The sequence below is a fragment of the Mytilus californianus genome, unplaced genomic scaffold (assembly GCF_021869535.1).
Source record: "Mytilus californianus isolate M0D057914Y unplaced genomic scaffold, xbMytCali1.0.p SCAF_10, whole genome shotgun sequence".
Taxonomy (NCBI): Eukaryota; Metazoa; Mollusca; class Bivalvia; order Mytilida; family Mytilidae; genus Mytilus; species Mytilus californianus.
This window is the reverse complement of record NW_026262582.1, coordinates 30,572,009-30,693,904: the sequence shown is the minus strand read 5'-3', so window position 1 is coordinate 30,693,904 and position 121,896 is coordinate 30,572,009. Positions and strand designations below refer to the sequence as shown.

At 33.2% G+C, this 121,896-nt stretch overlaps 2 protein-coding genes across 6 annotated transcripts in view; one reads left to right on the top strand and one right to left on the bottom strand.

Annotated features, from left to right (window-relative positions):
- Positions 1–666: 666 nt before the first annotated feature.
- On the bottom strand, positions 667–53,555 carry LOC127717926 (acetylcholine receptor subunit alpha-like). 5 transcript variants are annotated; one of them, XM_052223798.1, is made up of 6 exons: positions 53,479–53,555; positions 51,635–51,679; positions 50,892–51,004; positions 43,587–44,122; positions 41,491–41,696; positions 667–891 (listed from the first exon to the last, which is right to left on the bottom strand). In XM_052223798.1, the coding sequence occupies exons 2-6, from the start codon at positions 51,659–51,661 to the stop codon at positions 667–669; spliced, it is 1,107 nt and encodes a 368-aa protein (XP_052079758.1). In that variant the 5' UTR covers positions 51,662–51,679; positions 53,479–53,555. The 5 variants fall into 5 exon arrangements, with proteins under 5 accessions (XP_052079758.1, XP_052079759.1, XP_052079760.1 ...); XM_052223799.1 differs by lacking the exon at positions 41,491–41,696 and having other exon boundaries at positions 667–1,097; XM_052223797.1 differs by lacking the exon at positions 667–891 and having other exon boundaries at positions 39,931–41,696.
- Positions 53,556–120,062: 66,507 nt separating this feature from the next.
- LOC127717927 (glyoxylate reductase/hydroxypyruvate reductase-like) overlaps positions 120,063–121,896 on the top strand; it is a 3,235-nt gene continuing 1,401 nt past the window's right edge. Inside the window, exons 1-2 of the mRNA XM_052223803.1 lie at positions 120,063–120,362; positions 121,120–121,290. Of these exons, the coding sequence (XP_052079763.1) occupies positions 120,071–120,362; positions 121,120–121,290 (463 nt within the window). The 5' untranslated portion in view covers positions 120,063–120,070. The remainder of the gene's footprint in view (positions 120,363–121,119; positions 121,291–121,896) is intronic.

The following is a 121,896-nucleotide window of genomic DNA, read 5'->3' as shown; positions in this document are numbered from 1 at the left end:
TTTGATCGGCATTGGGTTTTTAGTGTTCTTATGTTGTGCAGTTTCACAACTGTATCAGGTTAAGGGAATGATTGGGCGCCGTAAACATGTTAAAAACGTGTTTCGTTTGTTGTGTTATGTATTCATCAGGCTGCTGGTTTTCTCGATTTAAAAAAATGTGTACATTTTGTAATGTCGGGGCCTATTATAGCTTGTTATGTGGTATGTTACTATAGTTACTGACATCTACGTCATTTGGTATCTGGTGTATGAGGGTGGTAAAGGGTTATTTTCGTGCAACGTGTTTTGCCATTTTTTTTTCACGTGCAGCCGTGAAAAGGTTCGTTATTCACCGTGTTTCGTGAAATCGGTAAAAAGATCAACGTGCAAGAAATTTTTAAGTGTTCGTTCATCGTGAAATGGCAATTTTATTTCGCGTTCTTCCGTGCAGATACTCCCCCTTTACGCCCCTCGTGTATAGTTGTCTCATTGGAAATCATACAATATCTCCTTATTTTATATTGGTATAAACAGGAAGAAAATATTTCAACATTGTTGTTGTCAAAATTTATACTTTCAGACAAAACAACTGATATAATGCAGCAGTGTTTGATTTTTAAAATTACTTCAAACATACATCTGCTAAACGAATTGTTATTGATGAAGAAACGTCTCAAAGCAGTCTGATCAGCTCTCATCTTGTCCGTAAACACAATATCCAATAAGCAATGTTGTCATCATTATTGTTGTTATGACAATAACAAAAACCATATAGACAGTGAAGAAGAAGTCATCCCAAATTCCGCTTATTTCGCTCCATGCAAGCTCCTGTTTATCATCTTGTTTCATTTTGTACGCCTCGTTCTCTATTACATCGATGATGCTTACGGTTTTTGATTTCAAGAAATTGACCTCTGTTGATATTTTATCTTTTTTTCTGCAGCAGAAACATACGGAGATACGGAGAAACTTACGGAGAAACTTTTGAAAACAGGAAGTTGTCGACAACAGCCATTTTGGTACAGGGTCGTTTGACACATTATGGTGACATCTTAGAATAAACAGAGTAATCGGAATAGAAAGAATACCAGCTATCAGCACCATTAAATTGTATAGACCTGAAAATAAACACTAACATCTATAATCTCATATTGTCATGTATATTACGTTCTTGACACATTCGGCACGCCTCGGCAGATGTACGGTAGCGGATTTGTCAGAGTTTTGCCGATTGGTTCTTGATCATTTTTTTTATAGTAGATTGAAATGACCTGTCGTCAATAAGACAGAAATCAATGGTACTTTTTTCATATTTTTCAAAAGGTCAACTGTCTAATCCAAAAAAATATAGCAAAGGCAAAACTTAGCAGATTGTTAACACCATAAAACAAACTAAAAGTTTCTGGGAATAAAAAAATCATGTACAGAGATTAAATCATACGATGAAAATATTGTGTTTTTCTTATAAAATGTCTGAAAACGTCAGAAACTCATTTCACAATAATCTTATGAGAAATAATACTCATAAGTCATGAACATTTCAGTATATCTTATGATCAAGTTTTTGTCGTTTTTTGTCAATAGAATCCATGAGGGGTAATATCATATTGAAAAGACAGATCAAAGGTCGCTGTGTTATATCACTTTTTTGGAAAATTTTGAACTCGATTTCCAAATAATTTTAAACAACAATCATTATATTTGTGCATTTGTAAGCTTTTTACTCCGGCAAACAGATGCACAAATTTCATAAAATTTGAAACGGGGATAGGCATGTAATAAAATTCATGTTTATATTTTGTACCGTTTACATTGTTTCCGGGAAATTAATCCGCATGTTAATTACTTCATTAATTGTGATACTACACATGGTCGAGCACAAGTTATACATGTACATGTAAATATTATAAAATTGTGTGCATGGGCCAAAATCAGCAAGGAGAAGTAACACAAAGAGAACAAGAAAATCAAGATGACACTTTTGTAACGGTAGGCATGTGCCAGAAATTATCGATAATATTTGGAGACAATTGTTGACCCATGTGATTAAATGATGAATCAGACTACAGAGGACTGTCGTGCACTGTAACCGTGGTTATATGCTTTTGTTATCTGCTATATAACTTATTTATCATGTATATCAATTTAGATATGTATATGAAGTAGATTTGTACAGCACCAGCCGATACGAGTCATTAAGTTCTTTTGCAGAAATGGTGAAGACAAAGGTAACACCCAGAAAGATATTCCAAGTTGAACGTGCTTAACGTTATAACAGCTCCAAGGCAGCTGTAAGATTAGAGTACTGAGGTATAGCAGTACACAGGTAGAGAAGAACATATGCAGATAGTGCCACGATAAAGCAGAGTAAATGCCAGGTTGTACATAGGAAAACAGTGCATAGGTAAAGCAGAGCATAGATCAGATAGTGCCTCAATATGGCTGATAGTACACAGGGAACCAGTGCAAAGCTAGAGCAGAGCATAGGTCCGATAGTGCTTTGGTAGAGAAGAGAATATGTCGGGTTGAACACAGGAATATTTTTATAGGTAAAGCATAGCATATGTCAGATAGTGCCTCGGTAGAGCAAATAATATGTCAGATAGTGCACAGGAAAACAGCGCATAGGTAAAGCAGAGCAAATGTCAGATGGGCTCAGATGCGCAATTCATTTCAGGTAGGCGGTGATGGTAGTCTTTACCTCAATTTCCTCTGCTTACATCGTAAACTTGGATATGTATGAGGGCTCGTTTCGGAGCTGAGACATTTTCACATATATGGCTAAATTTTCTGGGTACAAAGTGAGATTTGTTTTTTTCATAATTTAGCACGCCTCGAATAAGTCTTTTGTGATGTGACTCCTCGAGGTAATAAATCCCTTTTTTCACACAAAAAGTTCTTTCATAATTTAGTTCTTTGGATACATTTAATAACTCCATAGTTTTTACACCTTTATTCTATGGTCCTCTGCTCAAATGTTTAAGCTCAGTCATTTGTTAGAAATTGAATCACGTCCAATATCATTACACAGAGATTTTTTTGTTAACGCATAACTTTTGTGTTCCTCTATTTGAGGCGCATTAGGGATATCGAACCAGATAGTGACTCGGTAGAACAAAGAGTATATCAGATAGTACAAAGGGAAACAGTGCAAAGGTAAAGCAGAGCAAAGGTCAGATGGTGCGACAGTAGAGCAGAGAATATGTCAGATAGTGCCTCGGGAGAGCAGAGAATATGTCAGATAGTGCGCAGGGAAACAGTGCCGAGTTTAAGCAGAGAATATGTAAACAGAGCATATGTCAGAGAGTGCACAGGGAAATAGTGCATAGGTAAAGCAGAGCAAAGGTCAGGTACTAGTAGTGCCTCGGTAGAGCAGAAAATATGTTAAATAGTGGACAGGGAAACAGTGCAAAGGTAAAACAGAGCATAGGCCAGATAGTTCCTCGGTAGAGCTAATAATACGTCATATATTGTACATGGAAATAGTGCAGAGTTTAAGCAGAGAATATGTAAACAGAGCATATGTCAGATAGTGCCTCGGTAGAGTAAAAAATATGTCAGATAGTGCACAGGGAAACAGTGCAAAGTTTAAGCAGAGAATATGTAAACAGAGCATACATCAGATAGTGCCTCGATAGAGTATAGAATATGGCAGATAGTGCACAGGGAAACAGTGCATAGGTCAAGTAGAGCATAGGTCAGATAGCGCATAGGTAAAGCAGAGCATAGGCCAGATAGCGCATAGGTAAAGCAGAGCATAGGACAGATAGCGCATAGGTAAAGCAGAGAATAGGACAGAAAGCACATAGGTAAAGCAGAGCATAGGACAGATAGTACATAGGTAAAGCAGAGCATAGTACAGATAGCGCATAGGTAAAGCAGAGCATAGGTCAGATAGCGCATAGGTAAAGCAGAGCATAGGACATATAGTACATAGGTAAAGCAGAGCATAGGTCAGATAGCGCAACGGTAAAGCAGAGGATAGGACAGATAGCGCATAGGTAAAGCAGAGCATAGGACAGATAGTACATAGGTAAAGCAGAGCAGAGTTTAAGCAGATCATATGTCAGATATTCGAACGGTGAGCAGAGAATATGGCAGATAATGCACAGGAAAACAGTGCAAAGGTAAAGCAGTGCATAGGTCAGACAATGGAAAGGTTAGATAGTGCATAGGTTGCTGCACCAAGTATACGGACTGTGCAAAGTCAGGGGTACTTTCCACATATTGTTGTTAGAGGCCTACTTTACAAGATCACGATAGAAATTCAACAAACGGTGCATCTCTCAATAACCAGGGGCAAATTCTGGTACCAATCCCTATTGTGACTACAGTGAGCCGGAACGTCACAACAACCAGGGACCTACACGGTTTCAAGTTGATGTGACCACAATTCATTGTAAACTACCTAATACCACACCATAACCTGATAACGGACGCGACGACGTGCGAACGGCTTAACGGACGGAAATTACACAAATCAGAAAACAAAATGCTCCCTTTTACCGGAATTGTAGGTGGGGCATAGAAATGTATCTGATGCATCATAACGCACCACAGTTTGTTTAGACGACATATAGTAGTGACGTATCCTTTCTTAACAAATGGATCGATACGGAGTTTTGATATCAACTTGATAATGTGTAATTATATAGGATGGAGAACAGAAATAGGGAATGTGTCAAAGAGACAACAACCTGACCAAAAAGCAAAAAAACAGTCTAAGGCCACCAATGGGTTTTCAACGCAGCGAGAAAATCCCGCACCCGGAGGCAGTTTTATATACATGAATGGTTTGCAAAATGTAAAAAAGAAATGCCATCTAATTACGAGCTTTTGACTTAAATAGAGAATTATACCTTATTAAAGATATATATTGTCATCCTGTTTAACATGAAATAAAGTAAAAAGAACACCTACCGTTTTATATGGGCATAGTAAAATCAACTTACTGAGAACAGATACATGTACCGACGTTGTTGGCATATTATCTGCAACTAAAGTTAGGTATACGGCGTAGGCCAGCATTACAGTCAAACAATATCCAATCTTTCCGGAATCAACTCCTACCTTGAAAACAAAACTAGTCAGAATAGCCAATCCAATCACTGGTAATATAATGTTCATTACCATAAAACCAGGTCGACGAACAAATTTAAATTGTAGTTTAGCCATATCGAAAGGAATTTGATCACCTCTATACTCAGTGTAGACGGAAGTTTCGTACCCAGCATACACCCATTCCCCGTTCTCACTGAAGAAATCCATAATAACTGGGTTGTTATCAAACAAAATAGTGACTTCGTTATTTGAGTAAGACCAACTAGATATTACAATAGAACAGGTCTGTGCATCAAAAGGATAATATGTGATGTCACTTTCACAATGTGTTGTTATCATCCTCATCTGCGCCCAATGGACTATGCCTTCCATCAAAATTCTCATCATATTGACATCGTCGTCTATAATACCAAGGTCTCCAACTCTGTAAAGAACACATTATCAAAATCTTAAAAGTTGATTCGACCAAAATTAAAAGCACCGTATACAGATTGACACAATTATCATAAACACTTATATTGTTCAAACGTTGTGTTCTTCATGTATCGGTCAACAATCAGGAGCACGTAGTTCAATAGTGGTTATTGTTGCATGGCTACCGTCAGTCATGTTTGGTTTTCATTTATGTTATAACGCTTATACATGTATCATCAAGTATTGTTCCATCTTGTATTGGTTTACATTTTTTCTTTATATTCAAGCCACCCCCTCCCCCTCCATATTCAGTTTTTGTTTGTTTGTCTTAGTTTTTTCTTTTCTTTATTTTTTGCCCAATATTTTCTTTCTTGTAAACCCAACCTAGACTCTCATGTATTAATGCACACAGAACCAGAATAATATATATGCAATATTCGTATCTTTTTTGTATTTCGTTTATTGTTCTGTACATAAACCAGGCTTAAATTTTTTTTCTCGTTTTAGTGTTACATCTGTCATTTAGGGGCGTTTTAGAGCTTGGTGTGTGGTATGGGTTTTGCACATTGAATTAAAGGCCGTAAGGTGACTTAATAGTTACTAACTTCTACGTCATTTGGTCTCTGGTTAAAAGTTGTCTCATTGGCGATTAAACTACATCTTTTTATTTTTAGGTTGTAGGAATATACAAAGTTTAATTTTACGCGATTTACAAAAAATCTAGTCTTGTCGAGCTTCTCGCCTGTTAGTATCGTGTTCTTATCCATTTAATGCGTTCCTGCAATGTGCGAATATTGTTTTTATCCTACAATTTAACATTTCAGCTTAAACATGAGAAGAAAATAACGTCAATATATTATGTCCTAGCTGAACGTATATATTTTCAATTCCAACCGTTGAATTTAATTTTGAATAATTACATTATATGTACAATGTATGTCTCATAATAATATGCTCTTTTGATTGGCTGACAACAATCGCGAGGCGACATTCATTACTGCACGTGCTTCTAATGACAACAATCGCGAGGCGACATTCATTACTGCACGTGCTTTTAATGACAACAATCGCGAGGCGACATTCATTACTGCACGTGCTTCTAATGATAACAATCGCGAGGCGACATTCATTACTGCACGTGCTTCTAATGACAACAATCGCGAGGCGACATTCATTACTGCACGTGCTTCTAATGACAACAATCGCGAGGCGACATTCATTACTGCACGTGCTTCTAATGACAACAATCGCGAGGCGACATCCATTACTGCACGTGCTTCTAATGACAACAATCGCGAGGCGAAATCCATTACTGCACGTGCTTCTAATGACAACAATCGCGAGGCGACATTCATTACTGCACGTGCTTCTAATGACAACACCATCAATAATGCATAGGAAAACATACGGAAAGCTTGATATAACTCGTAATAATTTAATTAAGGATTAGCCATACTGTAGTACTGAAGCAGAAGAGTTTACGTCGTCAATTGGCGATTTGGCATTTGCAAATGCAGTTTTGCCTGCGCAGCGCAGCATTACAAAAAAAAAATACGTTAGAGCTTAAGATAAATGAAAAAAGTTTGAAATGAAATAAAATTCCGTGAAACTTCATAAATGTCAGGGTTAAACATAACGTTATACAAACGAAAACAGTTAAACTGAAGGTTATTACGTTACTATTATGATTCAAATGTGTGTAATATCTCATTTAAACGGTGTTTTTAAAGTAGTTGTTGTATTATATCGATCATATTGTAGTATTCGAACATTTGTTGATTCAAGCAATTACATGCAGGCGTTTGCATATTAAAGTTTGAAGACACATTTACTCACGAGTTCGCTATAAATAATGTTGGCCGCCATGTGTACGCAGATGTACTGAAGATGTAGGGTATTGAATTATATGTAGGGTCAGAATCCCATGCTAATCTTTCTTCGTTCCAATGCTGTAATAAGAAATACAATGTGACAGGAGAAGATACAATTAGATTTATTGTATTTATCATCACAATGAACAACGTCATAGATAAAAATTAAAATTCCGTGAAAGGGACGTCATTTTTTGTATGGATTCCATGCAGCTTCTATGTTGTAATTTGTTGATCCAAAGTTTCTCAATTGTATCACCGCACATTTCCTCAAGAGCAACTATTTTGTAATCATTCGTTGAATTAAAATGTACAAGGTATTGTACACAACTTACCAAGTATACAAGACAACAAACCAAGTATTTAAAACAACAAACCAAGTATTCATGACAACACACCAAGTATTTGAAACAACTTACCAAGTATACAAGACAACAAACCACGTATTTGAAACAACTTACCAAGTATACAAGACAACAAACCAAGTATTTGAAACAACTTACCAAGTATTTCAACAATTATGTAAGACAACCTATCAAATATTTATGTAGGACAACTCTACAAGTATCTAAGACAACTTACCAATTGAAAATATCCAGTTATTGCCATTGTTTGATCTTTTATTCTCTGAAAAGGGAATAAAAATTTTAAAGTCATATAACACCTGAGTTCATCCTCGGTTTTTTGTGTTGTTCGTTTTGCACAGTCTTTAGAGTTATGCATTGTTTTATTATGATTGTTTGTTGTCCTTTCGTCCATTTCATTTTTTTGCCAAGGCTTTGTATGCATTGTTTTATTATGATTGTTTGTTGTCCTTTCGTCCATTTCATTTTTTTGCCAAGGCTTTGTATGCATTGTTTTATTATGATTGTTTGTTGTCCTTTCGTCCATTTCATTTGTTTGCTTTTTTATTTGATTCCTTGGTTTTCACTTTTTATTAATGAATCTGTTTGTTTTCTATTAAAAAAATCCTTTATACATAACTCTTCACTTCAATTTTGTTAAAAGAGAGGCGAAAGATACCAAAGGGATATTCAAACTCATAAGTCGAAAATAAACTGACAACGCCATGGCAATAATAGAAAAAGACGTAAAGACGAACAACAGTACACAAACCACAACATAGAAATCTGAAGACTTCGCAACATTAACCCCACAAAAAACCGGGGGTGATCTCTGGTGCTTTTGAAGGTTAAACTCTGGCTTAAGACTCTCGGTGGATGTATAATTTTCCGAAGCATTCAGTGGAATCTTACAAGCATCATTAATTAAATATTACTACTACATTTCATTGTATCTACGATATTTAATCTACACAAAATGGGGAATCTTTGCGAATTGTCTTTCATATCCGTTCTTTCAAGACTGGAACAATTGGGTATGGTTTTGACATTTTACCTATTATGTCTGTTTATAAAAAAGAAGATGTGGTATGATTGCCAATGAGACAACTCTCCACAAGAGTCAGAAATAACAATGTAAAAAAATTCAAACGAGAAAACTAGCGGCCTAATTTACGTACAAAAATGAATGAAAAACAAATAGGTAACACATAAAAAAAACGACAACCAATGAATTACAGGCTCCTGACTTGGGACAGGCACATACATACAGAATGTGGCGGGGTTAAACATGTTAGCGGGATCCCAACCCTCCCCCTAACCTGGGACAGTGGTGTAACAGTACAATATAAAAATCAGTTGAAAAAGGCTTAACTCATCAGATGGATAAAAATACAAATACTTCAAATACAAGTGGTTTCTTTTGTTCACACATTGTTGTCATTCTAATGGAATTTTATGCAACTGTCATACAGGTGATAGGTTCAGCTAGCTATGAAGCCAGGTTTATGACAGTTATTTTCCATTCGTTTGATGTTTTGAGCTTTTGATTTTGCTTTTTGATAAAGGACTTTCCGATTTGAATTTTCTTTGGAGTTCTGTATTTTTGTTATTTTACTTTTAATGATACGAAATCGTAAATTGTGAGTATAAAAATGAAATATTTTTTTCAATTAGAATACAGTATTGCATTCAGCAGTAATATTTTTCATAAATAAAGAGTGACACATGAGCGTCGCATTTTTTCCGCAAAAAGAATCAATTACCTTGTGTACACATGTAGTTACATAGTTAAATTGAAGAAGAGTTCGCGAATAACAATTAAAAATAAGCGAAAGAACGACACATGCTAAATGACGATATAAGAGTGCACAAATTTGCTTGGCATAAAGCTAAATTTGGACAACCTCCAACCCCCTTCCCTCACCAAAAAAAGCATCGTCTCGTACTCACTAAAATTAAACAAACACATTTTTTTCTCCTTTGAATTGGTATAAATTTTATATCCTACTTTGCGGTGAGGGCTGAAAATATGAGAAGTAATATGTTATTATTGTATTTCATTTTTAGCCGTGTTGCGACGAAATAGTGAAAGCAATTCGTCAAAAGTTCGGAAATACTTACCAGAGAGTTAAGAGCTGTCGGAGTGAATGACAATCCTAATTCAACTGATGAGTTTGGTCGACTTAACACTTGGTAACTGTTGGTTGTATATATTAATGTCCTTAAATCATTTTCTAGAGAGTACGAGTAGGTGTGGACTGATGGCACATCTAAAACATATAACAGTATAGTAAGAGAAGGCATGGACTGATGGCACATCAAAAACATATAACAATATAGAGAGAAAAGACATGGACTGTTGACCCATCTAAAACATATAACAATATAGTAAGAAAAGGCATGGACTGCTGGCACATTTAAAATATATAACGATATAGTAAGATAACACATGCATTGTTGGGAAATCTAAGACATATATGATTATAAGATAACATAAGAATACTAGAAGCCATGCAATATTGACTCATCTAAACCATATTTGATACACAAAAATATTACTCTTAGCTGAACAACACATATGATTACATGTTTGCTCCATCATAAATTAAGGATTGAGTGTGCTCCCCGCCACTTTAAATCCGTCAATAGTATGAAGATCACGAGTTACAATTTATGACTACAATCAATAAAGACACATCGTAACAACATCTGATACAAATATTTTTAAAATAACACTTTTAGATATTTGGTTGATATTTTGGCTCTCAATAAAGACGACTTCAGTATGTACACTAAAGAGATTTTTCCTGCTGAACTGACTTTAAATAAAGTTAATACTAACAATGAATACTGACCTTTCCTGGATCTTGATATCTTTATCTCTAACGGGTAGCTTAATACCAAAATTTACGATAAAAGAGATGATTTTTTATTTCCTGTTGTTAATTATCCATTTTGAGATGGTAACGTTCCCTTGTCACCATCTTATGGTATTTATATATCTCAACTTGTTCGATTCGCTCGTATATGTAACAACGTATTTGATTTTAACGAATGAAAAGTCTGTATTACGGAAAAATTGTTACACAAGGGTTTTCGATATCACAAACTAGTCAAAACATTTACTAAATGTTATCATCGGTTCAAGGACATCCTTCGTAAATATAAATCAACATGCAGACATCTTACGCGTTCAGGTATTTCACATCCTACCTTTTTTGGCAATATTCTATACAAAGCACAAACGTGTCGTCATTCACCTCAAAAGCTTACCAAACCTTTAAACAGACTCATTCAGAAATGATATAGTTACAATACTGTTGTCAAGTCATTAAAGATGGCATATTTTGGAATTAATACTGATTCACTCATACACTGTGTCTAAACTACCCCGGCGAAAAATGTTTGGACTCGATAGTATCTAATGTCCGGTACGGTGACGGATAATCAACAGACAGAGAAAAGGTAGAATTTCTGTTTATTTATTTGTTATTTAATGACATTGAAGAATAAACATACACATATAACTATTTTCGATTGTGTGATGTAATATTTTCTACAACCGTTCTAGATTAATGGAGAAATAAGTAAAAAGGCACACGAAAATGGTGAATTGAGTGAACATTGCTACGAATTTGTTTAATTTCTCTTTAAATTGTGCACATTGTACGGAAAGAAAAGTACGGAAAGAAAGATATTAACACAGAGATTGCATGGCTAGTCACTATGAGCACCTCAATATTTGCATTTCTATGCATGGAACGAAATAAATGGGTCATGTCAAAATGGAAGGACCCTGTTTCGTCAATGTTGTTTATTACACAAGGACCCTGTTTTGTCTCAGTATAGGACCCGGTTTTGTTTTGTTTTGAAACCACAAATTTATGAAAAGCTACGTTAGCACGGATCTGGACATTGCCCATCGGAAGAAATTAAATATTTGAGTCAAAAAGATGTTATAAAGATGTTATTGCAATACAAACATGTGTTAAAATATATTTCAAACGGGAACTTTTCGTAATAGGGAGTAGACATTTTTGAATGCTATACGTATACCTTATTGATCTTTTCTTCGAACTAAGTTTAAATGGAAATAAATACTTTATATCATGTACCTACATTAATTCCTTATGATAGAAAAAAGAAGATGTGGTATGATTGCCAATGAGACAGCTCGTCACAAGAGATCAAATGACACAGAAATTAACAACTATAGGTCGCCGTACGGCCTTCAACAATGAATAAAGCTCATACAACATAGTCAGCAATAAAGGCCCCCAAATGACAAGTGTAAAACAATTCAAACGAGGAAACTAACGGCCTAATTTATGTACAAAAAAATGAACGAAAAACAAATATGTAACACAGCAACAAACGACAACCACTGAAATACAGGCTCCTGGCTTGGGACAGGTAAATATATACAGAATGGGGCGGGGTTAAACATCTTAGCGGGATCCCAACCCTCCCCCTAACCTAGGAAATTGGTGTAACAGTACAACATAAGAACGAACTAATAAAATCAGTTGAAAAAGGCTTAAGTCATCAGATGGATACAGATAGAAATACATCTCAAAAATGTTTGTTTGTTTTCTATACTACTGTAATGATGTAAAAATAAGAAGATGTGGAATGATTGTGTTACCATATCAATTATCAAAAGAGTAAGGATAGTATGCTTTACTACACTATACGCTATGTTTACAAAATATTTACTCATTCGTTCATCCATTGACGGACAGTGAGAGAAAAAGCTCCGTTTTGAAGGCCGTACTTTGACCTATAATGGTTTACTTTTACAAATTGTGACTTGGATGGAGAGTTGTCTCATTGGCACTCATACCACATCTTCTTATATCTATTAGAACGTTTTGGATATCTCAATCAAAATGGTTGCCTTTCGAACGTGTATTTTATGTCCGCTTCGAAATACACAAGTTCTAAACTTCCCCATTAGAAACAAAATAATTCTATCATGCCATGCTCTACGCTCATTTTAACATAGGTAGACATTTTATTTGTCAATATTTTATACCTGGCTAACGCTTGGTTTAAAAATTTTAACAAATATAAAGCCTTCCTATGTTAAAATGAGCATTGAGCATGGCATGAAAGAATTATTTCTTTTTATAAATAAAAGTTGGTTTGCAACATTATAACGTCCAATATCTTCGTCTTCGTCTTCGTAGAACAACCTAATAGGCAATTTAGCCCGTGAAAAATGACAATGAGACAACTTTCCATCAGAGACCAAATGACGTATAAGTTAACAAATATAGAACACCGTATGGCATCCAACAATGAGAAACGTCCATACGGCATAGCAAGCTAAAAAAGGCCCCGAAATGAAAACTGTAAAAAAAAAACTAATGTGGAAACTAACGACCTAGATTTATGTACAAAATAAAAAACGAAAAACAAATACATGTATGATATATAGCAACAAAAGACAACAACCGATTTACAGGCTCCTTTGGTACTGGTACATACAGAATGGCGAGGTTGAACGTGTAAGCCCCCCCCCCCCCCCACGCTCCCCCTCCAAAAAAAAAGTGGTATAACAGCACAACATATGACCAAACTATAAAATTCAGTGAGTTGAAAAAGGCTTAACTCATTTGATTACAGAGCCCCTATAGTAAATATGGGATTGGCGGCTGTCTCTGTTTTTTCGTCTTTTTTAAAATTTTATGATGGTATACGATATAGTTACATTATATCAGTGGCGGATCCAGGGGAGTAGAGGGAGTACGCCGACCCCCCCCCCCCCCCCCCCTTTTTAGTGGCTAGAAATAATTATTTTATCATGTTTTTTAGGATTTATATATGATTTTTTATTAAGCATTAAATCGTTAAAAAAAGTTCCCCTTGCTACGCTCGGCGGTATAAAATCCGTTTATGAATACGTCCCTTTAAAAAATCATGGCCTTGGTCCGCCCTTGCATATTGGCAATTTTAAACTTGACCAAATTGCTTAAATTGTAGAACATTTGTCAATGTACGATGATCATTATACAATGAAGAGATAAACCTATATATAATAGTTGTACTATATAGGGCAGTTGATAACAACTTGATACTAGTGCATTAAAGAATATGTTAATGCTAAAAAAAAAAAGATGAAACATCGTTTATTTATATAAATTACTAATCAAATAATCATTATTGCAATTTCCGGATGGCCTAAGACTTTTATACTAATTTATACTTAGTATTATTATAACAAGGAGGGGTAAACAGATTTTTAACGCACTATTATTGTGATACTTTGCGCCGCATGGAAATTCCTTTTCTTGGGCGATTCTGCATGCACATACATTTGTCTTATTCTCTTGCATTATAATGAACGTTTAGTTTCAGAATATTTATTTTCAAACGATTATACTGTCTTCCCTTTAAGTAGAGCGGAACACTAAGATAACCATCTTGTTGTCCCAAAAAATCACATATCAAATGTGTCCTTAAATTTTCAAGGCCGTACCCTAATTAAGTTTGAACACTTAAATTTACATAGATGATATAAAAAAAATCTAATTCCGTTTCAAAACCTTCATTTCTTTTTAATTTTTCCTTTTTTTTTATACAAAACAAAATTGAAATTTGCTTTGTTCTAATATAGCAGGAGTTCAAGTGTTTACGGATTCAAAAAGGTTATAAGTTATCCTCTGAAAGAAAATGTTTTTCAACGATCCCTCAAACTGCTGTTGAACGCCATATTTTAATTTTCGTCATGCGATTATGCATTATTTTCTATGACAAAACCGGGTCTGCTTTGTGCAATATAAGGACAAAACCGGGTCGTACACATTGACAAAACCGGGTGCTTCAATTTTGACATGACCCACTTCTTTCATTCCATGCACAGACATGCAAATATTGAGGCGATCATAGTGAAAAGTCTTGAAATCTCCGTGTTAATATCTTTCTTTCCGTTCCTTTCTTTCCGTACAATGTGCTCAATTTAAAGAGAAATTAAACAAATTCGAGGCAGGGTTCACTCAATTCACCATTTTGATGTGCATTTTTACTTATTTCTCCATAAATCTAGAACGGTGGTAGAAAATATTACATCACACTATCGAAAATAGTTATATGTGTATGTATATACTTCAATATCATTAAAACAACAAATAAATAAACATAATTTCTACATTTCTCTGTCTGTTTATTGTCGAAAATCGACATCCTTCGTAAATATAAATCAACATGCAGACATCTTATGCGTTCAGGTATTTCACATCCAATATTTTATGGTAATATTCTTTACAAAGCACAAAAATGTCGGCATTCACCTCAAAAGCTTACCAAACCTTTAAACAGATTTATTCGGAAAGGATATAGTTACGATACTGTTGTCAAGTCATTAAGGATTGCATATTTTGGTATTAATATTGATTCACTCATAGGGTCTTTGCATCGGAAATAAACACATTTATTCTAAAACCAGTTGTTGACATGATACGGGTTATGTTCTTCTCATATATTTTATGATTGTATGATACTAAACCCCTAACGGGAGTGCTTTTACTTGATGTTCATATGATGAAGACATAATCTTTCAATCAGTTTAATTGAAGTTTTGAGCTGGCATTTCAGTAACTGCTAGTAGTCCTTTGTTAATTTATGTATCATTGTCATTTTGCTTAGTTTCTTCTGTTACCTATTCTGACATCGCACTGGTAATTCTTTTATGCTGAGTTTTACTGTACACATTGTCGTGTGTTTGTTTATTCTACATTGGCTAGAGGTATAGGGAGGGGGTTGAGATCTCACAAAACATGTTTGACCACAGTATACAATGTAATCATAAGTTATCTAAAGTAATCATGATTACTTTAAAGAAAAGTAATCTAATGTAATCAATTACATTTGAAATAAGTTGTAATTGTAATGTAATCGATTTCATCAAATTAGAAAAGAATTATAATTTAATCGATTACATTTTAAAGTAATCGACCCCATCCCTGGTCCAGAATCACAATAAAACGCTATAAACTTAACAGCGGTAAAGCAAATGAAAGAAAGAAATGACAACATACAGTACATGACAGAAAGAAATGACGTAGGAAAAACAACAGTCAACAAAATATAATACACCACAGAAGAAAATGACGTCATACAAACAACAGTCAAAAATATACGGTAAATCACAGAAAGAAATGACGACAAACAACAGTCACCAAAATACAGTACATTACAGAACAAAATGACGTCATGCAACAGTAAACAATATACGGTACATTACATAAAGAAATTACGACAAACAACAGTAAACAATATACGGTACATTACAGAAAAAAATGACGTCATACAAACAACAGTCAAAAATATACGGTACATCACAGAAAGAAATGACGACAAACAACAGTCACCAAAATAGAGTACATTACAGAAAGAAAAAAGACGACAAACAACAGTCAAAAATATACGGTACATAACAGAAAGAAATAACGTCAGACAAAGAATGGTCACCAAAATACAGTAAATTACAGAAAGAACTGACGAAATAAAACAGTTAGCAAAATACAGTATAGCATATGAGACTATATACTAGTAGTTGAAAAACGAATCTAACTTAATTATAAGATGGGTGATATTACCAAAGCCCTCTTTACACCGATTCTTACACTGCACTGTAGTTTGATCTTACACGGTTTGGTTGTAAAAATGACAGTCTGGTGAAACGTTTGACCAACTAAAAGCAAGATAAAATGATATGCGTTGTAAAAGTAAGTTTACACGGAATGCGTAGTAAAAGCAAGATTACATGGAATGTGTTGTAAACGCAATATTACACGGAATGTGTTGTAATAAAAAGCTTACACGGAAAGTGTTGTATTAGCACGATTACACGGAATGTGTTATAAAAGCAAGATGACACAGAATGTGTTGTAAAAGCAAGATTACACGGAATGTGTTGTAAAAGCAAGATTACACGGAATGTGTTGTAAAAGCAAGATTATACGGAATGTGTTGTAAAAGCAAGATTATACGGAATGTGTTGTAAAAGCAAGATGACACAGAATGTGTTGTATATGTCGGTGTTCACATACGGCGTTCAACAATAGACAGACAATTCACATTGTACGAAATTATACATGAGAACGATTGTGATTCAGATCCTCAAAAAATTATTATAAACAAACTTTATACTTACAATTGAGTAAAAATAAAGTCACTAAAGAGAAACGTTTGATTTGAAAATAGCACATCCCCTTATTCAGTTTTTGATGTTTCAATATCTTTTCACGACATTCAACAGATGCAATGATTATATATGAGGTAGTTCATGTGTTCTATCGGTTAAACAGTTTAATCCTTGGTTCTTTTCAATTAAATTTTTAATATATATAAGGCTTACAGTATTCATTTAAAACAATAGTATTTTGATAAGGTAAACAACACCGAACGATTGCTATTATATAGAAAAGGTTTTAACCATTTCACTAAGACTAATCTCTATTTTTTTTAAACTCCAATTCACCTTGATATCAATGAGGTCTATTTTGCATCTTTGTTTGCTTCTTGACTAAATCTGGCGTTTAGTCAATATTGTGTACTGATCGGACTATGCCATGGACATGTGGTGTGTCCTACAAAGTTTACAAAGCAGTTTATTGTGTTCTACATAGTCAATTGTACAGCTTATTGCGTTCTACATAGTCAACCGTACAGCTTATTGCGTTCTACATAGTCAACCGTACAGCTTATTGCGTTCTACATAGTCCACCGTACAGCTTATTGCTTTCTACATAGTTCCACCTGCGATTTATTATATCCTACATAATGCACCGAACGTTTTATTGTGTCTTAAATATAGTGCACCGAATATTCTTTTATGTCTTACATCGTGTACCGAACGTTCTATTGAGTCCTACATAGTGTGTCAAACGGTCTATAACATCACACATTTTGCTCCGAGTGGTCTTTTATGTGTGACATGATGAACCGAACGGTCTAGTGTTATCTTAGTATTTCATCAGTCAGATTTGTATGGCTGGATATTGATTGTTTTATGTGTCAATATTAAAAATTTTGTAGATGTTTTATGACAATCATAATATGACACTTTAATAAACAAATTTATTATTGTTGAAATAGAAAGATGGGGTATATATGATTTCCAATGAGATAACTGTCTGATAGAGTGCACCGACCGATCCAAGGTCTGTTATGTTCTACTTAGTGCACTGCACGGTCCGTCGTGTCATACAAAGTCAAACGCACATTGTATTATGTCTTCCATAGACACTAAGTAGTCTATTGTGCCATACATGGTCCACCGACCATTCTATGTGGTTCTTCGTTGTCCACCGAACGATCTATAATTGTATCCTACGTTGTGCACCAAACCATCTGTTGTGTCTTAGATAGTGCACCGAACGTTCTATTGTATACTACATAGTGCATTTAACGTTTTAGTGTGTCCTACATAGAGTACATAACGATCTATTATGTCTTATGTAGTGCGCTAAACGATCTATTCTGTACTTCATAGTACACCGAACGTTGTATTGTATCCTATATAGCGCGCCGAGAGTTAAAATAATATTGTCTTTGTATGTAAATCGTACTACTACGATTGTCTTGTAAAAGAATTAGGAATAAATTAAATGAGCACTTAGGTAATACCACATACAAAAACATATCATTTGACAAGGATGAGATTTTGGCGAATCATAAGTCCTTCATGGCTTCAATAAACATTACATTGAATAGCAAATCGGAGGACTTACCGTGTTTGTATTGGATACATAAGCTTCACAAAATTCCGTACAAACAACGGTACATTGCCGGCTCATCTGCATGATGACTAAAGAGGGGGCAAGGGGGGTTCCTATAAAAGCAAAACAGTTAATTGATTTGGCTTAAAACAGATAACAGTAAATGAAATATTAAAATCAGTCCGGGCCAGGACAAATCCAGTAGATCTTATTATATAACTGGTTGTATGGACCTATACCTAGGTCTTAACAGAGACATATATATATATATATATATATTTTAATTATGATCCTCATCAGGTATCCTAGCCATATGTTTTTCTTTGTGTTATAAATGTATTAATAATTGAGTAGATTTGAATTTAATATGTACGCATGGGGATACAAGGAACATTATTCCCATATATACGTAAAATTCAAATTCGAACAATTCTTAATATCAAGAAAAAGGAAAACATATTGCTAGGGATACCTGATGAGGATAGGCCGAGGTCCATACGACCTTAACAGAAACACCTTTTATATATGTTGTGTACAATTTATCATTATAATTTGTATTTTGACTTTGTACGAAATGTAAACTGTACAAAAAGTGCATGTACAAATTTCGACTTAAATTCCCTTAAAACGTGTACAAAAATTTATAGTATGGATGTTGAATTTTTCTGAACAAAGTTACTAGCTTCTGTTTTTGTTAAAGGAATATTCTAAAATCAAGGGCATTTGAAAGATCAATTTTTGTGTTTTTTGTATTTTTCTAATTACAGGCTCCTGACTTGGGACAGGCACATACAGAGTGTGGCGGGGTTAAACATCTTAGTTGGCGCCCACCCCCCCCCCCCCCTCCCCCCCTATCCTGGGACAGTGGTTTAACAGTACGACACAAGTTGCTTTCTTTAAAAAAAGAAATGCAATCGTAAACCCAAATGCTTGTTTGGCATTAAATATCAGATAATTGTTTAATAAAGATGTATTGTTTTATCTTATTTTTGTTGTATAAGAATTAGAAACTGACATTGATTGTTTACTTAATGTAACTACTGTTCAATGTGGAGTGAAATATTCTTGTTAAAGGAATCATTTTTTTTTATCTCCTCTTTCCCTAAAGACAACATGCTAAGTCACCCACTGGATGTTCCATTCTAAGGTGCTGTTTTTTTTTTAGAAAAGAGTTAGTTTTCAGGCTAAAGTTCAAATGCAAATGTGAAGAAATTTAATCAATTAATCATGATTATTTTGTTTTTGTAGCCAGTTTGAAAATAGTTAAAAATTCTAAGCTGCACACTTTTTTGATAATCCCACACTTAAACCATTTTTTTTAAAAACGTATCAAACTTGTTTATATATAAAATGATTTATATACATATTACTACTCTAAATATCATAACAACAATGTTAAATCTGCAAATTGCGGAAGCTAATTTTAGATTTTTCCTCGCCGAAATACTTATAGATAATTACATTTAATGTTTTCTTATTTTAATATTGGTGTTGTTTTGTTGTTTGGTCATTGGCTATCATATTCACGATATTTTTGATCAATTTATAAATACCATGCACGGGCAACAAACTCAAACCAAGTTTTTGGAGTGAAACAGTATGAAACCGGAACTTTATACTTTTTCAAACAAATCTCACTTTTTTATTTCTAGCTTGTCCTTTTGTAAATAATCCCAAATAAAAAGAAGCTGTAGCTTTGTTGTTTTTATACGGCTGTGTGATAGAAACTGATAAGGAAGCAGGAATGAAAAGGCCAATACAGTATACATGTGGTTCATGTCCAGTGCGCAATTTGAAAAAAAAATGTTGTTTTTGCAACCGCCTGTCCGTTGAATAAGGATATTGATTTTCATTTTAAGATCAATAATTTGTACTAAGCTGGGTTTTTTATGTGTGTTTTTATTTTGCTTATAACATTCCGTTCTATTTTTTTCGCCAAACACGCCTTGCCGGGGCCTCTGTCAACTAGACCCTCTAACTTGACTTATGAATACAGATTGCCGCAACTCCGGCCGATCCTTGTAAGTGAATTGACGGAATTCCCAAAACTTCATCTATAAGACTTATAAGACACAAAGCTGTGCACCTGCTACATTATGTTTTAACTAGGTTTATTTGGGGAGGGGTTTCACATGACAAAAACACAAGACATACCTGCCAACTTTTGAAAATCCCCATGGGGGTTTTAGTGCGTGACAACAATTTCAAAGGTTACAATTCTTTGCGGCGTTTTTGCGTATGCTGTTTTGTGCTCTAGAATAAGTGCAATATCTTTTTTTATATGGTATACTGATGTCAGCTTATAAGCCTTTTTCTTCTTTTTATTTGCATGATTCTAGTAATAATATCAGTAGAAGAAATGAACATGTAGCTAAAATTGAGAATGGAAATGGGGAACGTGTCAAAGAGACAACAACCCGACCATAGAACAGACAACAGCAGAAGGTCACCAACAGGTCTTCAATGCAGCGAGAAATTCCCGCACCCGGAGGCGTCCTTCAGCTGGCCCCTAAACAAATATATATACTAGTTCAGTGATAATGAACGCCATACTAAACTCCGAATTGTACACAAGCAACTAAATTAAAAATAATACAAGACTAACAAAAACTAGAGGCTCCTGACTTGGAACAGGCGCAAAAATGCGGCGGGGTTAAACATGTTTATGAGATCTCAACCCTCCCCCTATACCTCAAGCCAATGTAGAAAAGTAAACGCATAACAATACGCACATTAAAATTCAGTTCAAGAGAAGTCCGAGTCTGATGTCAGAAGATGTAACCAAAGAAAATAAAAAAGCTAGAATACATGTACCAGGATATATTTTCTCGTGAATGTGTAAGAATATTAAATGATTGTTGACTTTTCCCAATTTAAAATTATGCACAAAGAAGGACATAAAATAAAGCATGGTACATATTGTGCTTTCAATTATTTGGTAATTTAATCAGGTTGGAAACAACCCCTCAAATGAGGGGTAATCCTCAATGTAATGACTATCCCTTTTATGAGGGGTATATTTCAAGTGATAAAAAATATTTTTTTGTAAAAACCACTTCTAATAGTACAAAAGGGCACATATTTATATTATTTGATGAAACTTTTCCCAAGGAACTATACATCTATCTGGAATTATATGGTCAAAACATGTCCAAGAATTTTGTAATATTCATGGACTTATATCTTCTTTATTTTTAAAAATAAGTGGATCCCTCTTTTAGAAAAGTTGTTCATTAATATAATTAATTCTCCCCATTTCAAGTTAAAAAAAGCTAAGTTTTTCTTTTTTCGTTTATACAACAACAAAAGTGACCCCCTATTTGGGGGACTGTCCCTCATTTAAGGGATATCCTTCATTTGGGGGTTGTTCCCAACCTGTTAATTACAAGAATGATAACACTGTAGTGTAACTTACAGTAAGGGTAATGTCAATAAGCTACTATTTATTATGTTTATGGTAGTACTGCATCATTGAATTTTGTCAATCAGCCATGCTTTTACTCTTAAGCTGTTTAAGAACCTTCTTGCAGATGAAGATTCACCTGCCATATTCACGATTTTACAATTCTGACAAACACAGGAATCCAAACAAGTTCAAAATTTAGCATGTCCAAATAATCATGAGAGAGAACGATTTTTATTGGCTTATTAACTTGATCATGAGAAACACAGACTTTGATTGGCTGATCACGATTGTCTTCTCTTGGGAACAGTTCAAAATCGAGAACAATAATTTTTTCGTGTAGATTTTCACAAAATCGTGTTTTAGAGCTTTTTTCACGATCACGATCGTGCAATCGTGACAAGGGGTCAAAATCGTGTAGTACACGCCTAATTCGTGAAAGTTGGCAGGTATGACAAGAACGGATTTTTCCATTTGTAACTATATTTTTTGGAGAGGGTAGTCGACACAGGTCAGTGTCCCTTTGAAAACTCACCACCGCCCCCCCCCTCCCCACAACAAAAGAGAAGACAAACGGATCTCTAACTACTAGTAGTCCTTTGTTAATTTATGTATCATTGTCATTTTGCTTAGTTTCTTCTGTTACCTATTCTGACATCGGACTGGTACTTCTTTTATGCTGAGTTTTACTGTACACATTGTCGTGTGTTTGTTTATTCTACATTGGCTAGAGGTATAGGGAGGGGGTTGAGATCTCACAAAACATGTTTGACCACAGTATACAATGTAATCATAAGTTATCTAAAGTAATCATGATTACTTTAAAGAAAAGTAATCTAATGTAATCAATTACATTTGAATTAAGTTGTAATTGTAATGTAATCGATTTCATCAAATTAGAAAAGAATTATAATTTAATCGATTACATTTTAAAGTAATCGACCCCATCCCTGGTCCAGAATCACAATAAAACGCTATAAACTTAACAGCGGTAAAGCAAATGAAAGAAAGAAATGACAACATACAGTACATGACAGAAAGAAATGACGTAGGAAAAACAACAGTCAACAAAATATAATACACCACAGAAGAAAATGACGTCATACAAACAACAGTCAAAAATATACGGTAAATCACAGAAAGAAATGACGACAAAAAACAGTCACCAAAATACAGTACATTACAGAACAAAATGACGTCATGCAACAGTAAACAATATACGGTACATTACAGAAAGAAATTACGACAAACAACAGTAAACAATATACGGTACATTACAGAAAAAAATGACGTCATACAAACAACAGTCAAAAATATACGGTACATCACAGAAAGAAATGACGACAAACAACAGTCACCAAAATAGAGTACATTACAGAAAGAAAAGACGACAAACAACAGTCAAAAATATACGGTACATAACAGAAAGAAATAACGTCAGACAAAGAATGGTCACCAAAATACAGTGAATTACAGAAAGAACTGACGAAATAAAACAGTTAGCAAAATACAGTATAGCATATGAGACTATATACTAGTAGTTGAAAAACGAATCTAACTTAATTATAAGATGGGTGATATTACCAAAGCCCTCTTTACACCGATTCTTACACTGCACTGTAGTTTGATCTTACACGGTTTGGTTGTAAAAATGACAGTCTGGTGAAACGTTTGACCAACTAAAAGCAAGATAAAATGATATGCGTTGTAAAAGTAAGTTTACACGGAATGCGTAGTAAAAGCAAGATTACATGGAATGTGTTGTAAACGCAATATTACACGGAATGTGTTGTAATAAAAAGCTTATACGGAAAGTGTTGTATTAGCACGATTACACGGAATGTGTTATAAAAGCAAGATGACAGAGAATGTGTTGTAAAAGCAAGATTACACGGAATGTGTTGTAAAAGCAAGATTACACGGAATGTGTTGTAAAAGCAAGATTACACGGAATGTGTTGTAAAAGCAAGATTATACGGAATGTGTTGTAAAAGCAAGATTATACGGAATGTGTTGTAAAAGCAAGATGACACAGAATGTGTTGTATATGTCGGTGTTCACATACGGCGTTCAACAATAGACAGACAATTCACATTGTACGAAATTATACATGAGAACGATTGTGATTCAGATCCTCAAAAAATTATTATAAACAAACCTTATACTTACAATTGAGTAAAAATAAAGTCACTAAAGAGAAACGTTTGATTTGAAAATAGCACATCCCCTTATTCAGTTTTTGATGTTTCGATATCTTTTCACGACATTCAACAGATGCAATGATTATATATGAGGTAGTTCATGTGTTCTATCGGTTAAACAGTTTAATCCTTGATTCTTTTCAATTAAATTTTTAATATATATAAGGCTTACAGTATACATTTAAAACAATAGTATTTTGATAAGGTAAACAACACCGAACGATTGCTATTATATTGAAAAGGTTTTAACCATTTCACTAAGACTAATCTCTATTGTTTTTAAACTCCAATTCACCTTGATATCAATGAGGTCTATTTTGCATCTTTGTTTGCTTCTTGACTAAATCTGGCGTCTAGTCAATATTGTGTACTGATAGGACTATGCCATGGACATGTGGTGTGTCCTACAAAGTTTACAAAGCAGTTTATTGTGTTCTACATAGTCAACCGTACAGCTTATTGCGTTCTACATAGTCAACCGTACAGCTTATTGCGTTCTACATAGTCCACCATACAGCTTATTGCTTTCTACATAGTTCCACCTGCGATTTATTATATCCTACATAATGCACTGAACGTTTTATTGTGTCTTAAATATAGTGCACCGAATATTCTTTTATGTCTTACATCGTGTACCGAACGTTCTATTGAGGCCTACATAGTGTCTCAAACGGTCTATAACATCACACACATATTGCTCCGAGTGGTCTTTTATGTGTGACATGATGAACCGAACGGTCTAGTGTTATCTTAGTATTTCATCAGTCAGATTTGTATGGCTGGATATGGATTGTTTTATGTGTCAATATTAAAAATTTTGTAGATGTTTTATGACAATCATAATGTGACACTTTAATAAACAAATTTATTATTGTTGAAATAGAAAGATGGGGTATATATGATTTCCAATGAGATAACTGTCTGATAGAGTGCACCGACCGATCCAAGGTCTGTTATGTTCTACTTAGTGCACTGCACGGTCCGTCGTGTCATACAAAGTCGACCGCACATTGTATTATGTCTTCCATAGACACTAAGTAGTCTATTGTGCCATACATGGTCCACCGACCATTCTATGTGGTTCTTCGTTGTCCACCGAACGATCTATAATTGTATCCTACGTTGTGCACCAAACCATCTGTTGTGTCTTAGATAGTGCACCGAACGTTCTATTGTGTACTACATAGTGCATTTAACGTTTTAGTGTGTCCTACATAGAGTACATAACGATCTATTATGTCTTATGTAGTGCGCTTAACGATCTATTTTGTACTGCATAGTACACCGAACGTTGTATTGTATCCTATATAGCGCGCCGAGAGTTAAAATTATATTGTCTTTGTATGTAAATCGTACTACTACGATTGTCTTGTAAAAGAATTAGGAATAAATTAAATGAGCACTTAGGTAATACCACATACAAAAACATATCATTTGACAAGGATGAGATTTTGGCGAATCATAAGTCCTTCATGGCTTCAATAAACATTACATTGAATAGCAAATCGGAGGACTTACCGTGTTTGTATTGGATACATAAGCTTCACAAAATTCCGTACAAACAACGGTACATTGCCGGCTCATCTGCATGATGACTAAAGAGGGGGCAAGGGGGGTTCCTATAAAAGCAAAACAGTTAATTGATTTGGCTTAAAACAGATAACAGTAAATGAAATATTAAAATCAGTCCGGGCCAGGACAAATCCAGTAGATCTTATTATATAACTGGTTGTATGGACCTATACCTAGGTCTTAACAGAGACATATATATATATATATATATATTTTAATTATGATCCTCATCAGGTATCCTAGCCATATGTTTTTCTTTGTGTTATAAATGTATTAATAATTGAGTAGATTTGAATTTAATATGTACGCATGGGGATACAAGGACCATTATTCCCATATATACGTAAAATTCAAATTCGAACAATTCTTAATATCAAGAAAAAGGAAAACATATGGCTAGGGATACCTGATGAGGATAGGCCGAGGTCCATACGACCTTAACAGAAACACCTTTTATATATGTTGTGTACAATTTATCATTATAATTTGTATTTTGACTTTGTACGAATTGTAAACTGTACAAAAAGTGCATGTACAAATTACAATTTGTACAAATTTTGACTTAAATTCCCTTAAAACGTGTTCAAATATTTATAGTATGGATGTTGAATTTTTCTGAACAAAATTACTAGCTTCTGTTTTTGTTAAAGGAATATTTTAAAATCAAGGGCATTTGAAAGATCAATTTTTGTGTTTTTTGTATTTTTTTAATTACAGGCTCCTGAGTTGGGACAGGCACATACAGAGTGTGACGGGGTTAAACATCTTAGTTGGCGCCACCCCCCCCCCCCCCCTATCCTGGGACAGTGGTTTAACAGTACAACATAAAGTTTATCATGTGGTCATTGACTTTAATAGGTTGTACCAATGCTTTTTTTATAACAAAATCAATACTATAAATTATTGTACAAGTTAAAAGTGAATTTTAGTACAAATTGTTATTTGTATAAGCACTTTTTGTACAAATTACAACTTGTACAAAAAATGTGTACAAAGTCAACATACAAATTATAATTTGTACACATTTTTTGTACAAAATGTCATCTGAATACATTTTCACAGACAATGGAATTTATTACAAAGGATAATAATAATATATACTGAAATGGTCCTGGACCCGACTGACTTTAATATGTTTATGTGATGTATGTTAATGGAATCCTGCTGCAAAAACGGGACCACCATATTACCAGTGGAAAGACTCCAATATATAGGAAGATGTGGTATGAGTCACAATGTTCAATTATTTTCACTTTCTACCAAAGATTGGCTGTCAAAATGCTAACTTTCCAATTTTCAATAACAGTTAACAGCAAATGTATTCTCACAATAACAGATAACAAAAAACTAATAGTCCTGTAACATTTAACAAGGAATAAGACAATAACAGCTAACAGCAAATATATTTTCAGAAAAACAGATAACAAAGAATTAAATTGCCCCATAACAGCATAACAGTTAAACCCCTTGCCCCTCTCACTAAAGAATTGTCCATTAGATTGACAAAGATTCTGTCCGCAGTGAAAGAGGGTCTTCAGAAATACTGTGAAACTGTTTACTCGCGTAGTGGTATTAACCATATGTGGATTCTAAAAAACTCTAAAGAACTTCTGGATAATTTTAAATCTTGATCTTTCTCTGAAAAAAGTAAAATCACAAAAATACTGAACTCAGAGGAAAATTCAAAACGAAAAGTCCCTAATCAAATTGCAGAATCAAAAGCTGAAACACATCAAACGAATGGATACATGTAACAACTTTCATATTCCTGACTTGGTACAGGCATTTTCGTATGTAGAAATTAGTTCTCTCAAAACTTTAGATTTTTCAACTCTGTATACCCTCATTCCCCATGTGAAATTGAAAAATCGTCTAAAAGAAATAATCCACAATGCTTTTAAACATAAAAATGGTGGTATACGCTATAAATTTATTACTTTGGGATACCAAACGGCATATTTTGTTAATAGTGAACAAAAAGATAAAACATGCTACACAGAGGAGCAAGTGATGAGTATGCTTGAGTTTCTTATTGACAACATATTTGTTGAATTTGGAAGTAGACTTTTTCAACAAATTTTCGGAATTCCTATGGGAATGAACTGTGCGCCTCTACTTGCCAACATTTTCTTATTTTCATATGAGTCAGAATTCCTTCAGAAATTTGTCAAAAAAAGAAGATCAAAGAAGCCAGATCATTTAATTTCACATTCAGATATATTGATGATGTTCTTTCCATTAACAATCCAAACTTTTCTGATTGGGTTTCATTAATATATCCTCTAGAACTAGAAATGAAAGAAACAACAGACACGGCTTCCGCTGCCTCATTTTTAGACTTATGCTTCGAACTTGACATACTAGTAAGCGGTCATCTCAGTACCAGAATCTATGACACACGAGACAATTTTAATTTTGAAATTATCAATTTCCCCCACCTTAGTAGCAATATACCAACTTCACCGGCATATGGGATATACATTTCCCAACTTATTCGGTATTCAAGAGCTTGCAGATGCTACTAAAACTTTGTAAAACGTCACCAGTGTCTGAGCAGAAAGTTGATGAACCAGGGGTATGTCAAAGAACGTCTCGTCAATTTTCTAAAAAAAGTTCATCGTAAGATACCAAGACCTTGTTGATAAATTACGGTATCAACTTCACAAATAATACACGATGGTCTTTAAGTAAAGATTCTAGGTTTTGACGTTGTTTTTCATCCTAATAACGTGTTATAGTATTCTTTTATTTGTCTTTGTAAATTATTACTTTTACTGTTTAGCCTATTTTTAGCAGTATCAGTTTGACGTGGCTCGGTACTTGTACATCCCGTCATTGTGTTGTTGTGCTATGGTAAAATTTTTAATCCTAGTCTTTCGTTTTTTCTAATGTGCTTTGTCTATTTGCCTTTTTGTTTGTCTTTGTTGACATATTTGCTTGTTTTTGTAGTGATTACGATTATAACACAATGTTGACTGCTGTACCCCTATTTTTGACATTTTTACCTATTATGTTTGTTTGTTTTGTTCACACATCGTTGTCAATATAATGGAATTTTATGCGACTGTCATACAAGTGAGGGGTTTAGCTAGCTATAACACCAGGGTTAATTCTCCATTTTCTACATAACAAAATGCCTGTACCAAGTAAGGAATATGACTATTGTTATCCATTCGTTTGATGTGTTTGAGCTTTTGATTTTGCCATTTGCTTAGGAACTTTCCGTTTAGAATTTTCCTCGGAGTTTGGTATTTTTGTTATTTTACTTTCTATTGTATACTTAGAACGTTTTAATGTGTACAACGTAGTGCATCGAACGTTCTATTTTGTCTTCCGTAGTGCACTTAATTATGTATTGTGTCCTCTAGCTATCGACACCGAACAGTGTTTTGTGTACACCAATCAGTTTATGGTGTTCTTCATAGTCCACCGACTGATCTGTAGTATTCTACGTAGTACAGCGCACGTTATGTTTTGTCTTACCTAGTTCAACAAAAGGTTATAATGTGTAATCAGTAGTACATCAAACGCTATACTGTTTACTTCGTAGTTCATCAAACATTCAATTTTGTCCTCTGTAGTGCAATGAACGTTCTATAGTGTACTATGTCGTGCACCGAACGTTTTATTGTGTCCTCTGTAAGCTAAGGCACCGAACGTTCTATCGTGTCTTCCGTAGTTCATCAAACTATCTATGTTTCCAACATAGTGCACTGAGATACTAGTAATTGTGTACTACGTAGTGCTCCGAACGTTTCTTTGAGTCTTACATAGTACACTGAATATTGTTTAGTAAGTAGTGCATTGAACGATCTTCCCAGTCTAAAGTTGTCATACATATTGCAGACAACGTTATATTGTGTACTATGTAGTGCATCAAACGTTTAATTGCGTCCCCTATAGTGCACCGAACGTTCTATTGTGTTTTACTAAGTGCACCGAACGTTCTATTGTGTTCTGCATAATGCTCCGAACGTTCTTTGGTGTTCTACATAGTGCGAGAATTGGTTCTTAGCATTGTGTATGAATTTGTTATGTTATATTGTGTACTATGTAGTGCATCAAACGTTCAATTGCGTCCCCTATAGTGCTCCGAACGTTCTATTGTGTTTTACTAAGTGCACCGAACGTTCTATTGTGATCTGCATAATGCTCCGAACGTTCTATTGTGTTTTACATAGTGCGAGAATTGGTTCTTAGCATTGTGTATGAATTTCATAAAATTTGCATGAGGCGAACTTAAGTTAGGGTGCGGAAACGAAAATGGGACGGACGGACGGAACGACAGAAGAACGGAAGGACGACGAAGGGCATAAATATAAAGAATAAAGAAAAATGAGCAAAATATATAAAGAATAAAGAATAATGGGGGGCAAACGTATACAGAATAAATGTTAAAAAAAGAATTAGTTAATACAATACTGATTACAGAAATCGTACTTTCGTGTTAATTTGACCTGTTGACACAATTTGTAAATTATTTCTGTAATTCAACGTTTACTTATTTTGTGTGATATCTCGTCTCACTATTTTTGATATGTACCACCTTTGTATATAGTATGACGATAAACTTTCACTTATGTAATCGTACTGTGAACATCAAATTTATTAATTTTGTAATACATGTTTTCCGTACTCCAGCATCAAAATTATTATATTCAAATATGCCTGTGTACGTTGTTTTTTTTAACGCCATTTTGTCCCGGGTTAGAGTTGTCTTTTTTGCAATGTTCCTACGTCTTTTTGTGTACTACCTGTAACGTATATGCTATATAGGTGCCTACGTTTTAATATTGTATTTATATTGTGTCGTAGATCAAACTTATTTTTTCAGTTTATGTTTACTTGTTTTTGTTTAAATGTCTTTTTGATCAAGTCAAGTCATTTCAATTGACATTCTTAAGTATATCTTTTTTTTTTGTAATGTTACACCACTGTCTCAGGTTAGGGTGAAGGTTGGCGCTTTTTAAAACGTTTAAACGCGCTTCATTTTAGGCACCTGTCCTAAGTCAGGAGCCTGTTGTTCAGTGGTTGTCGTTTGTTGGTGTGGTTCATTGGTGTTTCTCGTTTTTTAGTTAAAACATATTTTATTTGCTGAATTAAAGCAAAATGGATTAGACACAAGCAAAATCATACTTTTAAAGTCTTCTCCATAATACAATACAAAATTACAATAATAGTATAATATAATGGACATGCATATAAGACAAACAGTTTATGGAATATAATACTAGCTATCATAGGTAAAAATAAGAGAGAGAGAGAGAAAAAAAAAGAAAAAGAAAGTTTGAAAAGTCATATAATTCTGTGATGAACATGTTTGAACATTTGAATATTTTTTTCGTTCGAAAGTTCCAAGTGTCCGCAAATTAATAGTTTTGTATCTAAAACAAAGTTTTCGGATAGACAGTTAAGATTATTGAATAAGGTTTTTCTACATGATGTGTATTTTGGACAAATGTTATGAAAGGATTTAGGACGTTATTCGAAATAATAAGAAATTAAAATCAAGGAGATATTAGTTAAACAAACAAATATATTTCTAGTTTTTTAAGATAGTGAAAAGTAAAATGGAATATAAATTTCAAATAATTCGTTGATATAAGAAGAAAATACATGAATAAAATAGATTAAGATTCTTAAGAATAACGAACTTTATCTTAGATGCAAGATAATCAGTAATAGTACAAAGTCAAGAACCTTATTAAATAAGTTATTTGGCACGCGTAAAGAAGGTTATTATGTTGCCGGACAGATGGATGTCGAATTGCTATTACATCCAAGGTTATAACCATATTCTCAGAGTCATGAATATTCAGTAATACATTAAGGCACACGAGAATGTTATTAACAACCAATCAAACAGCTGAGATACGAAGATTGATGTATACAAGATAATAATTAAAATTTAACAAATTTTTAATTATCTTTTATTATTAAGATCAGAAATTAAAATTCTTCCAAAAATATTATTCTTTTTAATTTTAGAAAACATAATTCTGATGCTTCTCAAAAACAAATAAATGCATTTTGCATATTATGAAGTAATAAATGTTTTGGCAGCAAATTCCATCGTTTGCAAAAGAAGCTCAATTTCGGCTGGGGAACAAGAATGTCGGGTATTCAATAGTGACTATAAAAGCAAATATAAGTCTACTGCCCGTACTATCCTTGTTCCTACCAGCAAATTGAGTTGTCTTATTTATTTCATTAAAAAGGTAAGTTATATACTGTTACTTAAACTTATTTAAAGAAAGAAATTAATTGCTATATAATTCAATAAATATAAATATAAATATATATATATTCAGATATAACATTTTAGTCATTGCGTTTCATGAGGTTATTCACTCATGTATAACAAATAGACTGAACGCAGTTTACAAGGTAATTCAAGCAATATTTGAAATAGAAATACATATGTTATTGTCAACTGATAATGTTATTTATTGTTAATCTGTATGATTTATGCACTGTGATATTTTATGATCAAAAAGAAAAGAAAAGAATAATTAAACTATCCTTGTTCCTACCAGCAAATTGAGTTGTCTTATTTATTTCATTAAAAAGGGTCGGAAGGCGCGAGTCCCACTCTCGCTGCCAAGCCAGTCCATAACAACGACATGTAGTCCCCAGATGCCCAGACATCTTTCTACCTACAGGAACCGTAAAAGAACTTAACAAACGAGAGAAGGGAAATCACCATCATGTTTATCAATATAGAAGTCATAAAGCACAATCATAGTCCCACCTTAACAAGTGTTCCCCTGTGAAGTATACAACAAAAAGGACCATAAAAACATTCACCAACAACTGGTAGAGGACTCGAACCTTCTTTATAACAACAAAGGAAGAGACGATGCAAACGACCTTGAAGAAATTTTCAATACCACAGGTGGAGACAGAAATTTATCAACCACGAGGAGTATAACAACTGCTGCTTCGAGTTTAAACTATCACAAAAATATTTCAGTAAACGGATAGTACACAAATAGAAGACAAACAGTACCATAAACCAATTCATAAGAATTTACCTATGTGATGTTAGGACCAATATCATACCAGCCAATCGCCACTAGGGAGATATCAACTACAGAACCTCAATTCAGTGAGCCCGAACCTCAAAACGAAACTAGGTTTACCATGAAGATTCGTCCAATTCTTACGGAGACAGATACAATCAGTTACAAATACAAAACTGTGTGACAACCCGAAGGATGAAACCAAAAGAAACTATTAAATCACGCACGAACAATATTACATTTTCTAGCAAAATTTGCAATATTATCAATGGACAGTAATTTAATTCGTATATATTTGTATTCACATGTACGGTAAGATTGTTGCTTTTACTATATTTCTCTCTCTACTAAAACACTAGTTAAAAAGAATAAAAGAAAAACAATTAAAATAAGTTAATAAATTATTTGTATAAACAAAAATCAAATTTGAATATTTCTGAACGAAATTAAAAAAAAAAAATGTGACATGTCATGACAATTCAAATACAATATATAATATATAACTTTACCGTTAGATACATGACTGTGTCTTTTGTGGTGATTGCTTTTTCATTGCAAATTGCAATGTATAAAAAGTTTAACTGAATCATTATTTATTTTTGTCTATTTTAAATCATCACGGTAACACTAATAAATGATTTCCACATTCAAGCGAAAAAACTATATTTATCCAAAATTTCTTTATAAGTTTTAAGTTTTAAGTTGTTGATCCGGTTTTGACTATTTTGGTCAATAAATTTGCATTACTGCATAACACACATAAGTATAATTTGTAGTGTAATATTAACTAAATATTTCGAGTAACTGACCAACTGATTGCTCTCGTGATTTTTATCTGATATAAAAAAAAATTATATTGAATAGTTTGACAAAAAGGGATGAAACAATCGGAAGTTTGACAAGTAAATAATATATATGATAAAAACAATTTATAGAATTATATTCTTAAAAAATTGATTGCCTAATCTTTACTAAAATAAAAAACTGAAGACCTTTCAAACGATGCACCTATTCCTCCAGGACAACTTTTTGAGATAACTCTCATTCATTCAGACTTATTCATAAAGATTCCCAGGTCTCTACATTACCAACTATTAATAACATTGCATACATAGACACCGTTGCGAAAAATATAGGGATAAAACAGAGACAATGTCCATATTTCAAATACATCTATGAGTACCTATTAGAAGGTACATTTCCTGATAATATAGATTCCTTATGAAAGCATGCAGTATGAAATACTTATTGAAGTTGTATACCACGTTTTTCAACCCCGCACTAAACAAAAAACAAAAAGGGGAGAAGTGTTATTACAAATTGCAGTACCAGAAGAATTACGAAATAGCATATTAATTGTATTTCACGATCATTCTTGCCACCTAGGTGTTATAAAAATTATGAAGCTATAAAAGCTAAATATTATTGGCCTGGCATGTATCAATAGGTTTACAATTACGTGACATCATGTAAAACATGTCAGGAAGTAAAATCAAGTCCACAAATGCGAGCGCCCTTAAATCCTATGCCAGTGGTAAACGTTTTCGAACGTATTCATGTCGATATCCTTGAAGGATTATACAAATCCCGTTCTGGGAATTCAGTTATCCTCTTGGTCACAGACAGTCTGAGTCACTGGCCGGAGTGCTTCCCCCTGAAAAATCAGGAGGCGAAACATATAGCAGACGTGCTATATAAAGAAATCTTCAAATGATATGGTTCCCCGTTACACATAATGAGGGAACATGCTACTTATCGCTACGAGTAAACTTTGTGAGGTATTGTAGCTGGCTCTATTTACCCGCAAACGAACTCATCATGCGAAAGAGTAAATTCACATTAGCCCTGTCCTTGAAAGCGTTATCCAATGGATACATTGGAAAAGGACACGTGGGATGAAGTGTTGCCTAGTGTAATGATGGCATTTTGAATGACGCCAGTCACCCAATCCATAGGATATTCGCCTTATTATGTCCTATTTGGGAAAGAAATGATTTTACCTATCGATACTCAATTGATCCCCACACAAAAAATGGAAACAGAACCCAAACAGTTCATTGATGAACTGATTAAAAAGGTCAAAATTATCCATGAAACGGCTAAAGAGAATATGAAAGAGGCGCAATTAAAAAGTAAAATATATTATGATAAAAAGTCAAAGATTCCAAAATTTGTAGTTGGAGATCATGTTTATTTAAAAATAATGAAGATTCGGTCCGGTAAGAAAAGGAAACTGGAACCGAAATGGATGGGCCCTTATTACATAGTACGGTGCGGATCAAATGATACGTACAAAATATGTGAACTGCAGTCACATAAATTGATGAAACCGTTAGTTCATGCTAATAGGTTAAAACCGTACAAAGATCCACGAGATTACAGACCACAGGCTGATAATCATTCGGATCCGCGTATTGATGATAAGGCTGACGACAATAATGTATCAGACACACCAGTCTATTCAAAAGTTGCGTCAGATCAATCAGTACAGCAATCACAGACACGTGATACTAGTATAAATAAACAAAGAGATAACAGTAATTCTGATAAGAAATCAGACAATACACCTGATGGTACTAAAAATAGTAACAACGATAACTCAACAAAGAACACGTGGTTTGAAGTGACTAAATTATTAAAATCCAAATTTATATCAGGTAAAAGACATTACTTGGTACAATGGGCAGACGGATCTACCCCCACTTGGGAACCAAATGGTAATGTTTCAAATGTATAATTCAACCGTAATTCAAAATCGTTTTAAGAAAAAACGACGATATTAAACATTGTATTCTATTTAATCTCATTCATGGGTAGAACTGTCTAAGAGGAAGACTTCAGCGTAGTGATAAAATTACCTTCTGCCGAAAACGTTATGTTGCCTATAATTTTGAAGTTACGGTACCTAACTTCGATCCTTTTATATTGTAGGCATGGCAAGGGTAATAGGAGTGATGTTACTACGTTTGTTAAGTGTACTTCTCAGTTCTGACCTTTTCAATGGGTGATGAAAAAGGTTAACTTTTGCAATATTAGGTCTGTTTTAGAAAAATATAACTCGAGACGTAATATAATGTGTCTCTTATAAAAGAGTATAACTCAAGATTAGATAATAAAGCAAGAACATATTTAACCTAGATCCCGAGTAGTACGAACTCTTAATTGATGTCCAAAAGAATTAAGTATGGAATTGAAAATTATATTAATAAAATTGAGAATGGAAACGAGGAAAATGTCAAGGAGACAAAATCCCAACCAATGAGCAAAAATAAGAGCCCAAGGCAACATGCTCATAGTCTACTCGAGTGGACAAAATGATTAAATCACTCTAAATAAAAGATGTTTATACATTGTAGCAATTGCAGCATATCCTTTTCGTTTTTGTTGTAGTCGTTTAACTAAAAGAAAAAAATATTAAAAGCGTAGTCGACGAAGATATTTAAAAAAAAGTAAGCGATAAATACATAATACAATTTAGAGAGTGAAGTGCAAACTATATAAATATATGACCGAGATTATAATAGAAAATAATTTGTCAGACAATTAAACATGCGTTGGTACTTTGTTGGTACTTTGTTGATAAGTACGTAATGTAAGATGGTCAGAGATATAAACATATGTTTTGATAAAGAATCAAGAGTGCAATACATTTTTTTTGGCACGCGAGAGCAATCAAGAAACGTTATTCTAAACATTTGCCTTCAGAAACAGGTTGAGATTTCTGAACAATCTATCATATAGACAAATAGTTAGATTAACTTCAATAACAGATCAGATTATAATGATTACCTATATATTCTTAACACAGATTTTATTACAATTCTAACGCACACAAAGGTGAGTAGAGAAATAAACGAATTAAAAATTATAATAATAAAAAAAAAACATCAATGAAGTAAAATAAAAAAAAAATGAAATAAATAAAAAAAAAAAAAAATGTAAAAATTATATTAAACTGGAGGAATTCATACGATCAAGACCGATCTTATAAATAAATAGTCAAAAATTACTAAAAATAAAATCATTAGTATAAACTTTATAACAAACATATTAACTTAAATTCACTGAGGTACAAATGACTAAGAGAGAGAGAGAGTGATTTTTTTTTAATTCCCTTACATGTGGAGTACATAAAACACAGATCCCCATATGGCTCATTGTCGCGAGTTGGAGTACATCCAGAGACAGATCTCCAATATTTCGCAGGTGGACTTCAGTTCCACAGAAGAAGATCGGCACCTTTTGATTGATAAAATTTATTATGATTGTGAATGCATTTTATATTTTTATGTATGTGTATGTATTTATGTTTCATTTATTGCAAGAAAATTTAAATAGATAAAAATTACCTTACACAAAAAAAAATAGGATATTAATAGTGTCAAAACAAAAATGTTATAAACAAAAAATTGAAATCAGGAGATTTCAAACCTAACAAGGGGGTAATGTTATGAAAGGATTTAGGACGTTATTCGAAATAATAAGAAATTAAAATCAAGGAGATATTAGTTAAACAAACAAATATATTTCTAGTTTTTTAAGATAGTGAAAAGTAAAATGGAATATAAATTTCAAATAATTCGTTGATATAAGAAGAAAATACATGAATAAAATAGATTAAGATTCTTAAGAATAACGAACTTTATCTTAGATGCAAGATAATCAGTAATAGTACAAAGTCAAGAACCTTATTAAATAAGTTATTTGGCACGCGTAAAGAAGGTTATTATGTTGCCGGACAGATGGATGTCGAATTGCTATTACATCCAAGGTTATAACCATATTCTCAGAGTCATGAATATTCAGTAATACATTAAGGCACACGAGAATGTTATTAACAACCAATCAAACAGCTGAGATACGAAGATTGATGTATACAAGATAATAATTAAAATTTAACAAATTTTTAATTATCTTTTATTATTAAGATCAGAAATTAAAATTCTTCCAAAAATATTATTCTTTTTAATTTTAGAAAACATAATTCTGATGCTTCTCAAAAACAAATAAATGCATTTTGCATATTATGAAGTAATAAATGTTTTGGCAGCAAATTCCATCGTTTGCAAAAGAAGCTCAATTTCGGCTGGGGAACAAGAATGTCGGGTATTCAATAGTGACTATAAAAGCAAATATAAGTCTACTGCCCGTACTATCCTTGTTCCTACCAGCAAATTGAGTTGTCTTATTTATTTCATTAAAAAGGTAAGTTATATACTGTTACTTAAACTTATTTAAAGAAAGAAATTAATTGCTATATAATTCAATAAATATAAATATAAATATATATATATTCAGATATAACATTTTAGTCATTGCGTTTCATGAGGTTATTCACTCATGTATAACAAATAGACTGAACGCAGTTTACAAGGTAATTCAAGCAATATTTGAAATAGAAATACATATGTTATTGTCAACTGATAATGTTATTTATTGTTAATCTGTATGATTTATGCACTGTGATATTTTATGATCAAAAAGAAAAGAAAAGAATAATTAAACTATCCTTGTTCCTACCAGCAAATTGAGTTGTCTTATTTATTTCATTAAAAAGGGTCGGAAGGCGCGAGTCCCACTCTCGCTGCCAAGCCAGTCCATAACAACGACATGTAGTCCCCAGATGCCCAGACATCTTTCTACCTACAGGAACCGTAAAAGAACTTAACAAACGAGAGAAGGGAAATCACCATCATGTTTATCAATATAGAAGTCATAAAGCACAATCATAGTCCCACCTTAACAAGTGTTCCCCTGTGAAGTATACGAACAAAAAGGAAAATAAAAACCTTCACAACACAAACGAAGAAGTAATGATGGACATCCTCAATATTTGACCTACAATGACAAGAAGGATCATTTATAATATTAGCTCGAAAAAGGACATTGTCTAAGAATGATGCGGAGCATCGCAATTGCGTTAAGAAAATATTCAATTTCCTCGGGCCGTACAAATAAAACGTTTCAATTTTACTTAGTAGACTATCGTTTTTCATTTCTTTCTTAAATTTAGAAAAAGAGTCGACACTGCGAATTTTTGAATCAAGTTTATTCCATTCACGTATTGTAGAGGGAATAAACGATTTAGTAGTAAGGAGAGTCTGCAAAATGGAACAATAATATCATGACCATTTCGCAACGGATAGTTGGTTGTACTTTGTACACGTGAAGGTACAAGATTACATAGGTACTCTGGTGCATGCTTTTGATTAATGTTATAAAACATCTGTAATTTTCTTCTCCTTCTTCTTTCAAAAAGAGATTCCCAACCAACCGCAGAATATAAAGTTTCAGTTTTAGTAAATATTGGTAGACCGGTTACTATTCTTGCGGCCTCTAATTGCAAATTTTCCAATTTATTTGAGTAGCATATTCCACAATTATCGCACACTTCAGTGACATATTCAAAAATGGGTCGAATAAAAACTAAGTATAGTTTTTCTAAATTGTTTCGAGATAATCGGTATTTAAGTTTACGTAAAACATTTAAGTGTTTCTTTACACTTGTAATTTTACTTTCAATATGATTGTTCCATTTTGCGTCACTACTGAAATTAACTCCCAGATGCTTATGAGATGTACTTAAAGGTATATCTTTACCATTTAAGGAAAAGCTAAGGTCTGAAGTCTCAATATTTGAAAAAATCATAATTTCGGTTTTATCTGGGTTAAATAACATAAGCCATTTAGAAGACCATTTTCTATTTTCATATTATGTTCATTTTTATTTATAGATTTTATCTTCAACGCCTCTTTATAACCTTCGCTGTGCTCACAACAACCCATCAATTATTTAGATGGTGGGCAGCCTTATTGCCGAGTTTCTAATCTCCTTTTGATGAATGCACTGTTCCGGTTGACAATGGATAGGACATTGTGACTCGAAAATATTTGCTTCGTAACGTCAATTTTTTTCAGGGAAAATGTTCTCATTGGAAATTATGAATTGTTTAAAGGGAAAGTAACTGCAATCAATTAATCACTTACCGTCAACAGGTTACTAACAAGGGATGAGGTATGATAAGACCTATTGATTAAGTACGGAGTCTAGAAAAGTATTTAATGAAATTAACAGACTATCAAAGATCTGATTTCATCATCAATATCATCATCATCATCATCATACTATTAGAGCATGAAAATTTAGGTACACCCATCCCATTTTTCGTATAAAATTATGCTAAAGGATTATCATTTTAACACTAGAACGGTCTTTAAATATTGGTTTTTTAACGGTACTGACATTGATTGTTTTCATAACAACACATTTCAACATAACCAAATATGTATTGACCACAGTCACTTATCTCTGAGAAAATATCTTTATTGCTACATTTAACACGAGGTATCCAACTAGCTTTTTTGAGAAATGACACTTGGTCGCGAACTTTCGTTATATTTCGATTCCTCGGTTGTCTATACCACTGAAACTTGTTATTTTGTAAACCTACATTAAATTATCTGCAAAATGGTGTACGACACGTTTATTTCTGTTGTCGGAATCATTCGTAGTAGGCTTTCCACGTAGGTCGATCGTAAATTATTTCGCCTTCTCACAACGAAATGGCAATCGAGACTTAAAATTTTCTTAGATGTCTGCGAGCGAAAGTTTCAAAGGTCACATCAAAATGAAACTGTTAAATTGCAATGTATCAAACACGTACATCAGTGCTAATTCATTGAGCTGTGTCTGACCCATGGTTGCACAATTTGTGATCCCATTTTGTAAATATTTTACCGAGCGAGTACTCGGGTATCGCAAGTTAAACCAACAGGTATCCGATAAGTATTTTTCACTGATTTGACATTCACAGTACTACTGATAACTTTCACCGATTTGACATTCCCAGTACTACTGATAACTTTCACCGATTTGACATTCCAAGTACTACTGATAACTTTCACCAATTTGACATTCCCAGTACTACTGATGAATTTCACCGATTTGACATTCCCAGTACTACTGATAACTTTCACCGATTTGACATTCCCAGTACTCCTGATAACTTTCACCGATTTGACATTCCCAGTATTACTGGTAACTTTCACCGATTTGACATTCCCAGTACTACTAATAACGGATATTTTGTATTTGATACCTGATTTCTTATTGAGTTGTTAATGGCTTTGATCTAGCTTTCAGTCACTTGGCTTTTTTTAGTGTTCTTTTGTTTTGCAGTTACACTACTGTCTCAGGTTAAGTGAAAGATTGTGCACCGCAAACATCTTAAAAACCCGCCACATTCTATATGTCTAAAGTCAGGAACCTGCAATTCAGTGGTTCTCGTTTGTTGCCGTACGTCTTACTTTTGTTCGTTTGTTGTGTTATGCATACATCAGGCTGTTGGTTTTCTCGTTTGAAAAAAATTGTGTACATTGTATAATGTCGGGTCCTTTTATAGCTTGTTATGTGGTATGGTTACTATAGTTACTAACATCTACGTCATTTGGTATCTGGTGTATGGTTGTCTCATTAGAAATCATACCATATCTCCTTATTTTATATTGGTATAAACAGGAAGAAATTATATTTCAACAATTTGTTGTTGTCAAAATTTATACTTTCAGACAAAACAACTGATATAATGCAGGAGTGTTTGATTTTTAAATTACTTCAAACATACATCTGCTTAACGAATTGTTATTGATGAAGAAAGGTCTCAAAGCAGTCTGATCAACTCTCATCTTGTCCGTAAACACAATATCCAATAAGCAATGTTGCCATCATTATTGTTGTTATGACAATAACAAAAATCATATAGACGGTGAAGAAGAAGTCATCCCAAATTCTGCTTATTTCGCTCCATGCAAGCTCCTGTTTATCATCTTGTTTCATTTTGTACGCCTCGTTCTCTATTACATCGATGATGCTTACGGTTTTTGATTTCAAGATATTGACCTCTGTTGATATTTTATCTTTTTTTCTGCAGCAGCAACATACGGATATACGGAGAAACTTACGGAGAAACTTTTGAAAACAGTAAGTTGTCGACAACAGCCATTTTGGTACAGGGTCGTTTGACACATTATGGTGACATCTTAGTATAAACAGAGTAATCGGAATAGAAAGAATACCAGCTATCAGCACCATTAAATTGTATAGACCTGAAAATAAATACTAATATCTATAATCTCATATTGTTATGTATGTTACGTTCTTGACACAATCGGCACACGTCAGCAGATGTAAGGTGGCGGAATTTGCCGAGGTTAGCTAATTGGTTATTGGCCATTTCTATTGTAGATGAAAATGACCTGTCGTCAATCAGAGGTACTGTTTTCATATTTATCTAAAAGTCAGCTGTCTAATCCAACAAAATATATGCTTCGATAGTAAATAGGAATTGTGCGCATGGGCGAAGGAGAACTAGCGCAAAGTGAACAAGTAAATCAAGATGATACTTTTGTCACGGTAGGTATGGTGCCAGAAATTTTCGATAATATTCGTAGACAAATGATAATTCAGGTGATTTAAATGATGAATCAGACTACAGACGGCTGCCGCGAACTGTAACCAAGTAGCCGGAGTGGCGTTATGAATTTTTTTATCTGTTATATAACTTATTTATCATGTATAACAATTTAAATATGTATATATAGTAAATTTGTCCAGCACCAGCCAACATGAGTCATTAAGTTCTTTTGCAGAAATGGTGAAGACAAAGATAACATCCGGAAAGAGATTCCAAGTTGAACGTGCGCAACGTTGTTACAGCTCATAGGTTGTACACTGGGAAACAGTGCATAGAAAAGCAAAGCATATGTCAGATAGTGCGACGGTAGAGCAGATAATATGTAAGATAGTGCACAGATAAACAGTGCATATGTAAAACAGATAATATGTCAGATAGTGCACAGGTAAACAGTGCAGATGTAAAACAGATCATATATCAGATAGTGCACAGGTAAACAGTGCATATGTTAAACAGAGCATATGTCCGAAAGTGCGACAGTAAATCAGATAATATGTCAGATTGCGCACAGGTAAACAGTGTATAGGTAAAACAGAGCATATGTCAGATAGTGCGACGGTAGAGCAGAGGATATGTCATATAGTGCCTCGGTAGAGCAGAGGATATGTCAGATGGTGCACAGGTAGAGCAGAGGATATTTCAGATAGTGCCTCGGTAGACCAGAGGATATGTCAGATGGTGCACAGGTAGAGCAGATGATATGTCAGATAGTGCCTCGGTAGAGCTGATAATATGTCAGATAGTGCCTCGGTAGAGCAGAGGATATGTCAGATAGTGCCTCGGTAGAGCAGATGATATGTCAGATAGTGCCTCGGTAGACCAGAGGATATGTCAGATAGTGCCTTGGTAGAGCAGAGGATATGTCAGATAGTGCACAGGCAGAGCAGAGGATATGTCAGATAGTGCCTCGGTAGACCAGAGGATATGTCAGATAGTGCCTTGGTAGAGAATATGTCAGATAGTGCCTCGGTAGAGCAGAGGATATGTCAGATAGTGTCTCGGTAGAGCAGAAGGATATGTTAGTTAGTGCCTCGGTTCAGTAGAGGGTATGTCAGATAGTGCCTCGGTAGAGCAGAGGATATGTCAGATAGTGCCTCAGTAGAGCAGAGGATAGGTCAGATAGTGCCTCGGTAGAGCAGAGGATATGTCAGATAGTGCACAGGTAAAGAAGAGGATATGTCAGATAGTGCCTCGGTAGAGCAGAGGATATGTCAGATAGTGCCTCGGTAGAGCAGAGGATATGTTAGATAGTGCACATGGAAATAGTGCATAAGTAAAGCAGAGCATATATCAGATAGTGCACAGTTGAGCAGATTATATGTAAGATAGTGCACAATTAGAGCAGTTATATGTCAGATAGTGCCTCGGTAGAACAGAGTATATGTCAGATAATGCCTCAGTACAGCAGATAATAACGCAGCCAGTACACTGGGAAACAGCGCAAAGGTGAAGCAGTGCAAAGGTCAGACAGAATAGAAGGAACATCCTACCGTTTTACATGAGTGTACTTAAATCAACTTACTGAGAATAGATATATTTACCGACGTTGTTGGCATATTATCCGCAACTAAAGTGAGGTACACAGCGTAGGCTAGCATCACAGTCAAACAATAACCAATCTTTTCCCCGGAATCAACTGCTACCTTGAAAACAAAACTAGTCAGAATGGCTACTCCAATCACTGGCAATATAATGTTCATTACCATAAAACCAGGTCGACGAACGAATTTAAATTCTAGCTTAGCCATATCAAAAGGAAATATATCTCCTCTATATTCAGTGTAGACGGAAGTTCCGTACCCAGCATACACCCATTCCCCGTTCTCACTGAAGAAATCCATTACAACTGGGTTGTTGTCAAACAAAATAGTGACCTCGGAATTTGAATAAGACCAAGTAGATAATACAATGGAACATTTCTGTGTATCAAAAGGATAATATGTGATGTCACTTTCACAATGTGTTGTTATCATCCTCATCTGCGCCCAATTGACTTTGCCTTCCTTCAAAATTCTCATCATATTCACATCATCGTCTATAATACCAAGGTCTCCAACTCTGTAAAGAACACAATACCAAAAACTTAAAAGTTAACTCGACCACTTTTTTTAGATACTTTGCTGAGAAAATATCACCAATCTTAATTAGCATGAAGCAAATCAAAAGGAACGTATTGTTCAAACGTTGTGTTGTTACACCACTGTCCAAGGTTAGAGGAAGGTAAACATGTTTAATCCCGACTTATTCATGTATCTGTCCCAAATCAGGAGACCGTAGTTTAGTAGTGGTTATTGTTGCATGGTTACCTTCAGTTATGTTTTTTTTTTTCATTTTATGTTATAAAGCTTATATCATAAGTTAGTGTTTCCATCTTGTAATCGTTTACAAATAGCTTACCATATAGTATTAGTTTACAAATAGCTTACCATACAGTATTGGTATACAAATAGCTTACCGTACAGTATTGGTATACAAATAGCTTACCGTACAGTATTGGTATACAAATAGCTTACCGTACAGTATTGGTTTACAAATAGCTTACCATACAGTATTGGTATACAAATAGCTTACCATACAGTATTGGTATACAAATAGCTTACCGTACAGTATTGGTATACAAATAGCTTACCATACAGTATTGGTATACAAATAGCTTACCGTACAGTATTGGTTTACAAATAGCTTACCATACAGTATTGGTATACAAATAGCTTACCATACAGTATTGGTATACAAATAGCTTACCGTACAGTATTGGTTTACAAATAGCTTACCATACAGTATTGGTATACAAATAGCTTACCGTACAGTATTGGTATACAAATAGCTTATCGTACAGTATTGGTATACAAATAGCTTACCATACAGTATTGGTATACAAATAGCTTACCGTACAGTATTGGTTTACAAATAGCTTACCATACAGTATTGGTATACAAATAGCTTACCATACAGTATTGGTTTACAAATAGCTTACCGTACAGTATTGGTTTACAAATAGCTTACCATACAGTATTGGTATACAAATAGCTTACCATACAGTATTGGTATACAAATAGCTTACCGTACAGTATTGGTTTACAAATAGCTTATCATACAGTATTGGTATACAAATAGCTTACCGTATAGTATTGGTTTACAAATAGCTTACCGTACAGTATTGGTTTACAAATAGCTTACCATACAGTATTGGTTTACAAATATCTTACCATACAGTATTGGTTTACAAATAGCTTACTATACATTATTGGTTTACAAATATCTTACTATACAGTATTGGTATACAAAAAGCTTTCCATACATTTACGGCGAAATGGTTTGATACAATGTATCATGTGTTGCCTATAGAACGTGATATAAGTCATGGATTTGATTTCATTGTCGGCCTAGAGAACGTGATATTACTCCATGGTTTGATATCATGTTTTGTCTAGATAAAGTGATATAAGTCCATGGTTTGATACCATGTTTTGCATAGGGGACATGATACAACTCCATGGTTTGGTATCATGTGTTGCCTTGAGAACGTGATATATTAATCCAAGTTCTGATAAAATGATTTGCCTAGAGAACATAATATAACTCCATGGTTTGCTATCATGTGTTGCCTAGAGAACGTCATATAACTCCATGGTTTGATATCATTTGTTGCCTGGAGAACGTGATATTATTCCAAGGTTTGATATCATGTTTTGCCTAAAGAACGTGATATAACTTCATGGTTTGTTATCATGTGTTGCCTAGAGAACGTGATATTAATCCAAGGTTTGATATTATGTTTTGCCTAGAGAACGTCATATAACTCCATGGTTTGATATCAAGTGTTGCATTAGGGACGTGATATAACTCCATGATTTGATGTCATGTTTTGCTTAGAGAACGTGATATAACTCCATGGTTTGATATCATGGTTTGCATAGAGAACGTGATATTACTCCAAGGTTTGATATCATATTTAGACTAGAGAACGTGATATAAGTCCATGGGTTGATTTCATGTGTTGCATAGAGAATGTCATATAAGTCCATGGTTAAATATCATGTTTTGCCCAGAGAACGTGATATACGTCCATGGTTAAATATCATGTTTTGTCTAGAGAATGTGATATAAGTCCATGGTTAAATATCATGTTTTGCCTAGAGAACGGGATATGAGTCATGGGTTTGATTTTATGTTTTGCCTAGAGAAACGGGATATAAGTACATGGTTAAATATCATGTTTTGCCTAGAGAACGTGATATAAGTCCATGGTTTGATATCATGTGCTGCCTAGAGAATGTGATATAAGTCCATGGTTAAATATCATGTTTTGCCTAGAAAACGGGATATAACTTCATGGTTTGATATCATGTGTTGCCTAGAGAACGGGATATAAGTCATGGTTTGGTTTTATGTTTTGCCTAGAGAACGGGATATAAGTCCATGGTTAAATATCATGTTTTGCCTAGAGAATGTGATATAAGTCCATGGTTTGATATCATGTGTTGCCTAGAGAACGTGATATAACTCCATGGTTTGATATCATTTGTTGCCTGGAGAACGTGATATTATTCCAAGGTTTGATATCATGTTTTGCCTAGAGAACGTGATATAACTTCATGGTTTGATATCATGTGTTGCCTAGAGAACGTGATATTAATCCAAGGTTTGATATTATGTTTTGCCTAGAGAACGTCATATAACTCCATGGTTTGATATCAAGTGTTGCATTAGGGACGTGATATAACTCCATGATTTGATGTCACGTTTTGCCTAGAGAACGTGATATAAGTCCATGGTTAAATATCATGTTTTGTCTAGAGAATGTGATATAAATCCATGGTTAAATATCATGTTTTGCCTAGAGAACGGGATATAAGTCATGGGTTTGATTTTACGTTTTACCTAGAGAACGGGATATAAGTCCATGGTTAAATATCATGTTTTGCCTAGAGAACGTGATATAAGTCCATGGTTTGATATCATGTGCTGCCTAGAGAATGTGATATAAGTCCATGGTTAAATATCATGTTTTGCCTAGAGAACGGGATATAAGTCATGGGTTTGATTTTATGTTTTGCCTAGAGAACGGGATATAAGTCCATGGTTAAATATCATGTTTTGCCTAGAGAACGTGATATAAGTCCATGGTTTGATATCATGTGCTGCCTAGAGAATGTGATATAAGTCCATGGTTAAATATCATGTTTTGCCTAGAGAACGGGATATAACTTCATGGCTTGATATCATGTTTTGCCTAGAGAACGTGATATAACTTCATGGTATGATATCATGTGTTGCCTAGAGAACGTGATATTAATCCAAGGTTTGATATTATGTTTTGCCTAGAGAACGTCATATAATTCCATGGTTTGATATCAAGTGTTGCATTAGGGACGTGATATAACTCCATGATTTGATGTCATGTTTTGCCTAGAGAACGTGATATAACTCCATGGTTTGATATCATGGTTTGCATAGAGAACGTGATATTACTCCAAGGTTTGATATCATATTTAGACTAGAGAACGTGATATAAGTCCATGGTTTGATTTCATCTGTTGCCTAGAGAATGTCATATAAGTCCATGGTTAAATATCATGTTTTGCCTAGAGAACGGGATATAAGTCATTGGTTTGATTTTATGTTTTGCCCAGAGAACGGGATATAAGTCCATGGTTTAATATCATGTTTGCCTAGAGAACGTGATATAAGTCCATGGTTTGATATCATGTGCTGCCTAGAGAATGTGATATAAGTCCATGGTTAAATATCATGTTTTGCCTAGAGAACGGGATATAACTTCATGGTTTGATATCATGTGTTGCCTAGAGAATGTGATATAAGTCCATGGTTCAATATCATGTTTTGCCTAGAGAATGGGATATAAGTCATGGGTTTGATTTTATGTTTTGCCTAGAGAACGGGATATAAATCCATGGTTAAATATCATGTTTTGCCTAGAGAATGTGATATAAGTCCATGGTTAAATATCATGTGTTGCCTAGAGAACGTGATATAAGTCCATGGTTAAATATCATGTTTTGCCTAGAGAACGTGATATAAGTCCATGGTTAAATATCATGTGTTGCCTAGAGAATGTGATATAAGTCCATGGTTAAATATCATGTTTTGTCTAGAGAATGTGATATAAGTCCATGGTTAAATATCATGTTTTGCCTAGAAAACGTGATATAAGTCCATGGGTTTGATTTTATGTTTTGCCTAGAGAACGGGATATAAGGCACGGGTTTGATTTTATGTTTTGCCTAGAGAACGGGATATAAGGCACGGGTTTGATTTTATGTTTTGCCTAGAGAACGGGATATAAGTCCATGGTTAAATATCATGTTTTGCCTAGAGAACGTGATATAAGTCCAAGGGTTTGATTTTATGTTTTGCCTAGAGAACGGGATATAAGTCATGGGTTTGATTTTATGTTTTGCCTAGAGAACGGGATATAACTCCATGATTTGATATCATGTTTTGCCTATATTTTTAAGTTAAAGATTGGAACCTGTGGACAATGGATGAGGATCGCACTTAAGCTTTGCTATGGGTATGGATGATATTGTGTGCATTTCTGAATTATTTAATTTTTGAGGTCATTTTCTATTCTTTACTTTTGTCCATTTTTCTTTATATTTAAGCACCCCAATATTTATTTTCTTTATTGGTTTTCCCTAATTATCTTTTTTCTTTATTGGTTTTCCCTATTTATCTTTTTTCTTCATTTTTTGCTCAATATTTTCTTTTTTGTAAACCCATGCTAGACCCTCCTGCATTAATGCACACAGATCCAAAATAATATATATGCAATTTTTGTATTTCGTTTATCGTTTTGAATTGTGTTACATCTATCATTTTAGGGGCGTTGTATAGCTTGGTGTGCGGTATTGGTTTTGCTCATTGTTGAAGGCTGTATGGTGACCTAATAGTTACTAACTTCTACGTCATCTGGTCTCTGGTTAAAAGTTGTCGCATTGGCGATTTAATCACAACTTTTTTTTTATATTGTAGACATATATAAAGTTTATTTGTACGAGCTTTACACAGAAAGAACATCTAGCTTTATTGAGCTTTTCTCCTGTTTGTTTCGTGTTCTAATGCATTGCTATATGCTTTCTGCAATACGAATATTGTTTTTATCCTACAACTTAACATTTAAGCTAAAACACGTAAAATATAACGTCAATATATCATGTTATAGCTTAAACGTATATAGTTTAAATCCCAACCGTTGAATTTAATTTTGAATAATAACATAACTTGTACAAATCTTGGAATGTTTCATAATAGTCTGTTCTTATGATTGACAACAATCGCGAGGCAACATTCATTACAGCACGTGCTTCCCATGACAACGCCATAAATAATGCATAGGAGTTTGATATAACTTGTAACAATATAATCAAGTATTAACCGTAGTGTAGTAATGAGGCAGCAGAGATTCCGATGACACTTCAAATGCAGTTTTACTTGCCACGCATTACAAAAAGAATTAATACGTTAGATCTTGGAATAAATGTATAAATTTTGAAATAAAATAAAATTCCGTGAAACTTCCTGAATGATTTTGGCATATAAATGTCAAGGTTAAACATGACGTTAATCAAACGAAAACAGTTCAACTTTAGGTTATTACCTTACTTCTGTGATTCAAATGTGTACGATATCTCATTTAAACGGTGTTTTTGAAGTAGGTATTGTTTTATTTCGATTATACTGTAGTCATCGAACATTTTTTTATTCAAGTAATTCAAAACGGCGGCTCACTCCTTAGTTACGACATGTAATTATTGTGGATTTGATGTCGAATTTAAGCCAATTAAAAAAAATGTTTCATAAAAATTGCATTAGAAAATTCAGTCTAATACACTACGTAACAATTCGTTTGGAACAATAATTGTCTTTGGACTTTGACAAATATTTTGAAGGGTTTTAGTTTAAACATATTTTATTTGTTCAAGTACAAATTGGATAAGACACAAGTCAAACAGACTTATGAAGTCTTCTCCATTCAACATTTATAGCAATATAATACAAAATATATGTATGAGCATGCATGTATAGAATGGTATATCTATTTAATATATATATATATATATATGGATTTATGTCAAAAGACAGAAAAGTGAAGACAGAAAGAAAACAATAATACAGAAAAAATAAATAAATGAATATTTAGAAAACAAAAACAAATTTTGAAGGGTTAGATTCCAGGTTTTACCAGTCCTCAACTAAGGAAAGCCACCATTTTGATTTTTTTGGTATGTAAAAAAAATTGCCTCAAAATTTTCATTTTGTCAATATTTAAACCATTCAGAAGTGTACGAAAAATATAAAAACGTCTATAGTGTATATGTTTGACATCGAGAGTATACCTATGTCGCGCATTGTTTAGATGCCAAAGACGATGTAACAGTTTCGCGTACTTTTTTCATTTATAGTATTTTTAGGCCAAAATGTCTACTTAAATGGAATTTATTCTAATTTGTGGCATCAAAATGAAGATGACTGTATTGTATTTTATGCTTGGCTTTCGTAAAGCTTTATTTTACTGTCGCAAATATCCCTTTTACCAAGCTCCGCTACGAGTTGCTCGGTAAACTCTGTTTGGGACAGTAAAATCTACCTTTATGAAGGCCAAGCTTGAAATACATAAAGTTATCTCCTAAATGTTCGTATATCGCTTCATGTTACCTTCATAATAAAAAGATTGATTGCAGAATAAAATACAGACAATATCGGCGAAAGAAATCCCGATCAAGGTGATGCACATTTGTTTGCGCACACAGTTGTAACATGCAGGCGTTGCATATTTAAGTTTGAAGACACATTTACTCACGAGTTCGCTATAAATAATGTTGGCCGCCATGTGTACTCAGATGTACTGAAGATGTAGCGTATTGAATTATATGTAGGGTCAGCATCCCATGCTAATCTTTCTTCGTCCCAACTCTGTAATAAAAAATGCAATGTGAAAGGAGAAGATACAATTAGAATAAACATATTTATCATCATAATGAACAACGTTTTAATTAAAAATTAAAATTTTGTTGGAAGGAAACGTCATTTTTAGTATGAATTCCATGCGGCTTGTATGTTTGTAATTTGTTTCTCAATAATATCACAGTATGTATCGTCTCCGCAAATATCCACAAGAGCAACTATTTTGTAATTACGTACGGACCGAATCGTTTAATTGAAATGTGCAAGGTGTTTTAGACAACTTACCAAGTATTTAAAAAAAACTTATCAAGTATTTAAAACAATTATTCAAAACAACTTATCAAGTATTTAAAACAACGCACCAAGTATTTAAAAAAACTTATCAAGTATTTAAAACAACTTATCAAGTATTTAAAACAACTTATCAAGTATTTAAAACAACGCACCATGTTTTTAAAAAACTTACAAAGTCTTTAAAACAACTTATCAAGTTTTTAAAACAACGCACCAAGTATTTAAAAAAACTAACCAAGTATTTAAAAAAAACTTACCAAGTATTTAAAACAACTTGATTATCAAATATTTAAGCCAATTTTCCAAATATTTAGGAAAACTTTACAAGTATTTACAATATCTTACCAATTGAAAATATCCAGTCATTGACATTGTTTGATCTTTTATGCTCTGAAAAAGGAAAAAAAAATAAACTAATTCAACTGTTTTCTTGAGCAGGAACTGCTTCTCCTTCCGGTACATGCGCTCATCCTATGTTTTTTGTGTTGTTCGTTTTGCTCCTCCCGGGGCACATGAGCTCATCTTCGGTTTTTGTGTTGTTCGTTTTGCTCCATCCGGGGCACATGAGCTCATCCTCGGTTTTTGTGTTCGTCGTTTTGTTTCTTCCGGGGCACATGAGCTCATCCTCGATTTTTTTTGTTGTTCGTTTTGCTCTTTCTTTAGATTTATGCAATGTTTCATTATTGTTGGTTGTCTATTGGTCGAATAAGGTATTGCATCGAGCAGTAATCTTTTCATAAGTAAGAAGTAACACATGAGCTTCACATTTTTTCCCGCAAATCTTGGTTCAATTACTTGTGTACACATGTTGCTATAGTTACATAGTTACAGTGCAGAAGAGTTTGCAAATAACAATTAACAATAAGCAAAATAACGACACATGCTTAGTGACGATATTAGCTTGCACAAATTTGTTTGGTATAAAGGTAACTTTGGACAACCTTTTACCCCCTCCCCTCACAAAAAAGACCACCGTCTCAAACTCACAAAAAAAAGAAAACATTTTTTTCTCCTTTGAATTAGCATGAATTTTATATCCTACTTTGTGGTGTGGGCTGTGCAAACGATTTTGTGCTGTAAATACGAGATGTGATTTCTAATTGTTGTATATCATGTTTAGCCGAGTTAAGACGAAATGGTGAAAGCCATCCGAACGTCTTGCTATCCGAGCAACACTACTTCAAAGGTTCAGTTTCCAGATGAACTCGTTTTGGTCATAAAGAATAATTGACAATGCCCTATGGGTCGAGAGAATCCCCTAATGACTGTGAGGTCTTAAAAGTCAAGTTCATAGCAGCTATTCAAGAGAGGCGACTTTTAATATCATGAGTCAAAAATGAACTAACAACACCATGGCAAAAAAAGACCAAAAAGACAAACAACTGTAAACAAAACACAACATTAAAAACTAAAGACTGAGCAACACGAACATCAGATGCCCCGGAAGAGTAAGCCGACCCTGATCCACATGTGGCACCCTTCATGTTGCTCATGTAAGTACAAACGTGGTTTTACGTCTAATTCGGTAGGTCACATTCGAGGAAAAGAGGACGGGACTGCGGCTACGATAATTGTAACAGATTCGTCGTCATCTGTGAAACAGATACTCAATAACGGCCAACTCTTGATGGCGTCTAGAAAAAGAAATAAATTTTTGCAAACTTTTGTACTAAGGAAATTGTTGAAGTCTTTTGAATTGTACTTTCACCATATTTCTTTTGATTATGATTAGATTAGGAAGAAACAAGGTCATTTTGAAGTCATAGGCAAAGATAACAGCATCTACTTATAGACTAGAATTTAAGCATCATTTGGGTTTGCGGATGACATGTTTTAAACCGTATTCCCAACTTTTACAAAAACACACAATGGGAAAGATTCTATGTTTCTGCTACAGTAATACAGACCCAAAAAGATTACATGTTGATTCTATAAATTTTGTGCTTGTATTCAACAATAACTGAGGGTCTGGATGGGATTTTCAGACTAGAGAATAATGGGCACAAAGTGCAGAATAAAGGACAAAACATATATGGAAAAGAGGAAAATAGGCAAAATAAAATAAAGAATAGAGAAGATTGGCCATTAAATATACATAATAGAGAAAAGGACATACAAAAATATACAGAAATCAAGGACCCTAAGGAATATTTCTAAATTTGTGTAGATATAAAAAAGGAAACACTTACCAGAGAGTTAAGAGCTGTCGGTGTGAATGCCAATACTAATTCTATTGATGAATTTGGTCGACTTAACACTTGGTAACTATTGGTTGTATATAATAATGTCCGTAAATCATTCTCTAGAGAGTACGAGTAGGCATGGACTGTTGGTACAACTGAAACATATACCTTTATAGTAAGAGAAAGCATGGACTATTGGTCTATCTAAAACATATAACAATATAGTCAGAGAAGTAAGTTTTTTTGAATGATCGATAAGTTCACCCGTATCGTATCTAAATTTCCGGGCTTGGTAAACAACATCTGCGTAAAAGTAGAATGTTATATCCCGTTTGAAATAAGTTTTCTACAGTTAAAACCAAACTTCAAAACCAAGTAATGTGTAGTAACGAAATTGCTAACTTAATAATTTACCAGTAATACATAGATTACGTTCATTAAAATTCAAAACGTCACAACAGAAACGGGCATAGTGAATGAGTTGTGATATATAAACACCGCAAGATGGTGCAAAAGGAACATCACCATCCGAAAAAAAGGGAAATTAACAATAGGGAACGAAAAATCGTCCCTTATTTTCGTAAATTTTAGTGTAGAGTTTCCCGTGTAAAACTGAAATATCTTAATCTAGGAAAGGACAGTTATTACCGTTTATATTTGATTTATTTAAAGTAAGTTCCTTTGGGTAAATTTCGGCAGTATATTTAAAACATTCTTGAATGTTTAACGAACAAATAGCATCAAGATAACGGTAAGTGTTGTTGAACTTATCAATTACATGCAATTTAGACGGGTCTTTACTGAGTTTGGTCATAAACTGTGATTCATAACAGTACAAGAACAAGTCTGCTATTAAAGGGGCGCGATTGGTGTCCATATGAATAACCTCAACCTTTATTAACATTATCTCCAAAACGTACATAAATATTATCAAGGAGACGATTAGCAGCTTGAATCATCTCATTACATCTTCAGTAAGTACATCTAGAATATTTACCTTTCTCATTAGAGAAGAAGGCGTAAAATGAGTTGCAGCATATATATTTGCATTCAACTTTACCAAACGACCATTTAATTACATAGGAAAACTTGTGTTTGATAAGATTGTGTGGAAGTGAAGTGGAAAGAGTTGAAAAGTGAAAACTGTCAACAGAATCAAAAAGACCATCAAAAGCACGGAATTTATCTTAAACATTCAAAGAATTTTTTACACTCCAAAAATAGTTTATAACACTGTTTTATTACAAAAGTTAATGATAAGTAGTTAAAGAACTAGTTAAAATCACTAAAAGATTAATTGTAGAACACTTACTAGAGGCTGAGATGAAACGATATTTTACTGTTTTTTGTTGTTGTAGTTTAGGTAACCAATACATAATAGGGACCTTCAAATGTTAAGAAGAAGCATTAAGATGTGATGTGGTTATGATATGATTGTTTACTATATGACTCTCTGTGGAGTGCACGGACTTGAATGTACAAGATTTTAAAATTGCAGTCTTAAGAACGTCCGTGTAGCATTTACGGCATACCACCACCACATTGTTAGCTGCTTTGTCGACTGGTACAAACACAAACCGCTTTCAAAGTACTTGAAAATTATTTCTTATTTTAGAAAAATGCGTATTATGTAATCTTTTATTCATTTCTAAATTATTTTCAAAATGTGAAAGTCAACAACATTCATACATTTATTTAAATAAGAATCAAGAGATTTCTTATCAAATTTTTCACGTTGACACCAATTTTTACAATACGATGAAAGAGCATCTTTTGTGACCTGTCAACACTGTTTCAAATCTACTTTAGATGGAGGACGATATTTTGGTATTTTTGTTTCAAAAATATACCTCTTAGTCTGGAACGATATTGAGGTCCCCCGTAGTAACATGGCCATAGTGGTCATATCTAAAATTCGACGATTCACAGTCTTAAGTTAGAGGATATTCATTTTCTACACTGTCGTCTGATGTTACTGACGTATAATTAAAAATTAAACTTCTGCTGTTTTTTTTTTTTTTGTATATATTCGAAATAATAGGTTGATCTGTCTAATCAAAATAGAGAGGAATTAAGTTTTGAATGGCAGAGTCATTAAATATACTCGATGAGTTGATGAAATCAATACCTCTGTTAAAATATTTAATTTTCAGAAATGCCGTTTATATGATCTTCATGTTTATCGGAACGCGGGAACAGACTATGGTGAAAAAAAGCTGTAATTATACGCGAATATTAATAGAATGTGCTGAAGAACGAGATTGTGTCACACTCCTTGAAAATATCATGTAATCTACTAACTGGTATTTGACCCATTTTACATGATAATTGATACATACCATTGTTTGTAAATATAGATAGGAGATCATCAAGTGTATAATTTATACGATGTTTAATTCTCTGATTTCGATTGATACATTGCCATGAGACCTATTATTACGTTGTCTTTTATCAACAATATTCATGATATCAAAAGAAGAAGTTTAAGATATGTTCCCTTGTCCCAGTATAATGTCATTTAGACCCAGGGGATATGCTGTCTGCAGTCGTTTAATCCAAGACAGTTCGATAATTTTACGGGAATCTTTAAATTGTTTATGCGATTGCCCTTGTTGTTGCAATCGTCACCGGTTATTATAAAAATCTTTGTCAAACAAGTGTGGCGATGCAATCATCACCAAACATCTTCGTAGTACTGAATAATTTGAACGTATTTACAAAAACATTGAAAAAAAAACCGATAGTAAACGGTTTAAAACTACACTTTGGCGATACAATTATCACCGAATAATTAATATATATCAATGTGTAAAAACATTATGTGCATTGAATGCATGATAATCACACGAATCAGTGATCGAACATTATCGAAAAAATCACGATACTGCACTTGCAGGGTTGTCATAGCACTAATAATTTCCTGGGCTTTCGGTGGTAGCTCCGACAACGGTTTCCAATTTTCGTTTTGTACAGGCTCGCCTATGAACTGCACCAACTGGTTTCTTAGCCAGGATTCGCTTAATCTTTTCCTGAGCTCCATCGCATGAACTTAATTCACTTAGAAACTTTTCATCACGGTATCACATGCGCCGTTAAGCGTGTCACTTCTAAAAGTTTACAAAGTCATTGATTTACATACTCTGAGCCACGATCTGAAACTAAAGTTCGGCACAGATCAAACTGAGTAAACATACGATAAATTACTTCACAAACTGTCAAAGCATCATAATTCCTCAATGGATGCGCAACTATAAATTTGCTGAACATGTTGAACGCAGTGAGAACATAAGTATGTCCATTTACTGACTTTGGAAACGGACCACATAAATCGATTAGTTACACTTAGAATGGTTCAGACGGAGTTGGAAAGACACAATGGCTTGCTTGGTTTGAAAATTTGTAATCTTCCTAACTTGGCAAAAACTACATGTTTGTATGATTTTTCCCATCCTTGGAAAAACGAAATGTTCCTTAGCCCTGTCAACTTGTTGTTCATTCCGGCATGGCCACCGAGAGGCGAATCATCAGAGGTATAGCAATTTGATAACATGACATCATCTTGTTGTTTTTAGATTTTGCAACTCTTGAATAGTACAGCATGTCATGAATGAGCGCATAATCGTTAGACTTCAATAGAACACATATTGCTTCCTTTTGTAAATCTGGAAGTATATCGTTTTCTTAATAGTCTATAATTGGATACATTAACGGATCTTGATGCTGAAACTCTTTGATGTTATTGATAGGCATAGAAATTTTCGCTAAAATTTTATCAGAACCAATGTCCGTATCTAATTTGGACGATTTATGAAATATGCGCTGTGGTTTTATAATTAGCTTAAATTGTTTATTTCCATCTTTCGGTTTATCTGTATTGGCATCCTATGGATCAGAATGCTCTGATTGTTGTTATTCTGTTGACACATGTATAGCCAGAACAGCCTCTAATTTGTTTTGAAATGAATTGATAAATTTTGAACGTTAGGTTATGTTAAATGTCAAATTTTGTCCGGAACGAAAGGAAAGCACTTGTCATATTCCACGGGACTTTCGACTATTTCTTCACGGCGATTTTCGCATCTCGACAAAGCGTCTGGTGCTTCCATTTGATCTGTTTTCTTTTATACTATTTCGAAATTAAATTGTTGAAGAATAGAAAGCCAAGGTTCGTAAATCGCAGCCGTAAATTGCTTTTGGTATAAAGGCTTCAGCGCGTGATGGTCGCATTCCACAATAAACTGGTTTCCTCTTAGATAGTCGGAACAATCCAATATACTAACAACCATCCCTAAGAGCTCTAATTTAGTTGGCCCATATGATTGGTAAAAACTACTAAGATTTTTAGATCCAAAACGAATAATTCATGGTCTAAAAGTGTTGTCTTCTGGATCAAGTTGGTACAACATATACCCTATTCCACGATAAGATGTAATAACGCTCAAACGAAACTGCATATTTAATTGAGGAGAACTCAACATTTCAGATTTGACAAGGCGATATTCTAAATCGTTAAATGCTATGTCTTTTTCCTTTCCCCATTTGAATGTTTGATTCTTCTTCAAAAGTCTATAAAGAGGGCTAATTGTCGCGTTATAGTTCGGAATAAATTTTTTGAACCAGTTAAAAAGTCCAATAAGTCTTCTAAGTTCTTTTACATTTCGAGGTGCAGGGTACTCATGAATTGCTTAAACGCGATCTGCAGGTTGCAATATTCCATCTTTGGAAATAAGATGACCTAAACAAACGCATGATTGTGCCGCAAAAGAACTCTTTTTCGGTCCTAGCTTCAAGCCTGCATCACCAAAACGGCTAAGTACTTCATTTAAACCAGAAATAAGCTGATCAAAAGTCTCGGAACATATTAAAATATCATTAAAATAACATAAACAAGATTTGAATTTAAGATCATGTAACACCCTGGTCATTAACAGTTGAAATGTATTGGGTGACCTTTTTAGACCCATAGGTAGTCTCAAAAATTTATCAGGCCCAAAGCATGTATTAAAAGCTGTATAACGAGACGATTCTAGTGTTATGTCCATTTGAAAAAATCCCGATGACAAGTTAATGGACGTTATATAGTTCGGCGTCATTTCAAAAAATACATTCAGTAAGTTCCTGCAGGTTTGGTATTGTATACTTGACTTCCTGTGTTTGAGAATTCAAGTAACAAAAAATCACAGCAAAAACGAAAGTTCTGAGGAGCATGATGATCGGAAGATGTCGAACGTTTGATTACTTAAACAATTGGACTTGTTATTGGCAAATCTTCGATCTCACTGATTGGTAAGTTGATACCTTCTTTTAAAAGTATATCTACGTGATGTCTTAAAATCTCACGTTTGTATGGTGGCAATCGATACGGTGTCTGGTGTTTACCAGTAGCATCGGGCTTCAAATGAATCGTGTGTTCGATAAGTTTTGTATATCCCAAGTTAGGATTGTCATCGGTAACAATTATAAAGAAGTGATGCAAGTTCAGTTTGTTGACTTTCTGAAAGGTGATCAGACAAGGTGAATTGATTCTTTACCTTCTCTATATGTTCAGTACTACAAATATCACTACAATCTTTCAAATCAGGTGTAACACAACTATTTACAATATCAATATTCTGTACAACTGGACAACTTTGGTCAATAGGTACACAACTGTAATCAGAATTAAGCGATAAAAACTCCGCTATAGCTCTGTCTTTCGGAATAACAACGTTCAGTGCTGTTGCGTTTAAAACTTTCACAGGAACCTTGTGATATATATATATGATAAACGGTGACAAGAGATTTAGCTACCATTAAACCTTTTTCGAGTATGAACTTATGATTTAAACAAACACCATTTAATCCAGGCAGAACATAAGTAGGAACATGACGTCATACAATACATTCGGAGTTTGGAGGAATTGTAAGTTTCGAGTATGTTTGCACTTTGACTGACTTGAAATTAGCAGAAAAAATTATAAAATCAAGAATCATATTGTTACTATGAAAGTAATTAGTTCCTAAAATAAGCGGATGTGAAGTAAGCAGCAAAATATAAACCTTAATGGCATAATGTGCGTTGTTACATGTTACCAAGAATTTTGCTAAACCAAAAACTTTAACCTTTGTATTATCAGGAAGTCGCACTTCAGACGGAAATTGTTCAAAACTAAATTTAGATTTGTACGGAAGAGTATTATATAAAGTTTGTGAAATAACAATAATGGAACTACCAGTAACTGCCAATGCTGCTATGTTTATATCTTCAAATGCAATTACCAAATGTACAAAAGATGTTCCACTGTTTTTATTTATGCTGGCACTAACTAAATTTGGACTGGACGACCGTGCCTGTCCCTCGGGATTTAGTCTTTCCCCGATTGAAAGTGCTGAAGGGTTTTGCAGAACTGTGCATTATGGCCTTGCTTGTCATAACTAACATGTGGTTGATGTGTTGACAGGTCAAGTTCCTGTCCAATTTTAGTTATGACCTTGCCCTCAGTAACCGTAACATTCACGAGAATTTTGTTGCCGAGGCGTGTGGGTTGTGACCGGTCTTGACGTCGGTAGTTTGGTGATTGGTTTGAACTGTTGTTCAGTACAGTGATATTGGCCACCATTGATGTTAGCGTCTTTATTTGATCTTTAAGATCGTCCATTTCACTTTTAGTGGTTACAATAAAATTCTTCAATAGCCTGATCTGAATTTAGCCGAATATTTTGAAAAATTTCGTTCGTCATCAGCATTGTTGAACTTTGACCTGCGAAATCCATGTACTGTGTTTTAAACAAAGCAGATAATACAGTCCAATCAAAATTGAAAACCCTTCTCACATCATTAAACCTTGTTAGCGCTGGACCTTTGAGATGCAGGGGAAATGCTGCAATTGTATGTTTGGGATCTTGCAGTTCATACAGTGTTGAGTAAGACTCGAATTCAACAAGACATTCAGCGGCATGGAATGTAGGTTGTATTGTAAAAAGAATGTGAAAGGGTTGTAATGATTTGAATTCGTCTTCTTGAATGGCTTGCTTTGATATAAAACTATCACTTCATAGATATCCAGAGATATCACTAGAATACGCATTATACATTTGTTATTATTAGACTCAGAAATGTTTGGGTTCTTTTATTGTCATCAAAAGTTACAGACTTATACTCCTATTACTGTTTGATTGAATATATATTAGAAAGCAATCATGAAAATAAACTAAATCGGTCTGGCGAGACAATTCTCACCGAAAACCTCAACTGTATAAACATAAAACGCATAAATTCTTCAGCACTGACAATGTCTTTATTACAACATAACAGACGATTATGCGCAATCAACAACAATTCAAGCGACGATGCGTAACAGCCATAATTTTGACAGCAATGATGTTGGATGAATTCCGTCGAAATAAAAGGCATTAAATTTGTATGAAAACCAACTATTTCTCATATGACTGCATTTTCGAGAATTTTGAAGATCACAATAAATTTTGGTGAATGTTTTCGAAGAATTAAATTTGTCTCACTGATAAAAATATTGACGGTTTTTATTTGCTCTTCTAGTTTCAAATCAACATTCTTAAATTATTCCGAATTCTTAAATTATTCCGAATTCTTAAATTATTCCGAATTCTTAAATTATTCCGAATTTTTATTGCCTTGATATTTGTTCCAACATACAATGGAATAAATAGGTATTTCCAAAAACAGCAATTCAACGGTTTTATATGTAGCTACAGGTGCATAAATTCTACTGAAATTATCAACTATTTCATTGACCGAGGAAGAGTCAAGTGATAGGAGACTGTTATGTCTACTTTTACGATTAAAATAAGTAAAGTCACAAGTACCTATCCACAAAATCCCACATAAAATAATGTTTTTATAGTGTCGTACAGCTTCTTCAATATGTTATACTAAATATTCTGTTTCTTGTTGTTGCACCCTTTTTGTACCAAAAGCGAACGATAGATTCAATTTGTAAATTTCTTTGTAATTTTAAATATTTACTTTTTATATCTGATAAAATAAAAGGTGTCTTATTAAAGCTGTAACCAATTTCTCGATCTGCATGGTGATGTCGTGCAGACGATACTAACACACTACGCTGATTCAGCAATCTGTGTCAGAATTAACACAATCACAATGTCAATTAATTCATTTATAAAGACGGAATGCAAACAAAATATAAAATGTTCATAACATCAACGGGAAGTATTTGAGGTCCTCCACCATTTAACGCCCTTTGGGGACTAAAAAGGTCAAATCGTTTCTAAAATTCAGTTTTACTGCTATAGATATATTTGTGTGTGACTACCTTAACATATGGTGGGAAAGAGAGAGAAGGCATGCATGAAATATGAAACAGAGAATATAGATGATTATTATAGATTTCATAACGAGTGAGAATGGAATATCGCTTGATATCAACTCGAGTTATTTAATTCTAATATAATAATAAACGAGCCTTTGGCGAGTTTATTATTACTATTAAAATTAAATATCATGCGATATCCAATTCTTACAAGTTGATAAACCTATTTCTCTTATGGTCAACACCCTCATTGTGTTAAGTTAAAAATTCCGCGAATCGTTGATCTAGTCTTTTGTACATGTCCTTTTCCTGAGTCAAACTTCAACATCAGACATTTGAACACTTTTTTTACGCTACGGAATGCAATCAAATTTTGCAAAAAGAAGATTGCCAGGTGAAAACAATGGGTGTTTTGTATATGATTGATAAAATCACATATGTCCGTTGTCATGGACGAACTGTACATCGTCTTAACCTTTCAAAGTCATCAATGACCTAACAAATAGCCAATTGAAATTCCGTAATATCGTCTTATTGTGCTGGCTAAGCCAATCAAATTAACGCAGATTTTCGTATCACTTTCTCGTATCACACTCCGTGCAGTGTGATACGAGAAATATTTATTCATGCAGAAAGTAGATAACAAACCACAAGGCTCCAGACCACAATTAATGATCCCGCTTTTCGTTGACCCTTTAATTAAAGTGTATTTTTTCTTTATTTGTTTTTCTTTCCTTTTCTCATACATTTCTTAATTTTTATAAGGTGGAAATGAAAGAAGAGAGCTGAAATAAACTTTTGGATTTTTTATTTTAACAGATTTTGATATGGAAAGAGTGATTAGGCCAGGTGCAAAAAGGTAATATTTACAGTTTTCGGAACATCTCTTTCCATAGGGGTATGGATGTGTATTGGTTAAATTTGTAAGATGTAAACGTTCAATTTTCCTGAAACTTGGATATATTTTTGAACTTGTACAGTACATTGCACACACAAAAGGTTTGACAAAAAAAACAGGTAAATTTTGTTTAATGTGACAAAACGTAATAAAGAACTAATAGAGGGAATTAATTGTGGTCTGTGGCCACAACCATAAGAGAATACTATTTACAAACATTATCCCGGAGCACCCCTGTGATTCCGGTATGATATGTACTGAACTACGTTTTCAACAACCATATACAAATCAAGTATATAACATTTGACACAATTGTAAAAAGTGCTTAATTTAGAATGGGAGTTTCCATTTACGGCGGTTGAATTTATATTTGGAATGCGGTTTTTTTAGCACTTATATGTCCTTGAAGGAGTGTGATATTTTGTTTTCTTGCCATTTCTTAAAATCATGATTTTTTTAAGGGTAATGAAAAAAATAAATGAGGCCGAAAGCCATATCATTGAATAAGGATTACAATAACGGAAGATATAAACAATTTATAAAGCAGTCGAAGAATTCTTATAAAAACTATATTGAACAGCCCGACAGAACGACGTAAGTAAAACAAAACAGACATATAACAAACAGTGGTCCGAGAAAACAGTTATATCGTAAGACAGAAAACGCAAATTTAAAAAAATCGCACATGCTCTATCCAAGAAAGATTTATACAGTGTAGTGTACTACTATTGGGACAATTCATATGTTTGTCTTTTTCGTGGTTTTTAGGTATTTTGTCTTGGCGTTGTCAGTTTGCTATCGACTTATGTGTTTGAATATCACTCTTATGTTTCTTCCGCCTCTCTTTTATGAGAGTTTTAAATGAGCAACAGAGGTAAAAGTGTCGGAATAAAGGAATGCTACGTATCACAAGCTATTAACTAAAGATCTCCCTAAAATATAAAGTTAAGTACAAAATGTTTAGAAAAAATTATGTGTATCAAATTGTATACTAGTACTTGTTATGTGGTATGCAAATTATATGTCTATCAGAAATACTTTAATCGATTCTAATATTGTGAATATATTCGACATATAAAATTGTCTGAACTGATCTGTGGACTTCATTGAAGTAAATAATATAGACATGAATTGAAGAAAGACAGATGATAGAAAGAAATGACGGACTGACAAAAGCACTCAGTCCAGAAACACAATCAAACGCAGAAAACTTAACAGGGGCAATGCCAAAGAAAGAAAGAAATGACAACATACAGTACATCTAAGAAAGCAATGACGTCAGACAAACAACTGTCAATAGAATACAGTACATCACAGAAAGCAATGACGTCAGACAAACAACAGTCAATAGAATACAGTACATAACAGAAAGCAATGACGTCAAACAAACAACATTCAACAGAATACAGAACATCACAGAAAGCAATGACGTCAGACAAACAACAGTCAACAGAATACAGTACATCTAAGAAAGCAATGACGTCAGACAAACAACAGTCAACAGATTCAGAACATCACAGAAAGCAATGATGTCAGACAAACAACAGTCAACAGAATACAGAACATCAAAGAAAGCAATGACGTCAGACAAACAACAGTCAACAGAATTCAGAACATCATAGAAAGCAATGACGTCAGACGAACAACAGTCAACATAATACAGAACATCACAGAAAGCAATGACGTCAGACAAACAACAGTCAACAGAATACAGAACATCACAGAAAGCAATGACGTCAGACAAACAACAGTCAATAGAATACAGTACATCACAGAAAGAAATAACGACAAAAAAACACTCAACAAAAACAGTGCATTACAGAAAAAAATGACGACATACAGTACATCACAGAAAGAAATAACGACAAAAAACACTCAACAAAAACAGTGCATTACAGAAAAAAATGACGACATACAGTACATCACAGAAAGAAATAACTACAAAAAACACTCAACAAAAACAATGCATTACAGAAAAAAATGACAACATTCAGTACATCACAGAAAGAAATAACTACAAAAAAACACTCAACAAAAACAATGCATTACAGAAAAAAATGACGACATACAGTACATCACAGAAAGAAAAAACGACAAAAACACTCTACAAAAACAATGCATTACAGAAAAAATTGACGACATTCAGTACATCACAGAAAGAAAAAACTACAAAAAAACACTCAACAAAAACAGTGCATTACAGAAAAAAATGACAACATACAGTACATTACAGAAAGAATACAACAGTTAGCAAAATACGATATAACATATGAAACTATAGAGTTGAAAAACGAATTCAACTGAATTCTAAGACGGTTGATTGCCAAATCCCTATTCACATCGACCCTTACGCTGCAATTTAGTTTGATCTTACACAGTTTGGATGTAAAAATATCAGTCTAGTGAAACGTTTGATAAAATAAAAGCACGATTATACGGTATGTGTTTTAAAAGCTAGATGACACGGTATGTGTTGTAAAAGTAACTGACACGGTATGTGTTGTAAAAACACGATGACACGGTATGTGTTGAAAAGCAAGATGACACGGAATGTGTTGTAAAAGCAAGATGACACGGAATGTGTTGTAAAAGCAAGATGACACGGTATGTGTTGTAAAAGCAAGATGACACGGTATGCGTTGTAAAAACACGATTACACGGTATGTGTTGTAAAAGCACGATTACACAGAATGTGTTGTAAAATCAAGATGACACAGAATGTATTGTAATAGTACGATGACACGGAATGTGTTATAATAGCTAGATGACACGGTATGTGTTGTAAAAGCAATGTGACATATAATGTATTGTAATAGCAAGATAATACAGAATGAGTTTTCAATGAGACAGCAACCCAACAACACAAACAAAAAAAGAGCTTCACATACGAAGTTCAGCAATAGACAGACTTTTTACATTGTACGATATTATCCAGGAAAACAATTGCGAGTCAAACCCTAAAAACAGTGATTATAAACAAATCGTATACTTACAATTGAGTAAAAATAAAGTCACTAAAGAGAAACGTTTGATTTGAAAATAATACATCCCCTTATTCATCTTTTGATGTTTTAATATATTTTCACGACATTCAATTGATGTATTGATTATATATATGGTAGCAATAAGAAGTTAATGTGTTCAGTCGGTTAAACACTTTAATCTTTAATATTTTTAATAACCATAAAGCTTATAGTATTCGTGACATTTTAAACAATAGTATTTTGATAAGGTAAACGATACCTAAAGATTGATATTATATAGAAAAGGTTTTAACCATTTCACTAAGTGTTCTCTCTGTTGTTTTTAAACTCCAATTGTACTTCATATTAATGAGGTTTGTATTGAATCCTTATTTGTTTCATGACTAAATCTGGCGTTTAGTCAACATCGTGTACTGATCGGACCATGCCGTGAAAATGTGTTGTGTCCTACATAGTCACCCGAGCAGCTTATTGTGTTCTACATACTACCACGAACGATTAATTGTGGTCTACCTATGTGCTATGGTAATTATTCATTTTTGCTCATTTGCTTTGTCTATAGAGTGTGTAAATGCCATTTTGTTTTTCTTTGTTGACATAGTTTTTTTTTTAAAGTGATTAGGGTTATAACATAATGTTGACTGCTGTTCCCCTATGTTTGACATGTTTACCATTTGTTTTATGTGTTTGAGCTTTTGATTTTGCAATTTGTTAAAGGCCTTTCCGTTTTGAATTCTCCTTGGAGTTCGTTATTTTTGTTTTACTTTATACTAAGAAGTTTTTGAAGCAAACATATCTTTTTAGGTAAGGCCTTGCATGGCTCCTACATATATTTAAAATTCCAAACGGACGTGGCTGCTTATTTATGCATCCCGCCCTGTTAAACGAATAACCATATTTTGTAGCTACATTTGACTATGCTTTGATCTGTTTATGTCCTTTTTTGTGTTGTTGACTTGTTTTCTCATTGATATATACCCTACATATCTTGTGTTTGTAAAAAGATGTTTTGGGTATATGTCAATGAGAAGACAAGTAAACAAAACAAAAAAGAAAGAGACAGGAAGAGTTTAAATCATAGTATTTAACAAAAGAAAGGTGTGTGTCTTAAACATATGAGCTGCGTCGGATAGAAATCGACCTTATGCAAGTGCACTTATACATGTACATGAATAAGACTTTGATTGATTTTGAAACATTCAAATACGAAGCATAGAGATTTTTTCAACCCAAAATAAGTTAACAGATGAATTGATATTCATTCGCATTAGGCCGATTTCTATTCAGCGCAGCTCAAATGATTAGGTAAGGAGTCTAGAAAAGTATTTAATGAAATTAACAGATTCCATCAAAAGATCATCATCATCATCATCATCATCATCATCATCATCATCATCATCATCATCAGATGATGAATTGATATTCAGATGATGATGATGATGATGATGATGATGAATTGATATTACACTGAACGAATAAATTTGATCTATTGCAGATAAGAAAATAACTATCACTGGAGGTTACATGTTTACTAAAGCTTGTACACAGGACAAAAAGGGGTAAAAATTTTATTTCAGGCGCGCATTCTACTTTGTAAACATAAACGAATATTGAAAGTTTCACGAACCAAATAGAATTACAAGTGCAGTTAAGCCGATTTGATAAACAAGCAGAATAGGGATTAATAAAAAAAATATAAACTAGTAATAAGAATGCGACCTTTGATAATCCGATTTATTTTCTTTATCACAAGCCTTTTCAAGGACAGATTTCATTTTCAAAATGAGTATAAATAACTTGACGAGTGAAAGAAAAATACTAGCTATTTTCGAGGCCTGGATGTCAGACTCTTATTTCTTTATTCTATAATGTTGTAGACATTTTTTCTCTATTCGTTATTCATTGTGTTGATTATTCTCTATTGTTTGCATTTTAGCTTCCAACAATTCTCAATCATTTTTGTTTTATCTGTTTTTGGTCTATTTTTCGTTACTGCTTATTGTTTTGTCCTTCATTCTGCATTTTTTGTCCATTATTCTCTATTCTATAAACCCCATTTAGACCCTGATGCTCAAATTCGTTGTAATAATTCAATTTAAACACAAATGTAGTCAAAGAATAGAAAGTCAATCAGCAAACTACGATTAATATTTTTATAAACTTTAAACATAATCCAAATGCCTTTAGAATTTGTATGAACCATGATACCCTTATACAAATATATCAACTGAATTATTATCCCGTGAAATAATAAATAAAAATATCATATTCTATAGAAAACAAAAATCAATTGTAGACAAATATAATCTTTCATCGCAATAATTATTATCTTAAAGGATTTTTTTTTGGAGTAGCATTTAAATCTATATGGTCAGCCATTAGATAGTATACATAAATCAAAGATTCCGTCCGTAATAGCTGCTGTTATGTCCAAATTAAACACGTTACGTACGTCATTCTGCTTAAAGGCGTTAATAGCAAAACAAACAATAGACTGGTTTCCTGTCCTTTATCTGTTTGGATCTGACAGACAACAAAGGTATCTAAGATACCCGTATGCTGCAAGGGGGAGGACCAGCCAAAACAAACAATTGAAAATAAATGTGCAGACATTATTAAGTACCAATCAGGACGTCATTGTTACTTCTAAATATTCATGTTCTTTCTTATAACTAAATGATTTTTTCTATGAATTAACGACAGACCTGTTAAATATTAATGAAGGCAAGAAGAGTACCGATCGAACAGCAACATAAATAGATTCCGAATAAAATGAGAACAATAAGTAGAAAATAGATTACCAAAAATCTGAATTTAAGCAGTGGTATACTGAACCCCTATTTCTTTTTTACATTTTTCCTTATTATATAGATATATATAAGGAGATGTGGTATGATTGCCAATGAGACAACTCTCCATCCAAGTCACAATTTGTAAAAAATAAACCATTATAGTTCAAAGTACGGTCTTCAACACGGAGCCTTGGCTCACACCGAACAGCAAGCTATATAGGGCCCCAAAAATTACTAGTGTAAAATCATTCAAATAGAAAAACAAACGCTCTAATCTATATAAAAAAACGAGAAACGAGAAACACTTATGAACCACATCAAAATAAGACTACCACTGAACCTAAGAATCCTGACTAATTATGTCTGTTTGTTTAGTTCACACATCGTTGTCATCAGGTTCCTGACTATTTCTCTGTTTGTTTTGTTCACACATCGTCAATATAGTGGAATTTTATGCGACTGTCATACAAATGAGAGTTTAGCTAGCTATTAAACCGAGTTTAGTCCACCATTTTCTACATATGAAAATGCCTTTTCCAAGTCCGGTATATGACAGTTGATATCCATTCGTTTTGTGTGTTTGAGCTTTTGATTTTGCCATTTGGTAAGGGAATTTGCAATGAGAATTTTCCTCGGAGTTCGGTTTTTTTGTTATTTTACTTAAAACTAAGATTTCGACCTTTAACAATCTAATTTGTTTTTGTCTTTAATAAATACTTTTCAGGACAGATTTCATTTTCAAAATGAGTATATATAACTTGACGAATGAAGGAAAAAGACCAACAATGTTTGGGGGACAGGATGAGGGTATCTCATTTAATATATTTTAAAAATTTCTCAATTCGTTATTCATTCTGTCCATTATTCTCTATTCATTATATTTTTGGTCTATCTTTTCTTTTTATTGTTTATTTTTTCCTCTTTATTCTGCAGTTTTTTTTCAATTTCATCACCCTATTTTTCAATTTCATCACCCTTTTTTTCAATTCCATCACCCTTTTTTCAATTTCATCACCCTTTTTTTCAATTTCATCACCCTTTTTTTCAATTCGATCACCCTTTTTTCAATTTCATCACCCTTTTTTTCAATTCCATCACCCTTTTTTCAACTTCATCACCTTTTTTTTCAATTTCATCACTCTTTTTTCAATTTCATCACCCTTTTGTTAATTTCATCACCCTTTTTTTCAATTTAGACACAAATATAGTCAAGGAATAGTAAGTCAATCGGCGAACTACGATGAATATTTTTATAAACTTTAAACATAATACAAATACCTTTAGAATTTGTATGAACCATGATACCCTTATACAAATATATATAACAGTAATAAACTGAATTATTATCCTGTGAAATAATAAAAATATCATATTTTATAGAAAAAAAAAAAAATCAATTGTGGACAAATATAATCTTTCATCGCAATAATTATTATGTTAAAGGATTTTTTTTGTAGTAGCATTTAAATCTATTTGGTCAGTCATTCGATAGTATACATAAATCAAAGATTCCGTCCGTAATAGCTGCTGGTATGTCCAAATTAAACACGTGACGTACGTCATTCTGCTTAAAGGCGTTAATAGCAAAACAAACAATAGACTGGTTTCCTGTCCTTTATCAGTTTGGATCTGACAGACAACAAAAGGTATCTGAGAAACCCGTATGCTGCAAGGGAGAGGACCAGCCAAAACAAACAATTGAAAATAAATGTGCAGACATTATTAAGTACCAATCAGGACGTCATTGTTACTTCAAATTATTCCTGTTCTTTCTTATAACTAAATGATTTTTTTTATGAATTAAGGACAGACCTGTTAAATATTAATGAAGGCAAGAAGAGTACCGATCGAACAACATCAGAAATAGATTCCGAATAAAATGAGAACAATAAGTAGAAAATAGATTACCAAAAATCTGAATTTAAGCAGTGGTATACTGTACCCCTATTTCTTTTTTACATTTTTACCTATTATATAGATATATATAAGGAGATGTGATATGAGTGCCAATGAGACAACTCTCCATCCAAGTCACAATTTGTAAAAAATAAACCATTATAGTTCAAAGTACGGTCTTCAACACGGAGCCTTGGCTCACACCGAACAGCAAGCTATAAAGGGCCTCAAAAATTACTAGTGTAAAATCATTCAAATAGAAAAACCAACGCTCTAATCTATATAAAAAAAAACAGAAACGAGAAACACTTATGAACCACATCAAAATACGACTACCACTGAACCTAAGAATCCTGACTAATTATGACTGTTTGTTTAGTTCACACATCGTTGTCATCAGGTTCCTGACTATTTCTCTGTTTGTTTTGTTCACACATCGTCGTCAATATAGTGGAATTTTATGCGACTGTCATACAAATGAGAGTTTAGCTAGCTATAAAACCGAGTTTAGTCCACCATTTTCTACATATGAAAATGCCTTTTCCAAGTCCGGTATATTACAGTTGTTATCCATTCGTTTTGTGTGTTTGAGCTTTTGATTTTGCCATTTGGTAAGGGAATTTGCAATGAGAATTTTCCTCGGAGTTCGGTTTTTTTGTTATTTTACTTAAAACTAAGATTTCGACCTTTAACAATCTAATTTGTTTTTGTCTTTAATAAATACTTTTCAGGACAGATTTCATTTTCAAAATGAGTATATATATATAACTTGACGAATGAAGGAAAAAGACCAACAATGTTTGGGGGACAGGATGAGGGTATCTCATTTAATATTTTTTTTAAATTTCTCTATTCGTTATTCATTCTGTCCATTATTCTCTATTCATTATATTTTTGGTCTATCTTTTCTTTTTACTGTTTATTTTTTCCTCTTTATTCTGCACTTTTTTTTCAATTTCATCACCCTATTTTTCAATTTCATCACCCTTTTTTTCAATTCCATCACCCTTTTTTCAATTTCATTACCCTTTTTTTCAATTCCATCACCCTTTTTTTCAATTTCATCACCTTTTTTTTCAATTTCATCACTCTTTTTTCATTTTCATCACCCTTTTTATCAATTTCATCACCCTTTTGTCAATTTCATCACCCTTTTTTTCAATTTAGACACAAATATAGTCAAGGAATAGTAAGTCAATCGGCGAACTACGATGAATATTTTTATAAACTTTAAACATAATCCAAATACCTTTAAGATTTGAATGAACCATGATACCCTTATACAAATATATATAACAGTAATAAACTGAATTATTATCCTGTGAAATAATAAAAATATCATATTTTATAGAAAACAAAAATCAATTGTAGACAATTATAATCTTTCATCGCAATAATTATTATCTTAAAGGATTTTTTTTTGGAGTAGCATTTAAATCTATATGGTCAGCCATTAGATAGTATACATAAATCAAAGATTTCGTCCGTAATAGCTGCTGTTATGTCCAAATTAAACACGTTACGTACGTCATTCTGCTTAAAGGCGTTAATAGCAAAACAAACAATAGACTGGTTTCCTGTCCTTTATCTGTTTGGATCTGACAGACAACAAAGGTATCTAAGATACCCGTATGCTGCAAGGGGGAGGACCAGTCAAAACTAACAATTGAAAATAAATGTGCAGACATTATTAAGTACCAATCAGGACGTCATTGTTACTTCTAAATATTCATGTTCTTTCTTATAACTAAATGATTTTTTCTATGAATTAACGACAGACCTGTTAAATATTAATGAAGGCAAGAAGAGTACCGATCGAACAGCAACAGAAATAGATTCCGAATAAAATGAGAACAATAAGTAGAAAATAGATTACCAAAAATCTGAATTTAAGCAGTGGTATACTGAACCCCTATTTCTTTTTTACATTTTTCCTTATTATATAGATATGTATAAGAAGATGTGGTATGATTGCCAATGAGACAACTCTCCATCCAAGTCACAATTTGTAAAAAATAAACCATTATAGTTCAAAGTACGGTCTTCAACACGGAGCCTTGGCTCACACCGAACAGCAAGCTATATAGGGCCCCAAAAATTACTAGTGTAAAATCATTCAAATAGAAAAACCAACGCTCTAATTTATATAAAAAAACGAGAAACGAGAAACACTTATGAACCACATCAAAATAAGACTACCACTGAACCTAAGAATCCTGACTAATTATGTCTGTTTGTTTAGTTCACACATCGTTGTCATCAGGTTCCTGACTATTTCTCTGTTTGTTTTGTTCACACATCGTCGTCAATATAATGGAATTTTATGCGACTGTCATACAAATGAGAGTTTAGCTAGCTATAAAACCGAGTTTAGTCCACCATTTTCTACATATGAAAATGCCTTTTCCAAGTCCGGTATATGACAGTTGTTATCCATTCGTTTTGTGTGTTTGAGCTTTTGATTTTGCCATTTGGTAAGGGAATTTGCAATGAAAAATTTTTCTTGGAGTTCGGTTTTTTTGTTATTTTACTTAAAACTAAGATTTCGACCTTTAACAATCTAATTTGTTTTTGTCTTTAATAAATACTTTTCAGGACAGATTTCATTTTCAAAATGAGTATATATAACTTGACGAATTAAGGAAAAAGACCAACAATGTTTGGGGGACAGGATGAGGGTATCTCATTTAATATTTTTTTTTAAATTTCTCTATTCGTTATTCATTCTGTCCATTATTCTCTATTCATTATATTTTTGGTCTATCTTTTCTTTTTCTTTTTCATTTTTTCCTCTTTATTCTGCACTTTTTTTTCAATTTCATCACCCTATTTTTCAATTTCATCACCCTTTTCTTCAATCCCATCACCCTTTTTTCAATTTCATCACCCTTTTTTTCAATTTCATCACCCTTTTTTTCAATTCGATCACCCTTTTTTCAATTTCATCACCCTTTTTTTCAATTCCATCACCCTTTTTTTCAACTTCATCACCTTTTTTTTCAATTTCATCACTCTTTTTTCAATTTCATCACCCTTTTGTTAATTTCATCACCCTTTTTTTCAATTTAGACACAAATATAGTCAAGGAATAGTAAGTCAATCGGCGAACTACGATGAATATTTTTATAAACTTTAAACATAATCCAAATACCTTTAGAATTTGTATGAACCATGATACCCTTATACAAATATATATAACAGTAATAAACTGAATTATTATCCTGTGAATTAATAAAAATATCATATTTTATCGAAAACAAAAATCAATTGTAGACAAATATAATCTTTCATCGCAATAATTATTATGTTAAAGGATTTTTTTTGTAGTAGCATTTTAATTTATTTGGTCAGTCATTAGATAGTATACATAAATCAAAGATTCCGTCCGTAATAGCTGCTGTTATGTCCAAATTAAACACGTGACGTACGTCATTCTGCTTAAAGGCGTTAATAGCAAAACAAACAATAGACTGGTTTCCTGTCCTTTATCTGTTTGGATCTGACAGACAACAAAGGTATCTGAGATACCCGTATGCTGCAAGGGAGGGGACCAGCCAAAACAAACAATTGAAAATAAATGTGCAGACATTATTAAGTACCAGTCAGGACGTCATTGTAACTTCAAATTATTCCTGTTTTTTCTTATAAGTAAATTCTTTTTTTATGAATTAACGACAGACCTGTTAAATATTAATGAAGGCAAGAAGAGTACCGATCGAACAACAACAGAAATAGATTCCGAATAAAATGAGAACAATAAGTAGAAAATAGATTACCAAAAATCTAAATTTAAGCAGTGGTATACTGTATCCCTCTTTCTTTTTTACATTTTTACATATTATATAGATAAATATATAAGGAGATGTGGTATGAGTGCTAATGAGACAACTATTCATCCAAGTCACAATTTGTAAAAAATAAACTATTATAGGTCAAAGTACGGTCTTCAACACGGAGCCTTGGCTCACACCGAACAGCAAGCTATAAAAGGCCCCAAAACTTACTAGTGTAAAATCATTCAAATAGAAAAACCAACGCTCTAATCTATAAAAAAAAAGGGAAACGAGAAACACTTATAACCACATCAACAAACGACAACCACTGAACATCAGGTTCCTGACTTATTATGTCTGTTTGTTTAGTTCACACATCGTTGTCATCAGGTTCCTGACAATTATGTCTATTTGTTTTGTTCACACATCGTCGTCAATATAATGGAATTTTATGCGACTGTCATACAAATGAGAGTTAAGCTAGCTATAAAACCGGGTTGAGTCCACCATTTTCTACAAATGAAAATGCCTTTTTCAAGTCCGGTATATGACAGTTGTTATCCATTCGTTTTGTGTGTTTGAGCTTTTGATTTTGCCATTTGGTAAGATCATTTGCAATGAGGATTTTCCTCGGAGTTCGGTATTTTTGTTATTTTACTTAAAACTAAGATTTCGACCTTTAACAATCTAATTTTTTTTCAATCAGCGAACTACGATTAATTTTTTTTATAAACTTTAAACGAAATCCAAATACCTTTAAAATTTGAATGAACCATGATACCCTTATACAAATATATATAACAGTTACTGTAATAAACTGAATTATTATCCTGTGAAATAATAAAAATATCATATTTTATAGAAAACAAAAATCAATTGTAGACAAATATACTCTTTCGTCCCAATAATATTATATTAAGGGATTTAAATCTATTTTGTTCGTCATTAGAATGCATACAAAATCTAAGAGGATTTCGTCTGTAACAGCTGCTGTCCGAATTCAACTTTGCGACCATTTGACCTGAATTGACTAGCGCCGAGATCACATAGATTGCGACAACATGTCTCATCAGGGTAAAGCTGGTGTCCAAATTATATGACATCCAGTCTTCGGCGTGGAACCAATGATACATTCAAAACTTAAGACTGAGCAACCAGAACATCACAATACTCTGTGGGTGATCTTAGTGACTACGGACAGTTTAGGAGATTCTGTTCCACTTGAAGCACCCATCGACTTGTATGTCTCATTTAATCCACCATTTTCTACATAAGGAAATGTCTGTACCAAGCCAAGAATATGGCAGTTGTTTTCCATTCGTTTGATGTGTTTGAGCTTTTGATTTTTCCATTTAATAAAAGACTTTCCTTTTTGAATTTTTCTTGGAGTTCGGTATTTTTGTTATTTTACTTTTTAGGTAGACCAAAAACTGATAATGTCGAAAGAAAACAACACTGAACTTAGTTCCTTATTTTTGTTATAACCATTTGAAATCTTTTAGGACATAGTTATGTTTCGCCTTCGTGAGTAGCTCCGATTCTTAGTCCGATTTGTAATTTTGTTGTTGTTTTTTTTAAGATCTTTATCGTTTGTGTTAGATTGTGAGTTTTCAAAATATTTTGTTCGCTGAATCACTTATGATTTCTTCTAGTGCAGTTAATTGATACAGTTCGTGTTTTTTAAAGGAGATCCTAACATAACAGATGTACATTTATACATCTAATTTATCACAGAAATAAAACTTTCCTAAAAAATATAAAATAAATATTTTCAAAAATGTAAATATATTTACAAAGGGTAAATCATGTTTGTATCTTATTTTGTTAAACTGACAATCTTAAATTAGTTGCAGTATAGTGCGCAAATTTATATAAAAGTGCGTGAACTTATTCATGGTTCTCCTTTGCGGAGTGATCTGCAATTGGGCGGAGTGATATGCCATGTGCCAAACAGTCAGCAGATGTGAAGAGACCAATGGCAATAATTATCAAGGAACATTAGACATAAACCCTGTAAAAGAAAAAAAATGCCTCTCAAAGGCATAACAGAGAAATGCTGAAATTTAGCAGCAAACACAGGGGACAATTTAACCAAAATAAATATAAAGAGATATTGTATGATAGGAATGACACAACTTGAGTGCAATGCTAAAAGAGGGGCGAAAGATACCAGAGGGACATTCAAACTCATAGATCGAAAATGAACTGACAACGCCATGGCTAAAAAAGAAAAAGACAAACAGACAAAATAATGTGGTACCCGTCGTGTTGCTCATGCTAACGTAATATCATGAACTTAAGATTAAATATACCAAGAGAGTAATAATAAAACAGAAGAAAGACGCAGATCTGAAAGAAAAGAAAAAAATATACAAGCTTCTCACAAAATCTAAAGCTGAGAAAATGAAGATCAATAAAATCACTAAAATGAAGGAACGATGTAAACCAGCTGCATTCACTTATGAGGAGGACATAATCTTTATATCAGTTGAATTGAGGTCTGGAGCTGGCATGGCAGTAACTGCTAGTAGTTCTTTGTTAATTTGTGTTTTATTGTCATTTTGCTTAGTTTCTTCTGTTACCTATTCTGACTACGGACGCGGACTTTTTTAAACAGAGATTGAGTTTGCGTATTGCTGTGCGTTTGTTTATTATACATTTGCTAGAGGTAAAGAGGAGGTTTGAGATCTCACAAAACATAATTAACCCCACCGCATTTATGCGCCTGTCTCATGTCAGAAGACTTTGGCCTTTGTTAGTCTTGTATGTTTTTTTTTATTTTAGTTCATTTATATGTTTCACTGAACTAGTATACTTTTTTGTTTAGGAGCCAGATGAAGCCCGCCTCCGAGTGCAGGATTTTCTCGCTGTGTTGAAGACCCATTGGTGGCTTTGGCTGTTTTCTGCTCTTTGGTCGGATTGTTGTCTCTTTGACACATCCCCAATTTCCATTCTCAATTTTATTTTACTATCCAGTGTTAGTATGATCGAACATCGTTAGGAGGTACTATTGATTTATTGATAGAAATCATAAGTGAAACATTCGATGAAATAAACAGCATCTCCTCATGATAAGAAATGTTGTTTTTCCCCATGTAGGATTCATCTGGACTTAAAAGAATAGGTCAAAAATAAGTATAACACCAAAAATACTGAATTCAGAGGAAAATTCAAAACGGAAAGTCCCGTATCAAAAAGCAAAATCAAAAGATCACACACCAAACGAAGCGAACTCCTTACAGTGATAGTTACCGTTCCAGAACTATTTTTTCTTTACTCAATCAAAGTGTAGAGTAGTATGCGGATCGGAGCCGGAACTGCCGGGGGAGTTTGCAAACAAAGAAGATAGTAACAAGACGATTAAGAAGATACCAACAGACATCAAAAGATAAAACATACGGTCTTCAAAAAGACTGATGTTTTTATAATACTTTTCGCATTCGACAGCGCCTATAACAGAGAGTCGAAAGATACCTAAGGGATATTCAAAGTCATTTGTCGAACACAAACTGACACTGTCATGGCACAAAAACGAAAAAACAATGCAACGAGAAAAAAAACAGTATACAAACACACAACATAGAAAATTAAAGACTGAATAACACGAACCCCACCAAAAACCGAGATCTCAATGCGAAACTATCTAATAATTTACTGTCATGATTCTGTTAACAAATAATAAGTACAATTAAGGAAAAGTATAGTCACTAAACAGAACATCCTGCTATTTGAATGACACATGGGCTCATTTATCTGTTGCCGATTCAGCATATTGTCCTTTAAATGACATATTAGGATAAAGAATATGGTTTTATAAAGTGGTAGACTTTCTTCTATAAATCTGATTCGTCGATATTTTAGCTCCCTCTTATCTTGAATTGTTCCTATTAAATACTTTCATAGACACAATTATTTACCATGTGCATATCATTTGATCAGTAAATTTCTATTAATGTCAAACCACCAAAATAGTGCGTTTTATAATAAAGATTTTTAAACTGATCTTTTAATTTTGTTAATATTGCAAATTAGTATACTCTTTTAATTTCATACCGATCATACAGATGAATCAATTATTGCTTTGTTGTGTCACATAGCGAACCGAAAGTTAGATGAATATGACTTTAAATATATTTTGTGTCTGTTTGCATCTCTGGTTCTGATACCCATATCTGTCTCGTTCACACATCGTTGTCAATATAATGGAATTTTATGCGACTGTCATACAGTTGAGAGGTTTAGCTAGCTATAAAACCAGGTTTGATCCACCATTTTTTATATAAGAAAATGCCTGTACTAAGTCAGGAGTATCACATTCGTGTGATGTGTTTGTGCTTTTTGTTTTTGCCATTTGCTTAGGGACTTTCCGTTCAGAATTATCCTTGGAGTTCGGCATTTTTGTTATTTTACTTTCCCTTTGTTGCTTATCAAAACAGTATAGCAAAAATACCGTACTCCAAGACAAATACACAAGGAGAAGTCCATAAAAACTGACAAAATCAAACGTTATCGATCAACGGAACACATGTCATATTTCTGACTTGGTAAAAATGAAAATGGTGAGTTAAACCTGGTTTTAAAGCTTGCTAAACCTCCCACTTGTATTACAGTTGTTTATAGTTCCGTTATATTAAAAGAGCTATGCGAGATGTGAGCAACCCGAACAAATAGGTTCCCCGGAATCCTTTATTTCGCATGCCTTAGCTATTGTCCGTTGTGCAATATTGACTGTAAAGCAAAGTTCATTTAACAGTGAAATACGGAAGAAATGATACAAAGTTCTAACGTATTTCGTCAGATGCTATTTCGTCATCTTGAAACAGTATCGCATAAGTTTCACCTTAATTTGTGTATTCCCAGACTTTATCTTAATGTTAATTGCAAATTGAAAATTAAGTCCATTTATCAGTACGATAATGAAATACATGTTTTCTAATTTACATCTTATGTTGTCTTTTTTTTATAAATAGTTTATGTACAAGTCTCGTAAAAAAGCACTGAAGGTTTGAAAAGTTGACGTCTTAAAAAGCTTTACCCACTTACTGAAGTTGAATTTGACGCCGCTGACAGATTTGACAAAGCAAGCTTCGTATAGTAAAATGTACCTCATATGTTTACGACATATATAGTAATTGTAAATTAACATGGGAAAATTCTTTCACTTCCCAAAACGTATCTATATTCATGGCCTTTTGGAAAAAGACATTTGAAAGATTAATGAAATTGGTTGTGTACCATCCTTGGTTAATCTTAAAATCATATTCTGAACGATAACAAATTAAAAAACAAACATCAAAACTGCAAATTGGGTTGTTGCGGATAAGGGATATATTGATTAATTATAGATTTTGCCTTGTAATAGACCATATGGATTCCTCAAAGACGTGTTTCAAGAAATAGTGTGTTGAAAACATGGCAGCTTATCACTCAAGCTTAAGGTGGTACCCAACACCTTGACTAATATTAATTTGGCTCGTTTAATTTTCATAAAATTTTGACAAAATGTTTACTTTGACCCTTTGACAAAAATATAAAAATTTCAAAAAATTTGAACCAACCACTTTATCAGAAAAATTTCATTGGTTATATAGCAGTTTGACAAACACTAATTTTGATAATTGAGAAGCTTAATACTTCCTTAACAATACAACGTAATTAAAACGTTTAGCTGATTTTTACAGAGTTATCTCCCTGTAGTGTTAGGTACCACCTTAAGAACAAAACAAATCATCAAAGATACCATGCTAAAACTTTGTACGCGTATTTTGTTTACAAAACTCACCATTGACGCTCGAATAAACAAGGTTAAATTGCCAAATTAAATACGAAGTTGAAGCGAATTGAGGACCAAAAATTCCGGAAGGTTTTGCTAGTACTCTGCAAATAATTAGTGAGAATGATGTAAATATAAATTCAATTGGTAGTGTAAAGATCTCTTAGTTCAAATGACAGAACTACAAAACGAAATAAATGAAGCAGCTGTACTTTACCATCTCGTGAGGTCATGACATGAGCCAAATATGAAAATAAGCTCCATATTGCAGAATAACACCTAGCAATTTCTCACCATACACATGAACTCCTTATTACTCATTACACTGAAGGTTTTCGTTGATATTATGCGCATCCAACTCCCTCGGACAAAGTTGAACTTGTATGAAAATATGCTATTGTTTTTAAGTAACGTTCTGGTCAAAACTCCCCGAACGATTCTACGTACCTGCCATTCAAAAGTTAAGATTTTGAGAGTTACTGATGATGGTTAATCCAGGACGCATTACACTGATAAAGGTTTATTTTCGTTGAATGAGATTTATGAGGCGGCACAACAAATAATAGAAGAATGTCTCTGAGGACTCGAATAACCATGCTCAAGCGTTGCAACTTTCAAGTTACAAAAGGGGTAAAACTCTATAACGGTATATGGCTCACTGCTCAAATTCGAATCCTGTCTGCGTTTGTTGGCTCTCAGCATTATTTATGAATTTTATAAAATTAAAATGAGGCAAACTTAAAGAAGAGCAGGGAAACGAATAAAATGTTGTTTTCTTTTCAAAGTCACAAAGGATCATTACTCTAAAACGTAAGTTACTCACCGCCAAATTCGAACAAATGGCAAAGTAGGATCAGCTGACCTATTGATGCTAACTCCATTAAGAACAAATCAGAACAAAGTGTTGCGGCAATACACAGATATGTCAAAACAGCTTTCACATTAATCAGAAAGTTCATTATACATTACTGGCAGGTTCATACATTTTATATATCGCTGAATGTTTACGATAGGATAGGAATAGAGATCGTGCACACATCTGAAATGCAGGATTTCTTTAGGTTCTGTTAGTTTCTATTTTATTTATCCAAATATATGAGGGTTTATGACTTTCAATGATCCTGTTGCATAACTAATTTGTTATCAGTTTTTTTTACTTTGATCTCGCCAAATAATTCACATAGATCAATTCTTAAGATAAATCACAAGCAAGTTTTATAATTTAGACAATCGAATCTGTTAGATTAAAAGGATGAACATATTTCTACTCTTGTGTGCTGTAAACATGCACAATTTTCTTGTTTTACAACAAAATAGTATAATGCACAATGACATTACCACAAATTAAGAATTTTCAACAAGAAGCAGTTAACTTTTTTCGCCTTAGATCGTAGCACGCTGATTTTCACCTAACACAAGCGAGGCAGGATCCAAACAGATAGAAGTACAGAAGAACAGTCTATTGAAACAGTCGTATCAATTTTCATCTTTCCCATAGACCAATGTTATCAGATCCTGATCCGAAATGTGGCACCCGTCATAAAATTGAGAATGGAAATGGAGAATGTGTCAAAGAGACAACAACCCGACCATAGAACAGACAACAGCAGAAGGTCACCAACAGGTCTTCAATGCAGCGAGAAATTCCCGCACCCGGAGGCGTCCTTCAGCTGGCCCCTAAACAAATATATATACTAGTTCAGTGATAATGAACGCCATACTAAACTCCAAATTGTACACAAGAAACTAAAATTAAAAATAATACAAGACTAACAAAGGCTAGAGGATCCTGACTTGGGACAGGCGCAAAAATGCGGAGGGGTTAAACATGTTTATGAGATCTCAACCCTCCCCTATACCTCTAGCCAATGTAGAAAAGTAAACGCATAACAATACGCACATTAAAATTCAGTTCAAGAGAAGTCCGAGTCTGATGTCAGAAGATGTAACCAAAGAAAATAAACAAAATGACAATAATACATAAATAACAACAGACTACTAGCAGTTAACTGACATGCCAGCTCCAGACTTCAATTAAACTGATTGAAAGATTATGTCTTCATCATATGAATATCAGGCACAATCCTTCCCGTTAGGGGTTTAGTATCATACCATCATAACATATATGAGAAGAACATAACCCGTGTCATGCCAACAACTGGTTTTTAAATAAATGTGTTTAGTGCCGATGCAAAGACCCTATAAGTGAATCAATATTAACGCCAAAATATGCAATCTTTAATGACCTGAAAACAGTATCGTAACTATATCCCTTCTTAATAAGTCTATTTAAAGGTTTTGTTACCTTCAGAGGTGAATACTGACATTTTTGTGCTTTATAAAGAATATTTCCATAAAAAATTGGATGTGAAATACCTGAACGTATAAGAAGTCTGCATGTTGAGCTATATTTACGAATGATGTCCTTATACCGATGATAAAATTTAGTAAATGTTTTGACTAGTTTGTGATATCGAAAACCCTGGTGTAATAATTTTTCAGTAATACATAAATTTCTCTCGTTAAAATCTAAAACATTGTTACATACACGAGCGGATCGTACAAGTTGAGATATATAAACACCGTAAGATGGTGACAAGGGAACGTCACCATCTAAAAATGGATAATTAACGATAGGAAATGAAAAATCATCTCTTTTATCATATATTTTAGTATTAAGCTTTCCATTAATGATATAGATATCAAGATCGAGGAAAGGGCAGTGGTCATTGTTAGTATTAGCTTTATTTAAAGTAAGTTCAACAGGATAAATTTCTTTAGTATACATACTGAAGTCGTCATTATTGAGAGCCAAAATATCATCCAAATATCTAAAAGTATTATTGAATTTGTGTATCAGATGTTGTTTCGATGGGTCTTTGCTGATTTTTGTCATAAATTGTAACTCATAGCAATACAAAAAAAAAGGTCCGCAATAAGTGGTGCACAGTTAGTCCCCATTGGAATTCCGATAACCTGACGATATACGGAATCTCCAAAGCGAACAAAAATGTTATCTAGTAAAAATTCAAGGGCATATATAGTATCAAAGCATGTCCAATTGACATAGTTTTTTTGTTTATTGCTACTACAAAATGACCTAAAAGAGTTTGAACATATATATTCACATTCTGACTTTTTAAATGCCCATTTAATTAGGTGTGTGAATTTTTTCTAAATGAAAATGTGAGGCAATGTGGTATATAGGGTAGAAAAATCAAAACTTTGAACAGATTCAAAATCACCAATATATGCATGTAATTTATCAAGTACTTCCAACGAGTTCTTGACACTCCAAAAGTAATTAATTCCACTATTTTCGAAGGCCTTATTTGAACAATTTATTATCAGGATTTTGATTGTACCAAGTGTACTGGTAAGAAGAATAGACAATTTAGTAGTGGAACAATGGCTTGAAGACGAAATAAATCTATATTTGTAAGGTGTTTTGTGTAGCTTCGGAAGCCAATACATATGTTGATTTCCTCCGGTTTTACTTCTTGTTCTCAATCGTTCTACGAGATGTGAACATGGGTAAACATCTGTTGTTCCTATTTCAGATCGATTTATTCCTTATTTTAATAACATTAAAAGCCAATGGGAAAAAGAAATACCCTGTCGACGCAACTGAGCTCTTACCTTCACGGAGTTTGCGATTTCCTCAGGTTTTGTTTGTTACCTAATTTGCAAGTTTGGAATGGGTCTAGGTTGAAATGGGTCAACTGCTGTTGTTGTAATTTTCAATTTATTGTAATAACATTACAAACCGGAGAGTTGACGGTATCATGTAGAAGTACCCGATCTCGTGTCTATTGTGAGTTCGTGCGATTTCCTCCGGTTATGTGTGTTACCTTATTGGTATGATCTGAATGCATCCATATAATATAACATCGGTAAACTATTTTTGCCTCTAAAGAATGCGGGACTCGGTACCTCTATATTGTTAGCGTCGCACGTTAAATGCGAATCAACTGGAATAACCATGTTCGTTGTTTTTTTTTGTGGTAAAGTCGTTACATAGGGGGATAATGTGTCATTGTAAATTTGAATACCATCAACACATTACAATCCTATTAATTGTTTAAAGGAACATTTCATTCTTATTATGACATTACAGGTCGCTTAATAACGAAATTAACAAGCCACAAAATTAAGGATTGCACAAAATAAAAGTAAAGTATGTTTATCCGGAATTAAACTTTCCCTGTAATTTATTTTCTTACAAAATGGTTCATTAAGTTGCAGTATGAAAAATGTAATCATTAAACATGTGTACGCACTCATATTGATTTGCGAGTTTGATGTCAACTTTTAAGGGATGGTCTTTATCTTGCAAACAAGTAGCAAAAACCAAGGGGGCAATAATGAATAGAGTCATAAATGGCCGAAGACTCCTAAGTTATATCCATCCACTTAAGTCTAAGACAAACTGAAAATGCTATGGAAAAATCGCAAGGACCTAAAACAAAAAATAGTCCGACCAAAACAGAAACAACAGTCTTACAAACACAAAACTACACAACAAGCTAAAGACTGAGAAACACGAATCCCACGTAAAACCGAGGGAGATATCACGTGCCCAGGAATGGTAAGCAGATCCTGCTCCACATGTTGCACCAATCGTGTAAATATAAATTCGGTGATAAGTCGAATTTAGTGAGGTCACATGCCAGTAATAAAGAGAACAGTATTGTGGGTACGACAACTGGAATTTATCCGACGTCATCAATGGAACAGATATTCTATAATGGTGAATCAACTCATAATACAAATTCAGAAAAGATAAAACGAAAGGAAAAATCATGCGCGCAGAAAGCAAACATTGAGCAACACGACCAAAGCAAAATATTGGGTTGATGTAGAAAACTAAATATAATTGTTATATACATATGCTCTTTCAAGGATTTACAATCTGTCGATACCTGTATCTTGGCATTACACAAGGTCATGTTTTTCTCTGACTGTTTATGACGTCTTTACACTTAATCCATTGGATGGTGGATGTTTACTGATTGATAATTTAGTCTTAGATGCATGTTTTATTTTATTATTGTTATTGGCTTTGAAATAGCTGTCAGTAACTGCGAGTTCTCTCAGATATGTACTCGTTGTCTTTTTTGTTGTTGGGATGTACAAGTACCCAGCCACGTTCACTCTGTGTTTTTGTAAGATGTATTTCTATTTGTATCCATCTGATGAATTGAGTATTTTTCCACTGATTTTTATAGTTCGTTCTTATTTTGTATCGTTACACCACTGTCCCAGGTTAAGGGAGGGTTGTATCTCGATAACATGTTTAACCCCGCCACATTCTGTATGCATGTGCCTGTTCCAAGTCAGGAGCCTGTAATGCAATGGTTGTCGTTTGTTGCTGTGATACATATTTTGTACGTTAATTAGGCCGTTAATTTTTTCGTTTAAATTGTTTTACATTTGTCATTTCGGGGCCTTTTATAACTGTCTATGTGGTATGGGTTTTGTTCATTGTTGAAGGCCATACGGTGACCTTAAGTTGTTAATTTCTTTGTCATTACGTCTCTTGTGAAAAGTTGTCTCATTTGCCAATCATACCACATTTTCATTTTTATATTGATATGAATACCACAATACAAGTGTGACAAAACTGCTTGGCTAAATGTGAGATGTAATATAAAGCATTATGTAATTGCTACCGCCTATTGTTGATTTTCCTTTATACAATTAGGATCGATTCGGAATAAAAAGATATGTAGGATTTCCAGCAATGATATAAATACTGACAATAATGTTCTTCATCTTTAGAGAGATTACAAGGCAAGATGTATATGGGGAGGGTTGAAATCTCCCTAAACATGCCGCATCTTTGCGCCTGTTCAAAGTCAGGAGCCTCTTGCATTTGTTACTCTTATATGTTTTTTTTTTTAATTTTAGTTCATTTATAAGTTTTGGAGTGTAGTGTGACGTCCATTTTCAATGAACTACTAGACATTTTGTTTAGGGGCCAGCTGAAGCCCACCTCCGGGTGCGGGATTTTCTCGCTGTGTTGAAGACCAATTGGTGGACGCTGTCTTCTATCCTTTGGTCGGGTCGTTGTCTCTTCGACACATTCCATTCCCAATTTCACATAAAAAAATGTATCTATACAGAATACTTTTTCACTTTGACGAAATAATCTGTTTAAACTGAATTAGCATTGCGAGTTAATAGTCTCAGAAGATGTTCTGTTAACAATTTTGTCCGTCTTTGTCAAATTAACTATTAAAACCTTTTTGTTGGTATTTTGTTAGATTTATTTGTATTTTTGTTTGAACTTTTCAGCCAGTTGTATTGTTTATATTTGTGATGTATGTTTACACACTGACTCCTAAATCCCAATAAGTGTCACATTAATAGAAAAAAAATATGTGTCTTTTATTACTGCTTACCTTGCTCACCCAAATTTGTCAATATAACGGAACTTTGAACAACTGTCATACAAGGGAAGGTTTAACAAACTAAAAAACAAAGTTTTACCTACCATTTTTTTTTTTTTTTTTTTGGAAAATGCATGTACCAATGATAAAGGGAGTTTTTGACGACCTTGACTGGCTAAACACCCTCGCATGGTCGGCTCGTGCCCGTTGGCGATAGTTGAGCTTTAAATATTTTCTGTTGCAGTTGGTTAGGAACAGTTGAAAGGTGCCATTTTGGTAGGCGGCCATCTTGTTTTTATACGTCATTTGTTTTGGTTTTTTACTATTATGTTGTTTGTTTGCATGGACTCCACAACGGCTGCTATAATGTACCAAGTCAGGAATATGACAGTTGCTTTTAACATGTTTCGTTGGGCGATATTGTTTTTTATGGACTTTTTCCTTTTGACTTTACGTTTGATTTCGTTATTTTTTTTATACTGTTTTAACAATTAGTATACTAGTACTTGTAATAAAGTAAATACAAAGTCACTTAAAGGAACGGTTAACTATGTTGAAAATTAATCCACTTATTCATCTTTTGATGCTTTAACACTATTTGATTACATTAAACCGGCGCATTTGCTATACTTATAGGATTTTTATTAAAGTACAGATCTCTCCCGTACGTAAATCTCCTTATTAACCATGCATGGTTTTGATTGGATGTTTTGGATAAACATTAAGATTACAATATATATAAGAATGGATAATGAAGGTTTGATAATTATGTGTAAATAAGTTAAATCTTTAGCATTAATTGTAGTCTTGATTGTATTGAAACTTATAAGTAGTTTAAAGTTTGATATTAATGAGATTTATCCCTTTACATACCTGCCACTATTTGTGGGGGATTTCCCCCACGAAAGCTCCCAATTGAAAATTTTGAAAGAGGAAGTTTATCCACAATTTAAAACAAAACAATAAATTTTACCATGGGTATAGGATTGCAAAAGTATTAAGAGGCAAATCAACAACATTAAAATATATTTGAAGGCCCTTGTGAAGGTTTTGTATGACTAAAAGAGCCATCTTACACGTAAAACCTACATTTGTATTTTAAAATGTTGGCAAGTATGCCTTTAAACCGTTTTTTTGCTTTCGCAACAAAGTCTGATATCCAGTTAAAGGGGCATTAGCTGTCAAAATCATGATCACTGATTTGACTCAAATTTTTATATTTGATTTATAAAATACTAAAAAGATTATCCAAATTACAATAAGTCTGAAATAAATAGTTAACAATACATGTACTCGATAATATTTATCAAAGTTTCGTGTGTATTTTAGTCGAGACGCCATCTAACTAACTATCCAGATGACCGCCGAAGACTGCCGACGGTCACATAACCCGATAAAAACATATACATGAATATAAATAGATAGCGACCTCGTGCAATTGGATTTTTCTATGTCTTTTTGAATTCATGTTATATGTTAAAAAATAAGTTAATAATCATTTTTACCTGTATAAGAATAATTTTTTGAGGATAGAATCAGTCAACGAAACGGTTCATCTTTGGTTTACTTTCAATGTTGACAGTCTTCTCCTTTTTATAATGGCTTAACTCGACTAAAACATGCGTAAACAATTTCTAGCTAATGGGTTAGATTGAAGTTCACATGAATACGGATTCAATGAGTCCGAATTATTCACTTGCAAGTGAATTATTCATCAGCGATGTTTCTTTGCTTATTATGAGAAAATTGAACCAAATTGGCTGCTAAAAGCGAATCATTATTTCATTATTTCACTTTTATCTTTGATTGAATCAAACTAAATCATATTCTATTTTTTCATATCTCGTAGCTAATGCCCATTTAAATATCACGTCTTTATTATAGGACTCTGTCTTGTAAATATGTTGCGCCCTATATATTGAACTGATATCGACCATTTCACATCGGACTAACGAAAACATGGATTTTGAAGTCAATGAAGAAGCATATTTGTTATCGGAAATATCAGTTAATTTTTATTGACTTACTTTTGGATACGTTCTTCACCTTTAAGATGCATATATTAGTTTATAATAATTTGTACGCTCATCATATTTCTTGAACTATACGTTTTAAAATATAGTTCAAACCATAATTGAATGTAAAAACTTCTCTTTAATGTACACTTTTTCTATAGATATTACTAGAATTTATTTCATGTGATTATATATCTTAAATTACGATGTTATTGTCGACAATCCCAACTGTAATAGACTATTTTCATATTACCGGAGTATATAATTTTTCGACAGGTTATCTTCTTTTTAGTGGTACATTCTGATACTCAGTCAGGTATAAAGTAAGAGCAACTTCAAGAAAAATGAGTCTTTACAAACTTCAAGTCGGGACACAGAAATAGCTAGCGATATTTGCAAATGTTTAATGTGGATTTAATATTTTTAAATGACCCATAAAGTATAAAAATATTTAGAGATCCATTTAAATTCAAGCGTTAAATAACGTGATAATAATATGAGTTATTCAGGTCTCAGACAGGGTATATAATGTGACATTCCTGGCTAGGAGTTTATATTCCCTGAGCCAAAGTCGAAGTGGATAAAACCCCTAAAGGAATGTAATTGTAATATCTGTCCTGCCTTTTTATTTTTCACTCTATTCGGTCATGCCTTTTTTATTAGTTTATTCTGGCTTTTTTACATAAATTGTCATCCTGCCTTTATTTTTACTCAAAACTCCTGTCCTGCATTTCTTTTCAAAATTTCATCCTAGCCCCACCCCATAGAAATCAAATGGTAGCTCCCTAACTATCATTAAGCATCTTTAACATTTAGATGCTAAGCTAAAACTGAAAAACAACCTTCTTTGTACCATTCGTGTGAATTGGACTTTAAAAGACTTGAAATTCAGGTCAAATCTCTTATTCCTATATTTGTAGTCTCGGGTAAATACCAATGTTTAAACATTGTAAAATATGTCAAGTTTTGCTAACTAAAATGACATATTTTTTTTCAATATGATAGAAATATTATTATCTTTTTTTAGAGCGAATCTTCAGTGCATTTTAATTAAATTTATCCTTTTGAATAAAAAAAAACCTATAACAATATTAATTGTTTTTGTTCTTTATAACCATTTGCAAAGTTCAAATCTTTTCTCGTGTACTAGTATTTAGCAAAACAATCATTTATGAAATGTTCCCAGTTAAAATCTGTAAGACATTGACATCGACACGACATGTGCTCCAAACACTTAAAATATTATTGTTTTCTGTCAAATAAACAGATTAACTGGAATTTGCCTCAAAATTTCCAGATTTATTCAACGAACTAGACCGATAGTGTATCAACTTATAATTACCAACATAAGGGGTGATAACTCTTTTAGTAAACTTTTTTTTAAAGGAACGGTTAAAAAAAATATTTTTTTTTTGTTCTTGCAGCAAGAAAACAAGTTTCTTTAAGCATATCAAAAAAACTATCTTCTCATATTTTATTTCAAAATTATACCTCCAAAGTTCCCTTATACATGTTATATTCACCAACAAAAAAAATCACGAAAAATCTTTAAAAATAGCATGGTGACCCTTACGTTTATCATATTTTTGAAAAAAAAGCATGGTAAAAATCTACATTATGGCAAAGTATATAAGAAAAATTATCAAAAGACAAGAAAAGTCAATGTTTTCTCAATTTTTCTTAATGGGTTCAATAGAAGAGTATGTTTGACAATTAAAAGTAACGTTTTAGCAACCATTAGAAAACATATGAACAATCATTATGCATTATGAGTGATATTATTTAATATATATTTGATGTAATATGAATTTTACAACTAATTAGTGCACTGAGTGAGCTAAATAAAATTGAGAATGGAAATGGGGAATGTGTCAAAGAGACAACAACCCGACCATAGAACAGACAACAGCAGAAGGTCACCAACAGGTCTTCAATGCAGCGAGAAATTCCCGCACCCGGAGGCGTCCTTCAGCTGGCCCCTAAACAAATATATATACTAGTTCAGTGATAATGAACGCCATACTAAACTCCAAATTGTACACAAGAAACTAAAATTAAAAATAATACAAGACTAACAAAGGCTAGAGGCTCCTGACTTGGGACAGGCGCAAAAATGCGGCGGGGTTAAACATGTTTATGAGATCTCAACCCTCCCCCTATACCTCTAGCCAATGTAGAAAAGTAAACGCATAACAATACGCACATTAAAATTCAGTTCAAGAGAAGTCCGAGTCTGATGTCAGAAGATGTAACCAAAGAAAATAAACAAAATGACAATAATACATAAATAACAACAGACTACTAGCAGTTAACTGACATGCCAGCTCCAGACTTCAATTAAACTGATTGAAAGATTATGTCTTCATCATATGAATATCAGGCACAATCCTTCCCGTTAGGGGTTTAGTATCATACCATCATAACATATATGAGAAGAACATAACCCGTGTCATGCCAACAACTGGTTTTTAAATAAATGTGTTTAGTGCCGATGCAAAGACCCTATAAGTGAATCAATATTAACGCCAAAATATGCAATCTTTAATGGCCTGACAACAGTATCGTAACTATATCCCTTCTTAATAAGTCTATTTAAAGGTTTTGTTAGCTTCAGAGGTGAATACTGACATTTTTGTGCTTTATAAAGAATATTTCCATAAAAAATTGGATGTGAAATACCTGAACGTATAAGAAGTCTGCATGTTGAGCTATATTTACGAATGATGTCCTTATACCGATGATAAAATTTAGTAAATGTTTTGACTAGTTTGTGATATCGAAAACCCTGGTGTAATAATTTTTCAGTAATACATAAATTTCTCTCGTTAAAATCTAAAACATTGCTACATACACGAGCGAATCGTACAAGTTGAGATATATAAACACAGTAAGATGGTGACAAGGGAACGTCACCATCTAAAAATGGATAATTAACGATAGGAAATGAAAAATCATCTCTTTTATCATATATTTTAGTATTAAGCTTTCCATTAATGATATAGATATCAAGATCGAGGAAAGGGCAGTGGTCATTGTTAGTATTAGCTTTATTTAAAGTAAGTTCAACAGGATAAATTTCTTTAGTATACATACTGAAGTCGTCATTATTGAGAGCCAAAATATCATCCAAATATCTAAAAGTATTATTAAATTTGTGTATCAGATGTTGTTTCGATGGGTCTTTGCTGATTTTTGTCATAAATTGTAACTCATAGCAATACAAAAAAAGGTCCGCAATAAGTGGTGCACAGTTAGTCCCCATTGGAATTCCGATAACCTGACGATATACGGAATCTCCAAAGCGAACAAAAATGTTATCTAGTAAAAATTCAAGGGCATATATAGTATCAAAGCATGTCCAATTGACATAGTTTTTTTGTTTATTGCTACTAAAAAATGACCTTAAAGAGTTTGAACATATATATTCACATTCTGACTTTTTAAATGCCCATTTAATTAGGTGTGTTAATTTTTTCTTAATGAGAATGTGAGGCAATGTGGTATATAGGGTAGAAAAATCAAAACTTTGAACAGATTCAAAATCACCAATATATGCATGTAATTTATCAAGTACTTCCAACGAGTTCTTGACACTCCAAAAGTAATTAATTCCACTATTTTCGAAGGCCTTATTTGAACAATTTATTATCAGGTTTTTGATTGTACCAAGTGTACTGGTAAGAAGAATAGACAATTTAGTAGTGGAACAATGGCTTGAAGACGAAATAAATCTATATTTGTAAGGTGTTTTGTGTAGCTTCGGAAGCCAATACATAGTTGGGACTTTCATTGTATTTGGTTCTGCTTGTAAAGCGGTAGCTAAAAGTTTATGTTTGTTACAGATGTCGTTTTCTGAAAATGGAGTCAGTTGGAATGTTGGTGAATTGGTGATTTCTTTTTTCAGAACCTCAATGTAAAATTTACGTCAAACAATAATAATATTATTAGCAGCTTTATCGGCCGGGACAAAAACAAATTCCTTGGCTAGTTCTTTTAGTTTATGTTTGATACGAGAAATAGGTTTATTGTGGTTATTGTTAAGAGTAAAATGTTCTTTAAAATGTTGAATACGTATATCAACTATGTTCATTACTGAATTAAAAAAAGATTCCAAAGATTTTTTGTCAGCTTTTTCCCGTTTTATCCATTTCAAACAGTAAGTATGGAGTGAGTCGTGGATGATATTACGACACTCATTCCAATTAATAATTGACGGGGGACGATATTTAGGTCCTTTACTGAGGAATGGTTTTAACTCTCGGTCTTGAACGATGTTAAGATCTCCTGTTATAACATGGGAAATGGGTCCATAAATGTATTCGGAATTACTGCAATTACATGAAGTAGGTGTATTTTCACTGATATTAACATCTTTACACAATTGGCTATAATTAAACACAAATTTCCGGGTAGATTTCTTGTAAATATAACAAATAAGAGGGAGCTCAGTATTATCAAAATATCCCGGAATTTGTTCTTTAACAGAATGGTCGTTAAAAATACCGGCAATATTTACAAAATCAAAACCTTTATTGACATACTTTATTTTAATAAACTGTTTTTTATGATCTTCAGGGCGATCAATTTTGGGAAACAGTTTAGAATAACAATATGCAATTATAATTTGAACGATTTCATACTTAGGACTGCTATATGAAATTGTGTTGCAATCCTCTAAAATTTTATTTAACTTATTAACCGGTAATGAACAGAGCTTTGTTAACAGATAATGTCTGCCGTTGTTTTTTGAAATAGAAATTAGGTCCGAAATATTGGTATGATTGGTCCGAAATTTTCTTTGATTGCGATTTTTTCTACGACCATGAGAACGGTTTTTACGAACAGTTTTAGAAACTATATCCAAAATGTTAACAGAATCGGTTCTTGATATATTACCAATTCCCATGATATTATTATTAAGACCGAGAGGGTAGACTGTCTGTAATTTTTTAATCCAATTTAATTCAATTATTTTCCGTGATCGTACAAACTTTGAATGAGATTCACCAGGCTGCTTATTTACTACTTCTAAAGGTTGAACTGCTAAATATTTAATAGGATGATTGTGCTTCTTAAGGTGTTGATAAATGATACTTTTGAATTTATTGGGTCTTTTAAAACGATACAGATGTTCTTGAGTGCGTTTAGATAAATATCGTCCAGTTTCACCTACGTACTGAATACCGCATCCCGGTTTGTTTCATGTGAGTAAATAAATAATACTGTTTCAAACTAACAAGCTTTTTAAAAGACTGTTATAAATCAATAGTTTATAAACAAAGGGACTGAAAAAGCAGAACAAATTGAAGGGTACGTGTGCTTGTTTTCGAGATATAAGCCATTGTAAATTTGGCGGGAAATGATTCTCTCTAGATTGTTCATACATTTAACATTGGCACCTTTTTTCTTTCAAAAATTATGACTGAAAAATAACAAGGTTTTTATAAGATTTTCAAATATGGCTTTTAAAACTATCTGTACTATTAAACGAGAAGACCTCATTTTGTGTGTCGCTTCTCTTCCTTCCCCAATAAATTGATCATCATGCCTCTGTGTCCTATAGGTACCATGCATAGTCGCATTTGTCATCCATTGTTATGATTATTCAGTTTGGGTTATTTTGGGAGAAAAACGAAGAAAAAGGCGTCCGGATATTGTTTCCGTCATCACACCGACTTTTAAGTCATACCCAAGACTTCCGATTTTAAACTTTAAAAGAGGGGGTAAAGGGTTATTTTCGTGCAACGTGTTTTGCAACTTTTTATTTCACGTGCAGCCGTGAAAAGGGTTCGTTATTCATCGTGTTTCTTGAAATCGATAAAAAGATCAATGTGCAAGAAATTTTTAATTGTTCGCTCATCGTGAAATGGCAATTTTATTTCGGCGCGTTCTTCCGTGCAGATACCCCCTTAACTCCCCTCTTTAAACATAATTTTCATAATTACGCGGGGACAGGACAATTATTTTCGCGTTATTCTGCAGGTATACTATGTTATAATCCTAAAATATATAGAGACTCTCTATATAATATAGCAGTGATCGCCGTGGAGAAGAAACTTGGAAATGATAGTTACAGCAGATTTCAACGAGTGTGTAGCTAAAGGTAGCTTCCTTGCTAGCTCAACCATGAAATCGTTATTAGGTAAGGCACATTCAGCCTTTGGGTGGAGTCAATAGTTAAGCAGAGAACCAAACAGAATATAAACATTGTAAATCTAGTTTTACAAGTCAGTTTAAAAATAAGTTTTCAATCTGAATTTACAATTTAGTGATAATTATAAGCTCATTCACAAGCATGCATGTTGTAGGTGTGTTTGATTTGCCAAAACGATGAAAAGTTAACTGAAAGCTGAAATTCCTTATTTTTTTCTTCTTCGTCAGATATTACAATAATAATATATTTAACTTGTCTGTTGAATTTTTTACATGAAGTTGATAAAATGTAGTTGGATATGATTGACAAGTGCTGACCGTGTTCACTTTTACACATACACATATGTTTAAAAAAAACCCGGACAGGTAAAAAAGATTTGAAGGTGTCCAAAAGTACATATGACCTGATAATTCAATCTAGGTCAGATTAAAACTGAAGTAGAGACATAAAAATCGTTCTTCATGGCTGCATTATTTATCTAAAACTAAAAAGTAAGGTAATGTTAACGGACCAAGTGGATGTTCATAAACTCCGCAATATTTTCAATTCCAGACTGCAGTTGCTTGCTGTTTTTTTTTTTTCGTTGCATTTTTAACTAAATAAAAGGTCCACAAATGCAACCGTGCATGATATTAAGTAGTATAATATTTTTTTCTTTTCTGTGTGAATATAAAAGATTTTAGTTCTAAAAACTATGCATATATATGAAGAAAAGACACCAAGACCATAACAATGTTTTTTGCGTGCACATAAAGATACTAATTAACTAAAGTTAAAACTGCCTATTCACGGCGTAAATATTTAAAAAAAAAAAAACGTTACTCCGCTTCTAATTTATTGTAATAAAAAGATTTTTTAATTCAATCAAAGACTTAGAAATGAAATTTTATTTGCAAAGTAGTCTAGGTAAACCTTTGTACGAAACATACATATATTATAAATAATAAACAGGTCATTGATATAAATGTTTTCATTGGATGATAAAATGGTGCTTTGCTCCTCCCAATCTTAAGGTAATAATCATTTCATGGTTGAGCTAGCAAGGAAGCTAACCAAAGATTCTACCTTTAGCTACACACTCGTTGGAATCGGCTGTAATAGCAAACACACTTTATTTAAAATAACGGACTTTGGAAAAAGGGAGAGGGCTTAAAATAATTGTCCTGTCTCCAAGTGACTATGACTCAGTTTGATACCTTTTCTGAAATTCTCCAGACATAAAATTTTTTACAAAAATTCATCCTACAACAGTTTACATACTTTCAACCAAGCTCTAAATACCCGCGATTTCGCGGGTGTGTTCTAGTATGTAATAATATTATGAAAAGAAAAGTAGGGAGTAGCGGGAAATTTTTTTTATTGGCAATAGATGGATAACACCAGAGGATTCCGAATATCTGGTAAAATTTCAAAAACAAGAGTAGCAAATATCCTTATGGTCAATGATGGTATTCAAAGTGCAAGTTTTGTGGATGACATTTTAGATTTGTGAAAAATAACTACATATTACTTTACCATAATTTCTATTCGGGTGATGTTTCTGGCACCATTGTTGCGCCATAGGAGATTTCTCGGCTTGTTATGGATCAAGCACAGTTTTTCAATATTGTTTTGACAGGTGTTATATTTTTGTTATTAAAAAGGCAAATGGAGAAAAAAGGGAATGCCATGATATGTCCTAATTGCCATATATATCTACGATTTTTAACCAATACCAAAGAGATAAGTAATAGCACTTTAACTGTTATATTAAAAGATAATGGTTATTCTTATATTTATAAAATGTCATCCATGATTTATAGCCTGCTTCATATCAATCAAATGTGACATGGAAGAGGGGCTGCACGGGGTTAACAAAAAAGAGAATAATTGGCATAAAGGGCAGAATAAAGTGCTAAGAAATAAAGAATAGAGATAAATAGGCCAACAATTTAGAAGAGAGAATAATGGGGTGCTAAAACATAGAGAATAGAGAAAAATGGTTTAGAAAATTAAGGATGTTCGCTATGAAGAAAAGACACCAAGACCATAACAATGTTTTTTTGCGTGCACATAAAGACACTAATTAACTAAAGTTAAAACTGCCTATTCACGGCGTAAATATTTAAAAAAAAAAAAACGTTACTCCGCTTCAAATTTATTGTAATAAAAAGATTTTTTAATTCAATCAAAGACTTAGAAATGAAATTTTATTTGCAAAGTAGTCTAGGTAAACCTTTGTACGAAACATACATATATTATAAATAATAAACAGATCATTGATATAAATGTTTTCATTGGATGATAAAATGGTGCTTTGCTCCTCCCAATCTTAAGGTAATAATCATTTCATGGTTGAGCTAGCAAGGAAGCTAACCAAAGATTCTACCTTTAGCTACACACTCGTTGGAATCGGCTGTAATAGCAAACACACTTTATTTAAAATAACGGACTTTGGAAAAAGGGAGAGGGCTTAAAATAATTGTCCTGTCTCCAAGTGACTATGACTCAGTTTGATACCTTTTCTGAAATTCTCCAGACATAAAATCTTTTACAAAAATTCATCCTACAACAGTTTACATACTTTCAACCAAGCTCTAAATACCCGCGATTTCGCGGGTGTGTTCTAGTATGTAATAATATTATGAAAAGAAAAGTAGGGAGTAGCGGGAAATTTTTTTTATTGGCAATAGATGGATAACACCAGAGGATTCCGAATATCTGGTAAAATTTCAAAAACAAGAGTAGCAAATATCCTTATGGTCAATGATGGTATTCAAAGTGCAAGTTTTGTGGATGACATTTTAGATTTATGAAAAATAACTACATATTACTTTACCATAATTTCTATTCGGGTGATGTTTCTGGCACCATTGTTGCGCCATAGGAGATTTCTCGGCTTGTTATGGATCAAGCACAGTTTTTCAATATTGTTTTGACAGGTGTTATATTTTTGTTATTAAAAAGGCAAATGGAGAAAAAAGGGAATGCCATGATATGTCCTAATTGCCATATATATCTACGATTTTTAACCAATACCAAAGAGATAAGTAATAGCACTTTAACTGTTATATTAAAAGATAATGGTTATTCTTATATTTATAAAATGTCATCCATGATTTATAGCCTGCTTCATATCAATCAAATGTGACATGGAAGAGGGGCTGCACGGGGTTAACAAAAAAGAGAATAATTGGCATAAAGGGCAGAATAAAGTGCTAAGAAATAAAGAATAGAGATAAATAGGCCAACAATTTAGAAGAGAGAATAATGGGGTGCTAAAACATAGAGAATAGAGAAAAATGGTTTAGAAAATTAAGGATGTTCGCTATGAAGAAAAGACACCAAGACCATAACAATGTTTTTTTGCGTGCACATAAAGACACTAATTAACTAAAGTTAAAACTGCCTATTCACGGCGTAAATATTTAAAAAAAAAAAAAACGTTACTCCGCTTCAAATTTATTGTAATAAAAAGATTTTTTAATTCAATCAAAGACTTAGAAATGAAATTTTATTTGCAAAGTAGTCTAGGTAAACCTTTGTACGAAACATACATATATTATAAATAATAAACAGATCATTGATATAAATGTTTTCATTGGATGATAAAATGGTGCTTTGCTCCTCCCAATCTTAAGGTAATAATCATTTCATGGTTGAGCTAGCAAGGAAGCTAACCAAAGATTCTACCTTTAGCTACACACTCGTTGGAATCGGCTGTAATAGCAAACACACTTTATTTAAAATAACGGACTTTGGAAAAAGGGAGAGGGCTTAAAATAATTGTCCTGTCTCCAAGTGACTATGACTCAGTTTGATACCTTTTCTGAAATTCTCCAGACATAAAATCTTTTACAAAAATTCATCCTACAACAGTTTACATACTTTCAACCAAGCTCTAAATACCCGCGATTTCGCGGGTGTGTTCTAGTATGTAATAATATTATGAAAAGAAAAGTAGGGAGTAGCGGGAAATTTTTTTTATTGGCAATAGATGGATAACACCAGAGGATTCCGAATATCTGGTAAAATTTCAAAAACAAGAGTAGCAAATATCCTTATGGTCAATGATGGTATTCAAAGTGCAAGTTTTGTGGATGACATTTTAGATTTGTGAAAAATAACTACATATTACTTTACCATAATTTCTATTCGGGTGATGTTTCTGGCACCATTGTTGCGCCATAGGAGATTTCTCGGCTTGTTATGGATCAAGCACAGTTTTTCAATATTGTTTTGACAGGTGTTATATTTTTGTTATTAAAAGGCAAATGGAGAAAAAAGGGAATGCCATGATATGTCCTAATTGCCATATATATCTACGATTTTTAACCAATACCAAAGAGATAAGTACTAGCACTTTAACTGTTATATTAAAAGATAATGGTTATTCTTATATTTATAAAATGGCATAGCATCCATGATTTATAGCCTGCTTCGTATCAGAGACATATAATACAATATGTCTCTGTTCATATCAATCAAAAGTGACATGGAAGAGGGGCTGCACGGGGTTAACAGAAAAGAGAATAATTGGCATAAAGGGCAGATAAAAGTGCTTAGAAATAAAGAATAGAGATAAATAGGCCAACAATTTAGAATAGAGAATAATGGGGTGCTAAAACATAGAGAATAGAGAAAAATGGTTTAGAAAATTAAGGATGTGCGCTACTCTTGTCTTTGACTTTTTGTCAGATATTCGGAATCCTCTAGTATTATCCATGTAATGCCAACAAAAATTTGCCTGATAACCCTATTTTTCTTTTCATCATTTCATTACATATAGATTAAAATGCCATTTATGAAAATCTTATAAAATCCTTGTTATTTGTTCATAGTTTTTGAAAGAAAAGAGGTGACAATGTTAAATGTATGAAAAAACTAGAGAGAATAATATGCCGTCAAATTTTCAATGGATTATATATCAAAAACAAGAACACGGACCTATCTTTCTTTCTGATTAAAAGTTCGGTAATTGATATACTATCAAAGGGTCTTTTAAAAAGCTTGTTATTTTGAAACAGAGGAGCGAACATCCTTATGGAAAACGAAATAGAAGAACCCCCATCATGACCCTCATAGAATTCTCTCCGTCTGCAGGACAACGTCCGATATCAACATCCAAGACGATATGCTTACATATCGATTCAGCAGGTTTAATGTAATGTGTAAAATTGAGAATGGAAATGGGGAATATGTCAAAGAGACAACAACCCGACCAAAGAGCAGAAAACAGCAGAAGGCCGCAATGGGTCTTCAACGGGTCTTACAACAAAGTGTAATTAAAGTGGTATATTTTAGAAGAGTTTAATTTTTTGCGATCTAGGCATTTTGAATAACAATTTGATACTAGTAATAAGGAAATGTGTAAAGTTGTTAATCTTTTTTGAAGTATTGTATATTGACACTTTAATATTGAATTCCAACAAAATGACTGTCTTGACGCCTTGAGATGATCTTGTTAATTTTCGCACTTCTTTTGTTATTCAATTTGTACAAAACTGTTTGCTCATCAAAATATCTTAAACAAAATATTTTCAAAATGTTCATTATAAAAGAACTTTACGAAAAGAGAGTTGTTTCATTGGCAATCATACCACATCTTCTTTTTTATATTTACGAAAGTTTATGTAATTTATTAGATTTTTTATTGTAATAAAGTATCGATGGTAGCATTTTATTATCATTTAGTTTGATAATTATTTTTGTACTTATCAAGTGCATCAGTAAAATTAGAAAAATACAAAATAAATACAGTACCATTCAGAATCGTACTAACTACTGGTTTCAGTAATAATCTTGTGTCTTACTAAAAAATAAATTTAATCAGTAACCCTTCTAGTTCAGTTCAGATATCTCAATTTCTAGTTGTACATGTAGATATTGAATTTGTACTTTAGGGACTCTGAATCATCTTTAATTCCAATTTGCACTATAACATATTTTTTTTTATTATTATTATTTAATTGTCTTACACGGAAACGTGCGGTTATAATTAATTACAGAATGCTGATTTCTACAATATTTTGCTATATAATGAAACCAAAGTGTGACTGCGTTTATTCAACACCGAACTTAAAATCAAAAGAAATTACATACTAGTATTTAATCAATTGGATGATTTTATAATGTATCTTTTTTTCAATCTAATTGTCTGTCAAAGTATCATTTTACACTGTACTGTAGTCGATTTTGGAAAATAAGTAGTAGAAATGTCAACTCTTTAAAGGTTTTATACACGAAAGTTTTACAAAACACACAAATCAACTCTTACGACTTTTTGCAAGTATTCAGCATATCTCAACCTAACTGTTCAGTTTTATCTCAACGGTTCATCCCATGATTTACTGATTACAAAATGCAATTGTTTCCCAAAGGTAACAGAAGAAATATTTTTTAGATACAGACTTGAGAAAGTTATATGTCAACGAAGAGTTGTAAGAAATAAAGAAATAGTATTAGGCCGATATGATTTAGTCCAAATATATAGGTTCCCGTTGCTTTCATAACGCAATTTTTACTTATTTTCTCCCGTTACACCGTAGAAAAGACTTCTTAATTCTTGTAGGCCTCATGAAAATATATTCTTCCTATGATATATAGAGGACTCTCTAGCAATAAAAATATCGGACCAATCAGTATTGGTATTGATAAGATTTCTAGGTGATTATTCAATCGACCTGTGTTACAAAACAGAGATTTTATAGTGAGTTTTTAAATGTTGTGATGTTACACTATTGTTTCATGTAAGGGTGAAGGTTGGCGCCTATTAAAACGTTTAATCCCGCTGAATTTGTTTGCACCTGTCCTAAGTCTGATTTTCAGTGGTTGTCGTTTGTTGATGTGGTTCATAAGTGTTACTCGTTTCTCGTTTTTTTTTTCAATTTAGATTAGACCCCTGGTTTTCCTATTTGAATGGTTTTACACTAGTCATTTGTGTGGCCCTTTATAGCTGACTCTTCTGTGTGAAGCAAGGCTCCGTGTTGAAGGCCGTACTTTGACCTATAACTGTTTACTTTTTACACATTGTGACTTGAATGGAAATTTGTCTCTTTGGCACTCATACCACATCTTATATCTATAAAATATTTTTATCTGGATTTTTTTTAGTCAAGAGACTGAACCAACTTCGAGCCGACACTGTCAGTGACTGTTGTCAAAACATAAAAGTAATAGCAAGTATTTAGGATTTAACAAGATTTTGCAGGGACGTAGTTTATGGAAAAAAAAGAAGTAAGTTCTTGAATATTGGATTAAGGAATGACTGTAATATTGTTTATGTCTATGAAGAAATAACATCAAAAATGTGGTGCACACTGAGTAACCCACTGAGCGGTTTATTCTAAAGTGTGCACCACATTTTTTATGTTATTGCGAATAGACAAAAAAAATTACAGTAATTCATTTTAATTTAATTCTAAATTCCATTTTTAGCCGGAGCAAATCATGAAAAAACGTAGATGTCGTCACGGTCACATGTCAAAATTTTATATAAGACCTTGGCACAAAAAAAACGAAACTTTTAAAAATTAACACATTTTAAAAGCAAACTTTTTTATATGTAACATCTTAACCTGGAAAACAGTATATATAATACCAAAAACATAGCAAATTGAATTATTTCTTTAGTGCTAATTAAATAAAATAACAATCGATTGTATGATTAGACTTCATAAACATGTTTAAATTATGTCACCAAGTTATCTTATTAAGGCAGAGTTGTAACGAATACAATCATATAAAAGTGTTTTTGAAACTTAAAGTGTTTTTGAAATTAAAGGTGTTTATGAAACTTAAGGTATTTTTGAAACTTAATGGCTTTGTTCGTTAAGTCGCTACAAGTCAATACAAATAAATAAATGAGTCTTAGGACACGAATGCCCCCGCTCAAGTTTTGCAACGAAAATGTTACGGACGGACGGAACGACAGAAAGACGGCAGGACGGACGGTCAGGGGTAACATTTAATGCCCCGTCGCCTACAGCGATGGTATACAAATAAACAAAAGACGATGAGACACAAAGTACCTATCTATAAGTACTCGCAGTACTGAAAGCTAATTTATCGTCAAATTTCAACTATTAAATACTAGTAAGTCATATTCTTTCACACTTAAATGGTAATCAGACATGCAAAGGGGCCGTTAGCACTTCAATTGACGCAAATCAAGAAAAAGTCGATTGACATAGATACCATAAGCTATACTGAAACCATGGTTACATAAGAATATTTACACTTATATTGATTTTCAGTACAGATAAGTATCAAGTATGAGATATACTCCTTCGCATAGATAATACACATTTGTTAATATGTATTGGTGTAGAATTTGAAGAGCTTGTATTGCTGATCACTGTTTAAAGTTTTTTTTATATATATATCTGCATGTATTATAGTTTTCGAGATAATAGGCAAAAATACACACAAAAAAAATAAATAAAATCGGCCATTGTATATCTTGTTTCATCTTTACAGTTCTATGTTTCTACCTATCCAGTATAGTTACCGAGATAATAGAGAAAAATAGAAAAATAAGGGTAAAATTCGTCAATTTGTTTTGTAAATAGACGCTAGGTAGATCTCAAGATTGTGGACATTTTTCTCAAATCAGATTTAAAAATGAGAATGGAAATGGGGAATATGTCAAAGAGACAACAACCCGACCAAAGAGTAGATAACAGCCGAAGTCCACCAATGGGTCCTCAATGCAGCGAGAAAATCCCGCACCCGGAGGATAGATTTGTCTATCTAAAATAACATTGTATCCCAATGTTCTATTGTTAGCCATGTCGGCCATGTTGAATGATCGTCATTCCTGGTCATTGGACAGATTTTTTTAAAAACTAGAAACACCAATGATGAGAATATAGTATAAAAAGTCAACAGATTACGACGGGCAATGACAGACGACGGACGTCAAGTGATGGAACAAAACGGACAATGAGCTAACAATGGGCCATTAAATGAGGGAAAGAGAAAAATACCAAAAATAAAGAATAGAGAATAATGGGGTGCCTGAATATAAAGAATTTATATTTAAAGGCAAAATGAATAAAGAACATAGAAAAATGCCCCAAAATATTAAAGAATGAAGACATGAAGACCCCGCCCATTTGGACCCTTTTGTGTCGAATCTTTTTTAGTTACACAATAAATAAAACATTGCATGTTCATTGTCGGATAAAAATCAGCATGATAAGAATTGCGCATAGATTGACATGTTCCCCATACGTTATCATAGACAGTTTGAAGTAATTTATGTATTTTGTATAATTGCCATTATATGGTGTTTTATTGAGCGACTTGAATTCAAAAGTGATAAATCATCTGTCACTGGCAATTCAGGGTTGTCAAAATAGTAAATGGCAAATACGACCACTCTAACAGATGATGACTCAGTCTAACGGTGACAACACAATATTTTAAACTATGCCATCGGTAAACCAATACTTCAAAAAACACAAATTTAGGCACTGAAAAGAAATGTCTTTGAGTTAGCAATGGTGATGACGGGGTTACCTAATCCGTCCATTCAGAATCGAAGCACTGTGGGTAGTTTTATTGTTCGTGTCCCCAACATGAAAACAACGTCAAGTCCTTGCAATTTCTATTAGTCAGGACGCTTACTATATCCAATCACAGTGTTTTTGGTAAACGCTTTTCGAAATATTATCAAAAAACGGCGCGATAAATGCTGGGCTCTTGATGTACAATCAGTTTAAGTGTACCGACAAGAAGAAATTTGTTCTCCCAAGAAGTCAGTATTAAAATAGAGTAAAAATATATCATTTTAATTTCAATAATACTTAGTACTGTATAATTTTGTAATAGTTTTTAATTTATATTGTGTTATTATTGTTTATCAAATCACGTTATTCATATAGACATAAAGTACTCGTGCATGCATTATTCCGGCAAAATATTGCAATTCAAAACATTTGACGTTGTCATAATCAGATGGTTATATATTCTGGGATATATCTAAGGTTCATTGGAGCCGGTTCATTCGGAGACATTTCAGCTAAATACTCAAAAGGTTTAATACGTCTAATAACATAGACGAGTGACATTACATGTAACCATAAAATCATATTTTTAATGCACCCACCTAACATACGGCTAAATGATATACCATTCGAAAGCATATCATCTGCCCTATCTTTTTTGCCCGGTCGTCGAATATTCGTACGGTGCAATTTCCGTGAAATCACGATGAAAGGTCAAGGTCACATACTTTCTAATTTTACAAGATGTCAGCATTTTTGCATACTGTGTCTTCTGAACAATTATAGTATTTTGTATGGAAATATGAAAATATGTTAGAACAGATGTTAACAGTCACTTATCAAACGCACTTTAAAATATTAGTGACGGATTTTTAATAAATAGCGCCGTTTTCCAGAAAATCCAGTAAAAATGATAAAATTGCGTTTAAAGCAAATTTTTTGTCTGTTATTCATTTGCAATTCACCATAGAACCAAATAACATATTCTATTTAGGGCTTAGGAAGTTTTTGACATCATCAAATTACTACAATTACATTTCATGATAATTAAACAGCCAATTATAACAACTCGTGCAGTTGCCCAAAATACAACCATCTGCAAAAAGATAGCTTTTTTGCTGTTCTATGTTAACAAAATTTGTATGTACCAATATTTTAAAGCTAATTAAAATACATGTAAATTGACACATACTGCAAATCTATTTTTTTATTTGAAAATTCTAGCAGTTCGCTATAAGTACACTTTCACTTCCTGAGTACTAGTAGTAAAAATATTACACTGAAGTGTAAATATGAATGATTGATTATTTAATTCCACTTTCGACACTACTGGCTACTAAATTAAATTGAGAATGGAAATGGGGAATGTGTTAACGAGACAACAACCGACAAAAAAGCAGAAAACAGACCAAGGCCACCAATGGGTCTTCAACCCAGCGAAAAAATCATGTACCCGGAATCAGGCTTAAGCTGGCCCCTGAACAAAAATGTGTACTAGTTTAGTGAAAACGGATGCCACACTAAACTCCGAAACATATAAATGAACTATAATTAAATATTAAGATTAACAAAGGCCAGAGGCTCCTGACTTAGGACAGGCGCAAAAATGCGGAGGGGTTAAACATGTTTTGTGAGATCTCAATCATCCTCTTTACCTCTAGCAAATGAAGAATAAACAAACACACAGCAATACGCACAGTAAAACTCAGTTAAAAAGAAGTCCGAGTCCGATGTCAGAATAGGTAACTGATGAAATTAGCAAAATGACAATGATACATAAATTAACAAAGGACTACATCAGTTTTACTGACATGCCAGCTCCAGACCTCATATATCTTCATCATAATTACACAGTATTTTGTGGCGATCAGTTTCAAAAGTTATTGGAGGCGGAAGCCGGAGTGCTCCGAGAGATCAACCGACCTTCTGCAGAAAGCTGACAATCCCCGTCAATTATACTTTAATTATATTTATTAGTATGAATGACGAAATTACTGTGTAGGTGTCACACAAAAATTCAACCAATCATCATCAATGGCCTTTTGTTAAAGTAGGCAACCTCTAATCAAACAAAGCAGTTTTGATGTAGATGTTGTAAATTACTACAACTACATGTTGCAAGTAAATTTTCTTAATAAAAACTGATACTAGTATATAAATATGCATTTAAACCAATTTTATTCTAAATTCAATTGCCTATGGTTTTGAATTTAAATCTTATTGTAACTGTAACACAGAATATTCTCATTTAAGACATCAGAAATCAAGAGCGCCGTTTCATACAAGTGATAGGTTTTGCTTGTTATAACGCACCATTTTATACGCAAGAAAATGTAGTATCAAGTCAGGAATATGGCAGGTGCTTTCCATTTCCGTTTCCGTTATATGTGTTTGAGCTTTTAATTTTGCCATTTTATAAAGGACTTTCAGTTCTGAATTTCCCTTGAAGTACGGTACTTTTGTCATTTTACTTTTTAGTAGATCATCTGTCATGCATTGCTTATACATTGGCATATATAAGAATGAAGCAGTCTAAAACTATAGTCATAATTTTTCGTGCATAGGTTTCATATCAATAATAAGTGATATTAGTTGACGTGAAGAAAAAAAATACCAAGTGGTATGCATAAGTGTAAATAACATGGGTTAAAACAATCTGTTTAAAATTCAGATCTGTTGCAACTCGCATGTTATCAAATGAGGATAACGAAATCAGAGATCTATATAGTAATTAAATTGTGTTAAGGTAAGATTATGAGATGTAATGGTACATTTGATTTGCTTACTATTTAACTATTTTTTTTATCATGAAAAAAATCCCTTCATGTACAATCTCCATATGTGCACTTTAAAGACAAACCGACGTAGGGACGCAAGATTTATATCTTACATCGATATCTGATCTAGCTGGTTTTCAATTTCAAAAAACAGATAACATCATGAACAAAGCAAAAAAGTAAAACAAACAAACTACACTCTTTAAAACACTACACCGAAATGTGCGAACACTACCTAACACCTGTGGTAAATGCATTTGCTCAGTAAGAATATATTCAATCCTCCACAATATTAATTTTCTGTCATATTTAGTAAAACAACTAATAGCATATGTAATAATGAGCTAAAATTTAAAAGAATCAGCCGGATTTGTGATTGAAAAGGCGCATTGTGCGAACAGTATTCTTTTGAATATTGATTGAGAATAAACTTCGTCTTTCGACATCGGAAGCACATTTTTACTATATATACCTTGTTTATTCATTATAGCACTTTCATTACCCCTATTCAAATATGGTTAATCATTTTCTTCCGATATTTACTATATTATCTAGCCAATGAAAAGCCAAATGATCCATATTTGTAGATGGTGTTTTTATAGGGCAACTGCAAAAGTTTCATTAGAAGGCTGCATCTAGACCTATATCATAATAATTAAGTTTACAATGATGCAAAAATGCTCTCGGCCTATAAATGATAAATTAGTTATATTTTTGACATATAGATATTGATACCTGAAGAATTGTTTAGCTTTTAGTGCAATTTTATCATTTTTGGAAGTTTTTTAAGAAATGCAATTTTATGTAAATATTGCGCAATTAACATTTTAGTTTGCATTTGATTTGGAATTATAGTATTTTGTTTTATAAGATTCAGACAATGTTTAGATGAAAAATATCATACAGGTACCAGAAAAGGGCATTTTGTTTAATTCTAGCAAAATTTTGGAATATTCATATTTGACCTTTAACCTTGATTTAACGAAAATTGCACCGTACGAATTATTGACGACCGGGCAAAATAGAAAGTACAGGTAATAAGCTTTCGAATGATATACAATATAGCCGTATGTTAGGTGGGTGCATTAAAGTCGTTAACTAAGCGTCTTTTTGAAAAATGTCACTCGCCTAACAGGATACATTTACCGGGTATTATTGTTCGAAGGGTCCATTTCTATTGACAATTTATTCCATGGTTTAACTGTTTTAAAAGTCCTTACGACGATGATCCTTATTAACAGGTTACATCTATCGAATGGCGTCTACCTCTATTATTGTTCGAAGGGTCCATTCCATGTCTGTAGACAATTTATTCAACAGCTTAATTCCGTACGATAATGGCCCATTTTAACAGGTAACCTCTATTGAGTGGCGTCTACCTCTATTATTGTTCGAAGGGTCCATTCCATGTCTGTAGACAATTTATTCAACAGCTTAATTCCGTACGATGATGGCCCATTTTAACAGGTAACATCTATTGAGTGGCGTCTACCTCTATTATTGTTCGAAGGGTCCATTTCTAAAGACAATTTATTCCATGGTTTAGCTGGTATGTCCGTACGATGATGGCCCATTTTAACAGGTAACATCTATCGAGTGGCGTCTACCTCTATTATTGTTCGAAGGGTCCCTTTCTAAAGACAATTTATTCCATAGCTTTAGCCTATACACAGATGATGCGTCCGAGGAACATCGTCGTATGTGTGGCGAAAAATCCGAATAGCTTCTCTTCAATCGAGAGTCTTTATAAGTTAATGAAGACTTTATACAATAAAGTCGACCACAAGAAACATTAAACAAACATCTTTTGAAACCATTGCGGAACACGGAAGACATTGCTATGTAGATAACACACCCGGATGCACTGTTGCTAAGCGCCAGCCAATGAAATCCAAGCCATACCATATGGACATACATTCTATCGTAGATGGACGGATCTATGTCACCGAAAATGTTTAGTGAATGCAAAGGAAGCCAGGTGAAGATAAACATCAAAACTACTGCAACCAACATTTTTACTGTCTGAAATTTAAATATATATATATATAATCATGATGATGATTCACTTGCATTTACATGTGTCCGCCATTTCCATGATAATTCTACCTTATGTAATAATACTGTATTTTGATTGAATGAGAAAACTGGTAATTTTCACAAATTTTCTATATATTGAGATTGTCTATTCTCTGCCGATGTATTTGTCATTAGGGAATTCCATGAGCCAGGGTATATGCTAGTAAATACCACGGCAGATGGGAAATACCATGTCTAAAAATAAACCCATGAATTATCTCTTTTCTAATAGGACAAATTTATGTTTTTTATATACTGCAACTTATACAACTGTAGGCTCTGGAAATTTGTTAACCTCTCAATCGGTATTTTTGGCAAATACCTCTTTTAAGCATGATATATTTGTATAAAATCACACACGTTCACTCAAAATGTTGCCTCACAATTTTAACAATTTGGCGTCCTAATATGAATTGATTGTTGCTTGACGTCAGCAGGATATTCGAAGACGGATCTTATGTCATTCAGAAACAAAATTCAGCTAACTACCCAAAACGTGTATTATGTACACATTGGTAGCCGTGATATGTCAACTTTATCTATGACATGTAAACGTTAATTTTAGTTTTGAGGACTAAAACAATATAGTACACCTACAAGGAAAGACAGTCTCCCATTTACTTGGCGCTTTACAGCGTAGATCAAACTGAACAAAACTATCAGCGAAAAAAAAAACCCCAAAAAAAAACAAAAAAAAACATAACAAAAACAAAAACAAAAAAACAAAAATAACAAAAATCAAAATCAAAAAAAAAAAAAAAAAAAAAAAAAAAAAACATAAACAAATACAAAAACAAAAACGGATCAATACATCGACAAAACTGAGCACCTAAGTTCAGGTAAGAATACAATAAATAATATGTTACAATATAGGTACATTGTAGGACAATATAATATTTATTAGTTACGAGCTTTAAAAAAAAAACAGGAAGAAACACGTTTAGTTCTATATTGTAGCGAGTAAAAATAAATTGATAAATTTTCCGACAATGTTAGTTGTCAGGATGTTTTGTTCAGTTGGATCTACGATGTAAAGCGCCAAGTGGATGGGAGGCTTTATTTTCTTGTTAGTTGTCTGCACTGGGCAGGTTTATAATTGTGTGTTTGAGTTTGAGGGCAGAAGGTCAAGTGAAACTAACCTGGAGCCTCTGGAGGGATGTTTGTGTGTGCAGTGTGTGCACATAATACTGGATTCAGCCCCCCCGGCCTCCCCCCCCCCCCCCCCCCCCATATTGTGTTTTTGTACCTAATCAGGTTCTCCGAACCATTTGTTGGCTGGTTTTTTTTAGGAGTCGTTTGTTAAACTTTTGTGTAGTATGTTTTTCCGTCAATCCTTTTGGTGATTCTTGTTTTATTTTGTATGTAATGATAGTCTAACATCAGCATGACTGACAGATACTAGTTCAAATTCAAACATTAAATTTTCTTTGGAGGGTTTATCCAAAGCAATTTGGACAGAGTTATCACAATAATTTCTCTTTCGACTTTCCTACCAATATCAAGTTATGCAAACGCTCAGATATGTTCCTTACTACATTACAGCCAATCAAAACATTTAAGGAATGACTCATGACTGTAATATTTTTTCTGTCTATGAAGAAATAACATCAAAAATGTGGTGCACACTTAATAACCCGCGAAAAGACAGAAAAAATATTACAGTCATTTCTTATAATTTAATTCTAAATTCCATTTTAAACCGTAGTAAACCATGAAAAAACGTTGATGATGTCACGGTCACATGACAAAATTATGTCTATGAGCTGATAAACAAAACAACATCAGCCAATCAGAAGACGCGTTACATCCAAAATTAAATTATTCATATATAAATGAGAATATGTTGTATGAGTGCTAATGACACAACTCTCCATCCAAGTTACAATGTATAAAAGTTAACAATTATAGGTCAAAATACAACCATTATTCATGGTCAAGTAACATTTTTATAAGATTTTGCAAACAGCTTCTACTTGAGAAATATTAAAAAAAAAAAAAATGATGCAGCTAAATCTTGAAAAATTATAAAACATTTCACAAGTAAATGTCCATTTGTATAGAATGCACGTAAAGCGGTAACAAATTAAACGTTCTTAAAATTATCCGTAAGATTAAAATTATCAAATTTCAAAACCAATGCATGACAGATGTAAAAAAAAAAGAAATCGAAACCTTATTGCACAATTTTCCGTTTGATTGAGAGAGTGTGGATGGGGGTTTACAGAATTTCCGTTTGATTGAGAGAGTGTGGATGGGGTTTACAGAATAAACAATAATGAGGGAAAACGGCAGAATAAAGGGTAAAAAAAAAAGAAAAGAGAAAAATTGGCAAAAAAGAAATAGAGAATATTTGGGTTTTAAAATACAAAAGAATATAAAATAATGGGCATAATAGATAAACGAATAGAGAAAAATAGTCTATAAAAAATTAAAGAATTTAGAACTGAAAAACCCCCAATGTAGACCTTCATCATAGGTTGACTGCTTTTGTCTTTATTGAACCAATGTTACTAACCTTCCGCTTGGATTTAGCTATCTTGTTGTCCCGAACTGTATCTACTTCTCCCGGTATCTTATTATTCCATATGATATAGCCAATATGTACATAAGTAGAGGTCAATATTATTAGCGGTATCCCGTATTGTACGGACAAAATAATGCTATTATATAAGTCTCTATTTGTGTTTGATGGCCAGTTTTCAAGACATAGTCCACGTATCCCAGGCTCAAACGGTAAATGGACAATTGTAGAATAGACTGCTGTCGGTGTAGCGCCAATTATCGCAATTAACCATATAGTAAGAATTACTAATTTGACTTTTCTCTTCGCAAATGGTTTCTTCATTCTACGAGCTATAGCATGGTGACGTTCAAAACTAACAGCCATCATAATGAAAGACCTCTGTAGCACTATCCCTACTTGTGCGAAGCTAACTATTGGACACATCACTGATCCGAACGGCCAATAACTGTATAGAATATTACTTATACATGTAAAGGGAATGCACAGCGTACCCATGAGAATGTCACTGATAGCAAAACTTGCCACGAAATAGTTATTAGCATTAATACGCTTTTTAGGCATGGTGTAAATAGTGTATAGCAAAACAACATTGCCATTGATACTAACGATAATAATCATAGCGTAAAGTACAAGCATGATGCTCTTAAATCCCATTGGTAAATCATAATTCTCTACAGAAGACAAATTAACAGTGATATAAGAATAGTCACTTTCATTTATCTTCATTTTTCTTTTGCTTCTTCTGCTAACAGTGTACCAGAAAAGTGTTTGTTCATCGAAAATAAATTGTTTTCTAAGAAATAACGTAACATGCTATGTAGTTTAACCAAAGAAATTAACGATGGTAAATCTGTTTAATAGTAATCCATGATCCACATCACTAAGAGTTTCTGCGGGAAATGTCACATGATACGACTTTTTCAACCTCCACATTGAAACAAAAACTATCCCAGAATTATCTTATTGTAAGATGTCTTAATCCATTTTTCAGTTTGTCTTGGTTTGGCTAACTTTACGTAACATTAGAATACAGGCGAGGCAAAATCCACAATAAAAGACAAATGTCTTCTCTGTATTTTCTAAAATGCGTGATATCTAATCAGACGTTTTCAAAATGGCATCGCTTTAATACTGGAAATGGAAAGTGTTAATTTGTTTAGTTTCCATGTGAAATGTTTGAAATCATGTAAAGGGAGAATAAACGATAGTTGTAAAACAAGCAGTGATAATAAAAAAAGGTGTGGTTAGGGAGCTGCCATTTGATTTTTATGGGGGGGCTAGGATGAAAAATTTTGTCCTGCATTTTTTTTTTAGTTGTAATCTCTGTCCTGCCTTTTTATTTTTCACTCTATTCGGTACTGCCTTTTTTTTTAGTTTATCCTGACTTTTTTTTACATAAATTGTCATCCTGCTTTTTTTTTTTGCAAAGAGTCTCATCCTGCCTTTTTTTTTTACTCAAAACTCCTGTCCTGCCTATTTTTCTCAAATTTCATCCTAGCCCCCCCATAAAAATCAAATGGTAGCTCCCTTAGTTTAGGTTTGTAAAAAAAACTTATAAAGTGCAGATGCCTTTTGAAAAAGTCAGATTAAATATCACGCATTATAAAAAATAAAGAAAGGACATTTTATTGTGGATTTTGTCTCGTCTTGAAATTAGTTTTTAGTTAATATGTTACAGTATTATATATTGTTAAAGTGATATGGGAGTATAAATGAAAAATGATAATATTTTTCATACTTTACCACAATGTTACGTTAGTATATATTGTGATATGTTCAAGAATATAATAAAAATGATAGATCACCGAGCTTTTTTACAAGCTACAGGTTGTGAAAAAATGACGTATTTTGTATGTATTATACAGGAATAACATCTTTATGTGAATAGAAGGTAAATCAAATGATTGAATTGTAAAATAAGATACGAGAAGATAGCTGTTAGAAAATGATTTCAGATTATCAAAAGAAAAAAAAATTGGGTTGCCGTACGTTTTTCCTGCAATAACATAAAATAGAAAATTTTCATGTAGATTCCTGAAGAAATCAAACTATTTCTGAGTTACCTCCCCTTAATACCATAATTGGGGAAAAAAATCTACTTTTGTAAAAATATTAGTTATTATAAGTTAAATTCACAAAAATGTACTAATTTAAATGCATTTCTGCATCAAATTTTGCTTACTTGATTGATAGACCTATTGCGTTCTGTTATTTTACAATTCAAGATGGCGAAAGACACCCATACTACGTTAAATAATTATTCTATGATATCTTACTGTGTCTTCTCATTATCAATACTGTATAGCCAGTCAATGTTGTTAAAAACTCCCATCATCATCATTATCAATAAAAATAATATAAAACGAGACACGAACCAACAGCTTAACATTTTCCGATACAGCAAGCAATAGATTTAGCATTTTGCAAATAGTAAAATGTAAATATCTAGAATGTTATTTTGTAACGGTCTCAGGATGTGTAACAACTTCAAGAAAAGGGTATGACGAGGCCACTTTTTGCCCTTGAATCTAAAATAAAAGAGTAATACAAAGCTATCAAATAACAAAGGAAAGCGATATATTGTACCTTATTTTATAACAGATCAATGATGAATGATTTATATATTTGTCAACATTTCGATATTACAATTTTTTCAGAGAAATATTTAAGTAGATAATTTTGGTATAAATCCTAAGAATGATAAAATTAAAGGACTGATTTCACCTTGTAATGTCGTCGATTAATTTCTTAAGAAAATCGCTAAATATTTATGAAAATTTACTTACCAAAATAATATTAGTATCTTACAATTGTAGTATAACAAAGCAGGTGATTCAGGTACAATCTAGTTTGTACTTGATTTTAATTTTGTTTTTTGTTTGTTTTTTTGTTTGTTATTGTTTTTATATGAATGTGTTGTAATATGCTACAAAACAAGAGTGGATTTTTACATCGAAATCTCTTAGGGGTCGACCATTTAATATTTTCGGGTGGGTGGATGGAAAGGAGGGGGGGGGGGGGGTCAGAAGGATTTGTTTGTGGATTACTATTCATTTTCAGCTGTTGCTCATTGGTGCAAATGAAATGTTTTCTTTTTGGCGCAAATGAAATAGGGTTTGTGGCGCAAATAAAAGATTTTTTTGGCGCAAATGAAAGATTTTTTTGGCGCAAATGAAATGCCAATTGGCGCAAAAGCAAAGCACCGGCTTCGCCTGCTTTTGTTTTTCCACGTATTTGCACTTTTTTACACATTTTTTTCCTGCACTTTGTGTTGCAGAATATTCATTTTCATCCTGTCTTATACAAGCAAGGTTATCTAGTTTCATCTGTTACCAGATTTTCGGTAAAGATCTTGGATTGATTTGCCACAAAAACCATATTTTCTATTAATTGCAATTAGACAATAAATATAATTTCTGTTAACGATGTTTCCCTTTGGTACAAAATGGCACGTCTCTTTTATTAAGTATATTTGCTGTTTTGATATTATTACACTTTGAAAATTTCGTAATAAACAGCTTGTATTATATTGAAGAAAAACAATTTGCAAAATAAAGATTCTACATACATTTACACCCATATTCCGTGAGTTCAGAAAGGGTGTGTCATGACGAATACTAATAAGATTAAGACTAAAACTAATTTACAAATAAGGAGATGTGGTATATAGATATAAGAAGATGTGGTATGAGTGCCAATGAGACAACTCTCCATCCAAGTCAAAATTTAAAAGTAAACCATTATAGGTCAAAGTACGGTCTTCAACACGGAGCCTTGGCCCACACCGAACAGCAAGCTATAATGGGCCCCAAAAATTACTATTGTAAAACCATTCAAACGGGAAAACCAACGACACAACTATCCACGTGGATCTGCACGTGCAAAAGTCCAAATGACGTGGAGGTAAGCAACTATACAATGTAGGTCGCCGTGTATGTAACCAACTACAATGTAGGTCGCCGTGTATGTAACCAACTACAATGTAGGTCGCCGTGTATGCATGTATTTGTAAACAAATTACTGTTTATAAAATGTTGAATTATTCGGAACAGTAAGGTTTGTCTATCCCCCAGTCATACATTGCTTTAGTCGTTTTTGGAACAACTTTTCGGAATTTTTGGTTTTAACGGTCTTCATCCTGGTATTTGATTTGGCCTGGTAAACAAGTAAGTCATTTGGTGTCATCCACACGATGTGAAGATGTGTAAATTAAACTAATAGTGATAATTTTAAGCGTGAATAATACAGCTTGTGACAAAATACAAAAAAATTATGTATCATCACGGTAGGTATAGTGTCCGGCTAGGATCGTGGTTTTTCGAGTGAATCTGTCCATTTTTTTCGAGTGTAGATCGGGCTTTTTCGAGTGATAAAACATGCGATCAGGTCAATTAACTGCTAATTCGTAATCATAATAGTTTTTTACGTGACTACCCATCTACATGTTTTGAGTAGCAAAGAAGCACAATTTCCTTGTATTTAACCATTAAATTCAGTGTTTGTTATTGCCCGGGCTTTTTCAAGAGGAACTGTGAAACCGCCCGGGTTTTTAAACAAATGGTCCGGGTTTTTTAACGAAAACTTTAATAAGAAAAAAGTTATTTCTGACTTTTCTTTCGAATTTTATAAATTTTAGCCTGATTTTACGTTTTCGAGTTACAGGATTTACTTAACAAACTAGAGGCTCTAAAGAGCCTGTGTCGCTCACCTTGGTCTATGGGTTGTAGTGCATATTAAACAAAGGACACTCTACAACATTAATAAAAAATATAATAATGACAAAATTTTCTGTTTTTGGTGATGGTGACTTATTTGTAGATCTTACTTTACTGAACATTCTTGCCGTTTACAGTTATCTCTATCTGTAATGAACTTGTTCCATAAGTATCAGAGGAGAAGATTTCAGTAAAAATGTTTGCGTTGCACATGATCCGCTATCCTTAACATTAAAATACAGTTATTAAGCTGCTCAGATTGTGAACTGTTCAACAGCAATTAAAACTCTAGACGTATGTAGGACGACACAATGTAAAAGTTAACGGACGACGACGGACGCCAAGTGATGAGAAAAGTTCACTTGACCCTTTAGGGCCAGGTGAGCTAAAAAGGGGTGATTTAACAGTTTTCGGACAATATTTTTAAAGTGCTTTGAGGAGTTTTCATGAAACTTTGGTGACTGCTTTATATAGATTAAGGTTACCTCCCTTTTAGTTTTTTTTATAAATTATAATGACATTGAGAAATTATTTATAGGTTTCATAACGAGTGATAATGGATATCGCTTGATATCAACTCGAGTTATTTAATTTCAATAAAATATTAAACGATGCTCCGGCGAGTTTATATTACTATTTGAATTAAATAACGAGAGGAAATTACTTACTTACTTACTCACTTGAATTAAATAACGAGAGTTGATATCAAGCGATACCCCATTCTCACAAGTTGTTAACCCTATTTGTCTTATGGTCAACACTCTCATTGTATCAAATCAAAAACTCCGCAAATCGATGGTATAGTATTTTGCACATGAATTGTACATCGTCGTAACCTTTGATGGTCATCAATAACCTAACGAATAGCCAATGGAAATTCACTTTTACGTATCACACTCCGTGCAGTGTGATATGAGAAATGTCTATTCATGCAAGAAATATATAATAAGCCTCAACCATAAGAGAATGAACTTTATTCTTTGAAAACGCGACGGGCGTATCATGCGCCCATGGCGCAGCTGTTTATTAAAAAACGGAGTAAGAAACCTACTGGACAGCAGAGAAGAATCAGAAAAATGCATTTGTTTTTGTTAGATGTATTTGTATTTGTATCCATCTGATGAGCTAAGCCTTTTTCAACTGATTTTTATAGTTCGTTCTTATGTTGTACTGTTACACCACTGTCCCACTTTCGGGGGAGGGTGGGGATCCCGCTAACATGTTTAACCCCGCCACATTCTTTATGTATGTGCCTGTCCCAAGTCAGGAGCCTGTTATTCTGTGGTTGTCGTTTGTTGATGTATACATATTTGTTTTTCGTTTATTTTTTTTACATAAATTAGGCCGTTAGCTTTCTCGTTTGAATTGTTTTACGTTTGTCATTTCGGGGCCTTTTATAGCTGACTATGCGGTATTGGCTTTGCTCATTGTTGAAGGCCGTACGGTGAGCTATAGTTGTTAATTTTTGTGTCTTTTGGTCTCTTGTGGAGAGTTGTCTCATTATCTTCTTTTCTTATATGCAATAAAAAAAAATTTCTAAAAGACACTTAATCCGACCAGTTTTTATTCCCATTGACAATAACATCTGAATTAAATTTCATATATAGTTAACAATGAAATGATTAATTCATCAGCTTGATTCACTCTTTGTACGTACGTCTCAATCCAAATTGTCTATGCTTACATTAGATTGTTGACATCATGAATATATACTGTACATGTAATTTATAAGATGTGACAAACAACAATATATACAGATGGCTGATACTTGTTTATAAAGTCTAAGTGTTAGTACACCTTTATTAAACTGATGAATGCATTGGTTTCGTGCCTTAAAAAGTACATAATTTGAACCCTTTTTTATTTTTTTTAAACGTAAATACACTGACACACAACATTCTAAGCTATAGGAAATTTGTATAATCACTCGATAAAACACGGACGCACTCGAATAAGCCCGGACTGCTCTCGAAAAAACCCGAACACATTGAAATGAATTTAGTCTCAAAATATCGCTTTTCAATGCAACAACAATAATTTTTGTAAAGTGTCTGTATATCTAAGGATATATGGATTCCATGTATGCATTTCCATCGATGTTTGCATTGGTATGTGTATAAAAATGGCTTTATTCTGTTTTTTGGAATAAAAGCATTGTAAGGCTAAATTCAATTTTTTGAACGAAAAATAATGTCGGATTGATAATATCTTTTTATCTCAAATACTAACACACCTTGTATATAATTGTATATTAAACTCAAGCTTCTAGATCACGTCTTTTCAGAAAGTAAGTCTGTTTGTTTACATATTTGATCATATTCACTCGAAAAAAAGTGGTCACACTCGAAAAAACCCGATCAAATCACTCCAAAAACCACTATCCTAGCCGGACACTATACCTACCGTGATCATGCTTGCAGAAAGCTGTCTTTGAGTTTAACAATCAACAAAATGCTTAGTCCTGTCACGTGACATTTCAGTATAACAATAGTCCCGTCACATAACATTTTAGTATAACAATATCTATAATGAACACTGAAAAGACGAAAATCAGTTAAGACTTTCCACCTGCGAAGTATTAATTTTTATAAACTGCCGTTCACAATACCTAAATCTTTTCATTATCAGCATTTGTCTAATTTTGATGGTAATTCTAGGTAAAATCACCATGGTTTATATGTGCTTTTAGTAAGCGTAAAACTAATATGAGACTGCAATAAAAGATGAAAAAAAGTCGCCTTTGTATTTAATTTGATTTATGATCATCAAAAAGGGAATAAAAGAATAATGTATCCGAGGACACGAATGCCCCCGCTCAAGCTTTGCAACGAAAATGGGACGGACGGAAAGACGGAAGGACGGACGGTCAAATGTAACACTTTAAAGTGCCCTTGTATACATTTTTAACTCATTGATCTGCATCTGCATATCAAAGATGGTAAACACGTATGTGGCATTGATACATTAATATTTAATTTTTAGAGATATAATCAATTAAAAAATGTTATTAGAACCTATATAGAATGTTCAAATAGGAATACAATACAAAAAAGCGATAAAAAACTGCATTTTTGTTGTTATTGGTTTTGATAGGCGGCTTACTTATATAGTAATTGCGCCTTAAATTCATATAACATAGATATTATGTAAATACACTCATTCCTTAATATATTTTTAGTATTACATTTTGGCGAGTAATTATATGAACAGGGTTGACTGTGTTACAATAAAGTATAAAAGAAAAAAGAAAAAAAAAAACACACACACACACAAAAAAAACAAATTGAAAGGAAAAATGAATCAAATCAAGAAAAACAAATGATATTTCCTGATAAAATGTAAATTATTAACTGATATCATAATATTGTTGAGAAATTTACTCAGGTTGTTCACCTTTGTGTCGTCTGTGATATGCTTATAATAATAAAGTATATCTTGATAAAAAATGAGAATAAAGATCCCCTTTTTGAATGATTTCTCGCTAAAATCCTACTTTTAATTTTGAATGTCTATTCTATATCCTGGTAAATGTTTTGCAGTAGTTTCCAATTAGTGCAGCCGGAAGGAACAATAAAAATTCCAATTGTTTCTCCCGACTGCACTCTCAGACTTTTGGGAAAAATTGTGGGCGTAAGGATTAAGTATTTAAGATTACTGGCTAATAAGAAAATTTGTATCTGTTGAAGAATTTTTGGATTCAGATGAAAGATGTAGCACTGTTTATAACTTGTCTCCCACATTCGATAATATTACTATCTAGGAAAGATTTATAAGAAAGAAAAGTCGTCCTGATCAACATGAATTTCAGCTGGAATTTCTTAATTCAAAAATACAAAATGCTACGGCAATTCACAATTTTCAGTAATCTTCTCATCTTCTTCTTCTTACAATCAGGAACACCAAGTAAAAGGCGAATTTTTCACTTGTATTGATGTTTTCGGTTAATATATACAGTACTGCTGATAAGTTACCTATTTAATACGGTCTACCTGCTTTGAACCCCAACGCAAATGAAACAATTCATTTAGAGTTATTTCCCTTTGTATACAAACCATGATAAGACTGTTGATAAGACATCAATCGGCAGTTAAAATTACTCGTGTTTCAACGACTTATTTGAATTATCAGGCAAAGACTATGGCTACTGACGCTCGACCAAAGGTATTTGTAACCAGGCGAGTGCCTGTACGAGGCATTGACTTGCTTAAAGATAAGTTTGTGGTGTCCCAATGGGACCGAGAAGACCGGATTCCGCGAGAGGAGCTTCTTAGAGGTGCCAAAGGGGTAGACGCTTTGTTCTGTTTGTTGACAGATAAAATTGATAAAGATGTTTTAGATGCGGCAGGTATGTGTGACTTTATTAAGTTAAAAATCTAAAAATTAAGCTCGGAGTTCTGGTAAACTTACATGAAAATCTTGTCAAAATTACGAATTTTAGCAAATTCGTCAACATGGTCAATTTATGTTTAAACTAGTTTGATAAAGTTCTTTCTTGTGTCGATGGTCGTATCCAGATCGGAAGAGTAATTTTAAAAGATGATCTGTTCCATGTACTGAGTTGGAGACAATCAACCAAGTTGGGGACTGTTCCCCAAATGAGTAACAATATAATTTGATAGTGTTTAAAAAAATGAAAGTGTTTTTATGCGAGTCTTTTTATTTTAAATGGAACATAGCCTTGAACATTTTCAACTTTTTAGAATTTTTTCATAAGCTTGTAACTTCTTTGTAAATTATTTTAAGACTAGATTCATCTTTTGAAAGAAATACTTATTGTACTGTTTGGTTGCTTTCGTGATTTTGAAAAAGATGATCGGCACCATCAAGACAATGTTAGGAGCTGGCATTGTAAAAAAATGTATGTATTAACCATTAATGTAGCTCCATATGGGGCCGGAGACACCCAAAACCGCCTCAATCTTTAAATTTAAAATTATAAACATTTCCAGCAGTTCTTTCGTAAATTGTAAGTCAACATTTATCTATTATTTGGGAATGAAGTATTTAGATTTGAGGTATAATGAAACATAATTATAATCTATTTAGGTACAAAAGAGATTCTCAGATTTTATTGCGAAAATATCCACTATTGTTCATTTCAGGTCCTCAATTAAAGACAATTAGTACGATGTCGGTGGGTTACGAACATATTGATTTAACGGAATGTAAGAAAAGAAACATTCCGGTTGGTTTTACACCGGATGTCTTGACCAATGCGACAGCTGAACTCACCATGTCTTTGCTTTTAGCTACCTCAAGGAGATTAAAAGAAGGTAAGATTCTCCCATTTTAGGTCCTATTTAATAGAAACGAAGGAGGATACGGGGTATCCATTCATGATACAAAATCAGTACATGCACAGCAACAAACAAAAAAAGCAAAGGAACAGCGCTTGTATTGCTGTTCTTCGTCTCAAAGTCACAATGAGGCTTTAAAGAGGAGCAAAAACTCTCACCTCACTGCAATTTTAAAACGGCCCCTAGCACCGGTTTGAGATATTTCTTTGTAAACTGACTATCACGCCACAACTGTGAATAGAAGCACAAAGCTATGGAGTAATATCAATAAAATTATCCTGACAAACAAATCAAACATTTACTTTTTGCTTGAGAAGTTTATAATGAGGAAAAGTACCTGTAGTTTGTGATGCACATTGGTCCCTCTTAAAATGCAAAATTAAGCAAAACTGCAAACATTTGGTTCTAAAAGAGGCATCAAAGAAGATCTCTTTAAAATTTTTCATGTGATATTTTTCCAATGGAACCCGAATTACCTGTTAAGATATAAAAGATAATTATAAATAGTCATTCATAAAATCACAGACGAAAAAAAAAATTGAAAATGTCTTTAAATTACAATAACATACAATATTGATTTGT

Coding starts and splice junctions, on each gene's coding strand:
- LOC127717926 (XM_052223798.1), bottom strand. CDS start 51,661: ATGTCAATGACTGGATATTTTCAATTG. Junction 51,005..51,634: donor TGACTGGATATTTTCAATTG/GTAAGATATTGT, acceptor TTTTTATTACAG/AGTTGGGACGAAGAAAGATT. Junction 41,697..43,586: donor GGTAAATATATCTATTCTCA/GTAAGTTGATTT, acceptor ATTTATTTTCAG/GTCTATACAATTTAATGGTG.